This window comes from Saccopteryx bilineata, chromosome 5 (assembly GCF_036850765.1).
Source record: "Saccopteryx bilineata isolate mSacBil1 chromosome 5, mSacBil1_pri_phased_curated, whole genome shotgun sequence".
Lineage (NCBI taxonomy): Eukaryota > Metazoa > Chordata > Mammalia > Chiroptera > Emballonuridae > Saccopteryx > Saccopteryx bilineata.
Window position 1 is genome coordinate 62,867,472 of NC_089494.1, and position 144,179 is coordinate 63,011,650.

At 40.9% G+C, this 144,179-nt stretch overlaps 1 long non-coding RNA gene across 2 annotated transcripts; it reads right to left on the bottom strand.

Moving 5' to 3' along the window:
• Window positions 1–62,516: 62,516 nt before the first annotated feature.
• On the bottom strand, window positions 62,517–97,869 carry LOC136306909 (uncharacterized). 2 transcript variants are annotated; one of them, XR_010725707.1, is made up of 4 exons: window positions 97,825–97,857; window positions 95,060–95,135; window positions 63,148–63,230; window positions 62,517–62,744 (listed from the first exon to the last, which is right to left on the bottom strand). It is a non-coding gene; the product is annotated as an uncharacterized lncRNA (long non-coding RNA). The 2 variants fall into 2 exon arrangements; XR_010725708.1 differs by lacking the exon at window positions 95,060–95,135 and having other exon boundaries at window positions 97,825–97,869.
• Between the last annotated feature and the right edge of the window lie 46,310 nt (window positions 97,870–144,179).

Below are 144,179 nucleotides of genomic sequence, written 5' to 3' on the forward strand. Positions count from 1 at the left end.
ACCACAAATTGTGATACAACTGTATATTGGCAGCAGGGAGTGAGAGGGGGGCTGTGTGTTAATGACCACAGTGGAATAATAGAGCTAGATTTTCGATCACCATCACAGGTAGTCAAAACATAATCTCTTTTATTATTAATTTATTTTACAAATATTCAGGTGTCAGGCTCTATCTCAGGATTAATTCCTATGAGATTGTTATCCTTATTTTATAGAATGGGAAACTGAAACACAGAGGGGTTAAGTAGTTTGCCCATGATCACACAGATAGTTTATTCAGAGTTAGGATTCTAGTTAGGATTCTAAAACCAACAGTCTAGATCAAGAGTGCTATACTCTTACCATTAAAATGGATAAATAAGGATATTGCAGTATAAGCATATCATTTAGAAATACAGAGGTAAATTTTGAAAGCAGTAGTTAAAATTGTTGAACATATTTATTTCTGAGAAATAAGACTGGAGATGGGACAATCTGAGCAAGGGATCAGAGTTTGATTGTAAGATTCTTTTTAAAAAACTGCTTGATTCTTGAAAATTATTTGTATGTATATTTTTAAAGATGAAAAAGTTAATTTAAAAAAATAAAAAGAGAAACTAAAGAAAAATCCCAGCCTCTTCACCATCACCTCTCCGCCATCCCTTCTTGCCACAACAATATTAAGTGGTTCTGGATCCTGCTGTATGCTTGGCATTACAGACTGGTCCATAGGGTCAAGTCTGAACTCCTTATTATGGTGCTCTCCATGACCCTTTCTGCTTCTCCAACTTTGTCTTTCTCATACCCGGTCTCATACTTAAATTATGACCAAATACTTATAGTTCCCTATACACCTCCTGCTAGTCTGGGTTTCTGTGTCTCATCTCTTGCATTTCTCTTGATCTGAAATTCTTCGCTAAGTAACAGAGTTGACCCAGGGGTCCTTCGGGACTACAGATTGGCCATTACATTGGCTTTCTCACCTCTCTGAACTCTCTTACAATGAAATTGCATGTTTACATCACTCCCAATTACTGTGTGGCTCCTAACAACAGGAGTGTTTCATTTATCATTATGTCCTGGATCCTAGCACAGTGTTAGACCCATAGCAGGTCCTCGATAAATGTTTGTTTTTATCCTTTTTCCTTCCTCCGTGTGAAATCTAGGGTAACCTCATAACACACAACTCAAGCTTCTTTCTTAAGAAGCTGCACAAGGCTGCAAAAAGGCTGAGATTTACCTTTGCCAGCTCATTTGACTTCATTCTCTAATGGTCAGCATAAAAATGGAACAGTGCCTTAAGAGGTAAGTCTCCAAATCCAATCTAAGAAAAGTTCTATTTCCACTAGTAGCGCAAAAAGACATAAGTCGAAAGATACAGCGCTCTTTCACGTCTACCTCAACTGTCAGAACATAATACCATGAAATGCCAAGGTCCCAAAGATCTTAGAATTCATCTGTTCCAATTCTTGACACAATTATCCTACAGCACAGAGACTAAGGGTGTGGCTTAGGTATCCAATGTCTCACTTTCCTTCTTCAAACTCTTTCAGAAACCACAAAGTTAACACGTGCAAAATTCAACTTTTGCTCTCCCTTCCATTTTGCTCCTCTTGCACTGCGCTCTGTGTGAGTGCATGGCGCCACCATGCATCCACCGGCAGAACAAGGAACCGCACCATCCTCGCTCTCATCATCTCTTGCCGGGATCACCACAGTGACCTTTTAACTGGTATCCTACACACATTGAACCATACTCCAAAGAGAAGTTTCCTTCAAAAGGCAGAGTTGAACACATTTTACAATTAAAATCTTTCAGTGGCTTTCAATGCACCTAAATAAAGACCAGACTCTTTAACATGGCGTAGAAGGTTTTGTATGGTGTAGCCGTTCAGGTATCTCTGCTACATCTTGTACCACGGTCCCCTTCAGTCTCAGACCAGCCATGCTTTTCTCCACTCAGTGCCCCTTACTGTTCATCAGCTAGTAAATGGTGGGATTTCAATAAATAATTCTTAGATGCATGATATCACATAGCTGTGAGCTCAAATCCTAGTATGTCTCTGAACACATGAACCTCCTTAAACCTCAATTTCCTCATCTATAGAATGGATATGCTTATGGCACCTACCAATGGGTTCTCATCAGGATTCTTATCAGGATTCATCAGATAATGACAGTAAAGAACTTATCATAGTGCCTGGCACAAAATAAGAACCCATAACATATTAGCTATCTAATATTCTGCAAAATACCATCCAAATATTCCTTTTTTCATTAGTAACTGGTTGTGCAAGTCATTTATTAACTAGTCTGAACCTTTAAAAACTCCATTAACATTTTTGGTCTGTGCAAATTCTTAGGGATAATAAATTTTAAGACTTTATTACCCTCGGTGTAAAGTAGTCAAGTAATACCAAAGGCTGGAGTTGGTTTGTCCCAGTTTACAAGAACCAATTGTTACATTTCCAGGAATTTTGTGAATCAGTTGTTCAACAAAGCTTTTACTAAAAATTAGACTGTATAACTTACAATTGAAAACAATGATGATAAAGGTAATAAATACTCAAAATGTATCACTTCCTTATTATTTTGCTACATTTTACTTATCTATGCTTTTTGAAGTTATTTAGGGCTATTATATCTATATAGTAAAAGTATTATATAATGTGCACTATTGCACATCTCTTCCCAACTCTACATTCAGTGACATCACATTGGTAGCTTCAAATTGGCCATGCTGGAAGTTTAAACCACAGAAATAAGCTGCCACTATTAAAGAAGACTTCTCCCTCTTGCCCCCACCAAAGCTGGTTTGTAAACATTTACTATCGTAGTGTGCTACACCTGATTATGTAGACATCAGCCACAGATGAAGAGCTTAACATGAATGACAGTAATCTCTTAGCAAAGACGATAGCTCTCATAAAGTCTTTTAATTGAAAATTATTTCCTTTATTCTGTTCTTGGATCCTTTCTTAGAGAATACTGACTTTAAGTTTATATACAGTTCTTGGTAAAATTGGCTATTAGGTTTGTTAGTCTATACAAACAAATGAGGAAAGCACAGTGCTATGAGGGAAACATGATGGCTAAGATCTTGACAATAAACAGCTCGATGACAAAGAAGGACACGTAAAAGCAATGAAAACGTAGAGAGGAACAAATAAAGCCCAGGGATAGGAGGTCACTAGTGTGAAGGCCTCTAAAGGAGTTGCTCTAACAGCATAGAACAAGAATTAAGAATCTTAGAGGTGACAACTTTCAAAAAAGGTTTTCTGTCTTCCATATACTGCCTAAGAAAGCAAAACAGTGTGTGATAATCACTTTAAGTATCTAAAAATACATATCAATAAATAAGGCTGGAGAAACTAAATATTAATATGCAGAAATGTGTAAATTTGGACACTTGTCTTATAGCATATACAAAAATTAACTCAAAATGGATCAAAGATCTAAAATTTTAAAAGAACTATAAAAATTTTAGAAGAAAACATAGTGGAAAAGGTTCATGGAATTGGACTTGGCAACAATTTCTCGGATATGATACTAAAAACACAGACAACAACAAAAAAGTAAATCAATTGTTCTTCATTAAAATTAAAAACTTTTGTGCATCAATGGAGACTACTAAGAAAGTAAAAAGGCAACCTGTGGAATGGGAGACAATATTTGCAAACCATAGTTCTAATAAGGGATTAATATTCAGAATATATAATAAACTTCTACAACTCAACAGCAAAAACAAACAGCTTACTTCATAAATGGGTAAAGAACGTGAACAAACATTCCTCCAAAGAAGATACAAAAGTGGCCAATAAGCCTGTGAAAATATGCTTAACATCACTAATCATTAGAGAAATGCAAATCAAAACCACAGGGTTTGATTTGTGGGTATACCATTTTATACCCATTAGGATAGTTATTATCAGAAATGGGAAATAAATGATGGCAAGGAGATGGGGGAATTGGAACTCCTTTACATCACTGGTGACAATGTAAAATGGTACAGCCACTATGGAAAAGAGTGTGGCACTTTCTAAAAAAATTAAATCTACAATTATTATATAATCCAGCAATTCTACTTCTAGGTATATTCCCAAAGGATTGAAAACATGGACTCAAACAGATATTTACACACCCATGTTTATAGCGGTATTATTCCCAATAGTTAAAAAAAGGATGCAACTCAAATTTCCACGGACAGATGAATGGATAAGCAAAATTTGTGTTATTTATTTGTAACAGACTACTATTTATCCTTAAATAGAAGTAAAATTCTGAAAAATGCCACAACATGGATGAACCTTGAAACATACTAAGTGGAATAAGGCAGACATAAAAGGAGAAATAGTATGATTTCACTTATCTAAGGTATTAGGAATAGTTAAATCCATAGAGACAGAAAGTAGAATACAGCTAGTGCTTGACTTACAACCATGATTGGTTCCAACAGACCAGTTGTAACACAATTTGGTTGTAAGTTGAGTAGGCTATATGTACAATACTGTGAAATGATGTTATAAAAATCTTTAAGTCATATTTTATCATAATTTTCTTTCATTGTTATATATAATAATTTTTTTGTTCATTTTATGCCATTTGTATCATCTCTATACCATTTTGTTTCTTATTTTTACATTCATCAGTTTTAAGTAAAACACTGCATTACCAGTACAACTGGTTTAATATTTGCAAAGACAATTTCCTCTTGGTAGACATCTTGGGAGGGGTTTGATGAAAAATATCCAAGACACAAAACACAAATTGCTGTATCGAGTCTGGGATAACAGTTGAAATGGTGCATGCAGAGATGGAAGTGCTGCCGGAAGCTGGTCTGCACTGTCTTACGTCCAGCTGGGCAACGCTTGTGCTGCCAGACGTGGAGCAGTCGTGGCTAGCAATTGTGGTCGTAAAGTCGAGTGGTCATCAAGTTGAATGGTTGTAAGTTGCATAAGTTGTAAGTCGATCAATATTTGTACTGGTTACCAGGAGGTGGGGAAGAAGGAATTGGGGAGTTATTAAACAATAAATGGGTACAAAATTTCAGTTTAGAATAATAAACAAGTTCTGGAGATGGAAAGAAGTTACAGTTGCACAATGTGTGTTACTTTATGCCACTGAATTATACGCTTAAAAATGGTAAATATTATGTTATGTTGAAGTGTAGAAAAGAAAGGCTTGTAACATAAATAATTTTTGGCACACTTACTTTCTCTAAAACAAAGAGACTTTTAGCAGAACTTACTTTTTCTTTCTTTTACTCCCTGTTGGCCTTGAGGCCCGTTTCCCAGACAGTTGCCTTGGACTGGCTTTGTGAAGTAGCAGGTGTTCTCAGTGTTCTCAGAACGTCTCTCCCTGAATTAACCCGATAGATAAACATTGTAAGAAAGCTTGTTTCACTGCTTTGTTTTACTGTTATACTTTCTCAGTGGGTGGCTTTTCTCAGGGAAGATAAATAAGAGAAGATAAAAGAAAGCAAGTTGTTTTTAATAATACAAAAGATGTGAACTAAGGCTATATGGGCTGGGTTCAAATACTGTCTGCTACCAGATACCATTTTGGAACTATGATTGAAGACGTTTGTCTACACCCCGCTCTGCATCTCCTTCTCCCTTTGACACGTCTCTTCATTTGAGCCTTGTCTGGGCTTATTGCCTCTGACAAGACTGAAAAGGAGGTTCTGGAAGATTCTTTGTTCTGGAAGGCTCTTTTTGGTTTTTATATTTCAATAATCTATATACTGAAGGGAACACAAAAAGATCAAGGTGTTGGTCCTGGCTGGTTGGCTCAGTGGTAGAGTGTCGGCCTGGCGTGTAGCAGTCCCAGGTTCGATTCCCGGAGAGGGCACACAGGAGAAGCGCCCATCTGCTTCTCCACCCCTCCCCCTCTCCTTCTTTTCTCTCTCTTCCCCTCCTGCAGCTGAGGCTCCATTGGAGCAAAATTTGCTCGGGTGCTGAGGATGGCTCTGTGGCCTCTGCTTCAGGCGCTAGAATGGCTCTGATTGCAGCAGAGCAACGCCCCAAGATGGGCAGAGAATTGCCCCCTGGTGGGCATGCCGGGTGGATCCCGGTTGGGTGCATGCAGGAGTCTGACTGCCTCCCCGTTTCCACCTTTGGAAAAATACAAAAAAAAAAAAAAAAAAAAAAAAGATCAAGGTGTTAATCACAGCATTGAAGCATTTAAGGAGAGCCATCCTCCCCCATCTCCTACCTCAAAAAACATGAGACCAGAAGTGATTTGCCCTGGCTGTGTTGAGGGAGCAAAGGTGGAAAGAGGAGAAGCATTGGGAACCTTGATGTTTGTTGGCCCTAGAGAGGGGGCTAACTCAAGCAAAACGCCCCTCTCTAGGACCATGAGAATTAGGTGCTGCCAGGTGAGTTAGGGGCTCTTCAATCATTTTGCAGAGAGTATTGCCACAGTAGGAGAAACCCTAGGCTGAAAATAAATTTCTAAGGTTACATTTCTGTCAGTTCAGTACTAATAATACTAATAATGTAAAACAGAAATTATGTTATAGAAAAATCAAGAAATCTACATTTTTTCCCATACATGAGTTTGTGCATTGAGACTTGAATTTAGTGCACAGTTAGAATCCAGGAAACTATGAACGTGACCCAAGAAAGCATGTAAAGTGAGAAGGATAGTAAGGCTAGTGAAACTCTAATTTAGTGAGCAGGAAGCAGAAACATCTGCAAAGGAGATATACACCCAAAAAGATTTGGCTGGTATGAGAAAAGAGAGAATAATGGCCTGGAGGGCAAAGATCTGCACCTTATAAGGATGCCTGCAATGTGGTTGTGCCGAAGTTACCAATGTGCTACCGCCTGCAAAGCGTTAGAGCAGGGGTACCCAAACTTTTTACACAGGGGGCCAGTTCACTGTCCCTCAGACCGTTGGAGGGCCGGACTATAAAAAAACTATGAACAAATCCCTATGCACACTGCACATATCTTATTTTAAAGTAAAAACACAAAACAGGAACAAATACAATATTTAAAATAAAGAACAAGTAAATTTAAATCAACAAACTGACCAGTATTTCAATGGGAACTATGGGCCTGCTTTTGGCTAATTAGATGGTCATTGTCCGGCATATTTGTCACTGCTAGCCGTAACAATGATATGACGCGCTTCCGGAGCCCTGACACATGAGTTCTGCGTCACCGGAAGTAGTACTGTACATGAGCGACACTCTCACTGACCACCAATGAAAGAAGTACCCCTTCTGGAAGTTTGGCCGGAGCCAGATAAATGGCCTCAGGGGGCCACATGCGGCCCGCGGGCCGTAGTTTGGAGACCCCTGCGTTAGAGAGTAGTCGTCTTCTGTGACTCACTCTGGTTCAGGATCAGTCTTGTGTACTCTGCCTGGGAATCCAAGTCTATTGCTTTCCATTTTGAGTTCCCTGGTTTGTCATGCACAGAGCTTTTCAGGCCACACTCAACTGATCTCGTAAGCACCTTCTCTACCTGGTCTGTGGTGGTTACTGTTGCCCGTGTGTCTGCCACTTCATCACAATCTGTCCTCTTTCATATTTCTGAGCAACCATGATGGTGTGACCTCACCTCCCCCTTTAAACCTGTCTTCAGGATTGAGATCAATACCTGCTGCTGAGCTTTTATTCAAGTGATGGATAGCTTTGGAAACTCTTATCTGGGCTGCCTTGCTGTCTCCATCTGATACTCCAAACTGACCTTCAGCCTAACAGTCTTAAAAAAAATGTCCATATTTTAAGGAAAGATGGATGATCCTCTCTGTTTAAATAAGAAAAATTCTTTTATCAGAATGGGAGCAAAGAAAAAATTTGGTTCTGTTTTGTTTCGAGGAATACTTGAAGAGCCGTTTATAGATTGTCTTTCTTTCCTTTAATTGTGTTTATGCCCCAAACTCAATAAGGACCTCGCTGGGAAGAGGGGATGAATAGTAGCATCCTTAGTCATGAACTAAGGCTATAAACAGAATCTAAATGTATTTTTGAAAATTTGTAACTAGAGCCTGACCAGGCGGTGGCGCAGTGGATAGAGTGTCAGACTGGGACATGGAGGACCCAGGTTTGAAACCACAAGGTCGCCAGCTTGAGCGTGGGCTCATCTGGTTTGCTGCCTTAAACAAAGGATCACTCGGTCTGCTATAGCCCCCTAGTCAAGGCACATATGAGAAAGCAATCAGTGAACAACTAAGGTGCCACAACGAAGAATTGATGCTTCTCATCTCTCTCCCTTTCTGTCTGTCTGTCTCTATCTGTCCCTCTCTCTGTCACAAAAAAATAAATAAAATTAAATTAAATTAAAATTTAAAAAAGAAAATTTGTCACTAGATTTTCTGTCTCTTCTTCTGAGATCGAAAAACACTGAAATATCAAGAAATAGTTAAAATTTCATCTACACAACCAAAGTAGAGCCCCATGATGAAATTCTTAAAGCTTCCCTCCTGATTGCTCATTCCTATGGAATCTCATGAGCTTTGTTCTTGAACTTCCAGCTGCAAGGGGGAGAAGAGATACCATAGATTCCACCCTGAAACGGTCCTTTCACCGCATCTTCTGCCGGCAGGTTTGGGAGTGTGTCTAGAGTTAGTTATTCCTTCATCTCACATTGTGGTTCAATCTTAAATTTGTCTTTCAAAATCCGCCCACTTGATTTTAAATTATTTTTTTATTTATTCATTTTAGAGAAGAGAGACAAACAGAAAGAGAGAGAGAGAGAGAGAGAGAGAGAGAGAGAGAGAAGGGGGAGGATCAGGGAGCATCAACTCCCATATGTGCCTTGACCGGGCAAGCCCAGGGTTTGAACCCGCAACCTCAGCGTTCCAGGTCAACACTTGATCCACTGCACCACCACAGGTCAGGCCTGCCTACTTAATTTTAATTTGAAAACACTTATCAGAGAACTAAGACATGCAAAGTGTAGAGCTAGCCATAGGAAGCTCGGGGGTCCCAAAAGGGTGGTGGTGGTGGGGAAGAACTTTGGACCTAACTTGTCAAGTATAAGACAGAGGATAAGTATGAAAATAATTATGTGATAGTGTCATCAGAGAACAAAATTAACATTTGCATAAATTTTGAAGTAGACAATAGAGAATTTTCAACTACGGGACATTTAGCAAAGAGTACATGATATAGTGGGATTTTATTTGAACTAACCTGGAAGAATGAGTGAGATCTCAAGCATAGATAGAGTTGACAGGACAGTTTGTTGGTTTAGAAAATAAAGAATAGCAGTCTAACTCAGAAGAACTAAGCATTAGTATCTATTTTAAACTGATTTATAGTAAGTTTTTTTTTTTCAGTGCTGCTATAAAAGAATAGATATGTTCCGGAAAAGTCTAATAGTAAAGCAAATTTCTGCACAGCACATTCAATGCTATTTTCTCCCCAGTGGTTTACATATTTAAACCAGAAATGCATTTTGTAGGTGGAGAAAATGCAGAAAGTGGGAGGGTAGAAAACATTAGTTTAATTAAAATTTTTAAAGGTTTAGAAAATTCAAAAACAATATTATTCGAGAACTGTGAGAGAACACAAAGCAAGACAAAATCTTTGAGATGTATGCAGACTAGCATGGGAGTCCACAGATAACCATGCCACATGGCTCCTGCCCTTGGGATGGGGCCCTGAGAGCCTGGAGTGGTGACAAAAGCTTGTGAATGACTCAAAGCCTGAAAGTTAGAAGCGTGAGGGGAGGTAACAGCACCACAAAGAGAAGAAAAGCAATCTCCTTGCGTAGAGGCAGGGTCAACATCGCACATTCTCTGAATAGCTCAGGGAGGATAAGCTCTGAAGCAGAGACCTACTGGGTTGCAGGCTTGGGAAGTCTCTGTGACCTTCCAGAATGCAAGAGAGATGGTTGTGGGCCAAACAGAAGTCAGAAAGGAGGAAATTGAGATAGCCAGTGCTAGCTGCCCTGTCAAATAGTTCGTCTGTGAAGAGAGTGGGAGCAGAGATAGCTGACAGCCAGCCAGGCCCGAAGCTGGGGGTGGGACTGAATGAGGGGAGGAGTGAAAGCCAGAAACGGACACAGAGTGAAAAGGAGCTAACGGTCTAGACAGCCAGATGGACAGGAAGGACCAAGAGAGGCAGAACTGGACAGCAAGATGTTTATGTTGTGTGACAAGTGCCCTTGCAAGACAAGATAATAATCCCTATTTTACCCCATATGTCTTTGGTTTTAGTTGAAAAATTAGGGAAGTGAACTCCTCAAAATAAATTCCCTTTAAACAATAACAGAATAAAATAATATCCAGGTTCTGCGTTAGTAGTGTTGATCAGAGAAGTGGAGCCACTGTGAGTGGTGTGAGGGATTCCTTCAGGGACTAGACCTGGCTGGGCCACTGGAGTGTGTGGTGCAGTTAGATAAGTCTGCTGTCCCTGTGTCTGAGGCTGGACTTGAAGTTAGCAGGGCCGGCAATCAGACGGGACAAAGGACATGAAGTGGGGGAGAGTTGAGGACAGCCACCTGTTTCTCGCTGGACCCACTTCTGTTGGTCAAATAAGTTTGTAAATATGATATATATGTTTGCTCGCTTATAGTTTGCATTAAGTGTGGGGGACAGGCTGTAAGTAGGCAGGGTTGTTATACCCTAAGGCTTAGTTTTAAGACTAAGTTTTAAGACTAAGCCTTTCCCACCCTAAGTGACTTTGTATCAGAGACTTCCTTGTTTGTATATTGGATTAAAGGTTTTGATTTCTACACTATAAAATGGGGCAGAACAGGAGCTTACTCTCTCTCTCAGTTCCTGAGATTAGCATTAGAGGGGAGAGCAGAGAAATACCACGTGGAGGAGAGGAGAGGCAGCCAAGATGGCCGAGTGCTGAAAGAGAAGCCAGTTTGTGCAGAGAGAAGGAGATGGGGAACAGAGGTGAATAAGGCTGGTGAGGTAGAAACCTTTGATTCTAGGAAACTCAGATAAGTCAGTGGCTTTGGGGGCCCTGAATGGAAAGGGAAGTGTTTTCCCACTGTGTGTATTTCTTGCCTGCTGGGTGCAGGCTAGGATTAAAGAGTAATGGCCCACCAGTTCTTGGCTCCGTTGTTTCATTACCGTCTGTCTGAATCCAATGCAAAGCTGCACGGGCCAGGCGGCTGTGTTGGTGGCCATGGCTACTGGCTTTACAACTTTCCTCAGTCCACACCTTCAAGCCTTTAACTATGACAATGGAGTGGTCTGCAGAGAACTAACACAAGTCACTAGGAGCCACCACACATCTGCCCAAGAGTCCCCGGGATCACTAAAGGAGAAGTTTTGAAGATAGTGCCCCTTCTTCCCCAGATTTGAGACTCACAACTGTATAGCAATTATTCCCTAAACAGTGGTGAGGGCTTGCAGATACCTTCTTTCAGACTTCTGACCTTCAGAACTATGAAACAATACGTTCCTGCTGCTTTAAGCCATCAAGTTTGTGCAATATGTTATGGCAGCCACGGGATAGCAATGTGCCCCTTCATGTCTCCTCATAATCCTGCAAATAAAAGTTAATGTCTAGTACAGTAGAGGTTTCCAGGAAAGTGTCCCAGCACCACAGACAGACAGCAATTCTGATGGGTTGGTGGATATGCCTTACTAGTTGTTAAATATTTTGAAGACTGCTGTGAATAAAAGTATAAGCATGTTATTGAACATTGTGTAGGTAAACACCAGAAGAACAAAATAAAACAAATGGTTTTAAAAATGATTAGGAGATAAGGCTGGGCAGGAAAGAAAATCTATCTTTTCAATTTGTTCTCTTCTTCAAATGTACTGTTTGACATTTTACTTTCCATAGGCATGTTATTTTTTAAAATCACTAAAAGCAATAAAACAGGTAATTCTGATACTCAGACCTATTTGAGAATGCCTACATTAGATAAAAGATTTATAAGAGAGTCAACCCAAGGAAAATTAGAAAAAAGATAAAGTGGTTCTGGGACTTTCTAATCTAGATGATTATGAGGGTCAAGGAAGAAAGGCCAAGTATCTGAATAACCAGACGTTATCTGTTGCTAAGCTCCATTGCATCTGAAGACTTTGTCACTCCTGAGTTGGTCATGGTCAGCCAGGTCTCTGGTCTGTGGTGAGAGGACCATTCATCCGTGAGTATAGACACTGCTTTGCGTACCATGCATAAGCACTGTTTACCTGACTCCTGAGATATGATGAGGTGTGATTATCATGTGTCTGAAATCACAGTAATATTTGTGTGAAAAGAAAACCACCCCGTAAAGGAGAAAAGTTCATGGTCCTTTTTTCACAGCCCCCACTACCATCAGTAAGATCTGCCAAGGGTTCGGGTTGCAAAACATTGATTTTATAATAGCAATCAAGTTTATAAATGACAAAAATACAAGCTTGTTTACTCCTGAAAGATTTTGTTATTCATGCAAACTATTAGTCAAAGGCAGAGGCCTTGATATAAGTTGTAAAGCCTCTGAACCAGAGAGACTCAAAGAATAAGGATTCAATAGAAATGATTTTTGCAAAAGCTCAGGATTTCTTAATTGTTAGATTAAAAAGCCAGGCTCCATACCTGGAGCAATGGTGAAACCCAGTCAGAATCTTTGCGATAAAGCAGAAATGGAGGGAGATGGATTTTCTTTTTAAGGACCTTCTTAGAGTTGGCCATGTTGTTTGCATCAACAGAAACTTCCACGCTGTGGGATACCTGTAGCTTAAACCCCGTCTAACAAGCTGTCCCACACCTTCTGAATCACACACTATACTGGAAGGTCCTCAAACTCTATGCCCGAACTGAAGCTGTTCAGTAAGTCCTGCCAGGCTGCATGGTCGTTGCTATTTTTTAGGGTCTTTTACGCATCTTCTCCATTGATCTGCTATCAATAGAAGGGTGATGGCTCTCCTCCACTTCTCAATCTTAGACTGTTTCCTATCTGGTTACTAGGGTTCCTCTAGTCTAACTGTGAGAAGCTGAATGTACTTAGCATGAGTAAGATGGATCTTTTCTTTTAATATATTTGCTTGGATCTTTTTCAAATACATTGTCCAGATTCTAACTATGGGTTTTCTTCCCAAATAATGTCTTGCAGGAAGTTCAAAAATAACAATGATGCAGTTAATTCTACCAGCAGGAGCCATTGCAACTTTCTATAGGCAGACACTAAAGGGTCATTATGGATCCATAAACTAGCGCTACCCTAAGACTCTATGACGATAGTAAGATTTTTTGTTGTCCCCCAACACCCCCACTCTCCAAGCATTCATTTATTCCTTTCTCCCCTTCCTCAGACTAGGACTCCCAAATTTCTAGCTTTGTAATTTGGGTGTCGCTAGCCTTAATCACCTCTGATTGATTCAGAGGGGAGCACATGACTCAAAATGGTCTAAGCAGGAGGAAGGTCTGATAAGTGAGAGAAAGCGGATATGCTTTCTTCTACAGAAAAGAATTAAGACTCATCTAACTCCAGTTGTTGCTGCCCTTCATTCTGCAGCAATGAGGAGAACCAACCTGAAAAGAAGTCAACACAGTACAAGGAGAGCAGAGAAGAAGGCATGGTTGGGTTTCTAGATTGATTCTTGCATAAAGCTCTCCCTACCTCTAGATTTTCTGCCAATAAATTCTGTTTGATTATTCAAGCCAATTTGAGTTAGGTTTCTCTCATATACAACTGAAAGCTAACTGATACAGTGGCCAACATAAAAGTTAGGTCATCCCATAGATCTTTAGCTAATTTCATGGAGATCCCTAGATTTCATCTCCAATAGTAAGATTGAAATGTTGGGGCCACCCTTAAATGGCCCTAATTACTAGGGACCTTAAAAACTTCCAGGAATCTATGCACAGAATTTTCATTGGGGTTTGAGTTCTAGATGAATCTGTAATCTCCAAGATTGCTTGGTATTTACTGAACAATGCTCCAACCATCTGGAGGGGAGGAGCCAGCCCAGGTATTCCCTGGCTTCTCTGGGAACATTGAGCCTAAGGTTGGAATCTGACCACTGCCAAAGAAAAGTCTTGGTCATACCAGGATTGGGCCAGAATTAGGACAACTTCCTATACAAACACTTGACACCTTGCATTTGCTCTTTGCTTCTTAGAGGCATTGAGTGAGTATTTACAGATCAGGTGGATAAAACAATTCATGACACAGTTTCCTAGTTTTACTACTAAGGCTTCTGTGAGAAAAGCCACAGAAGGATACAGGAAAACATTTCTGCAGGGTCTGTCTGTGAATATAAGATATTTTAAAATCTTTTAAATGAGTGATGGTTATATGGTTTAATAATAAATTTCTCTAGTTATACCTTACCTCCAAAAATGATTTGAAATGGCTTTAAAAATACATAGGACAGATAGGATTAAAGAAATGAAACCGAACAATATAAAAGTAAATATAGTAGAGCAAGATAAATACAAAGTATATAAAATGGTTTTGTAATATGTATCAGTTGCTATTGGTAGGCAACAAATTTGTCTCTGACCTCTCAAATTAGAAAAAAATGGTTGTACAGGAAACAATCGTTTTCCTGAAGAAATGTTCTCTTACAGTAATTTATGGAAAGTACACAATGCTACCAAGAGCCTTTAAGAACAAAATTTTAGAAAACATGTCAACATAGCACCGTTTAGCAAATGCTGTTCTAAGGGACAAATAAAATGCTGTCTGGTCAGGGCACATAGCTCTTTAATTATCTGTCTTGGTCCAATAAGGCAATTAACAATGTCTGTTTAAATGTCAGAACCTCAAGCTGTAAGAGCACTAGCCAGGGGCACCTTGTATCCACGTGGAGAAAACACCTATGAGAATAGCAAACTTGAGAGATGGAGAGAAACACAGGTGGATTTGATCGTCTGAGCACCCGGACTATTCGGTTCTAGCAGCTAGTAAGTTTCCTTTTTGCCTGCACAGTTGGTGTTGGGCTCTCTCCATGCTATTATATTCCCATACTCTTGAGGCATGATGCACATATTCATCAAAAACAATGGCTAACCCAAGAGGAAGGAGAGAAAGATCAGCACATACTCTTCCTAGAGGTCAGAGAGGGTCACAGTGTGCTAATTCTAATACCTCTCACTCCCTCCACCCACTATGACTGAGTAGCAAAAGGGCAACAGGATTTATGTTTGCACATCCCTTCACATCTTTGGTTGTTGTATGAAACCAATTGCTTCTATTTCTTTATCTAATGTTAATTAAGTTGTCAGTCAGTGAAATGATGTTATATGAATGGATCCTCTATATGAGCTGAATGTATATCATCTGAGTAACCCACTGTTGGAAAAGAGATGGTGTGTTGGAGTATGAGATAGTTTCCTTGCCTAAAAGCTCCACTCTTTGCAACTGCTTTGCCCCCTGCAGCAGGACTGACTTGTTCCAGGTAATCTATATTTATCAATAGAGAACTAACATTATAAAAATAAAGCAATTACACTCCAGTGACGGAGCTAAATATTATGTCACTATATGAAGCAAATGGCATTGTTAGTTATTTCTTCAGATATGATTTGCTTTATAAAAGTGGCATTTCAAGGCACTGGAACCCAGCAGGGATTCTTTGTCAACAATCTGCCATTTCTAGCTAAATTAAGTAATCATCTGGCTACTATATTTAGAAAGCATGTGCAGGCTACAAAATGTATACAGAGTTCTAAATGATGTGTTTATCTTCAGGGGACACCATTACATAGGAGTAGAGGAGCAACTGCTTTTAAGAGAAAACAGGCTTTCTGTTAGAACCACTGAACAAAAAGAACACTGTAAAGAAGTTTCTTATGCCTCCGAGAATATTCAGGTGTGATTTGCTTCCTGTGGAAACAATAAAGAGTACCTTGCAGATTCTCTTAAAGAGAGCTCTGTAACTTAAAATTTTTCTCCTCCCTACCTGTTCCCTAAGCAGAACTTTTTAAAGAGCCCCCCTCAGATTGCTTTGGAACCCCTTCTTCTGTTGAAGGCACTCTATGCTGTGACTTTTAGAAACAATAATGGTAGCCCCTTTTAATTATGCACTTACTATATCCTATACATTTTATATATGTTATTAAGTAAATGAGATGAAATTATATAGATAAATGTGTATGAGTACAGTGCCCATTGTGTGTAAGATGTGTGTACAAAGTACAGCTAGTGCTCAACTTACGACCGCGATTGGTTCCGAAACACCGATCGTAACACGATTTGGTCGTAAGTTGAGTAGGCTATATGTACAGTACTGTGAAATGATGTTATAAAAATCTTTAAGTCATATTTTATCATAATTTTCTTTCATTATTGTTATATATCATAGTTTTCTTTGTTCATTTTATGCCATTTGTATCATCTCTACACCATTTTGTTTCTTATTTTTACATTTGTCAGGTTTAAGTAAAACACTGCATTGCCAGTACAACTGGGTTTAATATTTGCAAAACATACAAAATTACAAAATACAGGTGCATACAAAAATACAGGTGTAAAAAATACCATAGGAAACATTTTCCCAATTGCAAAACATATCAAAATATATAAACATGTACGAAACATTTTATTGGCCGCTGGTGCTTGGCTGCGGATTGTTTTTTTTTTTTTGTTTTTTTTTATTTTTTATTTTTTTTATTTTATAATTTTATTTTTTTAATGGGGTGACATCAATAAATCAGGATACATATATTCAAAGATAACAAGTCCAGGTTATCTTGTCGTTCAATTATGTTGCATACCCACCACCCAAAGTCAGATTGTCCTCTGTCACCTTCTATCTTGTTTTCTTTGTGCCCCTCCCACCCCCTATCCCTCTCCCATTCCCCCCTCCCCCCCGTAACCACCACACTCTTATCAATGTCTCTTAGTTTCACTATTATGTCCCACCTACGTATGGAATAATACAGTTCCTGTTTTTTTCTGATTTACTTATTTCGCTTCGTATCATGTTATCAAGATCCCACCATTTTGCTGTAAATGTTCCGATGTCATCATTTCTTATGGCTGAGTAGTATTCCATAGTGTATATGTGCCACATCTTCTTTATCCAGTCATCTATTGATGGGCTCTTTGGTTGTTTTCATGTCCTGGCCACTGTGAACAATGCTGCAATAAACATGGGGCTGCATGTGTCTTTACGTATCAATGTTTCTGAGTTTTGGGGATATATACCCAGTAGAGGGATTGCTGGGTCATAAGGTAGTTCTATTTGCAGTTTTTTGAGGAACCACCATACTTTCTTCCATAATGGTTGTACTACTTTACATTCCCACCAACAGTGTATGAGGGTTCCTTTTTCTCCACAGCCTCTCCAACATTTGCTATTACCTGACTTGCTAATAACAGCTAATCGAACAGGTGTGAGGTGGTATCTCATTGCCGTTTTGATTTGCATTTCTCTAATAGCTAAAGAAGATGAGCATCTTTTCATATATCTGTTGGCCATTTGTATTTCTTCCTGGGAGAAGTGTCTATTCATATCCTCTTCCCATTTTTTTATTGGATTGTTTGTTTGTTTGTTGTTGAGTTTTATGAGTTCTTTGTATATTTTGGATATTAGGCCCTTATCTGAGCTGTTGTTTGAAAATATCATTTCCCATTTAGTTGGCTTTCTGTTTATTTTGTTATCAGTTTCCCTTGCTGAGCAAAAACTTCTTAGTCTGATGTAGTCCCATTCATTAATTTTTGCCTTCACTTCTCTTGCCATTGGAGTCAAATTCATAAAATGCTCTTTAAAACCCAGGTCCATGAGTTGAGTACCTATGTCTTCTTCTATGTACTTAATTGTTTCAGGTCTTATGTTTAGATCTTTGATCCATTTTGAGTTAATTTTTGTACAGGGGGAGAGACTGTAGTCCAGTTTCATTCTTTTGCATGTGGCTTTCCAGTTTTCCCAGCACCATTTATTGAAGAGGCTTTCTTTTCTCCATTGTGTGTTGTTGGCCCCTTTATCAAAAATTATTTGACTATATATATGTGGTTTTATTTCTGGACTTTCTATTCTGTTCCATTGGTCTGAGTGTCTATTTTTCTGCCAATACCATGCTGTTTTGATTGTCGTGGCCCTATAATAGAGTTTGAAGTCAGGTATTGTTATGCCCCCAGCTTCATTCTTTTTCTTTAGGATTGCTTTGGCTATTCGGGGTTTTTTATAGTTCCATATAAATCTGATGATTTTTTGCTCTATTGCTTTAAAAAATGTCATTGGAATTTTGATGGGAATTGCATTAAATTTGTATATTGCTTTGGGTAATATAGCCATCTTGATTATATTTATTCTTCCTAGCCAAGAACAAGGTATATTCTTCCATCTCATTATATCTTTTTCGATTTCCCTTAACAATGGTTTATAGTTTTCATTATATAAGTCCTTTACATTCTTTGTTATGTTTATTCCTAAGTATTTTATTTTTTTTGTTGCAATCGTGAAGGGGATTATTCTTTTGAGTTCCTTCTCAGTTGTTTCATTGTTGGCATATAGAAAGGCTATTGACTTCTGTATGTTAATTTTGTATCCTGCAACCTTACTGTATTGGCTTATTGTTTCTAGTAGTCTTTTTGTGGATTCTTTGGGGTTTTCGATGTATAGGATCATATCATCTGCAAAAAGTGATACCTTTACTTCTTCTTTTCCGATATGGATGCCTTTTATTTCTTTGTCTTGTCTGATTGCTCTGGCTAGAACCTCTAGTACCACATTAAATAAGAGTGGAGAGAGTGGACAACCCTGTCTTGTTCCTGATTTAAGGGGGAAAGCCTTCAGTTTAGTGCCATTTAATATGATGTTAGCCGATGGTTTATCATATATGGCCTTTATCATGTTGAGATATTTTCCTTCTATACCCATTTTGTTGAGAGTCTTAAACATAAAATTGTGTTGTATTTTATCGAAAGCCTTTTCTGCGTCTATTGATAAGATCATGTGGTTTTTGTTCTTTGTTTTGTTGATATGGTGTATTACATTAACCGTTTTACGTATGTTGAACCATCCTTGAGATTCTGGGATGAATCCTACTTGATCATGATGTATTATTTTTTTAATATGTTGTTGTATTCGATTTGCTAGTATTTTGTTTAGTATTTTAGCATCTGTATTCATTAGAGATATTGGTCTGTAGTTTTCTTTTTTTGTGCCATCCTTGCCTGGTTTTGGTATGAGGGTTATGTTGGCCTCATAAAATGTGTTTGGAAGTATTGCTTCTTCTTCAATTTTTTGGAAGACTTTGAGTAGAATAGGAACCAAGTCTTCTTTGAATGTTTGATAAAATTCGCTGGTATAGCCGTCAGGGCCTGGACTTTTATTTTTGGGGAGGTTTTTAATGGTTTTTTCTATTTCTTCTCTACTGATAGGTCTGTTTAGGCTTTCTGCTTCTTCTTGACTCAGTCTAGGAAGGTTGTATTTTTCTAAGAATTTATCCATTTCTTCTAGGTTGTTGAATTTAGTGGCATATAATTTTTCATAGTATTCTACAATAATTCTTTGTATATCTACGGTGTCCGTGGTGATTTCTCCTCTTTCATTTTGGATTTTGTTTATATGAGTTCTTTCTCTTTTTTCCTTGGTAAGTCTTGCCAAGGGTTTGTCAATTTTGTTGATCTTTTCAAAGAACCAGCTCCTTGTTCTATTAATTTTTTCTATAGTTTTTCTGTTCTCTAATTCATTTATTTCTGCTCTGATTTTTATTATCTCCTTTCTTCGGCTGGTTTTGGGTTGTCTTTATTCTTCTTTTTCTAGTTCCTTAAAGTGGGAAGTTAAGTGGTTCACTTGGGCTCTCTCTTGTTTGTTCATATATGCCTGAAGCGATATGAACTTCCCTCTTATCACTGCTTTTGCTGCATCCCATAGATTCTGATATGTCGTATTGTCATTTTCATTAGTCTGTATATATCTTTTGATCTCTGCACTTATTTCTTCTTTGACCCATTCATTTTTTAAAAGTATGTTGTTTAGTTTCCACATTTTTGTGGGATTTTTTTCCTCTTTTTTGCAGTTGAATTCTAGTTTCAAGGCTTTATGATCAGAAAATATGCTTGGTACAACTTCAATTTTTCTGAATTTGCTGATATTGTTTTTGTGGCCCAACATATGGTCAATTCTTGAGAATGATCCATGTACACTGGAGAAAAATGTATACTCAGTCACTTTGGGATGAAATGTCCTGTAGATGTCTATCATATCCAGGTGCTCTAGTGTTTTGTTTAAGGCCATTATTTCTTTGTTGATTCTCTGTTTGGATGACCGATCTAGAGCCGTCAGCGGTGTATTGAGGTCTCCAAGTATGATTGTATTTTTGTCAGTTTTTGTTTTAAGATCAATAAGTAGCTGTCTTATATATTTTGGTGCTCCTTGGTTTGGTGCATATATATTAAGAATTGTTATGTCTTCTTGATTCAGTGTCCCCTTAGCCATTATGAAATGGCCATTTTTGTCTCTGAGTACTTTTCCTGTCTTGTAGTCAGCATTATCTGATATGAGTATTGCTACACCTGCTTTTTTTTGGATGTTATTTGCTTGGAGTATTGTTTTCCAGCCTTTCACTTTGAATTTGTTTTTATCCTTGTTACTTAGATGAGTTTCCTGTAGGCAGCATACAGTTGGATTTTCTTTTTTAATCCATTCTGCTACTCTGTGCCTTTTTATTGGTGAGTTTAATCCATTTACATTTAGTGTAATTATTGATACTTGTGAGTTCCCTATTGCCATTTTATATCTTGCTTTCTGTTAGTTTTGTGTCTTGTTTGATCCTTCTCTTTCGTTTTTCTATCTTTTGTTTTTATTTGGTTGTATTCCATACATCTTTCCTCTGTTGCTATCTTTTTTATCTCATGTGCTTCTGTGGTGGTTTTTTCAATGGTGGTTACCTTTGAGTAATGAAAAGGGTCCCTACCCTGTTCATTGTAGCGAACTATTTTGTGAGTACTTTTGCACTCCATCGTCCTTTGCTACTGTTAATCTCCGTCTTCTCCCCCTCTTTCTTTTTGTTGTTGTCACAGTTTAAATTTGGTTTTATTGTGTTCTTCTTGGAGCTTTTACTTGTGGCTCTGTTTTTTTTTGTTCTTTGTATCTGATTGGAGAACCCCCTTTAGTGATTCCTGGAGTGGGGGTTTTCTGATGATAAATTCCCTCATCTTTTCTGTATCTGTGAATGTTTTTATTTCTCCTTCGTATTTGAAGGATAGCTTTGATGGGTATAGTATTCGTGGCTGAAAGTTCCTCTCTTTCAGGACTTTAAATATTGGGGTCCACTCTCTTCTAGCTTGTAGAGTTTCTGCTGAGAAATCTGATGATAATCTAATGGGCCTTCCTTTATATGTTGTATTCTTCTTTTCCCTGGCTGCCTTGAGAATTTTTTCTTTGCTGTTGGTTTGTGTCAATTTCATTATGATATGCCTTGGAGTAGGTTTGTTGGGGTTAAGAAAACTTGGAGTTCTGTTTGCTTCTTGAACTTGAGGCTTTAGTTCTTTCCACAGGCTTGGGAAGTTCTCATCAATTATTTGTTTAAGTATGTTCTCCATTCCATTTTCTCTCTCTTCTCCCTCTGATATACCTATTATTCTTATGTTATTATTTTTGATGGAGTCAGATAATTCTTGTAGGGCTATCTCATTTTTTTTAATTTTTGAGTCTCTTTCTTCTTCTCTCTGTTGTGCCTCAAGTTGCTTGTCTTCTATTTCACTAATCCTCTCTTCTATCTGACCTGTTCTATTAGCTAAGCTTGTTACTTCGTTTTTCAGCTCGTGAATTGAGTTTTTCATCTCTGTTTGATTTGTTTTTATAGTTTCAATTTCCTTGGACATATATTCTTTGTGTTCATGGAGTTGTTTTCTGAGCTCCCTATATTGCCTTTCTGTGTTTTCTTGTATATCTCGGAGGATTTTTAGGATTTCTATCTTGAATTCTCTGTCATTTTGCTCCAAGGTTTCCAATATATTAAATTTTTTCTCCATAGATTTTTCCTCATCTAGCTGTGTTACCTCTCTTTCTTTTGTATCCATGATATTCGATTTTCTCTTCCTTAATGGCATCTGAGGGTGGTTTTGTTGATAGTATTAATGAGATTTAATAAAGAATAAAAAGTTAAAAAAAATAAAAAAATAACAAATCAAAAACAGTTGTTTTTTTTAAAAAAATTAATAATGAAATAAAGAAAAATAAAATAAAATAAAAATTTTTTTAAAAAAGGAAATTATTCCCCCCCTCTTTTTTTCCTCTCCTCTCCTCTCCCCTCTTTCTTGAGAAAATCTTGTGGTGGACTGTGAGTTATAACAAACAATGCCTGTGATGGAGGGCCTGAATTGGGGAAAAGTAATAAAGGGGCAAAAAAGAGAGAAAGAAAAAAAAAAAAAAAAAAGGAAAAAAAGAAAAAAGAAAAAAAAAGAGCGTATGGACCCACAAAAAGCAAATAAGGAAAAAAATTGGGTCAAGAATAAAATGATTTGCTTTTAGGTGTTGGTTTTCTAAGAGTTATGATGAGAGGAATAAGAGGAAAATGGAAAAATGGGGGGACAAATTAAAAACTTACTATTGTATTTAGTGGAACAAGAACTAGATAATATGGAGAGCCAGGGATGGGAGCACTGCTAGTGCGTTAAAAAGGTGAAGTGAAAACCCCCCAAAATGCCACAAACATAGGTTTGAGTCCCAGATAAGATAATTTGTTTGTTATTGAGGTTTGAATGAGAGAAGATGTAAAGGAGAAAGGAAGAAACTAATATAGAGGGAGAAAAGAAAGAGAGAGAGAGAAAAAAAGAGGGAACCACTAAAAGAAGAAAAAAGAAAGGAGAGAGAGAGAGAGAGTTAAGGGTTTTGGAGTGCAACCCTCATAGAGAGAAAGGAAGAGAAGAGAAATGATAATGGGAGATGTAACACTTATGGGTAGTGTAGTTCAGGGAGAAGAGAGAGTAAGACCGGTAGAGAGTTAATCGGCCAAATTGGAGGAGGAAAAAAAAGTCTCAAGAATGAAGATAAGAGAAACAAACGAACAAATATAATAAAATGGGATAGGTTATAAAGTCTGCAGATTATTCTTGATTTTGAGAGGTTATCTTCTTGCTTTTTCTTTTCTCTCCCTCTTCCTGGTCGGTGACTCTGTACCCCGGGTTCTGCCCCTTTGGCACGCTCAGGTAGAGGTGTGCAGTTGATAAGTCTCTATGGCAATGTCATGTATTGTGCTTTATTCTCGTTGGGAGTCGAGGCTCATTAGCATTTATAGGCTCCGACAGTGAGAGAGTCCGTGTTCCTGGAGCCTTTCTCCTAGTCTTTCCTTCCTCAATTAGTAGCCTGATAATCCAGCTATGGGGTTGCTGCTGCCTCTGCCTGGATAGTAAGAGGCTCAAATTGCTGGCAACTCCCCACTCTATTTCCACTCAGCACAGGGCTCTGGGTAAGGCTCAGTCAGTCAGAGCTGCTAGCATAATCAGGCGGGCTTTCCGCCCACTCGAAGACCTCTGGCTCTGCCACTCTATCCGGTAACACAAGCAGGCGCCCACTTCCGGGGCGCTTGGAGGAAACTCTCACTCACTGTCTGCAACCAGGATATCCGGCCAGCAGTCTCACGCTCTGAGTGAAACCCCCAACCGCAGGGAAAAGTTGCAGCGTTGGAATTGAGTCTCGCTCCGTCCCCGTGTGCGGCTTTTGCAAGGCGCTGGGGCGGCCCGAGATTCCGCTTTGGCCCACACAAAGGCCCCTGACTCTGCCCCTCTGTGCGATAACACGGGCGCGCACTGCCGAGGCACTCGGAGGAATCGCTCACTCCTTATCTGCGCGCGCAAACCAGGATATGAGGCCGGCCGCGGTTCCCTCTGAGTGAAACAGCCTCCAGCACGGAAAATCTCCACCGTTGGGATTAGTTCTCACTCCCTCCCGTGCGTGGCTTTCCCAGGGCGCTGGGGCTGCCCAGAGACTCTGCCCTCTGCCCACAGAAAGGCCTCTCACCCTGCCTCTCCGTGGGGCAACTCGGGCACCCACTTCCGCGGCTTAGGAAGAAATCTCTCTTCCACTAACTGCGCACCGACCAGGAGACCGGGTAAAATGGCCGCTCCGCTTGTCTTTCTTTGTTTGGGTTTGGCGCGAGTGTTAGCTTGTATTGCCCGGGTTGCCACAGGATCAGATTTTCCTCGGCTTGGATCTCTGAGCCACAGCCTGGTTCGGCCGTTTTTGCTGCGGCGGCCTGGATCTATTCACCCCCTTTGCCCGCCTCAGTTTCTATATTCACAGTTACCAGAGAAAGCCGCCCTGTTTAGGTTAGTGAGGAAGGCGGAGCATTTCTTACTCCCTATTTCCTTCGGGGTTTGGTTATATATTTAGCCAATTTTTCACTCAATCATACCTTTGGGTGTATTGCGAAGAATCTGGAAGCTCCAAGTATAGGTTTTTCTGTTTCTGGTTGAAGATCTTGTTGAGTTTTGGGGGAGATTTATCGGTATCGCTTCCTACTCCGCCATTACTCTGACGTCATCTCCGGCTGCGGATTGTTGATGTCATCATATGAGGCAGCAGTTGTGGCTAGCGATTGTGGACGTAAAGTTGAATGGTCGTAAGTTGCATAGGTCGTAAGTCAATCAATACCTGTATGTGTTTTTATCCCTGGTTTATAAATAAGGAAATCAATGCTCAGAAAAATGAAAAAAATTGCCAAGATCTCATAGAAAGCAGCGGACAGAGCTGAGTCTGGCTACTTTTGAGGCCACTCTTACTGTCACAGCGTGGCCGTGTCCCTAATGATTTACCTTTCTGTTGTATTTACCTTACTACAGTAATCCATGTCCTTTTCCTCTAGGACCTCCAAACTCCTTTCACTTTCCTTCTATTCCTGTGCGTGGAAATGGGCTTTAAAGGTCACAACTGCTATCAGGAAACGTCCTGAGTTCTCTGAAAAATATAAAACAGAATTCCATGAAAACTAGTGAAAAGGACAACAAGAATGGCAAATGACTTGAGCCCTCTAGTATGGCCATGGTGTGACTTTCCAGTAAGCCTGTTCTGATTTGCTGGGTCCCAGCGTTCCTGAACATGTATTTTTGTCATGCCTGTGCTTTAGCCCACTACTGGTGGAAAAAAGACCTTGGGACCTTGATGTTTATAAGAACTCCTTGCAAGAAAGAGTGAGGAAAGTGTTAGGTAGGCAAGGGTGCAACAGAATACCACTGCACATTGAGTGTATCCATCAAACTTACAGGCTTCCTTTTCTTTTAATTTTCCTTTTTTTTTTTTTTTTTTTTTTTTTTTTGAGATTTTAGTCACTGGCCCGGCTGGAGCCCCCGGTCAAGGCACATATGAGAAAGCAAACAATGAACAACTAAAGTGCTGCAACAAAGAATTGATGGTTCTCATCTCTCTCCCCATCTGTCTGTCTGTCCTCTCTCTCACACACACACACACACAAAAAAATATTTTTTATTTATTGATTTTATGGTGGGGAGTGTGGTGGGCAGCAAGAAGTATCAACTCATAGTTGCTTCACTTTAGCTGTTCATTGGTTGCTTGTTGTATGTGCCTTGACCCGGCAAGCCCAGGGATTCAACCCAGCAACCACAGCATTTCAGGTTGATGCTCTATCCTAGGGGTCAGGAACCTTTTTGGCTGAGAGAGCCATGAATGCCACATATTTTAAAATGTAATTCCATGAGAGCCATACAATATGTTTAACCCTAAATACAAGTAAATGTGTGCATTTTATGTAAGACCAACACTTTTAAAGTACAATAGGTCTCTGAATTCTTTTAATAACATTGTTATGCTGTTGTTAACTGATGATGAATAAAGTACTTCTTACCATTAATGCGACTTCTGGTGCTGCATAGTTTTGCTGATGGCTTTGTAGTCTGGTTCATACGTGGTGAGGTTAAGCTTCATGCAGGCGTTGAAACTTCCATCCGTTAAACGTGATCATAGGTTGGTCTTAACATTCTTTAGATGTGAGAAGGACTGCTCACATGCATACGTAGAGCCAAACATTGTCAGTACAGCAATATTCACACGCTGAAGTGTATGGTATGTGATGGGAAGCACGTTCCAAGTTTTGACAATTAGCTGGTCTGCGGGTTGAAGTTTTTTTTCATTTCTCCCCACTTGTGTTTGCTTGCCAACTCTGCTTGCTGTCCTGCAAGTCTTTCCAAATATTCATTCAGTGACTTGAACTTATTCACCCACATGTCTGAGGCCTTCAGGTCAGCAGCTTATAGTTCAAAATCTCTGATGGAGACACCGGGGATGTAACTCAGGTCGGCGCTGTCCACTGCACACTCATATGGATAGGTGATGAACTTAAAAAGATGAGTGCACTCACGAAATTCTCCAAAGCGTGCTTTGAATGACTGCAGGAGATTAGATGTGAAGCCCAGTAGCTACTGGAGATCAAGATGTTAAGCAGGGTCACTTGCTGTGCATGCATCTTTAAACTCTCCCAGTTTTTCAAAGTGTAGTAAACGACCTGTTTCAATGTCAATGTTTTCAAATGCAAACACTGCTTGCTGAAGGGATAAGACTATTTCCAACGCCTTGCACTTTCACATTGAGCTGGTTCAGATGTTCAGTCATGTCCACGAGATAGTAGAACTTCAGAAGCCACTCAGTGTTTGCTAACTCGGGATGCTCGACATTTTTCATTTCAAGAAAAGTCTGGATTTTGCTCAGACAAGCCGTGAAATGGCTGAGCACCTTCCCTCTTGACAACAAAAGCACATTGCTATGCAGAAGCAGACCAGGATAATTATTCCCAACTTCAACCAGCAGTGTTTTTAACTGGCAATCATTTAAAGCTCGGGCAACAATAAAGTTGAACACCTGAATGACCAGCAACATCACCTCACCAAGCTGCTCACCACACATCTGAGCACAAAGCACCTCCTGATGTAGGATGCAGTGAAAACTTAGGATGGGTCTCTTTTCATGTTCATGAAGAAGCGCTACGAATCCTCTGTTTTTCCCCACCATGCACGGAGCACCATCAGTACACACCGAAAAAAGTTTATCCATTGGTAGATTTTTTCTTTAGCAAACTCAGTGAAAGACTTGAATAAATCTTCCTCTCTTGTTGTCTCTTTCATAGGCAAAACAGCAAGACTTTCCTCATGTGGTGTGTCACCAACAGCATACCTTGCAATCACACTGAACTGGGATAAATGGCTTACGTCTGTTGACTCATCCAAAGCAAGAGAAAAGAATGGTGCTGCATTTATGTCCTCCACTTGTGTTGCCTCAATTTGATTTGCCATCATGATGGTACGATCCTGAACAGTTCTTGCAGACAGAGGCATGTCTTTTATTCATTTGATTATCTTGTCTTTATCCGAAAAGTCATCAAAAAGTTCATTGGCAACATCAAGCATGAATGTTTTGGCATATTCCCCATCTGTGAATGGTTTTTCGTTTCTCACAATTGCTAAAGCACCAGCAAAGCTAGCCGAATTCCAGTCACTTTGTTGGGTCCAAATACGGAATTGCTACTGACCAGCTTGCACTCTGCACAGTAGCTCTTGACATGCTTTCTTCCTGCTGTCCCCCGCTGGATATTTCGATGCAAATGTGGTATGGCGTGTGTCAAAGTGCCACTTTATATTTGATTGTTTCATCGATGCAATTTTATCATTGCATATTAGACACACTGCAGAACCTGCTCTCTCCACAAAGGTGAATTCCTCTGTCCATTCCTGATGAAAAGTACGATACTCCTCACCTTTTTTTCTTTTAGCAATCTTCTTCGTCAAAAGGGTTTCTGCAATTAGCTAGCTGACTACTTGATTAAAAGGAGGGAAGTTTACTTCCTGACCTCACAACAACCCTTGCACATTATGCATTATCCAATAAAAATTTGGTGTTGTCCCAGAGGACAACTGTGATTGGCTCCAGCCACCCGCAACCATGAATTTGAGCGGTAGGAAATGAATGGATTGTAATACATGAGAATGTTTTATATTTTTAACGCTATTATTTTTTTTTATTAAAGATTTGTCTGCAAGCCAGATGCAGCCATCAAAAGAGCCACATCTGGCTGCGAGCCATAGGTTCTCAACCCTTGCTTTATCCACTCCACCACCATAGGCCTAGCCAGGCTTCCTTTTCTACTTGAGAGAGAGAGAGAGAGAAGTGTTAGTTTCTCCTGTCTGAGAAACTTACACTTCATCAAGTTTCTTTTACCTAAGAGTTTATCATTTTAATCAGATTTGGATTTTAAGCCATTATTTATTCCAATAAATTATAATTCCCTTTTTTCTCTCCTTTTCTTTTATAAATCTAATTACATGTATGGTAAACTGCTTAATATTATCCCATAAGACACTGCTGCTCTGCTGTTTTCAGTGATTTTTTTTACCTATATTTCATTTTGTATAGATTTCATTCCTGTGTCAAATTCACTGATCTCTTTCAGTGCCTAATTTTCTGTTAATTCCACTAAGTTTTCTTTTTCAGATACTGTGTTTTTAATTTCTAGAAGTTTCATTTGATTCTTTTTACCTTTCCATCTTTTCCTCATTATAGTCATGCTTAACTGCTTGAATATATATATATATATATATATATATATATATGCTGTTTTAACATCCTTTCCTGCTGATTTTATCTAGAGAACTAGTCTGTTATCAATGACTGGTTTTCTCCTGGTTATGGCTTACATTTCCTGCTTTGTGGAAAGTCTGATGATTTTAAAATTGGATTATGAACATTATAAATATTATGTAGATGATGTCTGGATTTTTGTTTGTTGTCTTTTCAAGGGTATCAGGATTTGTTTTGGCAAGCAGTTACTTGCTTTTTAGTTTGATTCTGTGTACTCCTGTTTTCTTAGCTTTTCTATCACACATCTTGTGTAGTTTTACTCCAGGGCATGTTCAGCCGTACTATTAAGGCACGACCCCCTGTGATCACCTCTGAGTGTCCTGGGTGACAAATGAGAACTCGCTGCTCAGGCCACTCAGAGTTTAAACATCTCCCTGCCCTGGCACATTTACATGCTCCTGATTGTACCTTTCCCTTGCCTCATGGAATTCTACCCCATGCACGGACCACCTAATAATCCGCAAGCATTCTGGGGACCCTCCAGGAAGATTACTTATGTAGCTCTATTTCTACATAGCACCCTTTTTTCAAGAAGAATTACCTGCCCCTCCTAAGCTCCTCAGCATCCCTGACCTCCTTCTCCTCAACTCAGCAAGCCCATGAGCTCTGCCTGCAGTTCCCTTCTCTGCACTGTGACTGGAGCGTGCCTCCAAGTAGAAAGCAGAGTGATGGGGGGTTTATCTTGTTTGACTCTCATTCTTCAGCAATCCTAGCCCTGAGCTGCTCTGTATAATGTCTAAAAACAGTTGTTCCATAGAATTTGTCTAGTTTTCTACTTGTTTATAAAAGTAGAAAAGTAAATCTGGTCCTGATATCTTCATTTCAAAAATAAACAGAAGTTCAAGGAATTTTTTTTAATTCGAAAATTTCACAAGATTTCCCAAATTTATCTGACCATGTAACTCTTCTTATAGAATACCTATTAATATCTTTAGAACTTAGTCTTCCTTGGAATACATTTTGGAAGACTTGCCTTAAAGAACTTGATCCTTAGAGTAGGCGCAGGTTTATGTGGAGGGTCAGAAAGGATGACTATATGAGCTTAGCACATTCCTAATAGAGTTACTTTTCTCCAAATGGCTCATCTTTCATTAAGTTTGATTTGGTCTATTTTTTAGTTATATAATAATTTAAGTTTTTAATTATGCTTTGTTGCTACTCATTGTTAAGTATCCCATATTAAATAATTAATTCAATTATTAAATAATTCAATTGCCAGGGGAAATGACACTGCAAAGTTTCTTCCAAAATTTAAGTCCAGTATTAATATAATTAATCTATTTCTCTCTAAACCTCCAGTCTTGACTAACAAAAAGGTTGTCATTTTTAGGGGTTCTTCTCCATAAATATGTTAAAGAATACCCAGGTATACCTGCATAGGTGATCTACATGTCTCGAGACTCACCAGTTGGTGGGTCACATCATTTCCCTGGCAGTGGAATGTGGAAAGTTGTGTCATATGTGACCACAGTAATTACCTTCAGCTCTAGAGACCTGAGCTTCCATGACCCCCAAAGTACCTTACTGGGCTGCAAGCTGATTTCAGATCACAGATCATATCCCACTGCCCTCCTTTGGTCACTATTTTCAACACTGCATTAACATCAAATTTTAAGCAAGAAAATATAATTCAGAAACAATAAAAGAATTCTTTGAGTTTCAGGCAGAATCTCCAAATATAGGTAAGGAGAGGCTGTGACATGATTTGGTTCAATTTAATAAATATTTATTAAGCATGTGATACATGCAGAATAAAATATATTTAAGAAGTTTTCTTGCCTGACCAGGCAGTAGTGCAGTGGATAAAGCATCAAACTGGGATGCAGAGGACCCAGATTCGAAACCCCGAGGTCACCAGCTTGAAGGTGGGTTCATCTGGTTTGAGCCCAAGGTTACTGGCTTGAGCAAGGGGTTACTCAGTCTGCTGTAACCCCCCACCCCTCAGTCAAGGCACATATGAGAAAGTAACCAGTGGACAACTAAGGTGCTGCAATGAAGAATTGATGCTTCTCATCTCTCTCCCTTCCTGTCTGTCTGTCCCTATCTGTCCCTCTCTCTGTCTCTGTCACAAAAATTTTTTTTTTAATAAAATAAAATAAAATAAAATAAAAAAGTCTTCTCCACAGCTAGTCTTTTTCAGTTGCTTGAGAACCGAGAGGGTGCAATTAAGCCAACATCTCATGGGATACTTTGCCATCCCCAGCCAGAAACTTTTTTTTTGAGGAAAATCTTCATTTAGGAGATTTATTAAGTGATACATGTGTCTTGTACAAGGTTTGAGGGTAGGATCTGTTCAAAATGAAAAAATAATAATACATGAATGAACTTCTCAAGCCAGCTGCAATGTGACTCGTCAGAGAGATGGGAAAGGAAGCAGAGAAAAGAGGAAAACAACTTAGTAAGCTAACAAGTTCAAGTCAATGAAATGAATAAAAAGGCAGGAGGGACATAAAACAATGAAATGGAAATTCAATGTTCATTTAAACATATTTGAGTATGTGTGTGTACACGTGTTTGTGAAAATACAAAGCTGAAGTTGTCTGAGTATTCCTATAAGGAAAAGAAAAACACACAAAGTAAAAAACACTTCTCCATTTCACTGATAACCTGTGTCTTCCAATTTTTTTTTCAAGTGGAAAAATATTATCTGTGGTTTTAGGTAGAATGAGTTACTTGCACACAGAAATAGTTCAGAAAATATCTATAAACTCTTCATGAATCCATAATCTCTCCATGTATATTTTCTGACAACAATAGTATAGTGTACTATGTAGCTAAAAAATCAAATCCATTTAATTTCACTTTCTCAATTACATAGATCTCATATTTTTGAGGATTAAAATATTCATATTATGCAATTCTACCACTTTCTAAAGAGGATTGTCAAGAATAGGTTACTTATGTTTCATATATATTAAAAGTATGATAGATGTTACGGGGGGTTAATGAGTGTGCATAGCATGTTGTTTCTTATATTTAACCCTGACTGCTGACAACATTGTTTTCTGCTCACACAGGTACATGTGATTTGAGACCACATGTCAAAGACATATGGACTTATGTAAAACCACTCTTTGGTTTGAAGCTGAAGCAGCTTTTTTTTTTTTTCTTTCTTTTTTTACAGAGACAGAGAGAGAGTCAGAGAGAGGAACAGATAGGGACAGACAGACAGGAATGGAGAGAGATGAGAAGCATCAATCATCAGTTTTTCGTTGTGACACCTTAGTTGTTCATTGATTGCTTTCCCATATGTGCCCTGACCATGGACCTTCAGCAGACCGAGTAACCCCTTGCTCAAGTCAGGACCTTGGGTCCAAGCTGGTGAGCTTTGCTCAAGCCAGATGAGCCTGTGCTCAAATTGGTAACCTCAGGGTCTCAAACCTGGGTCTTCTGCATCCCAGTCTGACACTCTATCCACTGCTCCACCACCTGGTCAGGCTGAAGCAGCTTTTAACAGAATGTGTTCTTTACGGTTTTGCCTCCCTGCACTGGGAACTATGTATTACCTTTGTTCAGTGTTACTTGCCTCATCTGTAGTTACCACTCATTTGACTGCCTTCTTTTTACTTTTTCTTATACCACTTTCCAAAATTCAGTATTTAATAACTAAACTACCTAGCACAAATACGTGCCTCAGTGGGTGCCTCAGTGGGTATAGCAAGCCTGCCCACCTACTACCCACAGCCTGGCAAAGGTGACCATGTATGCCTCTGCTTCACACCTGCCTCACGCGTGTCCTCCGCTAAAGGTGCGATGCCACATCACTTATTTCTGTCATCACAGACCTAAGGATGTGCACTTTCTGTGTGGTGATGAAACTGCTCTGGAAGCCGATTCCAGAAGCCAATACTCACTATGGAGGGCAGTATTCTATCTGTACTGGATGAGAAGATTCAGTATTTCTGATAAAATATTGGTTATTTATAGGGTCTTTCAGGATAACTGATGCCAATGATCCTCACACTACTGAAGAATCACCTTGGGTGCTTGTTAGTAAGGCAAATTCTGGGATCCCATTCTCAGAGATTCTAACTAATAGGCCTTGTATGTGGCCCAGGAATTTACATTTTAGTGAACACTTCTAGGATACAGGTAGTACCTGGATTGCACTTTGAGACACACTCATCTCTACAATCTTGGGTGTTAACACATAAGTGCATGATTGGATGAGGTCTGTAAATTTTATTTTTGGAAAGTGTAGTCTGCATTTTACAAATAGGTAAATAAGATACTGCACTCTGACTTGTATCAATAGATATCAATAATTGGAATAAGCATCACTTCAATTTTACTAGCTGACCTTCCCTCCAACTCAACTTTGAAATACTATTATTCTAAAGAGGATCACCAGCATTTTTTTGTTTTAATGAAAGGGATTGAGAAAGAGAGGGGGGGGGGGGACAGACAGACAGGAAGGGAGAGAGATGAGAAGCATCAGTTCTTCATTGTGGCACCTTAGTCCATTGATTGCTTTTTCATATGTGCCTTGACTGGGGAACTCCTGCTGAGCCAGTGACCCCTTGCTCAAGCCAGTGACCTTGGGCTTCAAGCCAGTGACCTTTGGGCTCAATCCAGCAACCATGGGGTCATGTCTATGATCCCATGCTCAAGCTGGCAACCCTACATTCAAGCCAGCATCCCCACACTCAAGCTGGTGAGCCTGTGCTCAAGCCACAGGAACCCGTGCTCAAGTTGATAACCACAGGGTTTTAAACCTGGGTCCTCAGTATCCCAGGTCAACATTCTATCCACTGCACGACTGCCTGGTAAGGCAGATCACCAGCACTGTTACGTGATGGTTTGACCTTGATACAATACTACATAGCACAGAGAGCATGACCTAAAAGAAGATGACTTGCTCTAGTTAAGTCAAGAGACACTTGAGCAGAGAAAGAAATGGATTTGGTTTCCAATCTAAACCAAATCTGGAACTTTGTTCCTTTCTTTTGTAACTAAAACATAATCATCAAGTCTTCATCAAATTTGTCAAATATTAACCAAAGATACACTTGACCTGGAGTGAAGTATCAGGAATTTTTAAACATTTAACTCCTAGCATGTATTAGTATGAAACCAAGTTGAGCAGAACCCATTAATGTCACAGTGATCGGTTACCAATGGAAATAAATAATTCATGATGAAGGGAATTAGTCTAATTAGCAGGCAGTTTGAGTCCTTTGATAAAACCCAGCTCTAATTCCGTGAAGGGCAGGAAGTGCTGTAATCAGTCAGCCCTGAAAAGATTAGCATCTATTATGAATGAGGTTCAACACCCTAGTGAAGTCATGTGTGTCCTGGAGACAAACTTAATATGTTCCAGAATGGGACACAGTTTGTCTCACCAACACATCACGATTCCTACCAGGCTATTGTATGTAATAACAAGCAAAGATCAGCACTCCATCCTGTCACTCGCTCCACTGTCCGTCATCCTGACAACTGTGCAAATACATTCTCCATGCAAAGTACGGAGTGTGCCCTGAATACTTGTAAAATTGCACTAGATGTCAAAGAAAATATGTGTTACTTTCTCATTCGCCAAAACAAACACACAAAAGCAAATGTCAGCCCTGAAACTGACGGTTTCAAAGATAGTGGGCAGTATGGGATGTCAGGTTTGGTATATACACATTTCATTTTAAAACCTGTTGTCAGCTCTCCCGGGAAATTTGCTTCCCTAATTATCTCTCTGTAGATATTGAAGTTACAATATCAATCATAGGCTTCCAGCTTCTGCAACTGCAGATAAATGGAGATGAGGGTCCTAAGCAAAGTAGCTGCTGGAGTTCCAAACTAATACACGAAGGAAAATAAGCGAGGAAAATAGTTGTTGTTGTTGTTGTTTTTAACAGTGCTTGGGTTATTGGACTGGCTCAGTTCTAGGAAGATTTGTAGTTTCGGAATCATATGTGGCCTGATGTATCTAAAGGATGTTGACTGATCCACATTGTGTGAGTCTTGCATTAGTCTGCAGCCCACAAGCTGACGCGGCATCAGCTGTGTTTCCATTTTTACTTATGAGCCTTTTTGAAATTACATGTTTCCATTTTGCAATTTGATGTAATAATGAAGAAACTCCAAATTTGTAAGTTATTGTATTGCCTGTTTTTATTGTGTAAAATTAATTGCTTCATTTATTTATGTCATTAAGAAGGGGGTACCATTTTGCACATTTTATCATTTGCTGTAATAATTAACATGCCAATAACACCACACACGTCTTGAAAACAGGACGGAGCAAGCCCAAAATTCTGACTAGCATATAACATGGCAGCCCCTTGTCAGAGGGGCTGCTGCCCAATATTGTGATGAGGAATGTAACATGAGTATTAATAATCCTGATGAGCATATACTGACTTACGGAAATAAGTACATTTAGTCAATGCAAGAAGTGGTTTTTATAGAAGCAAAGTAGCATAATTCTCAAAAATTGTAATCCAGTTGTCCAAACACCATTGAAATAAGCATTGATACTGTAGATTTACATGGACTACACAAACATGGTGTTGACAACTTACTTATATTTGAAAACATAGCTAGGTAAATATTTATTATAGATTCTTTAAATTTGTTACTGACAGGGATTGAATATTGGCTAGATCGTTTTTCCCAACATATCTATAAATTATTTAAAATATGATATCTAAAAGATAAATCTAAATCTCACAGCTTTATATTTTATGCAGTCAGCATCAGAACGTTTTCGCAGGGGAGTATGGGAAAAGCCTTGCATTCCTCGTTACTATGCATGGATATGAGAGTTGGACAGTGAAGGAGGCTAATAGAAAAATATATATGTCATTTGAAATATGGTTTCGAAGGAGAGCCTCATGGATACCCTGGATCTACAGAAAGAGGAACAGGTGGGTCCTAGAGCCAGGTAAGCCTGAAGTACTGCTGAAGGCAGAAATGACAACACTAAAGCTGTCTTGCTTTGGGCACATCATGAAAAGACAGGGTTCTCTGGAACAACACAATAATGCTGCGAAGTATCTAAGGCAGCAGGAAAAGATGAAGATTAAATATAAATGGATTGACTCCATAAAAGAAGCCATAAGCATGAGCCTACAGGAGCTGAGCAGAGCTGCTGAGAACAGGACACTGTGGACATGACTCATTCACAAGGTCACCAGGGGTGGGAGCTGACTCAGTGGCACGTAACACACAGAAACACTTTACAGATCTGCAAAATCTTCAGCATGACCACTCTTTTGCCCTTTTCCCAGAATATAAAGGAGTCTAGGACTCACCCGACAGCCGTGGGGATAGCAGCCGCACACTAAAGATGACTTAGTGGAAATGGTTAGTGAGGCAATTATGATACCAGCCCCGAAGTGGTTTATCTCTAGATTTTATGTTACATGAGAAAAATAAAGCTCCACTTTTGATTAAGCTACTGTTTGATAGGGTCTTCTTTTATTTGCAGCTGAACCTACATCCAAACCAGCATGTCCACATCCCTCAACCAGTCACAATGAAGCTGGGTCCCATTGCCTTCCAGAGCATTGCTTCCCAAGCTTTAATGTGCACGTAAATCATCAGGGAGTGTTCAAATGCAGACTCTAGCTCAGAGGACTTGAGATTGGGCCCAAGAGCCCGCCTTTCTAAGCTCCCAAGTGAGGCTGATTCTGTTGGTCTATACATCACCGTTTGAGTCCTAACGTTCTAGAGGATATATAAATTGAATGCAAATTTCATCCATATGTAATTTTTTTTTCCTGGGAAGAGAGCTTATTGTTATCATAAGATTCTCAAAGGAGTCTGTCAAATAAAAAGATTTAAAACAGATTATTGTATGGGATTAATTGACAACAAAAGAAAGGGACCAAGATGACCATCAGAGTTAATTCTCATCCCTGAGGGTCCTTGGGGAAAGCAGCAGATAAACAATGAACTGATGATTCTCTCTTTGCCCTCAGTTCTTACCCAGCTCCACTTTTTACCTTTCTTTGCACTTCTCTGTGCTCTGGGAGGTGGAGCCTACAAATGCCGTCACCTCACTTTTTTTATTAGTTGGTGCTGGTTGTGTTGGGTCCATGGAAGCACCAGTAGAGATCAACATTCATGAGAAGAGAGAGGTGGGGTTTGATTCTGGAAGTCATATCTCTGGGCCATGTCCCTCTGCAAGGACAGCCTCTGCCCTCACTGGGCTCTGGCCTTGGAGCCTCCTTTCTAGCCTCCGCAGCCCAAGGAGCAGCTCCTGCTGTGGCTTGTCTCTGAGTTCCTCACTGTCCCCTGCCTGCTCAGACCTCCGAGGCAGTCCTTTTGGGTAAGTTTCTTCATTTACACCTTCTGCAATAGATTCAATTTCCTGGCGACCCTGAATGATGTACACAGCAACTGCCCTCTGGGTCACCAGGCAAAGTGACCACCTGCCAGGGCCCAGTTTGGACTTCTCTCTCTAGTACCTCAAACTCTTTGCAACTATCACACCTCTCTGCCCTTAATGCACCTACTATAGTTTGCAAAGATCCCCAGTGGCATGAGGTGGGAAGTGAGCAACAGCCCCTCCTGCCACACTGCTCAGGGACACTGTGAGTTCCACTCACTCCCTTCGCCACAATCCTATCACCTGTAAGATTAAACAAACAAAACATCACACTCTTTAGCAGAGAGTCAAGGACCGTTTCCAGTCTCATATTCAACTTCTCCTTCATGATGTTCTGCCTGGATTCACACCGAACCATCTGATGCTGCCTAAATGTATCTTGCTATTTCAAGCCTTTAAACCTCTTCACTTACTATTTCTTCTTCCCAGAAGGGCCTATCATTCCTTAGTTACCCAGAAAATTTCTACTTGTACTTTAAAATTCTGCCCACTGTCACTCCCAGGGGCAGCTAGTCCAGCCATTCTGTCCATCCTCTGTGCTCTCAGAGCACTCGGTGAGGGCTTCCTTCGCTCAGGTTATTGTGATTTGTTTATAGGTCTGTCTTCTCGATTTGAATGAACACATTAAGGACATGAATGACAGCTTATTCAGCTCCATCTCCCTACACATATCCATGCCCTTTAACTGTGGGAGGAGGGAATGGGGTAAGGAAAGATGGAGAATCTTTAGGAATGTTTCCATCTATTTTATCAGGCCATCTTCTCCTATGGAAACGAGTTGTAGTACCCACTTCCCTCTTCCAAGGGTCTTTATGTTCACGTTACATGCTGTGTGTGCCCTGGACTTTGGAGACATAGGAAGGGCTGAGACCAAATCCCAAAACAGTCATATAAGCAAGACTGACCCTTCCGGCAAGATGCTGCTCAGTGATGAGAGATACAACATGAGGTTTGATTGAATGCTCAGCAACAGCCCGTTTACATTTCCTTAGAAATTCATCAGGTGACCTATGGAAATTCATCAGATGGCCTATAGGTGTTTTGGTTGTTTCCACAATAATTGTTGTTCTACCTTGATGTAATATTTATTCTTCTGGAGTCTCCTGACTTATAAAATAATAGCTGACGCCCTGGAGGGGCAAAGCATTGCCCCCTGGTGGGCAGAGCTTTGCCCCTGGTGGGCGTGCCAGGTGGATCCCGGTCGGGCACATGCGGGAGTCTGTCTGACTGTCTCTCCCCATTTCCAGCTTCAGAAAAATACACACAAAAATAAATAAATAAAAATAAATAAAAAATAAAATAAAATAATAGCTGATAAAAAGAGGGGAAAAATATGTGTGTCTTATGGAAAATTCACTTCAGATTCATAATGGTGCCCCAAAAGATAGCCAGAGAGGATGAAATAGCTTAATAATTGCCATCCCCTTTCTCTCTCCCTGCCAGTACCCAGCATCTTTGTCCTCACTTTGTATACTTCCCTGTTTGACCCACATGTGCTGTGTCTTCATAAGTGACCAGGCAGTGGCGCAGGGGATAGAGCGTCGAACTGGGATGTGGAGGACCCAGGTTTAAGACCCCGAGGTCACCAATTTGAGCACAGGCTCATCTGGCCTGAGCAAAAAAAAAAACTCGCCAGCTTAGACCCAAGGTCGCTGGCTCGAGCATGGGGTTACTCAGTCCACTGAAGGCCCACAGTCAAGGCACATATGAGAAAGCAATCAATGAACACCTAAAGCAGGGGTCCCCAAACTACGGCCCGCGGGCCACATGCGGCCTCCTGAGGCCATTTATCCGGCCCCCACCGCACTTCCGGAAGGGGCACCTCTTTCATTGGTGGTCAGTGAGAGGAGCATAGTTCCCATTGAAATACTGGTCAGTTTGTTGATTTAAATTTACTTGTTCTTTATTTTAAATATTGTATTTGTTCCTGTTTTGTTTTTTTTACTTTAAAATAAGATATGTGCAGTGTGCATAGGGATTTGTTCATAGTTGTTTTTTTTTTTATAGTCTGGCCCTCCAACGGTCTGAGGGACAGTGAACTGGCCCCCTGTGTAAAAAGTTTGGGGACCCCTGACCTAAAGTGTCTCAACAAAAAACTGATGATTGATGCTTCTCATCTCTCTCCATTCCTGTCTGTCCCTATCTATCCCTCTCTCTGACTCTCTCTCTGTCCCTGTAAAAAAAAAAAAAAAAAAAAAGTGAAAAAACTCTAATATTTCTCTGCCTCGTTCTGGATCTCTTTTGTTTCTTCCCCTGCTTCATTTCCCCTGCAAAATCTCCAAAAACAATTACACAAAGTGTTGCTGCCCCTAAGGACACAGCTAAATCCACCTTACTTACAGGGAAATGTTTGTTCGTCCTCATGAAGTATGTGTAAGCGCCCCTAGAGGTGCAGACCCACTGGTTATTATAAACGTTTTTTGTCATTTTTCCTGTTGTACACAGCGATGTAAGTGACATCTGTCTCAAAGCTAACTGTCAGTGTCTTCTTTAGAACCTGGGTGTTAACCCTGCTACCTTCACTCACTCCGTGCTCAAGTGCCAGATTCCCTGAATTGCCACTCTCTACCCTAGAAAGGCTCTTGCCAGGGCTGTTAGCTTTTCTATGGACTTCAAATCACATTCAAACTTTGGAGGCTTATAACTCAGGAGTGGTGTCTATTTGTCTTGCAACACACTTACTGCTTAATGTAATCTTGAAAGAACATTCCTTTCCATGTTTCTTCTCCTGAGAGCAATTAGGAAAGGAAGGGATAGCAGTTGTTTTCCAATTCTCAACCAACCTCACTGACTATCATTTCATTTCTAAGAGCATCTTGTCCTGTCCCCTGGGAAGTTTTCACTCTCAGCATTTAGAAATCATCTTACTTTGATGTCAACATCGTGTTAGAAGAGCAGGGGTTTTCTATCATTCTAAATACAGAAAGGAATGAATCCTGCCAAAGAATTTATTTGGATTCAAAATAAAAGAGAGGCCTGTCACCCAGATTTGGTGACAATGGCTCCCAGTTAGGAGCTATTGAAAGAGAGGAATGCGGAGGAGGGTGTGCTTTTCTTCTCTCTGCGGTTGTTTCTCATATGGTCTCATTACTCTGCAGTGTACTGGGTGGGACGGCAGCTGCTCTCTATCCCCCAGTACCACTCTTCCCTTTCTCTCTCATCATAACAGAACCCCTCAGTTCTGAAGGGCTTATAGCCACCTAGAGAAAAAGAACGACCTTTCTTATCCTCTCTTGCAGGTAAAGATGGACATGTGACTTAGTTCTAGCCAATGAGATGTGAGTGCAATAGGTGAAGGCAATTTATAGACTGTCCCCTCAAAAAAGCAGCAGCCTGGCCTTCCTTTTTCCTTTCCATTGGCTCAATGTGAAAGGAGGCCATCTTGGACATGTTGGTGAAGGTAATATATCGCGAAAAGTGAAACAGTTTGATAGAAGGAGCTTGGGCCCTTGACTTCTAATGCTCTTCAGATGCCACAATGCTTGGGTTCCCTCTGTTAGAGAGAAAACTTACTACTTCCTCAGCTTACCAACAATAACCGTTTTCCTTCCTGCCCTTCCTGCTAACTCCTTTACTACTACTAAAAATAAAAAGACCTTATATCGTAATTTTTCAGTTTCTTCCTAACATTTTACCTCTTGAGAACCTAATATTAATTAGGCTGAACTTCGTTATCCCCACTTTATAGATGATGAAATGAAGACAAAGTGACTCACACTCAGCATTGCTGTTACCATTCATTGGAGGATTCAGAAAGGATGCAAGAATCAAGAGGCTCAAGATTCAGCAATCCCCAAAAGTGAGGGCCCCCACAAATGCATTGCCTCTTCACAGTGGCATGTGTCCTACCGGGCCTTCAGTTGGCAGGAGATTCCTGGTACCTATGACGGCCACTTTCTCCCTGACCACTGCTGAGTTTCCTAGAAACAGTCCCTGGGGCCCTGCAGTGCTTTGATCTGTCGAGTGTTCCACGCTGTCAGCCTGGCCTCCCTGCGTCAGCACCCCTCTGCCTCCCAGAGGCCCACACAGTCACCCTGACAGGCGGCTGGCAGCACCAGGATTATTCTGCCCAGGTGTGGAATGTTGACTGTCCTTTGCAGAGCTTAACTGCAGTCACTCTACCTGTTCCCATGCTGGACACGCTGGGACACCCTCCCTGAGTCAGTGAGTCCTGGACGCTAGGTTGGCTTCCTTCCAAATGTCTTGATGGTCAAATGAGCAGAACTCTCAACACTCTCACAAGCCGAGATTAGTTCATGCCGGCAGATTTCACCAATGATAAGCATCAAACGTTTCTATGTCCTTGAGGGAAACCGCGCAGTTTGACTCTGGAACCTCCCGTGTCCTCTCCCCGCAGGCTGGCCTCTGGGATGTAGAGGAGCGCTAATGCAGGGAGGCCATCAGGCAGTCAAGTGGCTTTTGATGTTTCTGACCTGAAGAAAAGTCTGACAGAACACAAGGCTTTTGATGAAGTTGTTGCACAAGAAGCTTATGTTACTTGTAATAACACAAATTAATTCCATTTAAAGTGTTGGTAAATGCATATGTTAGCCCCTGAAAGCATTTGTGATATTTTTAAAGTATCCAAACCCAAGAGTAATAACCATAATAATAAAAATTCAGGGCATGTGGTAACTCAGCGGGGAAGCATGTTGACTCAGCTGCAGAGAGGAAGATTGGAAGAAGCGTGTGCTACTCAACCGCTCACACGCAGATTCTGACTCGATGGGTCCCAGGCAGGGCCTGGGTTCTGGTTTCTGGCAGACCCCCAGGTGATGCTAGTGCTGCAGGTCCAGGGGTCCCGCTCGGAGTGGCCAGGACCAGAGCACTTTCATGGTGTCACACCGGCAGTAACCGGTTTGTTTGTTGGTCCACTTCTGCTCATAACAACAGCAGAAACACGGTTATAATTCTGACCAACCTCTAAGCTCAGAGAAGTTGTCCCATTTTATACCTCCTTACAAGGCTAAAGTCAATAAAATTTGTTATGGTGGGGGTTTGGGGAGAGTTTTCTTAGCAGATTAGACCCTTCAGTGGGTACACAATGCAGCTCCCTATTTGAGATGCTCCAAATTACTGAGTGTCCAGCAGGGAAAACAGCAGCCTCTCTGGGTAGTGCCACAGTCAGAGTCTGAAGGGACTGTGAAGGTCAGAAACCTGTGTTGCCAACTTGGCGTAAAGCAGACTCTGAGATGGAGATCCGCAAGCAGGATGCTCTAGCGATCAACACCTGGGGACGGAGAGGAGCCAGCCTGGGCAGCAGGCTGAGCTGTGTGGTGCTGGCATAAGGAAGTCCCTAGTCCCCGGGAGCCCTGAAGCTGGGCTGCCACTTAAGAGTTGTCCCAAGCAGAACCAGGGAGTGAGGCCTTTCTGCCCTTGTGTTGATCAGTCACTGGGTACAGGCCAGAAAGAGCATGACCTGGAGCAGGCAGGGTTTTCTTCTGCAGAGAGCTCACAGCTAGGGCTGTCCAGAAATGGGTGGAGAAAAAAAAATTTTATTTCCGAAGGGGGATCTGAGTGGCACATCCCTCTGTCCACCACAAGCTGCCTTCTGGAGGTTCCCAAGGAGCTCAAGGAAGGCTTCTTCTGGTCATCAGGGCCAGAAGCCTATAGGTGATACCATAAACTGCCACCCAACAGTAGGTGCCAACCCCTCTTCTTCCTTGTTCCCAAAACCTCAGATTCACTTACCCTTCACCACACAGGATGTCTTCAGGGGAGGCAGGTTCTAGCCTGCCTTTCGTGGTGGTCTCATTCTCCTTACCAGTGATAGTTTGGACATGGTAAAAACACATAGTTCTAGTCGGTGAGACCTGAAGAGAAGTCTGATGTGGGCTTCTGGACAAGCTTTCCTCACTCTTAAATATGTGAGAGAATGTCCCTCTGTCCCTTCGTCAGATCAATGTTATTATATCTGCGTGTGACAGCTGGAACTGTAGCCTCCGTCTTGCAGCCATGAAGGTAATGGCCTAAAGACAAAATCCAGATGGCAGAATACACAGATGGGAAGAACCTGGGTCTTTGATGGAGTTACTGAGCCGCTGTGTTATTTCACCCTGGAAACTGCCTTGTCTGGACATCTCGTGTGAGCTAATATATGTTCTTACCTTTCAACCACTGAGGTATTTTTAAAAATTACATGCAACTGACACATCTTAAGTTCAATGCTCAATCAATACTTATTAAATGAATAATTGAATGAATGAATGAATGAATGGCCATGAGCTCAACTTTACCACACATGAGGCAGAGTGGCACAGACTTCATTATTTTGCAGTTTCATTCTGTTCTTCATTTCAGAGCACAGGAGTGCAAGGATAAAGAAAGAGATGGGAAGAGTACTTGGACTTAGGACAGAGGGAGTCTGGTTATTTATAGTAGAGCCAGATTTTAAAAGTGTCTATAAAGGCACATGGAATAAGTTTGTCCCAACTGTGGTCCAGCTGTTCTGGTGGGGGTGGTGTGCTGATGGAGGATGTGAATCACGCCCCAAGAAAGCAGAGCAGTGATCAGATCTCATCCGGTAATGCTGCTCACTTAATGTGGATTGTATCTTAGAAAAATCCCTACATTTGACAGTCCCTAAGCCTCATGTCAGCTATTTTGTCTTTTATTCTATAATTAAGCAAATTCCTTTTCTTGGGTTTGGAGCTTGCAGGAACCTCGTCTTTTGACTAATTCACCTTCAAATCAGTGCTTTGTGTTGATGTATTACAGTGATAGGCTGTACCATGCGTGTAATCCATCATAGCAGTCAGCTGTTGCTGGGCACCCAGCATAGAGAAACTGAGCCAGCTGTTGTTCTGACACATCAGAGCAATGCCTCAGTCAAGCCCAGGACACCAATGATCTATTACTCCAAAATGGCTCTGTCCAGGATAGAGAGAGTCCTGGAGCGCATGCCAGCTTGACAGAGACCTACTCAGGGCCGGGGAAGAACTCTCTAACACTGAGTGGTTTGAAATAGATTGGTTTCCCAGACCCAGTTCAGTGGTTTTAATAAGTGGGTGCAAAAGCCTTCACATATATTGCTGTTATTGATCAAACTTGGGACATCAATTTCTTTGTAATGTATTTCTGAAAATCAAAGCCATCCCTGACAGCATTTTTGGTATCTTAATCTGTATGGCTGATGGTCTAAATTGTATTTACATAAACCTTTCAAGTCAGCAAATGATATAGGCTACTGGTCCAACATCGGGGGCCCCAGTTGGGTATATGTAAAGAGGAATTGTTTAAATATTGACTTCTGAAAATTTGTTGAAAATGTCTGCTTCTAGTTTGCTTTATGTTTGTCAAGTAAACACTCTCATCAGTGTCTGCCTTGCCTCGGTGTACAAAAACACAAGTAAAGTTACCTGAATCGCTGCCATGAAACACTGAGGAAAGCATAGCTACCCTCGTCTGCACTCCCCCATTCATCTGGCCTTGCCAGTACTAGCCCGTCTGAAGAGAGCATTGACCCAGGAAATGGAAAGATTTGAAAATGAGTTATAAAAACTCTAAACTCTTGACTCTCAAATAGTTTTTATCTCATTTATAGAGGCCAAATGTTTATAAGCAATTTCTCAGTTCCTCCAGCAACTTGAAGAAGCCACCTGTGTAGTGAAACCATTTTCCTAGCTGTGACTCCAGTGACACAAAAAAGACCCTCTGTGCCTGACCTGTGGTGGTGCAGTGGATAAAGCGTCGACCTGGAAATGCTGAGGTCGCCGGTTCAAAACCCTGGGCTTGCCTGGTCAAGGCACATATGGGAGTTGATGCTTCCAGCTCCTCTCCCCCCCCTCCCTCTGTCTCTCTCTCTCCTCTCTAAAATGAATAAATAAAAAAAAATAATTAAAAAAAAAAAAAAAAAAAAGACCCTCTGTACCTAAATCTCTCCAATATGAGGAGCCATAGTGAATGAAAAGAAGTGACTTCCTAGAATAAGAGGAAGCAGTACAGGCAATAGAATCTTTTTTGATAATATAACAATCATATCTACTTGTTCTTCTTTTTATTGTGGCAAAATACACAAAACAAAATATAGCATCTTGCCCTGGCTGGTTAGCTCAGTGGTAGAGTGTCGGCCTGGCGTTCAGGAGTCCCGGGTTTGATTCCCAGCCAGGGCACACAGGAGAAGCACCCATTTGCTTCTCCACCCCTCCCCTTCTCCTTCCTCTCTGTTTCTCTCTTCCCCTCTTGCAGCCAAGGCTCCACTGGAGCAAAGTTTGCCTGGGCGCTGAGGATGGCTCCATGGCCTCTGCCTCAGGCGCTAGAATGGCTCTGGTTGCAACAGAACAATTCCCCAGATGGGCAGAGCATCGCCCCCTGGTGGGCATGCCGGGTGGATCCCAGTCAGGCGCATGCGGGAGTCTGACTGCCTCCCCATTTCCAACTTCAGAAAAATACAAAAATAAAAATTTTTTAAAAATAGCATCTTAACCATTTTTTAAATTTTATTTATTGATTTTAGAGAGAGAGGAAGGGAAAGAGAGAGAGATAGAAACTTCAATCTGTTCCTGTAAGTGCCATGACAGGTGATTGAACCTATAATCTTTGTGAATCGGGACAACGCTCTAACCAACGAAGCTATCCCGCCAGGGCCCATCTTAACCATTTTTAAGTGTACAGTTCAATGGTATTAAATACATTTATAATGTTGTGCAACCATCATAATCATCCATCTCTATAACTCCTTTCATCTTATAAAACTAAAATCCTATATCCATTAGATAATAACTTTCCATTTTCCCTTTCCTAGCCCCTGGAAATTACCATTCTACTTTCAGTCTTTGTGATTTTGGCTACTCCAAATACCTCATATAAGTAGAATTAGAAAGTATCTGTCTTTTTTGTGGCTGTCTTGTCTCACTTAGTATAATGTCTTCAAGGTTCATCCATGCTGTAGTATGTCAGAATGTCTTTCTTATCTAAGGCTGAATAATATTTTATTGCATATGTCTACCACATTTTGGTTATCCATTTTTCTGTCAGTAGACACTTGAGTTGCTTCCACACTTTAGCTAATGTGAATAATGGTGCTATGAACGTGGGTGTGCAAAGATATCTTCGAGACCCCGTCTTTAGTTCTTTTCAGTATATGCTCAGAGGTGGAATTGCTGGATCATATGGTAATTCCATTTTTAATTCTTTGAGGAGTTGCCTTTCTGTGTTCTATAGTGGCTGTAGCATTTTACATTCCCACCAAGTGCACAAGGGTTCCAATTTCTCCCCATCCCGACTAAACCTTGTCATTTTTTTTTTTTGTAGCTATCCTAATGGATGTAGTTTCGATTTGCATTTCTCTAAGAATTAGAATCTTATTCATTTAACAACAAAATGTTAATTTTATACAAAGACAAAAGCTAGCCAAATAGTATAGAAAAGGTCATTTCAGAAATCCTTCATTCTTTGCTAACTCTCTATATGACCAAAAAATAGTGGTGATGATGACGATATCCACAAGTAAAATGCCTCAAGATAAAATCTCACACACCTCAATGGAATTAAAATGTTCACTCAGCAATTTTGTTTGAGGTCCATTCTCCCCGTCCCTGACAGCTGGAATTAGATCTCCTTTGTTTGTACCTGCACAATAATCACTTTCCACCTCCCTGACAAGAACAGAAGCACAGAGTTTAGGATTATTTATCTTTAGGAAAGCAATGAAGGCTGTATCTTTGATATAGATAAATAGGTTGGGTGACCAATTCACCCCAGCTTGCCTGAGACTTTCTCAGTTTTAGCCCTGCAACCTCTTGTCCTAGAAGACCCCTCACAACTGGGAAACTGAGATGGTTGTTCACCCTAACAGTAGGTCCTCAGGAATTCACACTTGGGGGCAGTATAATTAAGCCAAAACCAGGCTTTTCTGTCTAACTTCTTTTTTCTCCTGTACAAATAGGAAATAAGTGTTCTGTGGTGGAAAACCCAACTGGAACTAGGTTAAGGGGTTTGAAATAGGCACAGCTCTTCATAAAAGACCTTTACACGGACTCTAGGAGAGAAGAGAAAGGGATGCAACAATTATTCAGTGGCTATTCAGACACTTTACCTAACCCGTTCATGCAATTCTCACTACCCTGAAGTAAATGTTGTTGATCATATTTTTTTTACGGAGCTCATTGCTGAGATTCAGAAAGATTGAGTAACTTTCCTAAGGTCACATAGATAATAAGTGTCAAACTTGGGCTTTGAGTAAAGGCCTTCCTACTGCCTAGCACAACCTTAGAAATAGATGGATGAATATACTCATAGGAGGAACCCCTGCCCAAAATAGACTACTCTACTGCTTGTAATTCTCTCATTATAAAATATATTTTCTTGCATCCAGAAAGTGTTAATAGCCTCCCACTAAAAGGCAAATGCTCCTATAAGGAGGTATTATATGCTAACATTTTTTATTAGCTAATACCCAACTTCTGTGTCTTTACCAAACTCTAGGTTAACAGGTTCTAGAAAACTCCCTACAGCCTAGGACCTATAAGGTATCACCATGTTTGTGCTAGTTTCTTTCTATATTTTCTTCTTCAAATAACTTTTTTAATTGTTTGATAAAATTTCACACACAGTCACCTTATTCCATGTTTAAAAAATGGCCCAAGATCCATGTTAGGTGAACCTGTCCCTTCCCTTCGTCCATGGCTAAAACACACCTCTCTCCAAACATGTCAATTCTAAAGGATACTGAAGTCATGGAGCCCTGAACCACTGATAATCATTCCTACAAGGAATCTTTTATCGTTCCTACATGCTATGCAGTCTGCTCCTCAACCCAGACCTGATCCAGAACTAAGTGGCGTTCTTGTCTACAATGCAGGCTGTGTTCCATCCACACCTCTCAGACCATTCTGACCTTTTCTTGCCCCAACCACTTCCTGTTCATGGTCTGAGCACAATTTAAGAGAACAGTAGCAAATGTTTTCTGCATTAAAATACTATAGATTTGACCTCAAGTAAAAATTGCCTTTAATGTAGAGCTAACCATTCACTTAGGCGAGGTCCTACAGTAGGCAGATTCATAGAAACAGAAAATAGAATGGCGGCTGTCAGGGGCTGGAAGAGGGAGAGTGGTGAGTTAGTTAATGGATATAGAATTTTAGTATGGGGTGATGAAAAAGTTCTAGAAAAGGTTGGTGGTAATATTGATAGTTGCACCATGTGAATGTACTTAACGACACTGACAAGCATACTTAAATATCAAAATGGTAAATTATGCTATGTATATACTACCACAATGCAAAAGAATAAAAATTTTAAAAAACCACTCAGCTGTCATAGAAGAAAGACTTCAGATATTTCCTGACTTTCCATAAACTAAATGTTTGCGTCCTCCCACAATTCATGTTGAAATTTAATCCACCTGACCTGTGGTGGTGCAGTGGATAAAGCATCGACCTGGAGCACTGAGGTCACCGGTTCAAAACACTGGGCTTACCCAGTCAGGGCACATATGAAAATTGATGCTTCCTGCTCCTTCCCCCTTCTCTCTCTCTCTCTCTCTCTCTCCCTCTAAAATGAATAAATACAGCCTTAAGTGTGTGTGTGTGTGTGTGTGTGTGTGTGTGTGTGTGTGTGTGTGTGTGTGTATATATATATATATATATATATATATATATATAATCCCTACTGTGATATTAGCAAGTGAGACCTTTGAAAAGTAATTAGGTCATGAGGTTGGAGTTCTCATGAATAGAGAGTTAATGTCCTTATAAAAGAGACTCCAGAAAAACCCCCTACCCCTCCAACCTTGTGAGGACACACCAAGAAGGCCATTTATGAACCAGGAGGACAGCTCTCACCAGACATAGAATCTGCTGGTACCTGATCTTGAACTTTCCAGCCTCCAGAACTGGAGAAACAAATGTTTGTTCTTTAAGACACCCAATCAATAGTATATTTATTCTAGCAGCCCAACTGGACTAAGACAGATTCACTCTCTGATTTCATTTTAATGAGCAGTCACTCTAACTGTGAATCCAAAGTACAGAGAAAAGCAGAGAACGAAACAGTGAGCGCAGTTCCTGTTCTAGAGGAGCTGAAAATCTGGTGCAGAGAGAAAAGAGAAAAGAAAATGCATTCAGGGGAAGTGAGCACATGCCTGAGCTGTGTGTTGTTTCCAACACTGCCCGTTGACCCAGCACGAAAGAGGCAAAGACAGTCTTGTGTGTGTTTCACAGGAAAGTGGTTTCTCTGTGAGGACATAAAAAGGTCCGAATGCTTCCTTATACGTTTTGTCCAGAAGACAATACAGTGTGATGGTTAAAGCCTTAGTATCAAATGACCTTGGTGATAATGCCAGCTGTGTATTCTTGACCCATTAACTTAATCTCTCTGTGCCTCAGTTTTGCCATTTTTGAATGGAGAAATGAAGTGAAAAATACTTCAAATGACTGTTGCATGTAACATGTGAAGTGACTAGATCTCACTTGGCAAAAAATAAATATTCAATAAATGTTATTGGGTATTATTCCTACCTATGCCTCCCTATCCCTTTCCAAGTGAAGGTCAAATTAAACTTGAGGTTTACGGTTATATGTTTGCTTTCTGAACTTGTTCTTTTCTTTTTTTTCTTGTAATATCTTACAGATCAAAAGGCTTTATACTCTTCATGGATACCTTGAAAATTTCCTAGAAAATCTTTTATTTCCAGCCAAAGAAATTTTGACATACAAAGAGTAACATTAATATGCAAATCAGCATACTATAAAATTCATTTTGTTGCCTCAGAGGCAGTATTTTTATAAATACAGAAACATAATTATGCATCCTCTAGAGGGCTAAAAAATAATTATACAAATTTACAACAAAGCCCAAGGCTGTGTTTCCTTTTAACTGACTGTTTTTAATATCATTTAAATCTTGTTAGAACTTAATTACCAAATCTCTCTTGTAATAATTCAGGTGAAAGATTTAAAGTCTAAACTTGCCATTTAGAAAACAGAACCTCATTAAAAAAACAAAGGCATGGAGGCACTGACTGCCCAAATAGGACAACAGAAGAAACTCTTCAGGATGGAGCTATGGTGGCCCTGATACTCAAACAGGAAGGCCCACAAAGAAACTCAAACAGGAGGCCCACTCAGAGAAAACATTAATATTAATATATGAGCCAAGTTCATTTTAATTTTTTAGCCTACAATTTCTTGGAAAGACAAGATTACATATTATGATCATTATGGATTATAAATCCAATTAACCATTTCTTCTTCATCTTTAGTTTCCCTCTATACGTTTCTTGTCTTTTTCAAATTAAAGCAAATATGATTTGGAGGCCACATTATTTTATAATGACTTAATTATCTTATCCAAAGTCTATCTAGAATGTGTGTGTGTGTGTGCATGTGTGTGTGCGCGCACTTATGGGTATGTGTGTGCTGTCTGAAGACTGGTTCGTATGATGGCAGAAAAGACCAATGAGGAAAGTCATGAGGAAGGGTCCAATTTATACTGTGTCTTACAGGCAATTATTTATTAGACCTCAGAGAAAATGAGCCCCTTAGGCCCCTTATTATGAAGTAAAAGGCATAAGAAACTCAAACAGTTGGAATTCAAACACATTTTTATTTACCACTAGTTAATAATACTCTCTAAGACTTCAAGTTCCCTGAAAAATTAGTCAGCTTATGCTATAAAGGATAATAATTTGTTTATTTGAGGTATCTCTAGTATTGGTTGCTATCTATTATCGCAGAAGCTGACCAATTAATTTTCCCAAGAATTGCAGTAATTTAATATATGGAATGTCTGCTCCGTGTCGCAATTCACTCTAGGCACTAAAAAATATCAGTCAGTTCAGTGAAAAAAATATTAATCAAAATGGTGGTTTGACAGCATTTTGACAAATCAGTCAGTTGGTTGAATCTCTCATTTTTCAAGCATTTCTTTTGGCTTTGTGCAGGCATATAAATGTGCATGCGTGGGCTTTCAGTATATATGGACTTTTTTCTGTGTCAATGGCTTCAACCCCATAGAAAGGCATTTAATACTAAAACTTTTTTATATATAGTATACTTGATGGTGTGGGATGGGCTAGGGTGGGGTAAAAGCCTTTCTTTGTTCTTGCTTCTTGAGTTCATGGACTCTTTCATCACCCCCTTTGAATGGATCCAGAGGAAGAAGCGCTTTAACAGAGGGAGCTGGAATGAACGTTCCAACTGAGTGGGCAGGTTTTTTCTATTCTAACCCCTCTTCTTTCGCTGACATGTGATCTTTTGAAAAGTTGTCCCCATTGTTCCATTTCTTCTCTTAACATAAAATTATGTCATTATCTGAATTCAAGCCATATTTAAAGCTATTTATTATTTTCACAATTCCAGTCTTGAAGTGTTTAAATTTCCTATCCATGCTCTTGGCTGTCATTTGTAACTGGTCCAAGTGGGACCTAAAACAAAGAAATAGGCCTGTATAGATGACGTATTTGAAACAGGCCTATCCTGCAATAAAGTAAAGCAAAAAGATTGGATCAGTCCCGCAGCATGTCTAAAAGGTTGTATACAACTATTCAGTTCAGGATAATAAGAAGTCCAAGGACATAGGTTTTCTCTCATCTCTTTTCATTAATGAGGGCAGAGTATTGTTCAAAACCTTGTAAGTGGATATATTGGCTTGGCTGCTGAAAATGGAAAAACCCAAATCTCTTTCTGGAGATGTTACATGCAGGCCTCGTAGCCTGTGATCATCTTTCCTTCTGGCCAGTAAGAGAAACCGTGCATGATAGCTGCCCATTGTCTGTGGCTATTGCATTTGCCAGCTAATGTTTAGTAACAAGGGCTGTTTGTTCTTCTTAATCATTTGAACTTTCTCCATTTGTGTGTACCTTCACATCCAGACCAGAACAACTCTGTTCCGAGTTAATTCCCCAATTTCATTATGGCCACTTTGGGGAAGAAAAAGAGGATCTGCATCCAAAACACCAGACAGAGAACAATGGGAACAGGCATTTGTCCAAGAGCTCTGGCATGAGCTGCAGGAAGAAGCCAGCTCTGGTTAATGCTATCAAAAGGCTTGTCTTTCTTTTGACTGATATTCCAAATCCTTGTTACAATTATTGATACAACTATTGTCAGGCTCTTTACAGTTTGCTTTTGGGGAGGGAGGTGGCAGGGACTTCATCGGAAGATTTGCACACCTGCTTCAATTTAACCTAATACCCATTGTTTTGCAAACAAAATATATAAACCCAACCTAGAAATCATTGTTTCCTATATTCTTCTATCAAAAACTCTCTAGTTCATGGTAGGAGGCAAACCTGCTTTGGCCCACTATAGGAACAGCATCTAAATGGCAGTGTTGAGGGGGAGGATGTACCTTTGGACGGTTTTTTGGGATGTGAAATCTGACATATTAAAGATGTTATTTGCAAGGGCATTGTTTGTCCTCTGATGGTGACATTACAGCAGGCTAAAAACAGGCCGGGGTAAGGCTTGCTGGGTGACTGCTCCTCAAGAGTCAATGATAAAACAGCCACAAGTCCGTGAAAAAGAAGGCAATCTTACCTTTTGCGATGGCATGGATGGACCTGGAGACTATTATGCTGAGGGAAAGAAGCCAGGAAGAGAAAGACAAATATCATATGATCTCACTTATATGTGGAATTTAATGAACAAAGTGAACTGAGGAACGGAAGAGAGGCAGAGCAGGGTCACAGGGAACAGAGGAACAGCTGTCAGAGGGAAGGGGGGTGAGGGGACGAGATCAGAGAAGGTGAAGGGATTAGAGAATTATATATACATAACACAGAGATACAGATAACAGGACAGCAAAGCCCAGAGGGAAGGGGGGAGGGACTTAAGAAGAAGGGGACAATGGGGATATAAATAGGGACATGGGGGTGGGGTGAGGGTGTTATATTGAGTGGGAGACTTGAATCCATTTAAACACAATAAATTAAAAATAAAAACAAAACAACAACAACAAAAACAGCCAAAGTATCTGAAGACGACCTAGCCCAGAAGAGCCTGCCCAGGACGCCACAAACACAGCTATAAACACTCAGACAGAGCACACGGGGCTGTTTTTTCTAAGTTTGATAGGCAGTGTAAATAGGTTGTTACTTACTCTCAGGTTATCCCATTATTCTGGTTAAAATAATTATCAAGCCTAACCTCTGTGCACCTTTTCATTTAAACTAGAATGAATTAAAGACCTTTCCTAGTTTCCATCTTCTGATACCTATAGGATTGAAATTTTTGGTTTTTCTGTCTCCTGAGGGCAAAATTATAAATTATAAGAGCCAGAAAGCTATAAAAAGGGAAATAAAGTATGTTTTACAAATGTTCTTCCAGAGAAACTCAAGTCATCTTCCTTGGATATCTTTCTATATATGTAGTTTTAATAGGGGCATCTAAAGAAACTGTCTTGGCCTGACCAGGTGGTGACACAGTGGATAGAGCGTCGGACTGGGATGTGGAGGACCCAGGTTTGAGACCCCGAGCTTGCCAGCTTGAGCCCAAGGTTGCTGGCTCGAGCAAGGGGTCACTCAGTCTGCTGTAGCCCCCCAGTCAAGGCACATATGAGAAAGCAATCAATGAACAACTAAGGTACTGCAACAAGGAATTGATGTTTCTCATATTTCTCCCTTCCTGTCTATCTGTCCCTCTTTCTGACTCTCTGCCACAAAAAAAAAGCAAACAAGAAAACAAAAAAACTTTTAAAGAAACTGTCTTGTTAGGGCAAACATTCTTAAAAACAAACCTATACATTTCAAAAAAAGTTTTATCTAAAAGGTATTTTTGTTAAATAGTAGTTAACATATTGCATAGGAGAAAATACTCATATTTTCCTCCCTGCTAACTAGCCAGGAACTAGAAATGTGTGTTCCACATATAGTACACACTCAGCAAATACTGACTGACATACTGAATGAATGAATGAATGAATGAATGAATGAATGAATAGAACCAACAGAAATAAGCCTTTGTAAGGTAATGTTCTCTAAGGGTTGTTGACAATTTGGCTTAATCACTGGGCAGCCAAATCTTTATGAATACTGACAAGTGAGGCATACTTAGTCTAGATATCTGTCTGTACTAATATCAAGTATTGCTTTCCCTCAACTTTGTACTATGAAATCTTTAAACCTATTTTAAAAATTGAAGACGAGAGTTATAGTTCAAAAGACAGTGATATCTGCTTTCTCTATGTGTGTGTGACTTGAAAGTGATATGCCAACATCTTGACATTTCACCTCTACATATTTCAGCATCCGTCTCCTAAGCATAAGGACATTTTCCTACATGATGTGATAAAGTTCTTTAACTGATTTAATTTTTTTTTATTTTTAAATTTTATTTAGAAAATTAACAGTGACATTGATCAATAAGAGTACGTAGGCCTCAGGTAAACATCTCCACAGCACCTTAACTGCCAACTATGCTGTATACCCATCACCCAAAGTCAAATCGTTTTCCATCACCTTATATTTGTCCCTCTTTACACCCTTCCCCTGACACCATCCCCCACCCCCTCTCCCACGTCCCTTTCCTCCTGGTAACCACTTCACTTTTATCTATATCCATAAGTCTCAGTTTTATATTCCACCAATGTGTGAAATCATATAGTTCTTAGATTTTTCTGATTTTCTTATTTCACTCAGTATAATTTTATCAAGGTCCATCCATGTTGTTTTAAATGTCACTATATCATTATTTCTTATAGCTGAGTAGCATTCCATTGTATATTTGTACCATATCTTTTTCATCCAATTCTGTATTGAGGGACAATATCATTGTTTCCAAGTCTTGGCCACTGTGAATAATGCTGCAGTGAACATGGGGGTGCCTGTGTCTTTACGTACCAATGTTTTCAACTTTATGGGGTGGATACTCAGTAGAGGGATTGCTGGGTCATATGGTAATTCTATTCTTAATTTTTGAGGAACCACCATACTTTCTTCCATAATGGTTGTACTAATTTACATTCCCACCAGCAGTGAGTGAGGGTTCCTTTTTCTCCACAGCCTCTCCAACACTTGTTATTATCTGTCTTATTGATAATAGTCAGTCTAACAGGTGTGAGGTGGTATCTCATTGTAGTTTTGATTTGTATTTCTCAACTAGCTAGTGAAGATGAGCATCTTTTCATATATGTGTTGGCCATTTGTATGTCCTCTTGGGAGAAGTGTCTGCTCAGGTCCTCTCCCCATTTTTTAATTGGATTGTTTGCTTGTTTGTTGCTGAGCTTTGTGAGTTCTTTGTATATTTTGGATATAAACCCCTTATCAGAGCTGTTGTTTGCAAATATCAGCTCCCATTTAGTTGGCTGCCTATTTGTTTTGCTGTCAGTTTCTTTTGCTGTGCAGAAGCTTTTTTTTTTTTTTTTTTTTAAATAAATTTTTATTAATGGTAATGGGATGACAATAAATCAGGGTACATATATTCAAAGAAAACATGTCTAGGTTATTTTGTCATTAAATTATGTTGCGTATCCCTCGCCCAAAGTCAGATTGTCCTCCGCCACCCTCTATCTAGTTCTCTGTGCCCCTCCCCCTCCCCCTAACTCTCTCCCTCCCTCCCTCCCATGTCCTCCCACCCCCCACCCCTGGTAACCACCACACTCTTGTCCATGTCTCTTAGTCTCATTTTTATGTTCCACCAAAGTATTGGAATCATGTAGTTCTTGTTTTTTTCTGATTTACTTATTTCACTCCTTATAATGTTATCAAGATCCCACCATTTTGCTGTAAATGATCTGATGTCATCATTTCTTATGGCTGAGTAGTATTCCATAGTGTATATGTGTCACATCTTCTTTATCCAGTCTTCTATTGAAGGGCTTTTTGGTTGTTTCCATGTCTTGGCCACTGTGAACAGTGCTGCTATGAACATGGGGCTACATGTGTCTTCACGTATCAATGTTTCTGAGGTTTTGGGGTATATACCCAGTAGAGGGATTGCTGGGTCATAAGGTAGTTCTATTTGCAGTTTTTTGAGGAACCACCATACTTTCCTCCATAATGGTTGTACTACTTTACAGTCCCACCAACAGTGAATGAGGGTTCCTTTTTCTCCACAGCCTCTCCAACATTTGCTATTACCCGTCTTGTTGATAATAGCTAATCTAACAGGGGTGAGGTGGTATCTCATTGTAGTTTTGATTTGCATTTCTCTAATAACTAATGAAGCTGAGCATCTTTTCATATATCTGTTGGCCATTTGTATCTCTTCCTGGGAGAAGTGTCTGCAGAACCTTTTTAATTTAATATAACCTCATTCATTTATTTTTCCTTTACGTACTGTGCATTTGGGGTCAAATTCAAAATTGTTTTTTATGGTCAAGGTTTACAAGCTTAGTACCAATGTTTTATTCTATGTAATTTATTGTTCCAGATCTTATATTTAGGTCTTTGAGAAATTTGGAATTAATTTTTGTGCAGGGGACAAACTATAGTCAAGTTTCATTCTTTTGCATGTGGCTTTCCAATATCCCCAGCACCATTTATTAAAGAGGCTATCTTTTCTCCATTGTGTGTTTTGGGCTCCTTTTTCAAAGATGACTTGTCCATATATATGTGGTTTTATTTCTAGGCTCTTGATTCTATTCCATTGGTCTGTATGTCTATTTATCTGCCAATGCCATGCTATTTTGATTATTGTGGCTTATAGTATGACTAGAAAGCCCAGCGGTCATACGAAATGACCACTGTTTGAGATATTATAAATTGTAATTAAAATGATTTGTGCAAAGGTGTCTGCTAATTCAAACTGAATTACCCAGGGCAGGCGGCAAGGACGCCCCTTTGCTTACTGCCCCACGGGGTTTCCCCCTTCTACTTGCTTAATTCTTAAAGTAGAATGCAATCAAGGAAACCACTGGCGGTACATTTCTTAAGAGCCACTGCCAGCTCAATAAATAAAGGTGATTTAAATAATAAAATGTTGGCCCTGGCCGGTTGGCTCAGTGGTAGAGCATCGGCCTGGCGTGCGGGGGACCCAGGTTTGATTCCCGGCCAGGGCACATAGGAAAAGCGCCCATTTGCTTCTCCACCCCCCCCCTCCTTCCTCTCTGTCTCTCTCTTCCCCTCCCGCAGCCAAGGCTCCATTGGAGCAAAGATGGCCCGGGCGCTGGGGATGGCTCCTTGGCCTCTGCCCCAGGTGCTAGAGTGGCTCTGGTCGCGGCAGAGCGACGCCCCGGAGGGGCAGAGCATCGCCCCGGAGGGGCAGAGCATCGCCCCCTGGTTGGCAGAGCGTTGCCCCTGGTGGGCATGCTGGGTGGATCCCGGTCGGGCGCATGCGGGAGTCTGTCTGACTGTCTCTCCCCGTTTCCAGCTTCAGAAAATTACAATAATAATAATAATAATAATAATAAAATGTTAATTCACATGTCAAAGATCTCTTTGTACACAATATTTCTTGTGTAGATCTTTCCATCATTTTTAAGCTCGCCTTGCAGAGGACCATCAATTATTTTTAATTTTACGTCCATTCTTTCACGAACTCTTGAACAGGCAACATAAAATTGACCGTGTCCAAATGCAGGCTCAGGTAAAAAAATGCCAACACGCTTAAGCGTTTGACCCTGAGACTTATTGATGGTCATAGCAAAGGCAAGTTTTACAGGAAATTGTCTACGTCTCAATTGAAATGGCAACCCTGTTTGAGATGGAACCAAATCAATTCTTGGAATGACATGTATGTCACCTTTAGAGGAGCCAGTCAAAGACTTAGCTATTATGACATTATTTTTCAATTGGAGAACCTCTAGTCTTGTACCATTGCAAAGACCCCTTCTGGTGTTAAGATTTCTTAACAGCATAATAATTGCTCCAATCTTTAACCTCAATTTGTGAGGTGGCATACCAGAAGGCGGGACTATTTGAATGCCGTGGCAACTTCACCCCATTGGCTAGTACAGTTACACAAGCAACCAATAAGCTATCGGTGACAAACAGACACTTAAGCCGCATATAATAAAGATTTGAAGTCAGGTAGTGTGATACCTCTGGCTTCATTCTTTTTCCTCAGGATTGCTTTGGCTATTTGGAAATTTTTAAGGTTTCATACAAACCTGATAATTTTTTGTTCTATTTCTTTAAAAAATGACATTAGGCCTGACCAGGTGGGGCACAGTGGATAGAGTGTTGGACTGGGTCATGGAGGACCCAGGTTCAAAATCCTGAGGTTGCCTGCTTGAGTGCGGGCTCACCTGCGTGAGCGCAGGATTGCTGGCTTGAGTGTGGGATCATGGACATGACCCCATGCTTGCTGGCTTGAGCCCAAGGGTTGCTAGCTTCAGCAGGGGGTCACTCACTCTGCTATAGCCCCCTGGTCAAGGCACATATGAGAAAGCAATCAGTGAACAACTAAGGTGCCACAACAAAGAATTGATGCTTCTCATCTCTCTCTGTTCCTGTCTGTCTGTTCCTATCTGTCCCTCTCTCTGTCTCTGTAAAATATATATATGTGTATAATATATATATATATATATTAAAGAAAATATAATTCAAAGAGAAAAAAAAGAAGAAAAAAAGGAAAAATAAATTTAGGTTTTGAGAGGTTATTGTTTTCTTCCAGTAGTTTGTTGTATCACAAGTTTTAGCTCTGTAAAACTCCTGGGCTGCCCTCCACTGAGATGTTGCTGTTACAATGATGTAGGCCTGGCCACAGTCTCGTTGGTGGGTGGAGCATTTTGTGAGGCCTTTACGGCTTTGGCTTTATGGCTTTATGGCTCTAGTAATGGTGATCTCAGGCTTCTGGGTGTTCTTCCCCACATCTCAACAGACCAGGTAACCAGATGTCAAGCACCTCCATTCTTCAGGGGACAGAGTGGCTCTGGAGAGCTCTCTGTGGGGTCTGTCTCTGCCACTCTTCATACCCATGAGGTGAGGGAGGTGGAATCTGAGAGGTTGGCAGGGGTGCCCGTTAGTTTTCTCTACCTCTGCTGAGTGCAGGCTGCAGGCTGCCATGGGAACCCCGCGCTTGGGTCGCTTTGGTTTGGTTCTCCCCCCCCCCACCCCTCTATCTCACCATTCTTTCAGGCTGAAGGAGACCCAGTCACTCCAGGTTTTCTTCTCCATACCCCTCAGACAAAACCTAGAGAGCTTGAGTTTCCCTCCTCCCAGTGATCCAATAGAGAAAAACAAAACTCAGTCACGCGGGGTTTGTCTCCTCTTTAGAGCCCACGGCAAATGCGTTTTATCTTCTGCTCCTCTTTTCAACCTGTCCCAGCTTTAGTTTATCTGGTTCTTGGATCTTTCAGGTGCACCTGTGTGCCCTGTTGTGGTTCCTTCACTGGATTATAGTTGTTCAATCTGTTGCAATTTCAAGGGTAAAGACCAGGAGTATCTCTCACATCACCATTACTCTGATGTCATCTTTCACAGTGATTTTCATTCTCTTAAAAGTTAATTATAAATAAATGACACCAAAAAAATCATTTGTAGCCTTTAGATCAACATAAAAAGGTGAATTTGGGGCACATAAAACTTTCCTAAGCTGGGTTTATGGAAATGATTCTCTGTGCCTTGACTTTTTTACCCCACATTCCTGTAGCTTCTTCATTCCCAAATAAAAAAGTGATTTCATCATTTCCTGAAGTTTATAGAAAAGTCACCTCTTCCCTTTCCAAATTTCCTCAATATATCTTCTTTTTATCAACAAAACTTTGGTGTTTGTTTATCAACACTTATTAGAAGAGCTAGTGGGTTGGGATGAAAAGTAATTCATCACTCTTTGGCCTAGTTGAAGGTAAATTTACCTCAGTCTTTGACTTAGTTTCTGATAAATTTTCCTCAACTGTGATGACTATAGCATTGTTATAATTAGCTATCATAGAGAGATTTACTCTACTCTCCATCACCCTACCCATTCAGTTGTGACAGCCTCAGGCTGGTCTTCAATCATCTTGTCTTTCTGGCTGCCATAACATCTCCAGCCTCAGGCTGGAGATCTTGCCCTGTGCTGTTCTCACCAATCCCAAATGCTTCACATCTGCCATCCCCCCCCCCCCACCTCTCCCCAACAATATGCATCTTAACCTTGGTCACCAGCAGATCATCCCTCACCATACAGGTATTACCTAATCTAAACCCAATTCTCAATCCTCCTCTCCTCCCAGACCCTTCCATTGTGCCCTTAGGAACACAATGTCATCAGCAATTTTCCCTACTCCTAAATGTATTTCCCTTCTAAGGGAAGTCCTCCCCTAAGGACACTACTTCCAACAGCCCTCTCAAATGAAGACAGTGTCTCTCCTATTCCCCAACCACCTCAAAGCCAGCAGAAAAGTAAATGTTCACCTGTCCCTCCTTCTCGACTTCTCAGATGTCTGCCCTTCCTCATTCAAAAATCCCAGCTTTTTTGATGCAAGTCATCAACTTTTACCAGCTTAATTCTCTCATTAAGTCATCTCCTGGCCTCCTGGTCAGTGGAGTCACAGGTGATGTTAACATGTGGGTCACTAACTCTGTCTCCATCATAATTCCATTCATCAACCTTTTAGTCATCCAATATCCAGGTGCTCAGTTCCTCATCCTTCTTAGCTCCAGTGATCTTTTCCTCCACCCAACCTCAGTTATCTACTCACACTGCCATACCCTAGACCTTGTCATTGCCAATAACTACAACCCTTGGCTCCCAGGTACCACATTCTCCTTATTTTCCTCATACCTTGCTGGACACTTCTCAGTAACCTTTGCTGGTTCCTTCTCATCTCCCTGTGCTCTAAACACTGGAATACCTCTTGAATTATTTAGCTTTCTCTCCTTTATCCACACACAATCTCTTAAGATTTCATACAGTCTCATTGCTTGAGATGACTTCCAAATTTTTATATTCAGGGTAAACTAGAACTGAATTAAAAGTTCTGATTCTAAACTCTAGTCCTACATATATCCACATTCTTATCCACTTCTCTGCCCACAAGTCTAAGAAGAATCTCAACCCTGACATGGTCAAAACCAAAATCTGATCTTCAACCAAATCTAATTCTCCCTCAGTTTTCTTCACCCAAGTAAACATCCATTCCAATCTTCAAGTTGCTTGGACCAAAATTCTTAGTTTTTCTGGACTCCTCTCATTATCCCATATCCAGCCCATTGGCAAAGCCTTTTTGTTCTACTTTTATAATGTATCTAGATGCAGACCATCTTTCACCTGGTTTATTGCACTGTTTCTCTGCTTTTCTTCTTTCTTCTGTCCTTGTCCCCCACCCTCTACCCTTGTCCCCATTCAGTCCCTTCACAACATGTCAGACATAGTAATCTTTCTTATGATAAGTTTCATCTCTGCTCCAAACCCTCTGATGGCTTCTCATCTTATTCAAGATAAAAGCCAGCTCTTTGCAATGACCTATAAAACCTTCCACAGTCTGGCGCAAGATTCCATGTGGTCTGATCCTCACTTTGACCTCCTCTCCTTTGACTCTCCCCTACACAGCTTCACCCAAGCATTGACTTCCTTGATCCTCCTTTTAATCACCAGGTATATTTACACTTCGGAGTACTTGCATCTGTTATCCTGCCTGGGCTGCACTTCCCTGAGATAGTTGTAAGCAGTTGAGTTTAAGAAGTCTCAGGATTTCACCAAGAGAGTACAATGAAAGAAGATGAGGCAGGGTAGTTAAGAACTGTTTAACAGTTCCTTCCCTTCCTCCCATCCTTTATTCAAATATTACCTTTATAATAATGCCTTCCATAACCAACCTACTTTACACTACAAATACCCCCTTCAATATACCCTATTCTTCTTGCTTTATTTTTCTTCATAGCATTTATCACAATCTGACACATTACATAGTTTTCTATTTGCTTATTGTCAGTTTTCTACAATAGATGATAAGCATTGTGGGTACCTGTTTCATTCATTTTGACATCCCTGGTGCCAAAACAGTGACTGACATATAGGATATAAACACCTAAGGTACTCCCTGATCATCACATCCTGTCCTTCCAACACGCTTTGAGACTGCAATCCATTGACCCAGCCACGTGTTCCCTTTCCTCCACTTCTTCAAGTCCTCGCTGCTCTCACTATCCACTGTAGGCTCCATGATCCATCTTATTTTAACTATTCTATTCTAAACTAAGTAAGTACCTTTAACTAAAACATTCTTAACTACCTTGCCTCATCTTCTTTCATTGTACTCTCTTGATGAAATTCCAAGACTTCTTAAACTCAACTGCTTACTATATCTCTGTACCCAAGCCACAGAATATTGTTAATCACAGCCATGATGTCAGATTCACCTCAAAGTTATGACCAAAAATCTTTAGTGAGCACTCAACACTAACTGACAACTAAACTTTTCTAGTAAATTCATTAGCCTACTCCCAAGATGACTATCATTCACTTTCTCCTCAATCCTCAAACCTCTAACTCCCCTCCCACACAACTCCCAGCTGAAGACCTTGTCATATATTTCATAGAGAAATACAGATGCAAACCACTCCAACATCCCACCTTTCATTCCATTAGCTTATCCCTATCTGTAATCCTGTTCCCTGGGAAACTTGTGCCCTAGAACCCAGCTTGCTCTCCTTTTCTTGGACTTGGTTCTTTAAAAAAAAATTTTCTGCTTCATCTATTTCTAAATATATTTATAAACTAAATCTCTGGGCATTGATTGCTCCAGAAATATTTCTCTCTTAGTGATTTCAAAAAGTCCCATGTCTACAAATATCATCCATATGTTGACAATGCCCATATTATTTTTTTTCCAATCCAGACCTTGTCCTTGAGGTTTAGACTTGTGTATATATAACTATACCTCTGTTTGAATATGTAATGTGCCTCTTAAACTAATATAGATGAAACTGAATTATTGATTTCTCCTATCCATAAAGGTGTTCCTAATAAATGTTTGTATCCCACAAAACAGTGCCACCATCCACTCATTGCTCAAGCCAAAAACCAAGACATCATCTTGGATTTCTCTCTTTCTCTCAGCCTCACATTTATCCTGCAGCAAGTTCTATAAGCACGACTTCCAAAATTTAGGTTGAATCTGGTCACTTATCACCATCTCCACTGCTCCATCCCTGGTCCAAGCCATCATCTTCTCTCCCATGGACTGCTACAGAGAAAAAGACAAGAAAAATAAGTTAAATATATAATATGCTTTATCATGATAAGAGATAAAGAGAAAAATAAATCAAGGACATGGGATATGAAGTATTGAATTGAGAGGGTTGAAATTCTAGATAGCATAGCCATGGAAGGTCTCAGGCTTTGAAATGGGAAAGTGTCTGCAATGTTCAAGGAATGACCAGGAAAACAAGTGTGGCAAGAACAGAGTTAAAGGGTCATAGAGGGAGGAGACAAAGTCAGAGTGGTCGCAGGGATGAGGCCCGGAGGTGGCCCAGTGGCCAGGTCATGTAGGCTCTTGTGTATCATAGCAAGAACTTTGGCTCTCACTTTGAGTGAGATGGAGAGCCACTGAGGAGTTTTTAACAAAGGAGTGACAGGATTTGACTTACATTTAATAGGACTATTCTGCTGTGGTGTTGAGACTAGCTTGTAAACAGCAAAGATGCAAACAGGGAAAACAGTTGAAAACAACCTGTTGCAATAAGTAATCCAATAATTACTACTTTATAGTAATCCAGGTAAAACATAGTATGGCTTTGACTTACATGGGGGTAGGATATAGTGAAAAGTTGTTGAATTTTGAAAGCTGTAGTATATACACATTTCTTATAGTATCATAATATCCTGGGACAAGCCCAATCATAGATGCCAGGCAATCCTAGGCTTCAGCCAAAACTCCCATTACTAACTATGAACATTTAATTTTACTAAGCCTCAGTTTCCTCATCTGTAAAAACAGTAGAATTAATACTTATTTTATAAGGTGTTATAAAGATTAAATGTGATTGTTTATATAAAGTGACTAGCATAAAATCTGTCAAATAGTAGATGCTCAACAAAAGTTAATTATTCCCCTTGTATTTGCTCAGCTAACAGGTGGCAAAGCTAGAACCAAGGTGCAAATACCCAGATTCATGGCCTTTCCAGTACACACACTCTGGTTACTGGTCATTTTTCTTATTTGGATATTTTTGAGGCAAATGTCTTTCATCAGACTTCTTGTTAAAGGACATTAGCAACAAGTCTTTGCTGTGAATACCCAGCAGTACAGATAAAACCTCAGCAAGCCAGTAGTTATCCAATTCTGAGCACATGTGGGTAGGTGGGCTTGGGCTCCTTTCCCAAGTGGAGACTGACCTTTAAATTCTTTGTTGAGTGCTGACCTAAGTGAATATGAATATGACACCACACTCTCAAGGTCAGACCCCCAAAATTGAACCCCTATTGTACTAGGTTACTATTCATGGCCTTTGCAAGAGCTCTGAAAGTTTCATTAAAACCTCCCCTCTCCTTTTTCTAAATGGATAATGGCCCCCAGTACCTTGCTCATCTTGATAAACAATTATCTCCCACATCATTCTTACACCTGGCAAAGAAAATCATCTGAGAAATAGAGATTCACTCAGAATTTTTGTGTGGGTAAAAACCAGCCTAGGTTTGCAGCTTGGTATTTCCATGTGCACCTGGACCCAGCAGAGGCAGCCACAAACTCTGAATTGCTTGTAGCTCCAAGAAGGTGGCTGGGGACCAATCATGGCCAGTGTACCACACTGGTCTGTGCTGGGTTCCCTCCAGGGAGGACGAGGACAGACACAGCCAGTGGCCAGCTGCGGAGAGCACCAGTTCAGGAACTAACGTTGCTAGTGGTCTGTCCTAAGGAAGGGCTCCTCACACCTGGCTCAGCTGAGGTGAGGTCTGTTTTCTGTGATCAGCACTGGCACAGAGGCTCGTGTGCATTGGACAGGGTGGAGCTTCACAGTCAGCAGGCCCAGGTGCAGGATATCCTACCCTGCTGGGCTAGGTTTCACAGGGGGAAGGTAGAGAGAGCTTAGAGCACAGACATTTAAAGTGTGGGTCCCTACGAGCCTATTGTTGGGTCTGGTCAAGGGACTGAGCCACTTTCGGGGGGGGGCGCAGTCAGCCCCAAGATAGGACTCTCTCAGTCTTCCTCCATGAGACCAGGATCTCACCAGCTGGAATATTTCTGCAGAGGGGACTGTCAAACCACTCAATTTGAATCTGCTGCTCACTTTTCTGGGGAGAAATAAAATTTGAGTATCCAACAGTAGCTGAGGGATTAGGCTCTGGAGTAGGGGCCACTTTTCCCATACTGAGCTCCTGACCAGGAAACACCTGAAGAAGGGGGTGCCACTAATGTTGTATTCCCAACCCAAGCTGCCCTAACCCACCAAGCTTGCAACCTGTAGAGGGGCTGGTTGGGTGAGGCCAGTCTGAGCCCACACTACAGTCTTTCTATAGAAGACTCTGTGGGAAGTCTATGCAGCTGAAAGAGGAGGTGGAGCAGCCTGACCAGGCAGATTGCAGTAGATAGAGCATCAGACTGGGATGCAGAGGACCCACATTCAAGACCCCAAGGTCACTAGCTTGAGTGCAGTTTATCTAGTTTGAGCAAAGCTCACCAGCATGAGCTCAAGGTCACTGGCTTGAGCAAGGGGTTACTCAGTCTGCTGTAGCCCCACAGTCAAGGCACATATGAGAAAGCAATCAATGAACAACTAAAGTGCCACAATGAAAATTTGAAGCTTCTCATCTCTCTCCTTTCCTGTCTGTCTGTCCTTAACTGTCCCTCTCTCTGACTCTCTCTCTCTCTGTCTGTCTGTCTCTGTTAAAAAAAAAAAAAAAAGAGAAGGTGGAGCAGCTGAAAAGTAGAGGTAAATCTTATGGATCTTGAGGCTTTTACAAAGCTGCAGTCATCTCTAAGCAGGAGGAAGCTGATCCTGATACACAGGTTGGTCCCTCCCATACAACTCAGGCACAGAAAAGGCAAACACAAACAGCAAACACAGGAGTAGCTCCAGATAGGTAACCCAAGGAAGGTTACAAACAATGGCAGATGCCACCCCAAGAAGACCTAGAACCAACACAACTGGTAGTGGGTGGTAGACAGCAACAACCCTAGACTCAGCTAACTACACAAGCAGCATGCCCAAAGGAGGAGTCCAGCAGGCACCAGACACTGTGGAGAATAAATATGCCCAACAGGATAGACAATACACAGTGTCTAATACACATAATCAAGGTTGACCTTTACAGCCAGCCAGCCTGAAGGGATAACCACACCCATGACAGGAACAACTGCACTCAATACTCACATACAGCAGGAGAAAAAACACTACCCTCAAGAAGCATTCCTAGAGCAAGGAAATCAGGTGACCTGGAGGTCAGTAGCACCAAGCCCATCTTCCTCATAAAGACACCACAACAAATTTCAAAGTCAGACAGTGCTACTTAATACACAGACAAAATGGGCAGACAAGGAAATACAACACAAATGAATCAACAGGAGAAATCCCCAGAAAAAGATCTAAATGAAATGAAAATAATCAAATTACCAGACGCAGAGTTTAGAATAATTTTTTTAAGATGTTCAAGGATCTTAGAGTAACAATAGATGATCACAATGAGAACTTAAAGAGATAGCAAGCATCAAAAAAGACATTGAAATCATAAAAAAGAACCTGTCAGAAATGACAAATATAATATCAGAAATGAAGACTGCACTAGAAGGAATCAACAGCAGGCTGAATGAAGCAGAGATCGAGTCAGCGATTTAGAGGACAAGGTAAACAAAAGCACAGATGCAGAGCTGCAAAAAGAAAAAGGCTCAAAAAGTCTGAGGAAACACTAAGAGACCTCTGTGACAACATGAAGAGAAACAACATCCGCATCATAGGGGTTCCTGAAGGAGAAGAGAATGAGCAAAGGATAGAGAACCTGTTCGAAGAAACCATAGCAGAAAATTTTCCTAAATTAATGAAGAAAAAATCACACAAGTTCACAAAGTACAGAGAGACCCATAAAAGAAGAACCCAAGGAGGCCTACACCAAGACACTTAATAATTAGAATGCCAAAGTTAAGAGACAAAGGAACAATACTAAAAGCTGCAAGAGAAAGCAGTTAATTACCTATAGAAGAGCCCCCATAAGGATAACAATTGACTCCTCAACAGAAACATTTGAGGCCAAAAGGGATTGGCAAGAAATATTCAAAGTGATGCAAAACAAGAACCTACAACTAAGACTTCTCTATCCAGCAAGGGTATCATTTAAAATTGAAGGAGAAAGAAGAAGTTTCCCAGACAAGAAAAGGTTCAAGGAATTCATTACAACCAAACCAGTACTGCAAGAAATGTTAAGGGGCCTGCTATAAAAAGAGCAAAGGAAAAAAGAAATAGAGAAAAAGAGAATTGTAGGTTTAAAGAATAAAATGGCAATAAATAAGTATATATATAAATAATAACCTTCAATGCAAATGAATTAAATGCTCCAATCAAGACATAGGATAGCTGCATAGATAAGGAAATGACCTGTACATATGTTGTCTACAAGAGACTCATCTCAGAACAAAAAATACACATATACTGAATGTAAAGGGGTTGAAAAAAGTATTTCATGAAAATGGAAATGAAAACAAAGCTGGGGTAGTAATACGTTTATCTGACAAAATAGTCTTTAAAACAAAGGCTATAGTAAGAGATAAAGAAGGTCACTATACAATGATAAAGGGAACAATCCAACAGGAGGATATAACCGTTGTAAATATTTATGCGCCAAATACAGGAGCACCAAAATATATAAAGAAGATATTGATGGACATAAAAGGTGAGATCGACAGCAATACTATAATAGTAGGGAATTTTTTTTTTTTTGTATTTTTCTGAAGCTGGAAACAGGGAGAGACAGTCAGACAGACTCCCGCATGTGCCCGACCAGGATCCACCCGGCATGCCCACCAGGGGGCGGCGCTCTGCCCACCAGGGAGCGATGCTCTGCCCCTCCGGGGCATCACTCTGTTGCAACCAGAGCCACTCTAGTGCCTGGGGCAGAGGCCAAGGAGCCATCCCCAGTGCCCGGGCCATCTTTGCTCCAATGGAGCTTTGGCTGCAGAAGGGGAAGAGAGAGAGAGGAAGGAGGGGGGAGGGGTGGAGAAGCAGATGGGTGCTTCTCCTGTGTGCCCTGGCCAGGAATCGAACCTGGGACTTCTGCACACCAGGCCTACGCTCTACCACTGAGCCAACCGGCCAGGGCCAATAGTAGGGAATTTTAATACACCACTAACATCAATGGATAGATCCTCTAGACAGAAAATTAACAAAGAAACAGTGGCCTTAAATGACACACAGATCAACTGGATTTAATTGATATTTTCAAAACCTTTCACCAGCAGAATATACATTCTTTTCAAGTGCTCATGGTACATTCTGTAGGATAGACCACATGTTAGGATAAAAAACAAATCTCAATAAATTTAAGAAGATTGAAGTCATATCAAGCATCTTTTCTAATCACAATAGCATAAAACTAGAAATCAACTATAATAGAAAAACTAAAACATTCAAACACTTCAAGGCTAAATAGCATGTTACTAAATAATGAATGGGTTAACAATGAGATCAAGGAAGAAATCAAAAATTTCCTTGAAACAAATGAAAATGAACATACAACAACTGAAAATCTATGGAACACAGCAAAAGCAATCCTGAGAGGGAAGTTCATAGCATTACAGGCATACCTTAAGAAGCAAGAAAAAACTCACATAAACAACTTAACTCTGTACCTAAAAGAACTAGAAAAAGAACAATAAATAAAGCCTAGAGGAAGTAGAAGGAAGGAAATAATAGAACAAAGAAAATAATAAAGATCAGAGAAGAAATAAATGACATAGAGGTGGGAAAAAAAACCAATACAAAAGATCAATGAAAGCAAGAGCTGGTTCTTTGAAAAGGTAAACAAGATTGACTAATGAACCTTTAACCACACTCATCATAAAAATGAGAGAGGAAGGACCCAAATAAAATTAGAAATGAAAATGGAGAAGTAACAATGACACCACAGAAATACAAAAGATTCTAAGAAAATACTATGAAGATCTATATGCACCAAAATTGGATAACTTAGGCAAAATGGATCAATTCCTAGAAACATACAATCTTTCAAAACTCAATCTGGAAGAATCAGAAAACCTAAACAGACAGATTACAACAAATGAAATTGAAACAGTTATCAAAAAACTCTCAGCAAACAAAAGTCTTGGACTGGATGGCTTCACAGGTGAATTTTACCAAACATTCAAAAAAGAACCAACACCTATCCTTCTCAAGCTATTTCAAAAAATTCAAGAGGAAGGAAGACTTCCAAGCTCATTTTATGAAGCAAGAATTATCTTCTTTCTAAAACCAGGTAAAGACACTACAAAGAAAGAAAACTATAGGCCAATATCCCTAATGAATACAGATACTGAAATTCCCAACAAAATATTAGCAAACCAGATGCAGCAATACATCAAAAAGATCATCCATCATGATCAAGTGGGATTTATTCCGGGAAGAAAAGGCTGGTACAATATTTGCAAATCAATCAATGTGATTCATCACATAAACAAAAGGAAACAAAAATCACTTGGTTATATCAATAGATGCAGAAAAAGCATTTGATAAAATCCAGTATCCATTTATGATCAAAATTCAGCAAAGTGAGAATACAGGAAACATACCTCAACACAATAAAGGCCATATATGACAAAGCAACAGCCAACATCATACTCAATGGACAAAAAATTAAAGCAATCCCCTTAAGATCAGGAACAGGGCAGATATGCCCCCTTTTACCACTCTTATTCAACATAGTTCTGGAAGTCCTAGCCACAGCAATCAGATAGAAGAAATAAAAAGCATCCAAATTGGAAAAGAAGTAAAACTATCATTATTACTGATGACATGATACTGCACATGGAAAACTCTAAAGTCTCAGTCAAAAAACTACTAGACCTGATTAGTGAATTTGACAAGGTGGCAGGATATAAAATTATTATTCAGAAATCAGTGGCATTTTTATACACCAACAATAAACTGTCAGAAAGAGAAATTAAGGAAACAATCCCCTTCATTATTGTAACAAAAATAAATAAAGTACCTAGGAATACATTTAACCAAGGAAGGCCCTGGCTGGTTGGCTCAGTGGTAGAGCATCGGCCTGGCGTGCAGAAGTCCCGGGTTCGATTCTCGGCCAGGGCACACAGGAGAAGCGCCCATCTGCTTCTCCACCCCTCCCCTCTCCTTCCTCTCTGTCTCTCTCTTACCCTCCCGCAGCCAAGGCTCCACTGGAGCAAAGATGGCCCAGGTGCTGGGGATGGCTCCTCGGCCTCTGCCCCAGGCACTAGAGTGGCTCTGCTCACAACAGAGCGACACCCCGGAGGGGCAGAGCATTGCCCCCTGGTGGGCAGAGCATCGCCCCCTGGTGGGCGTGCCAGGTGGATCCCAGTCGGGCACATGCGGGAGTCTGTCTGACTGTCTCTCCCCGTTTCCAGCTTCAGAAAAATACAGAAAAAAAAAAAAAAAGTTTAACCAAGGAAGTAAAAGCCTTGTACTCAGAAAATTATAAGACATTGAATAAAGAAATCAAGAAAGATACAAACAAGTGGAAGGAAGCATATACTGTGTTCATGGATAGGAAGAATAAACATCATTAAACTGTCTATACTAAAATCTAAAATTAAAAAAAATAATAAAGCCTGACCTATGATGGTGGAGTGGGTAAAGTGTTGACCTGGAATGCTGAAGTTTCCAGTTCAAAAGCCTGGGCTTGCCTGGTCAAGGCACATATGGAAGTTGATGCTTTCTGCTTCTCCCTGCTTTTCTCTCTCTCTCTCTCTCTCTCTCTCTCACTCACTCTCTCCCCTCTCTCTCTCTAAAAATGAATAAATAAAAATTTTTTAAATGTCTATACTACCCAAAGCAATCTATAGATTCAATGCAATTCCTATTAAAATACCAATGGCAAAAATATAGAACAAATATTCCAAAAATTTATATGGAACTAAGAAAGAACACGAATAGCCTCGGCAACCTTAAAAATGAAGAATAAAGTGGGGGGTATCACACTTCCAGATATCAAGTTATACTACAAGGCCATTGTAATCAAAGCAGCTTGGTACTGGCATAAGAACAGGCATACAGATCAATGGAACAGAACAGAGAGCCCAAAAATAAAACCACGCCTTTATGGTCAATTGATATTTGACAAAGGAGGTAAGAGTAGACAGTGGAGTAAAGACTGTCTCTTTACTAAATGGTATTAGCAAAATTGGACAGGTACATGCAAAAAAAATGAAAATGAACCACCAACTTACACCATCCACAAAAATAAACTCAAAATGGATAAAAGACTTAAATGTAAGTCATGGAACCATAAGAATCTTGGAGGAAAACATAGGCAGTAAGTTCTCTGATACCTCTCGTAGCAATATTTTTTTTTTCATTTTTCCAAAGCTGGAAACGGGGAGGCAGTCAGACAGACTCCCACATGCGCCCGACCGGGATCCACCTGGCACGCCCACCAGGGGGCGATGCACTGCCCCTCTGGGGCGTCACTCTGTCGCATCCAGAGCCATTCTAGCACCTGAGGCAGAGGCCACAGAGCCGTCCTCAGCGCCCGGGCCAACTTTGCTCCAATGGAGCCTCGGCTGCGGGAGGGGAAGAGAGAGACAGAGAGGAAAGAGAGGGGGTGGGATGGAGAAGCAGATGGGTGCTTCTCCTGTGTGCCCTGGCTGGGAATTGAACCCGGGACTCCTGCACGCCAGGTCGATGCTCTACCGCTGAGCCAACCGGCCAGGGCCTCGTAGCAATATTTTTTTACAATATATCTCCATAGGCAAGTGAAATAAAGGACAAAATAAACAAATGGGCCTATATCAAACTAAACAGCTTTCGCACAGCAAAAGATACCATTAACAAAATAAAAAGACAACCCACACTATTGGAAAACATATTTGCCGGTATGTCTGAAAGGCGGTTGATAGCCTAAAATTATAAAGAATTTCTAAAACTCAACACCAGGAAGGTAAAAAATCCAATTAAAAAATGGGCAAAGGACCTGAATAGACACTTCTCCAAAGCGGACATATAGATGGCCAATAGACATATGAAAAAATGCTCAATGTCAATAATCATCAGAAAAATGCAAATTAAAACCATAATAAGGACGTCACGGAAATGGCGCCGTGAGCAGCGCGTCCGACAGCTCTCCCCTAAATCACAACAAATTTATCAACTAGAAACAGAAAAATTTATCCTCAGAGCATTCCAGAGTTCCACACAAACTGATAGCGAAAGGACTGTTATCACTTGAATCTGAGAAACGAGGGTGTGGAGGAATCTACCACAGGGACGTTCTTTCAAACCGCAAGGAAGTGCGCCTGTGGTGAGTCAGCCCATATACTTGGGAACCACGAGCCGCCGTGAGCGGCAGACGCAAACCGCCACCGCCAGCGGCCGCCCAAGCTGCCGCCGCGAGCAGCCGTGCGCGCGCCCGGTCTGGTTGAGCACCGCTGACGTTCCCAGCGGCCCGCACACTGCGAGTGGGGGTCCCCGGCCACCGGTGCCCGGAGCGCCCCATTCGCGCGTGTGCCTTGGGCATTCCATGCGCCCAGGGCGCCCTGCTGGCCCGCACACCCAGGGGGCTCCATTATCCTGCGCCTGGTGCGGTCCAGCCGCCAGCGGCAGGGCGAGCGGGAGAGGCTTGGGAGATTCTCTCCGTGGGCGAGGCACCTCACCCAGCCATTCAAGCTAACAATCAAGCGTTGGGGGAGGGGCGCGCGCAGGCAGCCTAAAATACCTTCGGAAACACAGCTGCGACCCAATCACTGAAATTAGCTTAACCCATGAAATCTGCGCACCCTCGGTTCTAATTGATAAGATCTCTCTCAGTTCAGCTATCCAAGACAAGAGGCGTGATATTTTTTAGTGCCTCTCGCTAAAGGGGCGGGGGCAACTTCTGATTGATAGAGCCTCCATATTCAGGGATAAACGCTAACAAGAAGGACTTGGCAGATAATAAGGTCTATACTACACTAGTCGTAAGCAGAGACTAGTGCCTCTTCTTCCCTGCAAAAACAGGCTACAAAGTGTGGAAAGCCTGGGTTGAGAGGTCCAACTAAATGATAGGCGCTGAACAGTCACCTTGACAACAATTGACTCCCACCCCCGCCTGATTACACTGGAGGCCCTGACTCTCAGAGCCTTTCCCAAAGCCTTGCACTGAGTGGGGATAGAGTGGGGATTTCCCAGCTCTTTGAGCCTCTTACTCCCCAGGCAGAAGCAGTTGCAGCCTTATAGCTGGATCACCAGGCTGCTAATTCAGAAAGGGGGGACTAGGAGAGAGAATCCAGGAAAGCAAACTCTCTCATCGTTGGACCCTGCAAACGCCAACAAGCCTTTACTTCCAGCAAGACTAAAGCCAATTATATGACATTGCCATAGAATCCCATCAACTGCAAATCCCTACCTAAGAGTGACACAGGGGCAGAGCCTGGGGTACAGAGTCACCGACCAGGAAGAGGGAGAGAAAAGAAAAAGGAAGAAGTTAACCTCTCAAAATCAAGAAAAACCCACAGACTTTACAACTTGATCCACTAATTTTTTTGTTGTTGTTGTTGCTGTTTGTTTCTTCTATCTTTTTGCCTTTATTTCCTCCACTTCGGTCCTTCTATTCTCTGCCCATCTTATGCTTCCCCTTTCTTGAACTACACTACTCATGAGTGTTGCATTTTATTTTTCTTCTTCATCCTCACCCTCCTTTAAGGTTATACTCCAAAACACTTAACTCTCACTCTCTCCTCTTTTGTTTTTTTTTGGGTTTTTTTTGTCTTGCTTTATTTTGTTTTTTTCTCTTCCTATTTTATTTCTTCCTTCGTTTTTCTCTTTTTCTTATTTTTTCCTTTCTATTCGTTTTTTCTTTTCTCATTTTACTTTCCTCTCATATAATCCTCAATCACGAACTAATTAGTTAATTTGGGACTCAAGGCTTTTTTTTGGCTTTATTTCTCTTTTTTGCTTTTGTTTTTTTTTTTTTCTTGTTTGTTTATTTTTGTGGCATTTTGGGTCCTCCCAACCCAAGGTCTCCATTGTATTTAGTCTTCGCTCCACTTAATACAACAGATTTTTACTTATTATTTTTATTTTTTCTTCTTTATTATTCTTTTTTGGTCCTTTTTTCTGGTTCCCTCTTACCCCTCTCATTATACCTCTTAGTTGACCATCACTTACAAGCAAATCATCTTATGCTTGTCTAAGATTTTCTTCCTTTTTTTTTTTTTTTTTTTTTTTGCATTTAGTAGGTCTCTACTCCCTAATTTTTGCCCCTTGAACTCTTCACCCCAAATCAGGCCCTCCATTATAGGCACGATATCTCCCTGAGGAGGGGAGAGGAGGGAAAGAGAAGAGAGAGAAAAAAAAGGGGGAAATAATAAATTATTACTGTTTTTTTTTGTGGGGTGTTTTACCCTTTTTTTTTTTTTTTTTTTTTTTACTTTTTACTCTTTATTAATTCTAATTAGTGCTATCAATAAGACCACCCTCAGATGCCGATAAGAAAGAGGAAATCGAATATTATGGATACAAAAGAAAGAGAGGTAACACAAATAGATGTGGAAAAATCTATGGAGAAAAGACTTAACATATTGGAAGCCTTGGAGCTAAAAGACAGAGAATTTAAAATAGAAATCTTAAAAATACTCAGAGATATACAAGAAAACACAGAAAGGCAATATAGGGAGATCAGAAAACAACTCAATGAACACAAAGAATATATTACCAAGGAAATTGAAACTATAAAAACAAATCAAACAGAAATGAAAAACTCAATTCACGAGCTGAAAAACGAGGTAACAAGCTTAGCTAACAGAACAGCCCAGATTGAAGATAGGATTAGTGAAATAGAAGACAAACAACTTGAGGCACAACAGAGAGAAGAAGAAAGAGACTCAAAAATAATAAAAAACGAGAAAGCCCTACAGGAATTGTCTGACTCCATCAGAAAGAATAACATAAGAATAATAGGTATATCAGAGGGAGAAGAGAAAGAAAATGGAATGGAGAATATACTCAAACAAATAATAGACGAGAACTTCCCAAGCCTGTGGAAGGAACTAAAGCCTCAAATTCAAGAAGCAAACAGAACACCAAGTTTTCTTAACCCCAACAAACCCACTCCAAGGCACATCATAATAAAGATGACACAAACCAATGACAAAGAAAAAATTCTCAAGGCAGCCAGGGAAAAGAAGAGTACAACATATAAAGGAAGGCCTATTAGATTATCATCAGATTTCTCAGCAGAAACTCTACAAGCTAGAAGAGAGTGGACCCCAATATTTAAAGCCCTGAAAGAGAGGAACTTTCAGCCAAGAATACTATACCCATCAAAGCTATCCTTCAAGTATGAAGGAGATATAAAAACATTCACAAATACAGAAAAGATGAGAGAATTTATCAACAGAAAGCCCCCACTCCAGGAAATACTAAGGGGGGGTTTCCAACCAGATTCAAAGAACAAAAGAAAACAACACCACAAGTAACAGCTCCACCAAGAACACAATAAAACCAAACTTAAACTGTGACAACAAAGGAAAAAAAGGGGGGAGAGGATGGAGATTAACAGTAGCAAAGGATGATGAAGTGCAGAAATACTTATAAGATAGGGTACTACAATGAATATGGTAGGTACCCTTTTCATTACTTAATGGTAACCACCCTTAAAAAAACCACCACAAAAACACTGGACTTAAAAAAGGTAGCAACAGAGGAAAGAAGTATGGAACACAAACAAACAAAAACAAATGATAGAAAAACAAAAGAGAAGAATCAAACTAGATACAAAACTAACAGAAAGCAATTTATAAAATGGCAGTAGGGAACCCACAAGTGTCAATAATTACACTAAATGTAAATGGATTAAACTCACCAATAAAAAGACACAGAGTAGCAGAATGGATTAAAAAAGAAAATCCAACTATATGCTGCCTACAAGAAACACATCTAAGCAACAAGGATAAAAACAAATTCAAAGTGAAAGGCTGGAAAACAATACTCCAAGCAAACAACACCCAAAAAAAAGCAGGCGTAGCAATACTCATATCTAATAATGCTGACTACAAGACAGAAAAAGTACTCAGAGACAAAAATGGTCATTTCATAATGATTCAGGGGAAGTTGAATCAAGAAGACATAACAATCCTTAATATATATGCACCAAACCAAGGAGCACCAAAATATATAAGACAGCTACTTATTGACCTTAAAACAAAAACTAACAAAAATACAATCATACTTGGAGACCTCAATACACCGCTGACGGCTCTAGATCGGTCATCCAAACAGAGAATCAATAAAGATATACTGGCCTTAAACGAAATACTAGAACACCTGGATATGATAGACATCTACAGGACACTTCATCCCAAAGCGACAGAGTATACATTTTTCTCTAGTGTACATGGAACATTCTCAAGAATTGACCATATGTTGGGCCACAAAGACAATATCAGCAAATTTAGAAAAATTGAAATTGTACCAAGCATATTTTCTGATCATAAAGCCTTGATACTAGAATTCAACTGCAAAAAAGAGGGGGAAAAACCCACAAAAATGTGGAAACTAAACAACATACTTCTAAAAAATGAATGGGTCAAAGAAGAAATAAGCACAGAAATCAAAAGATATATACAGACAAATGAAAATGAAAATACGACATATCAGAATCTCTGGGATGCAGCAAAAGCAGGAATAAGAGGAAAGTTCATATCACTTCAGGCCTATATGAACAAACAAGAGAGAGCCGAAGTAAACCACTTAACTTCACACCTTAAGGAACTAGAAAAAGAAGAACAAAGACAACCCAAAACCAGCCGAAGAAAGGAGATAATAAAAATCAGAGCAGAAATAAATGAAATAGAGAACAGAAAAACTATAGAAAAAATCAATAAAACAAGGAGCTGGTTCTTTGAAAAGATCAACAAAATTGACAAACTCTTGGCAAGACTCACCAAGGAAAAAAGACACAGGACTCAAATAAATAAAATCCAAAATGAAAGAGGAGAGATCACCACAGACATCATAGATATACAAAGAATTATTGTAGAATACTATGAAAAATTATATGCTACCAAATACAACAATCTAGAAGAAATGGATAAATTCCTAGAACAATACAACCTTCCTAGACTGAGTCATGAAGAAGCAGAAAGCCTAAACAGACCAATCAGCAGGGAGGAAATAGAAAAAACTATTAAAAATCTCCCCAAAAATAAAAGTCCAGGCCCAGACGGTTATACTAGTGAATTCTATCAAACATTCAAAGAAGACTTGGTTCCTATTCTACTCAAAGTCTTCCAAAAAATTGAAGAAGAAGCAATACTTCCAAACACATTTTATGAGGCCAACATAACCCTCATACCAAAACCTGGCAAGGATGGCACAAAGAAAGAAAACTACAGACCAATATCTCTAATGAATACAGATGCTAAAATACTAAACAAAATACTGGCAAACCGAATACAACAACATATTAAAAAAATAATACATCATGATCAAGTGGGATTCATCCCAGAATCTCAAGGATGGTTCAACATACGCAAAACAGTCAACGTAATACACCATATCAACAAAACAAAGAACAAAAACCACATGATCTTATCAATAGATGCAGAAAAGGCTTTTGATAAAATACAACACAATTTTATGTTTAAGACTCTCAACAAAATGGGTATAGAAGGAAAATATCTCAACATGATAAAGGCCATATATGATAAACCATCAGCCAACATCCTATTAAACGGCATAAAACTGAGGACTTTCTACCTTAAATCAGGAACAAGACAGGGTTGTCCACTCTCTCCACTTTTATTCAACGTGGTGCTAGAAGTTCTGGCCAGAGCAATCAGACAAGACAAAGAAATAAAAGGCATCCATATCGGAAAAGAAGAAGTAAAGCTATCACTTTTTGCTGATGATATGATCCTATACATCGAAAACCCGAAGGACTCCACAAAAAGATTATTAGAAACAATAAACCAATATAGTAAGGTCGCAGGATACAAAATTAACATACAAAAGTCCATAGCCTTTCTATATGCCAACAATGAAATATTAGAAAACGAACTCAAAAAAATAATCCCCTTCACGATTGCAACAAAAAAAATAAAATACCTAGGAATAAACATAACAAAGAACGTAAAGGACCTATATAATGAAAATCACAAAGCATTGTTAAAGGAAATCGAAAAAGATACAATGAGATGGAAAAATATTCCTTGTTCTTGGATAGGAAGAATAAATATAATCAAAATGGCCATATTACCCAAAGCAATATACAAATTTAATGCAATTCCCATCAAAATCCCTATGAGATTTTTTAAAGAAATGGAACAAAAAATCATCAGATTTATATGGAACTATAAAAAACCCCAAATAGCCAAAACAATCCTAAGGAAAAAGAATGAAGCTGGGGGCATTACAATACCTGACTTTAAACTATATTATAGGGCCACGATAATCAAAACAGCATGGTATTGGCAGAAAAATAGACACTCAGACCAATGGAACAGAATAGAAAGCCCAGAAATAAAACCACATATATATGGTCAAATAATCTTTGATAAAGGGGCCAACAACACACAATGGAGAAAAGAAAGCTTCTTCAACAAATGGTGTTGGGAAAACTGGAAAGCCACATGCAAAAGAATGAAACTCGACTACAGCCTGTCCCCGTGTACTAAAATTAATTCAAAATGGATCAAAGACCTAAATATAAGACCTGAAACAATAAAGTACATAGAAGAAGACATAGGTACTAAAATCATGGACCTGGGTTTTAAAGAACATTTTATGAACTTGACTCCAATGGCAAGAGAAGTGAAGGCAAAGATAAATGAATGGGACTACATCAGAATTAAAAGTTTTTGCTCAGCAAGAGAAACTGATATCAAAATAAGCAGACAGCCAACTATATGGGAACTGATATTTTCAAACGACAGCTCAGATAAGGGCCTAATATCCAAAATTTACAAAGAACTCATAAAACTCAACAACAAACAAACAAACAATCCAATAAAAAAATGGGAAGAGGACATGAACAGACACTTCTCCCAGGAAGAGATACAAATGGCCAACAGATATATGAAAAGATGCTCAGCTTCATTAGTTATTAGAGAAATGCAAATCAAAACTACAATGAGATACCACCTCACTCCTGTTAGATTAGCTATTATCAACAAGACGGGTAATAGCAAATGTTGGAGAGGCTGTGGAGAAAAAGGAACCCTCATTCACTGTTGGTGGGACTGTAAAGTAGTACAACCATTATGGAGGAAAGTATGGTGGTTCCTCAAAAAACTGCAAATAGAACTACCTTATGACCCAGCAATCCCTCTACTGGGTATATACCCCAAAACCTCAGAAACATTGATACGTGAAGACACATGTAGCCCCATGTTCATTGCAGCACTGTTCACAGTGGCCAAGACATGGAAACAACCAAAAAGCCCTTCAATAGAAGACTGGATAAAGAAGATGTGGCACATATACACTATGGAATACTACTCAGCCATAAGAAATGATGACATCAGATCATTTACAGCAAAATGGTGGGATCTTGATAACATTATAAGGAGTGAAATAAGTAAATCAGAAAAAAACAAGAACTACATGATTCCATACATTGGTGGAACATAAAAATGAGACTAAGAGACATGGACAAGAGTGTGGTGGTTACCAAGGGTGGGGGGGGAGGGAGGACATGGGAGGGAGGGAGGGAGAGAGTTAGGGGGAGGGGGAGGGGCACAGAGAACTAGATAGAGGGTGACGGAGGACAATCTGACTTTGGGCGAGGGGTTTGCAACATAATTTGATGACAAAATAACCTAGACATGTTTTCTTTGAATATATGTACCCTGATTTATTAATGTCATCCCATTACCATTAATAAAAATTTATTAAAAAAAAAAAAAAACCATAATAAGCTACCAACTCACACCTGTCAGAATGGCACTCATTAACAAATCAACACACAGCAAGTGCTGGCAAGGATGTGGAGAAAAGGGAACTCTCCTGCACTGCTGGACTGAATGCAGACTTTTGCAGCCACTGTGGAAAACAGTATGGCGTTTCCTCAAAAAATTAATAATGGAACTGCCTTTTGACCCAGCTATCCCACTTTTAGGATTCGATCCTAAGAATCTCAAAACACCAATTCAAAAGAAGATATGCACCCCCATGTTTACTGCAGCATTGTTTACAATAGCCAAGATCTGGAAACAGCCCAAGTATCCATCAGTGGACGAGTGGATTAAAAAAGCTGTGGTATGTATACACAATGGAATACTATGTGGCCATGAAAAAAGAAAATCTTACCTTTTGCAATGGCATGGATAGACCTGGAGATTATTATGCTAAGTGTAATAAGCCAGGAAGATAAATTTTAAAAAATCATATGATCTCACTTATATGTGGAATCTAATGAACAAAGTGAACTGAGGAACAGAATAGAGGCAGAGGTGGGGTCACAGGGAGCAGAGGGACAGCAGTCAGAGGGAAGGGAGATGAGGGGACGAGATCAGAGAAGGTGAAGGGATTAGTGAAATTATATATACATAACATACAGATACAGATAACAGGACAGCAAATCCCAGAAGTAAGGGGGGAAGGAGTTAGGGGGAGGGGGACAAATGGGGTGTAATGGGGGACATGGGGGTGGGGGTGAGGGTGTTATATTGATTGGGACACTTGAATCTATGTTAACACAATAAATTTAAATTAATAAAAAACCATTTGATGAGTGGATGAATAAATGATATATAATAGCTAAATTTATTAGCTGCTTTACAGCATTATAAATGCTTTTTCATTTAATACTCAAAATAACCTAACAAGTAGATATTATTATTATTTAATTTTACAGATGAAGAAAAAGAACCTCATAAAGTTAGGTAACTTGTCCAAAATCAAAGAGTGTGAACCTAGACACCACACTCAATCTACCAGGTAGTCCCTTAGTAAATATTAACCCTCTTCCCAACCCAGGTCTGAACAATTTAAAAAATAAAACCAAAAGAACCAAAATAGAGATCAAAATATTATCTTTATTATTTGAGGGAGGCTAGTGGAGGCCTATTGGAGGGGATGGCATTAAGCCTTTTAGGACAATGAATTCTCAAAATTGAACCCAGATTTTGCAGTCCTGCATTCCTAGCCCCGGCAGCAATGGAAGGTGTCCTGCTGATGTGAACTTACACTGAGCAGAACTCATCTCGGAGGACAAGGTCACTCACAAATGTATTAAGAAAGGCTTGTCAAAGCAGGCAAGCCCACTTTTTCTTCCCCAATTTACTCATACAATAAGTCATCCTGCCTGTCCAGGGGCAGAATAGGTAGAGGGGCACAGAAACACCAGGAAATTTATCCACTGAGTTCCCTTCACAGGAAGAGAACATCAGAACTGGGAAAAGGCATGCCATTCTAACAAAGTCTCATGAATACCGGGGCACATATGCATACAACACGTGTGCAAGTACATGACCAGCACACACACACACTCTAAGGAATGCCCAGTACACAGTTTATGCAGCTCTCGGCTCGAACCAGAATCCAGACAACCGTTTCACTTTAGTTGATACAACAGAGCCAACTCTAGCACTAGTGACTTGTTGCCTCTGATGCTCTGACAAATGCTTCAATCCTCTGAAGCAGGATTTGAATAAATGCAATTCCTGTAGTCTTTGGAGCACTGATCTTAATTAAGTAAGGCTGTATAGAACATTTTTTAAAAATAGGTAAGATAGCCTGACCAGGCGGTGGCAAAGTGGATAGAGCATTGGACTGGGAAGTGGAGGACCCAGGTTCGAGACCCCAAGGTCACCAGCTTGAGCACAGGCTCATCTGGTTTGAGCAAAGCTCACCAGCTTGGACCCAAGGTCATTGGCTATGAGCAAAGGGTTACTCGGTCTGCTGAAGGACCCACGGTCAAGGCATATATGAGAAAGCAACCAATGAACAACTAAGGTGTCGCAACGAAAAACTGATGATTGATGCTTCTCATCTCTCTCCGTTCCTGTCTGTCTGTCCTACCTATCCCTCTCTCTGACTCTGTCTCTGTAAAATAAAATAAAATAAAAAAATAAAAAGTAAGATAAACTAAAATAAAAATCGAAAAAACATAAGCGTGAGACCATCTGGGATCTCAGCCTCCACAGCTGGCAGAATATGGAGCAGAGCTGAGCCATCCCTGCTGAGCCCTGTCCAAATTCCTGACCCACAGAAACATGAGCAGTGAAATGGGGGCTGCTTTGAGCCCTATCTATTGTTCCACAGCAATAGATAGCTGATAAAGTACCAAATGAATACCGCATTTCATACATTTAATTTTATTATGACACTTTTCTCCATAAAACTATTCTATTATGATAGACTCTGGGAAATACTGGCCTAAGTAGTTAACATGGTGAATATGTTTTAATCATAGCAAGGCAACTTTTGTAAAAGTGATTACTATGGTCTCAGAAATCTCATCTTTAAAAAGCCTAAGTTAGTCTTTCATTATCTGTTGTTAGTTTTAAACACTTAATTTTTTAAAAAGTTATTCATTCATGCAACAGATACTTGTTGAGTGCTATGGTAGATTGTGTCGTCCAAAAGTAGCCACAGCAGTATCTCCCATTCCACTGTGACACTCATCAAGTAGAGGGTCTAGTTTCCTTCTCAGCGAACCTCAGTGAGTCTTTGTGATTTCTGGACAACAGAAACTGTGAAACTGATGTTCTGTTACTTCTGAAGCTGAGTGTTAAAATGCTGAGCACTTCTGCCTTGTTATCTTGGGGAATTTCCTCTAGGGTCCCACCTGCCATGTTTTTAGGAAACCCAAAGTAGCTCACCTGGAGAGACCAGGTAGAAAAACCATGGGTAGATATCCTGGCTGATAGCCCAACTGAGCCTCTGGCCAACAGCCTGTACCACTCAACAAATATGTGGATGGACATCTACTGGTGGTTCTAGCAACTAGTCAAATGTAGATATCTGGCTGCCAGTCTAGCTAAAGCCCCATTCAACAGCCTTCAGAACCTACCAGCCATGTGTCTGAAGACTCCTTCAGATAATTGCAAACCATAAGCATTGAGTCACCCCCAACCTTCTTCTCAGATATCAAACAGGCCCCAGATATTATGGAATAGAAACAAGCCATTCCCTCTGTCATATTTTTGATCCACAGAATCCATGAGAATAATAAAATGACTGGTTTATATCACTAAATTTTAGACGGGTTTTTAATGATACAATCATAACTGCAACTAGTAGGCACTTGCCCACTGTGACTGGCTGGGTTCAGTAGGGTGGAGGGTAGAGAGATGATTAAGACTTCATGGAACTTATTGTTTTAACTCTATCTTTTCACCTATCTAACTTCTATTCAGTTTTCTTATGTCAACTTAAGTAGTCCTTCCTCCAAAAAGTTTACCCCATCAGCCCTCCACTTTCAGACTTTGTTGAGTAATGCTACTGTGACTAACAGCACCTGGGCTGACCCCAGCACTGTGCAGCTTTCACCAGTCTTTCCTTTGACTGACTCTACTTGTTGGCCTCCTTGCATCCACAAGCAGGCTGCACGCTCCTGGGGGACACACACCTTGTTTACTATTAAGTTCCTAACAATTACCTAAAATCTGAACCATTTGTTGAAAATATTTCATCGTTGTTGAAAAAATGAAGGCACTGTGCAATAACCAAGTACATTAAACTGCTTTGTTTCTCCTCAAATGTCTTTCTTCAGATATGGAGATAAATATTATTTTCCCTCTCAAAAAAAAATGGGTTTTAATAGGTAGAGTCTAAACTTTGCAGCCAGTCTTACCTCTCACTCCCACCTCATGAGCCTATACTCCGGGCATATCAAACTCTGCGTCCTTTCTCTAAATAACCCACACCGTGGTCTGTGCCTTCTCTTCCACTGCTAGGAATTTTTCTCATCTTCCCCTCTATCTGAAAAATTCATTCTTTTCCCAACAGGCAACTCCCATTACCTCTTTGAGGAAATGTCTATAAACATTAAAGGACAGGAATTTTTTTTTGTTCTCTTTTCTTTCACCATAGCATTTTATATTTTCCTATTACTGCAACATGTTCATCCTAATTGGTTGTGTAAACTCAATTATCATATTCTATTTACCACTCTGTCTATTCCACAGTCCAGCAAGGTCGGCCTGTAACCCCTGGGGGATGAAGCTCTCTTTCACTGGCTACGCTGTTATTCTCCTATGGGTCAGGATATTTTAGAGAACTACAGTACTTTTAATATTGGTCTGTTTTTCAGACCTTTTATCTGTAAAAGTTAGCATGAAGATAAACTTGATGACAAATCCAAATTATCCCGCTTTTCTTCCACACTGTATTTTTTAAACTAACGTATAATTGATATACAATATCCTATTAGTCTCAGGTGGGCATCATAGTGATTCAATATTTATATACATCTATCTGTCACCATACAGTCATTACACTATTTTTGACGATATTCCCTATGCTATAATCCTGATGACATTTATTTTAGTATATGTGCTGCCAAAGCAAGCACATGACTTATTGATTTTATAACTAGAACATTGCCAGGAGGTTCTTCTAGCCCCATATTAGTAATTATTTTACCCTGCAAGCAATTCCCACCCACAAGGCCCCTAGTGGTAACTCATTTCTAGGATCTACACAGCTTAAGTCAGTAGCTCAGGTCTTTTTAGTATGCTTGCTGCTACTTTTGTCTCCCCACTAGTCCCTGAGGGCCAGAATCTTGTCTTTGGTGTCCACAGATCTGTTTGAACATTGCCATGCCACATGGCACCTATTAGGAGCTCAGAGACTAAATAAATAATTGATGATTTACAATATCTTTCCAAAGGATTCTAGCTATTATACAACCAACACATTTTAACTCCCAACTTTTAAGTAAGTTTAAGGACTAGAGTGGTTTGATCTTGGGATTGCTAGAAAATATTGCATAGCATATATATTTTTTTCTCTAACAAGAATGGATTTAGATTATAAATATATGCTTGTTATCCCCATTGTTATGATATAGGCATAACAGCTCTCTGCCAAGAATACTTAATCACAGTGGGTGAGGCTTTAAATAATATTACTTAATATATTAGGGACTCGACATCCATCAAAATAACGTGGCACTGTCCTATTTATAAGGTCCTACTCTATTGCTATAGAAATAATATCAGGTATCAACAAAAAGGATATACCTGGCTTTTTGTAGAACTCTCTTCAGAACAGAAGCCTGACCCTACCTTATATTTGGTATTAAATTAATAACATTTCACCAGCACATGACCTAGGGATCAAAATTTTAAAATTAGATACACTATAGCTTGAATAATATATACAGTGTTTGAATTCTCTTTATCTGACCACAGTTAGATTGAAGTATCTTTTTATTCATCTTAGTTAAGTTCACTGTAATGTAATAAGTCAATTCTTTTTTCTAGACTATTATGTAACACAGACAGTATCTTAAATATACGATTTAAAATAAGGCTCTAATATTTTCTACATTTACTTGGATGTTAGGCAATAAAGAAAAATTTGCTCTTGGGTGTGGTATAGTTTATATGATTAAATGCTTTATTCATATTCATATGTCAATCTATTAGTGTGCTGTTAATTCAAATGTTACTATGATGTATTTTATCCCCATTAGCACATTCATCACAGGTGGATGTGAAACTTAGACAAAGGTGTATGTTCTCATTAATGATGAGTGGCCTATTCATCTTACTAGAATGTAATTAATGTTAGTTACAATCCTTAATTTTTCACTGTTTGTCACGATGCATATTTAGCATTTCTCTTGTCCTTTATCAACTGACTTCCTCTTATCACACAGCCAATTCAAAAAGACATATTTAACCAAATCTGGTATTTTATTTTTCAAATATTTTATACATGTACATTTTTTGATGTTTGTGGCAGTTCCCATACTGTGAGACTTCACACTGGATGTAGCAAATGCAAAAGCAATATTAAAGGGATTGTTTGGTCCATCTTATTTCTTAATATATAAGATTAATATAATTCACTTGCTAAGTTAAATTTTAAAAATATAAAAGGAGATATTCTTATATTCTGCACCTCAGCATCTACTGAATAGAATTGTTTGTTATATTTCGGGGGGGGGGAATGAGCATTTAAAAAACACAATGCTATATATCATACAAATGCATGAACACAAACTTATACCTAGTATTCTCTCAACAAGACCCTACAAACTGTGCTGTGTATATGATAACGCATTTAATCCTCATAGCAATCCCTACTGACATGTTATTGAGGTAGACCCTATTTTTATTCCTATTTTACAGCTGAGGAAATGGAAAGACAGAGAGGTTAAGTAAATTGCTCAAAACTGCACGGCTAGTGAGTGATGGCATGGGGCCCAAGCTGCCTGATTCTAGAGCTTGTGCCCTTGATCCTGCTCTGCTGCCTCTCATCCTCATAATTTCTAATAAACCTCACCAGTTAATGATAGTACATTGAATAAGCACAAAGTCTAAACAAAGGTTATGGATTTCATTATACTTAACCATCATTTTTCATCATTTTGCTTCACTAATACTCTAATTACATAAATGTCTTGAGTAAAATAGCTATATACTATTTGTAAAACAATGAACTTGAAGTTCTTCGAGGTCAGGAAAGTCATTTTAAATGAGTTTATCCTCCCTGTATCTAGACAAATACCTCTACACAATAAGTGATCAATAACTATTTCAACAAAAAAAAAGAATTTTTTACATTAGGATTCAGAGGACAATGAGCAGTAAATTCAAGACTTACACAAATTACAGTTTTAGGGATAATTAATCAGAGTCAAGCATTTAGCTGTGTCTCCTCTGCTCCAGACATAGAAGTTTAAAATTCACTTGACCACTTGTATGTTTCTGAGAATATAGTTATTTGGTATTGAAACAGGCATGCTCTTAATCCACAACTCAGTTTTCAAAAATGGTAATTCTCTTTACTTTCCCATAATGGAACTAAGTTTCTCTCTCAATAGAAACTTAAGCCTTCATTTTGCCCTTTAATGGAAAACATTGTCCCATTCATAGTGACGTGAGGGTTTGCCTACTTGATTCAGGGTAAATTTGGTCAATTTAGGCTCTCCCTTTGTCCCAAGGGAGGCATGTCAGTTATGTTTTCAGGAGTACATAGCATCATGGCATCTAAGGGAGGCATCTGATCTCCAGCCTTCATCTGACCACCTGGGCATCTTCACAAATATGCGTACCCTGCCTGGTTTTCAGTTATCCTCATGTGTCCATGCTGGCATTTACCAGCGTGGTAACATCACCACCTGGCCTCCGAAGATCTAGCCCTTTCCTTCTCTGTGGCCGCCTCCCCTCACACCAACCACGGGGCACCCCGAGGTCAGCCTGCTCTTGTCATCATGCCCCTCTGAGGTGGGCCCTTCAGGAAAGCATTTCACTGCTCCTGCATCCTCTCAGGTCCTACAAATGCTTTGGAAGTGGACATTAGGCCCAGCTGCCCGTAGGTTCCACAGCAGTAGAAGTGTAACCAGTCCACTGTGGTTCCACAGGCAGCTCTGTGCTGCCTCCTGGGGGCAGAGAGCAGGAAGCCGCGGATCCACAAGTCAGCAGGTCTGTTGCGCATGTGCATGCACACTGCACACACAATAGGCAGAAGGCTCAGGAGAGAAAGCCCTTTGGGAGGAACAGTTGCTGACTTCTATTTTGATCTTCTCTCAAACTTTGTTTCTCTGCCATCACACAGATCAGGAAATCTTCCTCTTGGGGACAGGGAGGCTGGGGCTGGGGCTGCTTCCCCTAAACTATGGTTTCTTCTAAATAGTTCCTGTTTCATACCCGCACTGTAGCTTAGGTATTCATAGCTAAGATTTTTGATCCACCCCATCCATCACCTTGGGTGTGGGGAGACCTGGATGGAAAGGGGGAAAAAAATGCTACTCCATATTCTCCCTGTCACAGTACTATATGGAAAAAGCAGATACATATCTTCATCATTAATTGAATGTCATCCATCTCTTTTAAACACCTATCGAATAGCCCTAGCTACCGTGTTGGTATTCGTACATTTCTTTAAGATAGCACTCTACCTTTTCCTCTTTTCTCTATTTCCCAGTGTTCCAATGCTGAGTTTATTTGAACATACAGAAGCAGTACAAACCGGATTAAAGTACTGGTTCTTCTTTATACTGGGCATGCCTGGCCAAGTTGGCTAAAAAGCCTTTTTTAAAAACTACCAAAGGAAACTTAAGCAAACTTCTGTATTTTTCATGTTTTAATTCAGATTTGGGTGTAGCCACTGGCATACTATAAACATTTAAAATGAAAGGAGATACTTTAGTAAATATGTTTATGATAGAAAATATTTCAAACCAAACTCATGTTGAGCTTCTTCTCTACATACCTGCTACCTCTAAAAACAGCGAATCAAGAGCACGAAGAGCCTGACCAGGTGGTGGTGCAGTGGATAGAGCGTCGGACTGGAATGCGGAGGACCCAGGTTCGAGATCCCGAGGTCACCAGCTTGAGTGTGGGCTCATCTGGTTTGAGCGAAGCTCACCAGCTTAGACCCAGGTCGCTGGCTTGAGCAAGGGGTTACTCGATCTGCTGTAGCCCCACAGTCAAGGCACATATGAGAAAGCAATCAATGAACAACTAAGGTGTTGCAACAAAAAACTGATGATTGATGCTTCTCATCTCTCTCCGTTCCTGTCTGTCCCTATCTATCGCTCTCTCTGACTCTCTCTCCCTGTCTCTGTAAAATAAATAAATAAATAAAATAAAAAGAGCACTATGAATACTTTCACACAGGAACAAAGATGGAACGTGTCAACCGTGTGACACCCACACATCAGTATCATTGCAGGTTACCAGGAGCTCATGAGATCAGAAACCACAGAGAAAGCTGCAAGCTGTTGGTTTTACAATGTCTGTTTTGTCTTATGTAGACTTTGCTTTTCCTTCTCTGATTACCTTCAAAGGAAACTCCGTGCTTGCTGGAAAATCATTCACAGCAAACCAATAAAAGCAATAGAAGTCTTGGTGTTTTTATTTTGGAGACATCATCCTGTTTACACTCCAAGACACTGGAAAGTAGAAAATATTTTCATCTCTGTTTTAAGGAGAGGAGGCACCTATTAGTTGAATCACCTTTCCAACCTCAGGTCAGGAGACTGTCAAGGTGAAAAACATACATCTCTCCATGACCAGAGCATGCCTTTGAAGTGGTCACTCTCTGACACACGTGCCAGGTGATGAGCCAGCCTTCTCTGGGGATCTGCAAACCAGCCCCGAGGTGCAATGCCACCTATTCTTGTTTAATCCGCCTCGCCTGGAGGTTAACTAGACCGGTGGCGGCCGCATGAGATCTTGCAATGCGGCCCACCACAACCTCTGGGCAGAGGCTCCCTGAAAGAAAGTGGTGTTCCTTCCTCTGTTTTCCCGCCTTTCCCAGTGTGAGCCTTCTGCAGCGGTGGTGGTCTTCCCAGGCAGATTTAGGCGAATCAATCTCTCTGCATGGAGCTTCAAACTGCTGTGTGCTGCTGCACACCAAACCTCTTCCGTCCCTGTCCAAGAAGAGGCTTCCCTGTCGGAATGAGGCTCTGAGCTTTGTACAATCAAAAGCCTTTGATTAAATCAGACCCTGTCCTTCTACTTGCCACGGTATTGTATGACCTGGAAAGGCAGCAGGGCTACAAAACAGCCCAATTTGTCGCTAGGTGGGCTGACAAAGCAGCGCTAAGCACACAGTCGATTTCAAGCTATGTTACATCTCCAAGTTGCAAAGCTAGCGATAAAGCAAGACAGAAAAGCATCCCTGTAGGTGAATATTTCTCACAGACAGAGGCCACTCTGCCTCTGAGAGGGCTGTTGTCCTTCCCACTGGGAGTTTTTAAGCCACTTAGGGATAGCGATCATTTGAACAGAAAATTGTTCCTGTTTCTAAATGATTTTTTAAAAGGAAAGAAAGAAAAGAAAAGGGTCCCGGAAGAGACGCTGCTTTTCTGACACCTAACCCATAAAACACACACATGGTCACACAAATAGAGACCCGTTTACTAGAATGAACTCAAATAGATATTTCCTTACTCTGCTCTCCACCTGCTGACCGCTCTGTCCCCACGCTTTGTTTTTACCTAACAGTCGTCTGCATTCTCTCCCAGCCTCTTAGACCTCCAGACAGAACTCAAGAGGGCTCCAGCTTACAGCTTTCTTTACTAGAAGCCCCTACCCCCGCCCGCCCCATGGCCTCCTCAGAGCCAGAATGAGCCTGGAGGTGCCCTGGGTGATCATTTAAAACCATTTTCACTTAATATCCTTTAAAGAATCTTCAGCATTCATTTAGTGAACAAAAGATGAGCACTGAGCAGGTGATGAATGTTACGGATACAAGTGACAGCACCCCCTGAATAAAACCAAAGCCCAAATTTAGTTGATTGCCCCCTCCTCAGGTGGCACTTTGGTTTCCACCTATTGTTACCAAGCACGCTCCTTGCACAGGGATGTCTTCAAACATTTTCCCCACCCTAAGGGATATAGCAATAGATTGCTTCCAACTCCATATGTGTATGATGCTCCCTGAGATATATTCAAAATACAATCTTCTCCATCCCCTTACATTTCCATTATGTTTTGTTTTTGTTTTGTTTGTTTTTTTACAGAGACAGAGAGAGAGTCAGAGAGAGGGATAGATAGGGACAGACAGACAGGAATGGAGAGAGATGAGAAGCATCAATCATTAGTTTTTCGTTGTGACACCTTAATGGTTCATTGACTGCTCTCTCATATGTGCCTTGACCGCGGGCCTTCAGCAGACCGAGTAACCCCTTGCTCAAGCCAGTGACCTTGGGTCCAAGCTGGTGAGCTTTGCTCAAACCAGATGAGCCTGCGCTCAAGCTGGCAACCTCGGGGTCTCGAACCTGGGTCCTCTGCATCCCAGTCCAATGCTCTATCCACTGCGCCACCACGTGGTCAGGCTCCATTATGTTTTAAAAGCCCTTATAAGCTGATGCCTCCAGCACCCACTACTTGTCTCAGCCTGACTCCAACCCTACTGCTCTATCTGGCCTTACACCTGAGTAGACCTGAGATATGCCCTACAGTAACATTTGATGGTGAAGAGATCTGAGCAGCAGCTATTGAGGAGCAGGTGAGAACAATGAAGTGGGATCCAAAGCAAGGGAATTAACAGGATGAGAATTCACCGTCCACGCCTGCCCCTCTCTGAAGGCTGGGATCAGCATTGCAATTACTTGAGGATTCTAAGGTGACTTTGCACTCCGAGGGTCCATGAACCACTTTCAACACACAGAAGGCTCGACTCCACTCCCTCAGGATCTGTACCTGTCTACCCACATCGCTACGCAAGTCTGCTCTTTGTGCAGTGAAAGAGCCTATACTCACTTGAATTCAAGTTTCATCATTTCTTTAACCAACTAGCATTAGAGTTCCATTTTTTTAAAGGTGACATTGGATATTGGTATGTATTATCAAGAGCTGTAAAATCAAGAAGGGTAACAGGGTATTGTTATTGACTTGGAGTGTGTCTGAGGGCATATCTTTGGTGACAGTGAGTTTGTGACACCTTCCCACACAGGCAGTTGCTCAGTGTCACCAACCACTGGTTAACTCATTAATATTAGTCAGTGGAAAGCATGTCTTTCATTTCATTTGTTAATAAATTTATTTTCATTCTCATGGAAATTAATCCCTTTGAAGTTTGTTTAGGAGGAATATTTCCTATCTTTCTAATAAGGGAAGTATTTTCATTTAAATACTTGCAACAACTAAATTAAGAACTTACACCTTTCATCTTTAAAGATACCTTTTTTGTAGTTCTTGAGTGCTTTGTGGTTATAAAAGATTGTGAAACTAGGAAACATGACACAGAGAACTAAATGAAGTGGAAATTGATTGCAATAACATTGGCTCCATTGGTATTATTTATTGTAAATCAATGAAATAGTAGGAATTTATATATAAGTTTAAACATTTACAAGATATCATCTGCCTTATTAGGAGAGAAATAAATGTGTAAAATAAAATCAGGAAGGGAAAGTTTATTGCTAAACTTTTAATCCTATGCAACTATTGTTGAGTTTTTCTTGGTAAAAATAAATAAACACAGGCCCAAAAATAGATTCTATAGTGTGAAATTCATCTAAGGGTAGTATTTGATGGAGTGTTTGTGTGGCATACTACTGCTTCCATAATGCTGTGTCTGGGAACCATGGGTACTACAGAATTGGGTCATTGCCTTTTTCATTCATTTTAAAACCCAACAGAAGAGGCAACATTTGTGTATGCCTGAGACCTGAAGTGGTTAGATGTTTTTTCAGTTCTTAAGTATTTCCTTCTCTTCCCCCAAGCTATTTCTAATGTACTTATGATGTATAGTCCTAAATCATTTGATTATGACATTTATCCTCATTTTGTAGCTACTCAAAATGGATCAGGAAAAGGAAAGACATAGTGCCCTGCAACCAGCAGGAGGCTTTGCCCTCTGGCCGCCTGCAGCGGTTGAGGTAAGGGGCACAGGAAACTGAACGTCAGGTGAGAACCCAGCCTTGGAGGAACCTGAACAGGGATCCCTTGCAGAATGTCCTGGCATTAGTCAACCTGGCTTAATCTAGAAATACTTGTACATCATAATGAGAAAACTTTAGTAATGATTATTCTCAGTAGCATAGTACAGCCAAGCCCTCAAAAAAGGGAAGTTTTCATTGGTAAGGCATTTCTTTTAAACATTGAAATCTGGTGTAATGTGAAGTATGAAATAAGTTTTGAAAGGAAGCTGATGATTAAGAAGAAATGCAGTGGGCATTTAATAAGTGGAGGAACCACAAGATAATTAACTGGCATGCATAAAGATTCATGCTTTATACCAAAATTTTAATTTTGCACATAAATGTGCCTGATGTAGGCAGCATTTAATCACCTAGCTGACAGGAGTAACTACTTTCATTTAACCTTGACTGAAGATCATGAATTCTAACAGGTTTAATTGGATACATCATTTAACAGAATGAACAGAGCAAATTTTTCTCAATTCATAGGTTCTGATTGACATGCACCAGCAATAAGGCGTTGCACAATTACAGCTGCTCTGCATTCCTGCCCTGGGCAGCCATTGCCATAGTGATGTGACACCGCTGGATCACCGGGGCTCGGGAACTGTGCTGAATCTCCCCTTGTTTTGAAAAGGGCAATGTTTAAAAAAGAAGAGGAAGGAAGAAAGGAGGGAAGGAGGGAAGAAAGGAAGGGAGGGAGGGAGGGAAGGAGGAAGGGAGGGAGGAAGGAAGAAAGGAAGGAAGGACGGAAGGAAAAAAGGAAAAAAATAGGGAAGCTGGTAAAGAAAGGTTTGGACAGGAATTATTTTTTGTATTAATCACATTGATATGCATATACTGTAAGAAAAAGGGTATGTCTTGTTATCAGCCACATGGAAAAAATGGGGTAATAATGACATTATCTCTTCTCTGTTTAGCCCTTCTTTTCAGAGGTTCAGAAAAGACTATACTCAAATATAACAGACTCAGAAAAGAGGGCCCAAGAGAAAACCATGCCAGCCTGAAGCCTCCAAACCTTCTAAAGCAGGGGTCGGGAACCTTTTTGGCTGAGAGAGCCATGAACACCACATATTTTAAAATGTAATTCCGTGAGAGCCATACAACGACCCGTATACATTACGCATTATCCAATAAAAATTTGGTGTTGTCCCGGAGGACAACTGTGTTTGGCTCCAGCCACCCGCAACCATGAACATGAGCGGTAGGAAATGAATAGATTGTAATACATGAGAATGTTTTATATTTTTAATGTTATTATTTTTTTTATTAAAGATTTATCTGCGAGCCAGATGCAGCCATCAAAAGAGCCACATCTGGCTCGCGAGCCATAGGTTCCCGACCCCTGTTCTAAAGGAAATGCAGTGAGACATGAGTCCTTGGTCCTGCTGCCTACACGGGGAGGTGGGCATCCCGCTCCACATCACCAGAGGCCAGCGTGCACTGGGCGGTGTAGACCCTGGGTTTGAATGAGAATAGAAAAGATAGGATTTGAAGTGGTTTTCCTTCTTTTTTGCTTCACTAATGAAAACCTAAACGACAGAGCATCAACCTGGAACACTGAGGTCACCGGTTGGAAACCCTGGACTTGCTCAGTCAAGGCACATATGACAAGCAATCAATGAACAACTAAAGTGAAGCAACTATGAGTTGATACTTCTTCTCCCCCATCCTCTGTAAAATCAATAATAATAATTTTTTAAAAGGTACAAAAACTTAGATGAATTCAGGAAAATAAAAGGAAAGTTCCAAAATAAAATTGTAAACCTTTTTCTCCTCATAAAATGCACATTCAACCTCCAGAAGCTGCCCAGGTGGTTGAATCCTATGTTCCTTGGCCAATCTGAAATACTTCAATTATCTTTGTGAATATTCTAGAGAGCTTCAGAGGATCTATACTTTGAGAAATACTCTGTAAGTACTCTTAGTTTTCAGATATGGAAATAAAATTTAAAAGCAATTTTAAAGACTTCCCTCTACAAATCAAATATCAAGGCCCTGGCTGGTTGGCTCAGCAGTAGAGCGTCTGCCCGGCGTGTCGAAGTCCTGGGTTCGATTCCTGGACAAGGCACACAGGAGAAGCACTCATCTGAGTGGTTCTTCACCCTTCCCCCTCTCCTTCCTCTCTGTCTCTCTCTTCCCCTCTCAGAGTCAAGGCTCCATTGGAGTAAAGTTGGCCCAGGTACTGAGGATGGCTCCATGGCCTCTGCCTCAGGTGCTAGAATGGCTCCGATTGCAGCAGAACAACACCCCAGAGGGGCCGAGCATCGCCCCCTGGTGGCCATGCTGGGTAGATCCCGGTTGGGCACATACGGGAGTCTATCTGCCTGCCTCCTTACCCCACCTCTCACTTTGGAAAAATACCAAAAAAAAAAAAAAAAAAAAAAAAAATCAAACATCAATAGTTTCCTTACTATTGTTTCTTTGCTTTCATTCTTGTTCAGCAAATCTATTCAGGTGTCAGAATGCCTCCTCCACTCCTGCAGCTTGGTGAGTTGCGCCCTCTGCCCCCCCCCCCATGTTAGTATGTGATTTGTTCACTGTTACATTGATTTGTTCATTGGTTGTCCTTTCACCTGTCGCCTTCTCTTTATACAACCTCCCACCCAACCCCACCTAAATTGGTGGCTTCTGGAGAACAGACACTATACCCTCATGTCCACCCCCAGTTCCTGGAACAGTGTCTAGTGGCTAGCCCTACCAGGGGTGTGGGGAGGGATATTTGACTTGTGCTTTTGCTTTTCTCCTCCTGTCTTTTGTCTTTTCCTTTCCCTCAACCAGTCTTTCTCTCTCCCTCTCCTAAGCTTTGCAAATATGGATTTATTTAGCAGAGTTTCACTGTATATCACCTACTTGTCAGGCCACGTGCTGGGTGCTGGGACCTCCAAGATGAATAAGACAAGGCGTCTCTTCTGCAGTAGTTCACCATCTTGGGGTGGGGGATGGATGGGAAATATATAATTACAATACATTGTTATTTGTATTGAACTATGATGAGCAACAAGGCTGTGCAAATTAAGTGGAGAGTGGAGGTGTGACTACATTTGCCTGGGGTTCAGAGAAAGCTTTTGGGTGACATGGGAAGGTGACATATTGCAATGAGGAGGGAGTTTGGAAGCCTGGAAGATTCGGCAGAGAAAACAGCCTTTACAAGGTTTAAGGGCATGAATTAGCATGACTTTCTGTAGGAATGGAAAGTGATTCTGTGAGCAGGGGTATGTGGGGATAGGGCAGGGTTCCAGCCAAGTTTGCGAGGTAGGCAAGAGCCAGGCCCGGAGGCTCCTGGGTAACATACCACGGAGCCTGGACTTCTTCCCAGAGATAAGGGGGTTTTGTTAGGGGAGCACCAGTCTGGGTTTTAGAAGTAGAGCTCTGACATATGATGTGAGGGATAGATTCAAGTATGAGAAGAATAAAAAAGCCCTTCGTCCGGTTTCCGTGCTCCTGTAAAAGACCCTCCTCTCCTCTCCCCTCTCTTCCACAGGACTTCCAAAATTCCTGCCTTCTTTCTTTTCTTTCTTTCCATCTATCCAGTCCCCATCTGTTTTCTTTCCCATCAAAATGAACTCAAGTGATCTTCCAAAGTATTTCTGAACCATAAATCTTTGTAATTTGGTAATAGTCCAAAAGGGGTACAAGTCTCAGGATGGTTCTGCAGGGCTCACAGGATTGTCCCTGCTCTTCTGCATTCTGACTGCAGTCAGGAGCAGGAAGTGGCTTCTATCAGGAAGAATTAGGTTACAGAATAGGAAGACACTCTAAGAGACATCCTGGGCCTGCTTGTCCCCAGGGACTGTGGAACTGGGGCGACTGCTGAGGGGACCCCCGACCTAGCGCTAGGTCCCCATGTGTCCCTAAGGCACCTAGGCTGAGGGGGAACCCCATCCCTGTAGGTGTCTGCCCTGGGGGCTCTCTCTCCTGACCCTGAGCATCAAGTGCTCTGCCCTCTGACCCACCTTAGTCACAAAACCATAGGACACCCCACCACCCGACAGGGAAGCTGCAAGACTCAGTGGCCCTCTGAGCCTTGTCTTCTGGCAGGGCCCCAGGGCAATGACTCCCGGAGGAATGGGAGTGTACTCCCTCAGGACAACTAATAAAGGGAAAGTTTAAGTAAAAGCCCGGGTCACTGCACTCCTCCCACTCCTCCTCAGAGACAAGGGGCTTCTCTGTCCCTCAGGCTCAGTACTGTCACAGTTGGCTATAAATTCCCTTCTTTTATTTGCTTTCATTTGCATATCAACCCTCCTGCTTTTCTAAATTGGGAATAGGTGAGGTCAGGGGCCATACTTAATTTATCTTTGTACCATCCTCCCCTTCAAGTTCATAGCACAGTATCAGGCTCCTGGTAGCAGTTACGGGTTGACTGTGTGCCCCCAGCGTTCGTATGGTGAAGTGCTAATCCCTAGTACCTCAGAACGGGACTTTTTGGAGAGAGGGTCTTCACAGACTTAATCAAGTTAAAATGACATGATCAGAGGGGGCCTCCCTTAGAGATGACTGGAGTTTTTCTAAAAAATGGGAGATTTGAAGACATTCACACAGGGAGAATGTCACATGAGGATGAAGGCAGAGATCTGGGTGATACATCTATAAGCCAAAGAACACCAAGGATTGCCAGCAAAGCGCTCCCAGCCCTCACTCAGAAGGAACCAGTCTTCCTGACACCTTAATCTTGGACTTCCACCTCTGGACTGGGAGACCATGAGCCACCCAGTTTGTGGAACTTTGTTACAACAGTCCTAGCAAACTAGTACAGCGGCCATTTGTCTAGAAATTATTAACCAGAGGGCTGTAGACGTAAGGCATAATGTTTTTCTTGAAGAAAGATCAGCTACTTCACCATCTGCGTTATCATCAGCGCAATCTGACGACATCAGAGTTTAAATAAACTTTGCAGCATCCAGTCTTCCCTCCCAGTTCAGTTTAAGGTCACACACCGTGAGCAAGCTTTCTGAAAAGAGCAGAGCAGCGGGCCACAGGACACCCAGAAGGTTGGAGGGGGGAGGGGGTTACTTAACTGGCTTAAGGAATTTTAAGTGGTGACTTTAACTCAAGGCTGGTCTAAGAAATAATTTGACAGGCCCAAGAAAAACTGACTGAGACTCTTGTCTAAGGTTCTAAACAATTCTTTCCCATTTTCTGTCAGGCTTGGCCTCAGTTTCCCTGAGTGTAGAACAGACTGATACCAACTCAAGCAGTTCTTGGGTAGCAGCTAGTTTGAGATTCTCAAATAAGTCACATACCTGAAGGAAGTTTTCCTAATTATTTCCAGTGTTGATGGGTTTTTTAATAAAAATATCGTGAGCAAAATTCCACACAATGCCATATTTACAAATGCCTTGCCAGCACACTGAGAGAGCCCAGACGGTTTCCCTGCCTTCCTGGAGGTGCTTTCCAAACATTCAAGTGAGCAAATGATTTGTTGAGAGCCAGCGAGTCAGAAATGCACACACACAAGTAGTTCTTTTGCTACTTGAACAATGACTCTTCTTGAGCATTGCCTTTCTTTTCCAAATCTCCCTCTTCTCACCTTCCTCCTCCCCCCAAAAACAGCGAAGTCTCCTGAACACACGTACATTCACAACCTTCTTTTCCTACCCACTCCTTCCACTTACCCGGGTGAGCTCGCTGTCATTGCAGCCCGTTCAGCGGGACTCCCCACCGCCTAGGCTCCCCGCCCACTTTACAGCCCCAGCTGGAAGTCCTGCGCTGGCTGGCTCCGCCCCAGCTCCCGGGGCCCCTGCTCCCTCCCTCTGAGCCGTTGATTCTTCAGTGCTCTTCGAATCTCACCTTAAAAGCCCCCCCCCCGCCCCCCCGCCCCCCCCCCCCCCCCCCCCGCCGCCTTTAGCCTTTATCTTGAGGTCCGCTCTCAATGCAAACTGTTTCAGGACACTTTGTATTAAGGGTGTTATTGGCACTAATGGTACACACAAATCAATTGTATTACATCTTCATGACTTTGGGTAATTTGTCTGGGAAAATGACATTCTCCATTTCCCCCTAGGATTTTGAATCTGTGTGCATATTCACTTTTTCCTTGGAGCTGTTTTGAACAAACAACAAAAATTACATAAACTGCTGAATATCCTTTTCTTCCATTTTACCCTACTGCACCTTCTCATTGTGTGAATTGGCACAGTCCCCTGAACGCAGTTGTGTTTACTTCTGGGGCACACTGTATAATTTAACTCTCTGCAATATAAAATAAATCAGCGGCGATATTTTTACTTGTTCTGACAATGTCCAAAGTTGTCTCTCACTGTTTTTATTTAAAGGAACTAGACACAAACCTGGCTGCCTTCACGATGGCCTCTGCGAGGGCTACAGCTGAGAAAATCCGCTGTCAGGAAGAAGTGAATAGAACTAACAAGACTATTGAGCTGGCCAACAGATTAGTGAAAGGTCTGGAGGTGAGGTCCTACAGGGCAGACTAATGAAGCAGGCTGCAGAAAGCACTTCTTTGTTATACACTACTGATCTGGCAATAACAGCAGCACTCAGCAAAGAGCCTGATGAGCTGAAAAAATTATGTCATTATCATTCATTTTTTTCATAATAGAAACATGTTTTTGACCTTTACATTTTCTTACATTTTACCATGTTGCAGCCTGTATTAACTGTAAGATTACCTAGTGCCTAGCATATTCACGAAGCCCTAATGGGAAAAGAGAATATTCGTTCTTTCTTGAGTATTGACAAATAGAGTTGATGCCCTAAAAAAGGCAAAGACTTTATTTGGAACAATTAAACAATGCTAATGATAGCACGCTAGGTTGGTTTACCACGAAGCGCGGTGCAATTTGTCCAACTTAGTTAAGGAATATGATAATGCCCTAATTATCTGTCTAAGATGTGCTCTGGATATTACAGAGGAGACAAAGAATAAAGAGTGGCAAACCATGAATTATCCAAAATAATCCATATTGTTAAAGGTTGGCTCCTGAGAAAAATCTGGTCACTGGCAGCTTTCTCATTTGCCATTCATCTATTGTTAATTTAATCTTTTGTATATATTTAAAAATTTTTTTCCCTGGGTTAACATTTGTTGGAAGACTGTCTCTTCTTGTTCCCCGCCATGGTGGGAGAAATGTTTTTCCAAACAGCAGCTCTCCATGCTTTTCTTTTATTCTGGTAACTGGACTTGCAGTGGGCCAAGAAAGCATCAACCCATGCTAATTAAACAGATTTATCCAACTGGAGATTGTTAGGAGAATTTTAAAATATAAATTGATGAGTGCTTGTTTAGTGCCATTTGAAGTAAGAATTGAAAGGATTTATCATCCGAGAAGGAAAAGTCTCAGTGTCTTAGATGAAAGCCGCAAAATCTAATGAATTTAAATGTATCCCACCAGGGTAGCCATATTTCTTCTCACCGCGAGACATGGAGGTCTCCCAAATTAATGGAAGTAAATTACTATCTTAATCTGACAAATCTATCACTGTTTTATCAAATCAATTTGCCAGCTCACAAATAGATCAGGGGAAATAGTTGAGGAGTAGCAATGGATTTCTTTTTTTCCAAAGGGAAATGTGAACCCTATCCTCTAAAAGAGCGCCTGTGCCTGAGCCTTACTGACTTGGTTTCACTCCATTTGATGGAGCTCTTTGTGCAAAAAATACCTGTCAAACAAGCTCAAGGCAGTAACCCCGCTCTAAACTCAGAGAGCGTTGGATCTTTTCCAACATTTTCCATGTCCTTTGCGCTACTCTTTCTGACATAATGAATCTGTGGCCTCCAGAGAACATTTTACCAGGGCTCTGAACATAGAACACCTGCAGGAAGACCTGTCTCCCCTCAGTTGCTTTGACTTGATATGTTGGCTCCGTGGCAAGCCAGACTCGCATCTGACCTGTCGAGAAACCAAGTCTCCATAACTAACCTGTCAGCAAGTAAATTCTACCACCCCGTGGTGAAAATGCTCAGTGTATCTGCTCCAAATCATCTTTGTTGAAATACTTGTGCCACTTATTTTGAGGCATTTTGTAGCAAATGAAAGCACTGGAGACTGTGTAGTGGAGCAGAATTGCATGCGCTTCTGTGCGTAGTTCCATATGACACAGCCCCGCCACATCTGTGTCACAGAACGCTGCCATCTCTGCTTCTCTGGTGAATCGGGCAATTAAGGCTTCTTTCCTGCATGCATGTCTTTCTTAAGCTGTGCAGTCCTAGTACTTCAAAGTGTTTTGATATTTAGCCCATTAAATATTACCGTTCCCAGAGATGAAGTTTGCTTAAAAATGTTTTTTTCCCTCTTTTTTTTTTGCCTATGTTCTGCTTTTGTACACTTTCATAGTTCCTTTCCTTTTACTTCTTTTTCTCTTCACTACTCTCTCCTTCTGCTTCTTTATTTTTATTTCAGCTTTATTGAGATATAATTGACAAATAGAGTTGTAAGATATTTAACCCTTTGAGCAGTATGAACATTCGTGTATGTCCTCATGCCTCCTGATCATCCAGAGTACAATCGACTTATTTTTAAAATGTGTAAGGCAACATTTTTAAAAAAGGGCAAATGTATGTTCTTCTTATTTCTATAAATTGGTTATCAAACAAACATGATTTTAAGTTAATAAAACTGTAACTGGAAATAATTTCATTTTTGAAAGAAAACTCACTACTCAAAGGGTTAAGTGTACACCATGGTGATTTGAAATACATATACTTTCTGAAAGGATTCTCCCAATGAGTTACTAACACATCCATCACCTCATAGATTTACCTTTTTCTTTTTGTTCTTGGTGAGAACATTTAACTTCTACTTTCTCAGAAAATTTTAGTTATACATTACAGTGTTATCAACTGTACTCACCATGTTATACATTATATCCTCAGACCTTACTCATCTTTTAGAGAGTTAAACTAACCTCTCCCTCTTCCCCCAACCTCCATCCTGTGGGGAACACTTTTCTATTCTGTTTCTATGTTCAACCTTTTCTTAAGCATCCATGTACAGGTGATACTATGAAGTATTTCTACTTTCTCTATCTGACTTATTTCACTTAGTATAATGTCTTCAAGTTTGACCCATGTTGTCAAAAATGGCAGGTTTTCTTACTTTCTCATGTCTAAGCAATTTCCCATTATATATAATCTTATATAAATACTTTCTTTATCCAGTCATCTATCAATGAACACCTAGGTAGTTTCTATGTCTTGGCTATTGTGAATAATGCTGCAATGAACATGGAAGTTCAGATATTTCTGATATTCTGTTTTCATTTTTTTTGGATATATACCCGAAATGGGATTGCTGAATAATATGGTAACTCTGTTGATAATTTTTGCAGAACCTTCATACTGTTTTTCATAGTGGCTACACCAGCCTCTCTCTCTCTCTCTCTCTCTCTCTCTCTCTTTCTCTTTATAAATCTTCCTGACTTCTGTTCTCTTTCTTTCCTTGTTTTTCGCTTCCTTCCTTCTTTTCTTCCTTTTATTTCCTTCTTTCCCTTTTTCTTTTCTTCCTTCCTTCTTTCTTTTTTTGTTTTCCCTTCAACCTCCTTTCTTCATTTCATGTATGTTTTCCTTCTGGGAATTTTTTTTCACTGTATTTTTCTGAGTGAAAAGTAGATATCTAATTATCACTAATTTTTTTAAAGGCAACTCTATTGGAACAGATTATTAAATTTTTGTCTCTTTTTTTGTAAAATACAAAAATGATGTATTACGATAAGTTTTGTGTTTACAGTTTGAAATTTATGTTTGGAGTAACCAGGGCTTCATTTTTAAGTTCTGAGCATCTCTCTCTCTTTGGTACTGTACTAATAGCCACTTCATTATCCTTTAAAATAATTCTTTGGTATTACTCATTAAATGTTGTTATGAGAATTGTTTTCTCTAAGACTATTTTATTACCATTATGACATTCATTTAATTAGCACACTTTAAAAATTAGAACAAATTTAAAATGAAATACAGAAATTTTTACTAGGGCTTGTTGCTTTAAAACATACTGCTATCCAAACCGGATCCAACAATATATGGAAAAATCATACACCATGATCAAGTGGGATTTATTCTGGGGAGGCAAGGATGGTACAATATTCATAAATCAATCAATGTGATTCATCACATAAACAAAAAGAAGGAGAAAAACCACATGATAATTTCAATAGATGCAGAAAAAACATTTGATTTAATCCAGCACCCATTCATGATCAAAACTCTCAGCAAAGTGGGAATACAGGGAACATACCTCAACATGATAAAAGCCATCTATGAGAAACTCACAGCCAACATCATACTCAATGGGCAAAAATTAAAAGCAATACCCTTAAGATCAGGAACAAGACAGAGGTGCCCCCTTTCACCACTCTTATTTAACATAGTCCTGGAAGTCCTAGCCACAGCAATCAGACAAGAAGAAGAAATAAAAGGCATTCAAGTTGGAAAAGAAGAAGTAAAACTATCATTATTTGCAGATGATATGATATTGTATATAGAAAACCCTAAAGTCTCAGTCAAAAAGCTACTGGACCTGATAAATGAATTCAGCAAAGTGGCAGGATATAAAATCAATACTCAGAAATCAGAGGCATTTTTATACACCAACAATGAATAGTCAGAGAAATTAAGGAAACAATCCCCTTCACAATTACAACCAAAAAAATAAAGTATCTAGGAGTAAACTTAACCAAGGATACTAAAGACTTGTACTCGGAAAATTACAAAGCATTGATGAAAGAAATCAAGGAAGATACAAACAAGTGGAAGCATATACCGTGCTCATGGTTAGGAAGAATAAACCTCATTAAAATGTCTATTTTTATCCAAAGCAATCTATAAATTCAATGCAATACCAATTAAAATACCAATGACATACTTCAAAGATATAGACCACATATTTCAAAAATTTATATGGAACCAAAAGAGAACACGAATAGACTCAACAATCTTAAAAAAGAAGAATAAAGTGGGAGGTATCACACTTCCTGATATCAAGTTATACTACAAGGCCATTGTACTCAAAACAGCCTGGTACTGGCATAAGAACAGGCATACAGATCAATGGAACAGAACAGAGAACCCAGAAATAAACCCACAGTTCTATGGACAACTGATATTTGACAAAGGAGGCAAGGAAATACAATGGAGTAAAGACAGCCTCTTTAACAAATGGTGTTGTGAAAACTAGACAGCTACCTGCAAAAAAATGAAACTAGATCACCAGCTTACACCACTCACAAAAATAAACTCAAAATGGATAAAAGACTTAAATGTAGGCCATGAAACCATAAGAATCTTAGAAGAAAACATAGGCAGTAAGCTCTCAGACATCTCTCGGAGCAATAATACATTTCCTGATTTATCTCCACAGGGAAGTGAAATAAAAGACAGGATAAACAAATGGGACTATATCAAACTAAAAAGCTTTTGCACAGCTAAAGACAACAAGAACAGAATAAAAAGACAAACTACACAATGGGAGAACATATTTGACAATACATCTGATAAGGGGTTAATAACCAAAATTTATAAAGAACTTGTAAATCTCAACACCAGGAAGACAAACAATTCAATCCAAAAATGGGCAAAAGAAATGAATAGACACTTCTCCAAAGAGGACATACAGATGGCCAATAGGCATATGAAAAAATGCTCAACATCACTAATCATTAGAGAAATGCAAATTAAAGCCACAATGAGACATCACCTCACACCAGCCAGAATGGCGCTCATCAACAAAACAACACAGAATAAGTGCTGGCGAGGATGTGGAGAAAAGGGAACCCTCCTGCACTGCTGGTGGGAATGCAGACTGGTGCAGCCACTGTGGAAAACAGTATGGAGATTCCTCAAAAAACTGAAAATCGAACTGCCTTTTGACCCAGCTATCCCACTTTTAGGAATATACCCCAAGGACACCATAGAACGGCTCCAAAAGGAGAAATGCACCCCCATGTTTGTGGCAGCATTGTTCACAATAGCAAAGATCTGGAAACAGCCCAAGTGTCCATCAGAGGATGAGTGGATTAAAAAGCTTTGGTACATATATACTATGGAATACTACTCAGCCATAAGAAATGATGACATCGGATCATTTACAATAACATGGATGGACCTTGACAAGATTATATGGAGTAAAATAAGTAAATCAGAAAAAAACTAAGAACTATATGAATCCATACATAGAAGGGACATAAAAATGAGACTCAGAATCATTACCAGCTAGAAGCAGCTGTCATTGGGACTTGGACATGAGCTGCAAAGTATAAAATGGTGACAACAATTCCAGTGCCATGCGGACTTTTCCTGTGTGGACTTTTCCTGGACTCCTGCTCCCTGTGACAGCTCCTAACAGACTGAACTGTGGTTGGGTTGCTTTTCTCAGGGATTTGGCATGGTGATGGGGCCAACTTGGACTTGGTGAACATGTTAAGGACACTACTCTTTTATGGATTCTTGCTGTATTGGCCAAGAGTTTGCTTAAAGGCTTTTAATCACTGTAAAAAAAAATAGAAGACTGGATAAAGAAGATGGGGCACATATACACCATGGTATACTATTCAGCTAGAAGAAATGATGACATCGGATCACTTACAGCAGAATGGTGGAATCTTGATAACATTATGCGGAGTGAAATAAGCGAATCAGAAAAAAACAAGAACTGCAGGATTCCATACATTGGTGGGACATAAAAGCGAGACTAAGAGACATGGACAGGAGTGTGGTGGTTACGGGGGGTGGGGGGAGGGAAGGAGGAAGAGGGGGAAGGGGAGGGGGAGGGGTACAAAAAAAAACTGGATAGAGGGTGACGGAGGACGATCTCTCTTTTGGTGATGGGTATGCAGCAGAACTGAATGACAAGATAACCTGGAAATGTTTTCTTTGAATATATGTACCCTGATTTATTGATGTCACCCCATTAAAATAAAAATTTATTTATAAAAAAAATGAGACTCAGAGACATGAACAAGAATGTGATGGCAACAGGGGTGGGGGGTGGGGGAGGGGGGATTGGCGAAGAAGGAGGGAGGGGTTGGGGGAGGGGAGGGGCACAAGAAAACCAGATAGAAGGTGACAGAAGACAATTTAACTTTGGGGGAGGGGTACACAGCACAATCAATTGTCAAAATAATCTAGAGATGTTTTCTTTCAACATATGTACCCTGATTTATCAATGTCACTGCATTAAATTTAATAATAAAAAAAAACATACTGCTATCTTTTTGAAAGAAAATTTCAGGTCATGTATCAAAAATATAAAGAGTATACATACTTTGACCCAGAAATTTTATGTAGCACTGTTCATAATAACTATAGATTAGAAATTACCTCAATGTCTCCAAACTAGGTAGTGGCTAAATAAGTTTTGGGTCACCCATAATATGGAATATTGTATACCCAGTAAATATTGTTGCAGAACAATATTTTATCATATGGGAAAATGTTCTTGGTGTGTTTTGAAGTAAACAAAACAAGTTACAAAACAAAATACATATTGTGATCTCAGTTTGGCAATATCATACCTCTCAGCTCCAGATATTTTCCTCTTCTGCCTTAATGAGTTGGGCCATTTATCCCTTTTTCCTCTGCAATAAGCACAATGTTAAGTTTGTCAGTAGAGGGCTCAGGAGAGACAATGGCAGGAAGAAGCCCCCCCCCCCTCTCGCTCCAGGGCTTCTCTTCTTGCGCCTACACACTGCCAGAGGCTGCTGCCTCAGCCAACACCCGGAGCGTTCAGTCCCTCAGCAAGCACTCAGTCCCACCCCAGCCAGTGACCACCTTGCAACAGCCCTCCCAAAAGGGACACCATCACCCCAAGCCTCTGCTTGTCCTGCCAGCAGGACGATTCTTGGTGTTCTCACTGCCTCTGAGCACCTGCATTGTAGAAGCATGTTCCCTGCTTGCCCAGCATCTGTGGACCCATTCTGGCTCAGGCAACTCAGAGACTGTCGCATCCAGTCGGGCTGCAGACACATCCTCTCCAGCAAGGTTTGCATCCACCAAGGAAGTTGTTCCTGCCTTATATGCTCTTTCTTTCTCAGCCCTTCAGTATTCTTTAGTACTCTTTTCACCTTTTTAATTACTTCTGTGTTATAGTTAATAATTCTTTATAACAAATGTTCCCTCTTCAAATTACTATGTGGTTTCTATCTCCTGATTGGACTCTGACTAGTATATCTGTTAAAGTATAAGAATAAAGAAATAAAGACTGAGACAAAAAGCCAAAAACTTAACAGTAGTTGACTCTGGGTGATGTGATTATAAGTCTTTTTTATTTCAGTCTTTGTGATTCACAATATTTTCCAAAATATTTTGTAAGGAGCTTTTATTTATTTATTTTAGTTTCTAAGATTCGTTATTATGCTAGCAAATATTATGCTAGCAAAGTTAAACCTCAACACAAGTTTATGTTCTTGCTACAAAATTCAGATCTAAAACCATAATGATCATATCAAGTGCCTATTTAACCAATAGGTTGGATAGAGCTGGCCTGACAGTGGGACCACACCAAATTCTACAATTGCTTCTAAGAATTGGCTTCCTTTCAGTAACCACCATCAGCTCTCTCAACCCTGGATGTTCACTACAACTCTGATTTCAAAGTTGCCCTGTTGAGGCAACGGTGTTAAGAACTATTTTTGTGAATAGTAAGGTGATTTTAAAAAATATTGTAGCAATCTTAAAAAATGTCATGCAATTTAGTGCTATTTAGAGATATGTGTGTATCACATAGCAAACTGGCTTGTTATTGGTCAGTAGAAGGACCAGTAATGCAAGGGCTCCATGGACGAATTCAGAGATGGCCCCAAGATTCCCAGCCACAAATGTTCACTCTCCTCCAGGTTACTCAAACACCACAGTGAGAGGATTTTGCAGATATAATTAAGATCTCAAACTAGTTGATTTTATGACGGGGAGATTATCCCTGTGGGCCTGACCTAATTACATGAGCCCTTTTAAAAGTAGATTTTCTCTGGCTGGTTGCTAAAAGGAAAAAGTTGGAGATTGGAAGCACAAGGGGATTCAATGTGGAAAAGTTCTCCATTGCTGACTTCGCAGATGAAGAAGGCCAAGTGGCAAGGAATGTGGGTGGACTCCAGGGGCTGAAAGCAGTTCCTGGCTCACAGCCAGGAAGGAAACAGGGACCTTGTTCCACAGCCACGGGGAACTGAATTTGGTCAACAATCTGAATGAGGCGAGGCTGGAAGCATGTTCTTCCCCAGAGCCGCTGAATGAGAATAGAGAAACTAGAAAGCAACCAGACTGGATGTCGCTGGCCACCCTTACTCTGAAGGATTAAAGATTCAGATCTGAAAGCTCTTGTAGGGACAACAGATTCCTCGGAATTCTGAGCGGGCACCCTCGCGCACCGATGTGGTTGTCGTGTGGAGCGGCGTTTCCACGCTCCCACGGTCCCAACAGGCGCAGGGAGTCTGGACTGTGGAGTCACGTTCCAGATCGGAGTCTGTGCATTCGTTATTGGCTGACTGGGACTGCCCTTCTTTATTTATATTCCTTGAGGATTTTATTACAAAGATTGACTTCGTGTGGGTAAAGACTTGGGAAATGACTACTGCTTTTTATGTTTTGATTATGTAACTACATAGAAACTTCATTTCTTTAATAGGAACTTCTCTCCCTTCTTTCCTTTAGATTCATACTGGCCTTATCCAGCACCCTGACTCACTTGCTTCCTTCTCTCTTTCATGTCCACTCCCTTAGCTATTAAGCCCTCAAGACAATGAGGTTCAGATCAGAATCAAATAATCTTAGGAAGCAAAGCCCTGGGTCTACTGACTCTGTCAGAGACGGAGTTTCAGTCAAACCAAAGATAACATCTAGATCTCGGTTGTGTTTCAGCTCAGGGCCCAGAAAAGTGACAAAACCAGACACCATGGCTGACATCAGGACCAGATGCACTGATCAACTACCCCCTATGCTGGCACCCACCTATCAGTAGAGAACATGGCCCTGACCATGACCCTAACTCCCTGAGTCCCCATGACTAGTGATTTTTCCTTTATTTAACCCATTCCCTGGAAGTCATCAGGGAGCCAGGTCTTCAAGCATTAATTAGCTCACCTGTGATTCTAGGTGTGGGTCACTTCCTGAGCTCATAAACCCTTACTTTCTTTGCTGCCAACTCCTGTTCATGTCTTACTGAGCCGTGATTCATGCAGTCAGATGGACGTCTTTAGTCTGGTAACAGTTTCTGTTTTGAAATTGAATAATCCTCTGTTCATTAATAGGTTTTTTTCCCCCTAACACTTAATTCCTACTGTCAATACACCCTACTACTCTACTTATAGTTTCTTTGCCCTAATTATTCTAATATAATCTCTCTAATTTGTTTTTTGGGGTTTTGGTTTTGGGGGAGGGGGTTTGCTTTATTTCTGGCTTTCTTCATAGCCATTTTTTTTTCACTTTCTTTCTTAGTTCTGGTTAGTTGCACAAGGGTAGGAAATAAGACGTATAAATTTTACCATAAACTTTAAGTGATTTTTGCCTGTCAGCTTTCGAATCCTCAATGAAAATTTGAAATCTACTTTCAGATTTGTCATCATCAAGTGATTTATGCCAGTTATCAGAGAAAGCAAAGCTAAACTCTTACTAGAGAATAAAATCAGAAAGTCCCAAAGAGAAGGGGTTAGTCTGTGTCAAGCTGAACTTAGATGATGTCACCAGAGTGAAGAAATTGCCACCCTGGAATGGGAGCAGCCACGGGAACCTTCACCCACCAATAAGACTTTTTCTGCCCTCTGAGTGAGTTCTGTTTCTCCCAGTTTCCTGATAGGAATTAATCTTGGTTCCCTCATTCTAAATGGTTATTTCTCTAGTCTCCTACAGTCGCAGCAACAGGAAGGAAAAATAATACTTTATTTCGATAGTCAGTTGGGAAGTGCACTACGGAAGCCATGTTGTCACAGTGAAAGCCCATGAGATGAGCAAGTTGGAAAGGCAGTGAGACAGGTCTCCTCATTGACAAGACTGACATCATAGGTTCGAAAAGCCTTTATTGGTTTTTTTCAGTCTGCACTCACCATGAAGGAAGATGATTTCAAACTCAAGTTGAAATTCAGCCAGCCGGTGAGTTCCTCGCCAGCCTCCCTCTGCACAGGGTCATTTCCTCAAGGACACTTTCCCGTTGGAGATGACACTACCCAGAATGGAGGTTAAATACACAGGAAATCTACTTGATGAGTATTATGTGTTGAACTATGTGCCCCCAAAATCCATACGCTGAGATCCTAAATCCTAATACCTCATAAGATGACCTTGTTTGGAAATAGGGTAGTTGCAGATGTAATTAGATAAATTAAATGAGCTCATACTCAAATAAGGTGGCTCCTAATTCAACATGACCAGTATCCTTATAAAAAGGGAAATGTTGGACATAGGAACCCTCACATAAAAAGAAGGCCATGTGAAGATTGAGGTTATGTCTCCGCAACCAAGGTCTCCACTACCAGAAACTATGAAAGAGGCCTGGACCAGACCTTTCTTGATCATCTTCAGTAAGTGCATAGCCCCACCTTGATTTGCAACTTCTGGCCTCCAGAACTGTGGCACAATAAATTTCTGTCATTGTAAGCCACCCAGTATGTGATACTTTGTTACAACAGTCCTAGGAATCTAATACAATAAAGACAGTGAGTCTTCCTTCCTTGCTTTTAATTAAGTGCCCTTGGGGAAAAAAAACAAAAAAGTCATCACTGTCCTTAAATCCACTATTAAAATGACCTGAAGTTTGAAACAAAAGAAGGGTAGAGCTGCATGAGGCTTTTGACCTTGGAGCAAACCAGAGATCTTTGGGAACTGTTGCTTAAACTGACCCCTGCAAAGATCAGAAATGAGTCCTTATGAAGTTCTTTGCCACCAGCGGTTCATTGCAGTGAATGAGCCAAAGAGCTGTTGCCTCATACTCATGATCTAACGTCTTCTTCCACTGAAAGCGGACAGGAACAGTGTGTGTCTGGAGCAGATAAAATAGTCCATGCAAGCCCTGGCCAGTTGGCTCAGTAGTAAAGCGTCGGCTCGGCCTGTGGAAGTCTTAGGTTCAATTCCCGGCCAAGGCACACAGGAGAAGCGACCATCTGCTTCTCTACCCTTTCCTCTCTCCTTTCTCTCCATCTCTCTCTTTCCTTCCTGCAGCCAAGGCTCCATTGGAACAAAGTTGGCCCAGGCACTGAAGACGGTTCTATGGCCTCTGCCTCAGGTGCTGAAATGGCTCCAGTTGCAATGGAGTAATGGCCCAGATGGGCAGAGCATCGCCCCCTGGTGGGCATGCCGGGTGGATCCTGGTCAGGCACATGCAGGAGTCTGTCTGCCTCCACGCTTCTCACTTTGGAAAAATACAAAAAAAAAAAAATAGTCCATGCAAGTGTGTGTGTGTGTGTGTGTGTGTGTGAGAGAGAGAGAGAGAGAGAGAGAGAAAGAGAGAGAGAGAGAGAGAGAGAGACAGAGGGACAGATAGGAACAGACAGACAGGAAAGGAAAGAGATGAGAAGCATCAATTCTTCATTGAAACACCTTAGTTATATGAGATTGCTTTCTCATATGTGCCCTGACCAGGAGGCTACAGCAGAGTGAGGGACCCCTTGCTCAAGCCAGTGGCCTTGGGCTGAAGCCAGCAACCTTGGGCTTCAAGCCAGTGACCTTTGGGCTCAAGACAGCAACCATGGGGTCATGTCTATGATCCCACGCTCAAGCCAGCAACCCCACACTTGAGCTGGTGAGCCAGGGCTTAAGCTGGCAACCTCAGGGTTTCGAACCTGGGTCCTCTGCATGCCAGTCCGATGCTCATCCACTGCGCCACTGCCTGGTCAGGCCAGGATCATTCTTTAGATGACAGCACACTATATTTTCCAAAGCATCTTTGGCTAGAATACCTAAGTTTGTGAAAATATATATATTTCTTTTTTCATCTGTGAAAAATGGAAGTAATCTGGCAAAATATGAGGAATGAGGCACCTAACTTCAAATACAAGATTCTCCTCTTGACTCAAACCTTACCTGGAAATATTTGATCAGGAAGAAATTGTGTTTCCAGCTGGATGGGGTTGCTTGAGGGATTGTCTGGAACGGATTGGCTACTCTCACCTATGTGTGATGTTACCTTGTCATTTAGGAATTTCTGAATAGACACAGGCCCCTAGACACTCAAGCAGTGAGTATTAAAGTGTATGAAAAAAAATCCAGAAAAATACAGTGCTATTTATTTCCTTGCTTTGTGATTCATCAGGGCAGATTAGAATGGTTAATGTCCCCCCCCCCCCAAAAAAAAAAAATAATTTACTCTGGTTTCACAAGGAAGATCCAGACCAATACACTAACAAAGCATAATATTTAGGGCACACATATAACTCCCCTAGAGGATAATGTCCTACACGTAATTCACAGAGCTAGTTCCAGTCAATCCTCCTCCTCTGAACACACAGCACTAATAGGTCTAGGGTGGCTTTTAAATTTCCACCCATATTTTGATGTATATGTTCGCTAGAAAGCTCAAATTATTCATCACTGTAGTCTCTTTCATGCTTCTATTATTGGTACCCAGAGCCAACTGAAATACAAAACAAGAGGAATAAATTCAAAAGTCAATTCATAACCAATTTGCCACATAAAATTGAGAGTTAAGATGGAAAGTTTTTTTTAAAAAGACAGCATAAAACTTATTTCTGTCTGCTTTTCTGTTCTGTTCTCAGGTTTATGGCTGCCTGTTGCTAGCATGTCATGTGAAATTAGCTATCAGGCATTTGAAGGAGAAGAGCTAATTTTATCACTCATTTAAGTTTTGAGGGATTGTACTTAATTAAGGTAGTTATTTACATAGAGTTTAAGAATATTTATAATGCTTCCCAGGCTATCAATAAGTAAAGTTAACCAAATAAGTGGAAAAAAATATTTGCCTCCAGATAATAATAGACCAGCCAAAAACGTACATACTGTTTTCATACACACACACATACAAAAAATGCTTCTGCTTAAAAAAGATGACAGGATGAAAAGAAAACTGCATAATAAGGAAGATTAAGATTTTTTAAATACAGCAAGCAGGGGTAGTCAACCTTTTTATACCTACTGCCCACTTTTGTATCTCTGTTAGTAGTAAAATTGTCTAACCGCCCACCAGTTCCACAGTAATGGTGATTTATAAAGTAGGGAAGTAACTTTACTTTATAAAATTTATAAAGCAGAGTTACAGCAAGTTAAAGCATATAATAATAATTACTTACCAAGTACTTTATGTAGGATTTTCGCTAAGTTTGGCAGAATAAATCTTTATAAAACAACTTACTATAGTTAAATCTATCTTTTTACTTATACTTTGGTTGCTCCGCTACCGCCCACCATGAAAGCTGGAATGCCCATAGTGGGCGGTAGGGACCAGGTTGACTCCCACTGACAGCAAGTGTTCGATTAAAGCTGATTTCTAATGCACCATCAAATGGATTTAATCATAGAAAATATATTTTTAAAGAATTTAAAAAATCGGCCCTGGCTGGTTGGCTCAGTGGTAGAGCGTCGGCCTGGCGTGTGGGGGACCTGGGTTCGATTCCCGGCCAGGGCACATAGGAGAAGCGCCCATTTGCTTCTCCACCCCCCACCCCACCCCCCTTCCTCTCTGTCTCTCTCTTCCCCTCCCGCAGCCAAGGCTCCATTGGAGCAAAGATGGCCCGGGCGCTGGGGATGGCTCCTTGGCCTCTGCCCCAGGCGCTAGAGTGGCTCTGGTCGCAGCAGAGCGACGCCCCGGAGGGGCAGAGCATCGCCCCCTGGTGGGCAGAGTGTCGCCCCTGGTGGGCGTGCCGGGTGGATCCCGGTCGGGCGCATGCGGGAGTCTGTCTCTCCCCGTTTCCAGCTTCAGAAATTAAAAAAAAAAAAAAAAGAATTTAAAAAATCGTAGAGAATAGGTCACCCACTATGTGTGGAGGCTGTGCCATCTAGGAGGCAGACTGTGGGAGTGCAGTTTAGATGGCTTTTTGACCTACCTGGACACCTTTCTATTACTAGGTGGCCACTGTGTCCATGCTTTGGGCCCTCCTTCACTCGTAGTGGGAAACACCCATCTGATAATCTAGAACAACGCTTCCCATATGCCTTTTTAGCTTCCACATAGAAGAATTTTGAGACTACACCATAAGTGAAAACATGAGTAAGGGAGTTGGCTGTGACTCTCTACAATATTAGAGAAGAAAACAAGTGACTATAGTTTGGGAAAGGTTTGAGAGAAGTCTCACTTAATGGCAGAGAAATAATAAAAATAGCTTGGCAGAGAGATTCACAATCTCTTATCTGAACCCCTGTCCAACACATGTGTTTCAGAATTCAGAAATATCAGGAACTTAGAATTGTAACTGAGTATAAATGTCAGCTATTATACAATGTTACCACTGGAGTCTGGGCAATACTCCATAATCAACACATTCACATTTCCACAGCTACATGTATAATGTTCACACTAAGAGGGATAAATAAAAACTATCAATAGCTTCATAGAAAGCCATGCCATGTTTTGCTGCCAAGAGTTATGAAATAACTTCCAGTTTTTAGAACATTTTTAAATTTTCAGATTTGGGGAATAATCACACACATTTCATGAGCAACTGTCAATGGTACATTGAAATTGATAAAGCAGATAACAGCATCCCAGTATGAGAATGTGGAACCAAGGATCTAAAAGGTGAAATGACTTGATCCAAGATCTTACAGCTGGATTTGGGAAACTGGGAACCAAGCATTGGTTTATTATTAATTAGAAATGGTCAAATAGTTGGAAAGCTCAATAAATAATAACCCCAGCATTGCCCTAAGGTCCCCACTGTTGGGAAAAGTGGGGACCTCATTACCTAATCTATTGCCACTTCTGTTAATACCTACCCTAATGGAGATTCAGTTACTAGCTTTAATAGTGAATTCCATGAATCTTGTTGCATGTGCAGATAATTTTTTTAAAAGTACTTCTGCAAGAAGAAACTTCTCTAAATAGAAACTAATTGTTTCTACTATCTTCTAAATGGCAAAAGTTTTCTTTACTTTTTTATAACTTCTTTTTTTTAGAGAGACAGATAGGAAGGGAGAGAGATGAGAAGCATTAACTTTTAGTTGCAGCACCTTAGTTATTCATGGATTGCTTTCTCATATGTGCCTTGACTGGGGGGGGGGGGGCTTCAACTGAGCCAATGACCCCTTGCTCAAACCAGCAACCATAGGGTCATATTGATGACCCCACGCTCAAGCAGGTGAGCCCACGCTCAAGCCTGTGACCTCAGGGTTTCAAACCTGGGTCTTCAGTGTCCCACATTGTTGCTCTATCCATTGTGCCATTGCCCGGTCAAGCACTTTTTTATAATTTTTAAGTAGAAGAGCACAGAAGGCAGACTTCTCTTGTTCCTGCATTGAATGCCTGGTTCCTACTGAAAGGAAGAGGAGATATAAAATGACAAGAGTCACTCAAACCTGGGAGAATGATTATCAAAAGAACATGCCTTTCTAAAGAGTGCAGTTTGCAAAGAAGGGGAAAGAGTGATACTGTATTATTGTGGAGAAATCTTACAATTACTTCCTCTGCCAGATGATCAAGGTCAACATCAACAATAAGAAGTCTTATTGATACTATGTGCCCTGAATTTGCTATGATAATGGCACTTTTTGTGTCTTCTCCATCCAAAGCCCACTACCCCAGTAATCATAAGAAGGACATCAAACAAAACAAAATTAAGGGGCATTCTATAAAATACCTGACCAGTAGTCCTCAAACTCAAGGCCATCAAAAATAAAGAAATTCTTGGAAACCCAAGGAGCCAAAAGAGGCATAATGGTTAAATGTGATATGTTATCCTGGCTGGGATCTTGGAAAAGAAAAGAGACATTAAGTAAAAACTAAGGAAATCTGAAGAGAATATGGACTTTAGTTAATAATAACAAATCTGTATTGACTCATTAGTTGTGACAAGTGTACCACACTGATGTAAGAAGTTAATGGGAGAAATTGGTGAGGGTATTGGGAAACTTCTGTACTAACCTTACAACTATTTAGCAAACCTAAAACTATTTTAAAATTTAAAAAATATTTTAAAAATACTCTTCATATTATGCCAAATATATAATTAAACATTAAAATGGAAAAATAAGATATGAAATAGATTAGCTTATACAAAATACTCAAATAATAAAGAATGTTCTTCATTGTCTGTGATTTATAAAACTGGATTTTTAGAAATGTTCATTCATTGTTTCCTTACTTAAAGTTCGGAAAATAGATTTGTAGAATATGGAATTGGTTAGGATTATGTTCATCTCATGGACAGGAGTGGGGTGGTTATGGGGCGTGGGGGGAGGGGAGGAGGGAGAGGCGGAGGAGGAGGGGTATGAGGGGTACAAAGAAAACTGGATAGAGGGTGACGGAGGATGATCTCTCTTTGGGTGATGGGTATGCAACAGAACTAAATGACAAGATAACCTGGAAATGTTTTCTTTGAATATATGTACCCTGATTTATTGATGTCACCTCATTAAAATAAAAATTTATTTAAAAAAAAAGATTATGTTCATCTTGTGTCACATTTGTAAATGTAACTCACGTGATAACTCAATTGTGCAGAGAGTCTAGTTTTGTCCTTTTGTTTCTTGCTAATCTTTGTATTGACATCTCACTTTCTTGTTGGGGGGGGGATAACATCTTGTTTTATGCCATTTAAAACTGAGTCTTAACTGACCAGACAGTGGGCACAGTAGATACAGTGTCAGCCTGGGATGCAAAGGACCCACATTTGATATGTTATCCTGGCTGGGATCTTGGAAAACCCCGAGGTTGCCAGCTTGAGCTTGGGATCATAGACATGACCCCATTGTAGCTTCCTTGAGCCCAAAAGTCTCTGGCTTGAAGCTCAAGGTCACTGGCTTGAGCCCAAAGTCTCTGGCTTGAGCAAGGGGGACCCTGGCTCAGCTGGAGCCCCTGTCCAGGCACATATGAGAAAGCAATCAATGAACAACTAAAGAGCCACAACAAAGAATTAATGCTTCTCATCTCTCTCCCTTCCTGTATGTCTGTCCCTATCTGTCCCTTTCTCTGTTTCTCTCACACAAAAAACAAAACAAACAAAAACACTTAGTCTTATCCTACCATTTAAAAATCCTTTTAAATATTTTTCACTCTCTTGAAGAAGCAATATCTTCAGACTCTCAGCTTACTCAATCTTCTTCTTGCCTCCCTTACCGGATAAATTTCCAGGACACTGACTAGGAGCACTGGGGATTATCACGGCCTTGTGCAGACATGTGGTGGAGGGAGGACTTGGAGCCTGTGGAGTCTCTAGTCTCTAAGGAAATCTCCTGCCTACCAGGTTGCCAGGCTTCTATAACCTTTAATGCTGAGGACAATTCCTAGTGAACTTGGCATCCCTTCTTTTAGCCCAGAGAAAGCACAGAGGGAATCGGGGCTTTGGCATCATTTTACCAGGTTACAGCATTCAATATTTATTCCAGTTCAAGACACTCCTCCAGAAACCACATTTAATCTACCTATTAAAGTAGTCATGAATATTTTTAAGCTACAGTATCTTTAGGCCAGAACAAAAGTGTCATAGTTCATCTCTTCCTATAGCCTCAGATATCTTAAAACTAGAGATCCTTCCTCTCCCTCCATAGGGGATTTTCATTAGTCAAACTGAAAATAGAGTTGTGTAGAGTTGGATTATGTCACTTGGTTTCTCTGAGGTCAGATGTCATAGCCCCGTGCTTTTTAAAGGGCTGGTTGTGTAGTTGCTCATTGACTAGTTCAGGAAAATGCTGGTCCAACCCAGTACATCTGATGCAATGTGTACTCAGACCCCTAAATACTATTGACGAAGGATTAGGCTGATAAAGAAGACCAAACAGGTCTTTTGTGGATTAGCAGTTAAGATAACTTGGAAGTCTTCCTTGTCTGGCACTGTTTGGACTTTCCTAAAGTGCAAACAGACGCTGGGCCCCCTCCTACTCTGAAGCCCCCTTGCGAATATAACAGAGGGCAGTGGAGCTTGCAGCTGGAAAGCTCTTTGTGTGAACAGACGGGGCTTCTTGCATGCCTTGTCGTGACAACCAAAGTGTCTGTGTGAACAGCTAATTTACTCTAGGGGAAATCTAGTCATTGAGTTTCCTACAACTTTTCTCTCTCTTCCCCACAAAAGCTCTTCCTCCTTAATCCCACCACCAAACAAGACTGCAGATGGGACTCGTCAACATTGCCACAGAGATCAATAACCTGCTTGATGAATAACCCATTTACCTTTCATTTTTGTCTATTGTGGTGCACTGAAACAAATACATTCTACTTAGTAGGTGTTTTGATGAATGTGAGTCCATGTTGGAACCATATTCATTACAGCAAACTTGGAAGCTACATCCCCACTTTTTTTTTTCTTTAGTACAAATTCTATCTCATTATTCCTGCATTCGTATTTCTGGAGGATAGGTCATTCAACAGGCCCACAAGAGGTTAAAGTGAAGCAGCCATGACTAGAAATAGCACTTTGAGTTCTCTATGTCTTCTTGATGTGGCATTAACTTGACCTCTATAATAAAATGTTTACCTTTCCCCCAGAAAGAAAGAGCTTACGGTCTCTCAGCAAGATTCATCATCTAAAGATGAAGGATGACAATGTTTATGTTTTAATATTTTGCATAAATTAATCATTGACTATTAATAAATTACTATGTGTGATTGTTCCAAGAAACCAGATGTTATACAACCTTTTTCTCATCAAAAAAGTTCTAATCTTCTCAAGTCTGATAAGTAGTGGCAGAGCTGTCCCTCAGAAACCTCTGGAATATACTTTTTTAAAAAACGCAGTGAACCATCAAGAAAGGCTCTGAAGTGATAGGATAGGGGGTGGGATTCTCTACTGTATGTTCCTGAACTTTTTCAAAAGGAAGGAAAAGGACAGAGCAAGAGAACAAGGTAGGAAACCAGAGAGCCTGGATGCTTGGGTCTGCCATGCCATCTGGGCTCAATGGGCAAAAGTCACCTGGAATAGAGCAGATGGGTTCAGGCTGTTAAAGCTGCCAGACCTGTTGATTTCTGGGATTTCTCTCTATTCCCTGTGGCAGGCTGGAAATTTAATTTTAAGCATATTCTAGTAATGGGATATGAACTGTGTGTCCTTCACCAGGAAGGCAAAGAGTCTCATATTTATCCATTCAATTTTGACTAGAACTCTAAAAAAAGTATCTTTTGTGTGGGGGAAAGCAATGGTCAAAAAGTTTGAGAAGCACGTTATATCATCCCTGGAAGATGCATAAGGGACAGAGCAAATTAAAAGTCTTGAGACATTCATGATTTGAACAAATCCTGTTTTAACCCATATTTCTCACACTACTTGACTCACAGAATCTTTTTTGTTTGCATCTGGGGAAACTTTGCTATGGAGTGATGGGCAAGAAAGTCTCTTTTCTAGTACTGCTTCCGCATGCTTCCAGACCCACCACTCAGCGACATGCTGACATAAGGCAAGTCCTCTTGCTGTTCTTGGGAAAGACCAGACTGCACACTATTCTGACTGGCAAGTTGTGTCTTCTTCAGTAATTCCAGTTGGATAGGGCTTTTCATCAGACCTATGCTTCTGCAGATCAGGCTTCCTTTAGGCGAAACGCATCCTTACTAAATACAGATCTAGGCAACATGGACTCCAGATGGCTACAGGAAGTGCCCTCATACTAAAAGACTAGAATTGCCAAAGTCCAACCCAACCCCTCTGCAAAAGCCCCTAACCTGAGCCACTAACCCAATCTTAGGAGAATATATGACATCAGACTGTTGAATTCTCAAATCTTTTATATGGCAAAGGGCAAAGATCACAGAGATGGGGCAGTCCCTAAAGAAATAAATGTACTCAAGTAACCATAACCTTTGGGAAGAAAACAATTCTTATGCAAGGAAGAGATGGAAAATCTAGTTAAAGGAAGGAACTTTTCCTGTATCTTGATCCAGAAAAGGTTGGGTCTGGACTCCAGTGAGTGAAATGCAAATATGCTATATAAGAGAAGGGCGACATAAACATATGACACTGAGGAAGATAAGTAGGTCCTGCAGTGTGGTTGCTGACACAGTCTAGAAAGAAAAGTGCTGGGGGGTGGGGGGTATCCATCCCCACAATGGGTGGGGTGCTGGGTGTTGGCAGCAATCCTGTCTGCAATCTTGGCCTCTGGGATTTTATTGACTTCCTATACTCCCAAAGCCTCAAAAGTTACAGTCTGGTCTCAGCTTCCTCTGGGGATTTACAGTGAGGGTCCGTGCCCATACTCAGGTGGAAGCAGGACAAAGATAAACAACAGAGCAGTAAACGGGCACAGAAAGGGGGAGAGCAGAGCAGCAGCCCCAGCCAGACAACTGGACAAGGCAACAGTGGCCAGAAGAGATACGTGGAGGACTAGTTTAAAAATGAGCTCTAGACAACTGTGAAAGGAATCTGGAACTTTGGCATATACATTTAATACAGGACATTGTTTGTATTTTTCTGACAAATAAGGAAATAGCCATGGTTCCAGTGAACATAACAGGGACGGAGAGAGATGAGAAGCACCAATCATTAGTTTTTTGTTGCAACACCTTATTTGTTCATTGATTGCTTTCTCATATGTGCCTTAACCGGGGGGGCTACAGCAGACCAAGTGACCCCTTGATCAAGCCAGCGACCTTGGGTCCACGCTAGTGAGCTTTGCTCAAACCAGATGAGCCTGCACTCAAGCTGGTGACCTCGGGGGTCTTGAACCTGGGTCCTCCGCATCCCAGTCCGATGCTCTATCCACTGCGCCACCGCCTGGTCAGGCTGAACATAACATCTTGATTGAAATGTTCATGATGATTCTTCATTACCAAGGATGATAGTATAAGTGGTAGGGGGCATTTCTGAGTGTGCTGTGGGGAATCTAAAGGGGGGATTCAGGACCAGAATAAGTATAAATGTGTAAAGGACAATCTTTTAACCCTACATATGCTTGGAGATAACTGCCTTTATTACTTCAATGTTGATGGAGTATCAGGGCCTTATTTTTCAGAATCACTTTAAAGTCAATGGTATTCTACATACTTTGTGATCCATGCTCTCAACTTTGGTGGACATTCCTCTTTGCCTTCTCGTGAATTGGGTATTATATAAGCAAGCATTTTTTTAAAAAAAACTAAAATGAAGGATATTCTCCAATAATTCCAAAGATCAATTTGCTCTTTTTTAACTAAAAAAGACATTCTAGAACATAAAGCCCAGAAGATCCTCACTTCTGGCAGAAAATCATTCTCTTGTTCAAACACAAACCTACTATGGATTCTCTCATTTTAAAATTAACATTACAATTTAACTGTCTTAGGTAAATAATTGCATTGAAATAGCTAACCAGATTGAACTGGATATTCTGACCATGAAAGAAAAAAAGCAAGTGACCCTGTAAATACAATTTCAAATTAGTTGAAGCCAAACCAAACTGCATTCACGGTGGTGTTAACATTTAGGACGCTGTGGATCTTAACTTAGAATTTGCTACTCACTAGGGAGTTCTGTGGACCAATTTGCTTAAATTTAGAGGCCAAAACACCTTTTTTAAAAATGTCAAATATGTAGGATATAAAGGAAAAGAGCAAAGGAAACGCAATTAGCAAAAAATTTAAAAATTAAGAAAAGTGAAATTTTGGGCATTTGTGTTTTAACCTCACAGAGAGATAAGTAGGGGTGAGTTCACTGAGTGTACAGACTTTGGTCTAAGGCTTGCCTTACTCAGTTGCACTCTGGAAGCTTCCACGGAAGGCACAAGTGTGACCACCTCCGATTAGATCAGCTGCCTTGAGTGTGCCAGCACGGGGCCTGCATGAGTAGTGATGGTGTCCCACATTTTATTATTTTTTATTTATTTATTTATTTTTTCTGAAGCTGGAAACAGGGAGAGACAGACAGACAGACTCCCGCATGCGCCCGACCGGGATCCACCCGGCACACCCACCAGGGGCGATGCTCTGCCTACCAGGGGGCAATGCTCTGCCCCTCCGGGGTGTTGCTCTGCCGAGACCAGAGCCACTCTAGCGCCTGGGGCAGAGGCCAAGGAGCCATCCCCAGTGCCGGGGCCATCTTTGCTCCAATGGAGCCTTGGCTGCGGGAGGGGAAGAGAGAGACAGAGAGGAAGGAGGGGGTGGAGGTGGAGAAGCAAATGGGTGCTTCTCCTATGTGCCCTGGCCGGGAATCGAACCCGGGCCCCCCGCACGCCAGGCCGACACTCTACCGCTGAGCCAACCGGCCAGAGCTGGTGTCCCACATTTTAAAAGCTTACACAAGACATTATATTTAAAGCCCATCAACCATAACAGTTTTTAGCCTAGAATGAGTTATTTATTTCCTAAGTAGCATTTCAAAATAGCATTTCAAGAGATCATGATCAACTACATTGATTCTATGGCATGCCTGGAAAGCTTCCTGTGAATTTTTCTACTTTAAAAATTTTTTGTGTGTTTTTGTACCTCAGTTATTTCAGGGTGATCCTTAAACTACAAAACACATCACACAGAGGAATCACTGTAAAGACGTAAATTTCACCCACCAAAATCTATCAGTGGCATCTATTAATGAAATAATAGCTACATGGAAAGCTGTAATATAACCCAAACTGAAGGCTATAAAGAAGGACATTTGTCAGAATGTGTCAAAGGATTTTAAAACCTACATTCCACTCTAGGAACTTATCGCATGGAAATAATGATGGATTGCACAAAGATATAACAAGGAGGTTCGTTGCAGCACTATTAATAAATATAAACGTTGAGAGCAACCCAAGGAAAATAAATTATAGTACATTCAGATGATAAAATAATTTTCCAGTCATTAAAAATAATGAACCGTGCCACCAGCGGATGCTTCCTGAACAGTATCTCTCCCCACATAGAGTGGGGGTACAGACATCAGACTGTGGTATTATGTGTAGATTCCTTTTCTTCTTACAGTTTTCATTAATGCTATTACATATAAAACTTATCTGGAAATAAAGAAATCTAGGGCTTACCATTATGAATCCTTTTAGAGAAATCTGTGTAAATAACCTGAATTGAAGAAACTAGAGGGACACAAATGTGGGAACAGAGAGTTTATTCCAAAAATACATTTAATTCCACTTCTTTCCAGCACTGTGCTGGGTGTCCTGGGAGATAAAGTGATAAATAAAATGTTACTCTTGCTCTTAGAAAACATGGTCTTGGCCCTGGCTGGTTGGCTCAGTAGTAGAGTGTTGGCCTGGCATGTGGATGTCCCAGGTTTGATTCCTGGTCAAGGCACACCGGAGAAACAACCATCTGCTTCTCCACCCCTCCTCCTCCCCTTTCTCTTTCTATTTCACTCTCTCTTCCTCTCCCACAGCCATGGCTTGATTGGTTTGAGTGCATTGGTCCTGAAGGCTGAGGATGGCTACCTAGAGCCTCTGCCTCAGGTGCTAAAAATAGCTCAGTTGAAAGCATGCCCCAGATGGGCAGAGCATCAGCCCCAGACAAGGGTTGCCAGATGATGTGCATGTGGAGTCTATCTCTCTATCTCCCCTCCTCTCACTTGGAAAACGGAAAAAAAAAAACAAGAAATAAACATAGTCTCTATGCAAAAGACTGAAAATATCAGGTAAAAAGAAAAAAATGCCATAAATAAGGGGTGTGGGGAGGTCACACACAAAGAAGACACTGACATTAAGGAAGCAATCTGGGGAAAACAAACTTGTACCAGTAAAATCGCTTGTATTTGTTTTTAAAATTGAATTATCCTGAATAAGAGTTGTTTTTCTTTTATTTTTTTTGGAGAAGTTAGTCGACCGTTTAGTTTGATATTATCTCTGTCTTGGGTGGATGTTTCACCAGCAGGTCTGTTACTCTCCATGACTCTGTAAGTCCTGTAATAGAATAAATTGCTTTTCTAGGGGGAAAAAAAGTGACTGTGCAATGCTCATAGAAATGGTGTGTGGCCAAGAAGGACTCCAGAGAATGAGATCCTCAGCCCTTTCCAGGGAGTTTGTGGAGGAAAGTGAAAACTCAACACCAAATCAGGGAGAGCCGAGTCTCTGCTGTGTCTAACTTGTCATGGAAAGGTTGGGTCAGGGTGCTTTGCACCACGTGGTACCTGCAGGGAGCTACCCACGCTGGCCACTGAAACCCCTGAGGAGGCACTACCCTTTCAAACCAAAGAACCTCATAGCCACCAAGTGTCCTCTTCACTGATCTACAGTATCTCATGCAAGTTTTGTAGCTCTCTGGAGCCTCAGTTATGTGCCCGGCCAATGGGCTGAACACAGTACCTTAACACACTGATCTGGGGAGCAGAAGCAAGAACTGCACGAGATCGGCCAGGTTTATTGATCACTTCTTCAAGTAATAGTTTAGTTGCAAAAACAGTTCCAAGTGGTGAATGTGCATGGGCCTCTCTACTCCACAGAGTACTTGGCATTCACCATCAGACCAGAAAGAGTGTCTTTGTTTTCCTTGCAAGCTTTCAAAAGGAGGAGCCAATTCAGCCACCAATAAAAGAAATTAGGCTCTGTGGCCAAGACACCTAGAGACAGCTAAATATTTGGTGACAAACCTGTCATTCTCTGGCACAAAAGAAATGCCTATTAAATCTTCCACATATTTGCATTATTATAACTGTTCTGGTCTGCACATGCCTGGAGCAGCAGCTTCCTCTGTGGCCGCAGTCAGTGTTCAGGGTGTGGATGTGAAAGAGAAGCAGCTCAGCTTTTGGTTGGCTCTCCAGTCACTCTTGCCTTAGGTGTGGTTCTATAAATCTCTTAGCCAAGGCTTTCTATAGTCTTTCTGCCTTTCTGGTTTAAACTGTCAAAATCAAAGCTATGGGAACACAAGCCTGGCCAAGTGGTAGCACAGTGGATAGAGTGTCAACCTGGGACATTGAGGACCCAGGTTTGAAACCTTGAGGTCACTAGTTGCTGGTTTAAGTGCTGGCTCATCCGGCTTGAGCTCAGGCTTACCAACTTGAGTGCAGAGTCGCTGGCTTGAGCCTAAGGTTGCTGGCTTGAGCAAGGGGATCACTGTCTCAACTAGAGCCCCCCAGTCAAGGCACATATGAGAAAGCAATCAATGAACAACCAGAGTGCCGCAACTACGAGTTAATGCTTCTCATCTCTCTCCCTTCCTGTCTCTCTCTGTCTCTGTCTGTCTCTTGCAAAAAAAAAAATATAGGAACACAAAAAGAAATAGAAAAATATGAATACATAAATCTCAAAAGTAATATCAACAATATATTAATTTGATAGTTGTTTGCAATTTATGTAGAGATCAAAGGTACAAATTATGAGCTAATTTTATTGTGGCTCTATTTTTTTTTCTTTTAATGGTAAAGGCTGTTGATATATGGTAACCAGATTTACAACATAAATAATAAAATACTTTGGGATGATTAGAGAGTTTTCTTAGAATACAAAATAGATAGATAGATAGATAGATAGATAGATGATAGGTAGATAGATGATAGATAATAAATTAAATCTCAGACCAGAATAATCTATCAAAATGAACTACCTGGAGGGAGAAAGAAAAACAAAACTAAAATTAATTGAATTTCTTTTGTTTTCTAGGTCATACACTCAGTACTTTACACAGTGTCTTATTTAGTCCTCACTACAATTGAGTTAGGTCTTATTAACCTCATAAGAAAGATGAAACCTATATTAGGGACTAAATAATTTCTTCATGATCCCTTTATTTAAAGGGGACAGAACTGGTGTTCAAATCAATGTCTTTCAGTTTAAGTTACATGGCTTCTTAGTTTTTTGAATAAATGATCCTATGGTTATTATGGTGAAAACAAAGATTACCAATTAACCTCAAACTATTTGTGACCTCAGTGACCAAATATATATCATCAACTTAAGTAACACTCTGAGATAGTGTTTCCCAGAGTGTATGCTACTATAACAGTCTTTGTTAATGTCCCGTGTTTTTTTAAAAAATGGTTCTATGGTCAACAATGTTTGGGGAAATGCTGCCATCTCCTCATGGAGAGTCACAATGCTCTCAGCATAGTAAAACCAAGAGAAATATTACCTTTTCTCCTGGTGGTGCTCATGTCACTTCAGGAGCCCCTGCTCCAAGGCAGTACCCAAACAGCAGGAGTTCACACTCTCCGCATCCCAGTCCAACGCTCTCTCCACTGCGCCACCGCCTGGTCAAAGAGTTCACACTCTCCACATCCCAGTCCAACACTCTCTCCACTGTGCCGCCGCCTGGTCAAGGAGTTCACACTCTCCACGCCCCAGTCCAACGCTGTCTCCACTGTGCCGCCGCCTGGTCAAGGAGTTCACACTCTCAACAGCAAAGCTGTCCAGTCTAGGAGAGACTTCCTGAAGAGTCCTGTTTTTCCAAACTTCTGGAAAAGTAAAAGCCCAATAGCAGAAATAAAATAAATAGCTCTGTTGGAGTATAGGGGAGGGTATGACAGCACTGTGAACTAATGAAATTCTGGGGAGCCCTGGCCGGTTGGCTCAGCGGTAGAGCGTCGGCCTGGCGTGCGGGGGACCCAGGTTCAATTCCCGGCCAGGGCACATAGAAGAAGCGCCCATTTGCTCCCCCCCCCCCTTCATCTCTGTCTCTCTCTTCCCCTCCCGCAGCCAAGGCTCCAATTGGAGCAAAGATGGCCCGGGCGCTGGGGATGGCTCCTTGGCCTCTGCCCCAGGCACTGGAGTGGCTCTGGTCGCGCGGCAGAGCGACCCCCGGAGGGGCAGAGCATCGCCCCCTGGTGGGCAGAGCGTCGCCCCTGGTGGGCGTGCCTGGTGGATCCCGGTCGGGCGCATGCGGGAGTCTGTCTGACTGTCTCTCCCCGTTTCCAGCTTCAGAAAAATACAAAAAAAAAAAAAAAAATTCTGGGTAGTTTTCTGTTGGAACTGGAACTTTATCTAGGCCTCGGGATCTAGACAGAATGACAACCTGGAGGTGAAAGGCATTCTCCAATAGCACAAGAAAAGGCCAGTTGGTGGCACAGAGGGCATCAGCTTGGCTGAATAGACAATTATTTTTGAAAAATAGTTGGAGGAAGTGAAGTAAGGTGACAAGAGTTAATGCACAGACAGATTTGCATGCAGGTCAGTCTGAGGAGACTGCACTTTACCCTATAACAGGGTTACCAACAATACCCGGTATGGGCAAACCGCCATTTCCAGCATTATCTCACACATTATCACAGCAATGAGCAAAGGAGGGAGGAGGGAATTGGAGTAGTGGGGTTTTGCACTTGTGTTTCCCTCCGTGCTAACTCCCACTCACCCACACAGCCTGTGAAGAAAGGAGTTTTGTAGAGGAGAGCTATTTACCTTTGGTCACTATGCAAACATTCTAGAACTTCCAGAATAAGGATCAGTAAAAAACACATTGTCTTCCATTAGGTCATTCAATTATTATTTTATTATCTTATTCACTACAGTACTGTGAGGTATCAGCACTTCACAGATGAGAAAACCAAGATCCAGAGAGCTAAACAAGGTGCTTGGACTCCCCAGGAGTCTGAGCGGGAATCACACTGATGAGGAAAGTGGAGGCAAGCAGAGGAGTGGCTAGTAAGTATTGGAAGTTAAGGGGAAGAAGCCAGGGGAGAAGAAAAGACTGAAAAGGCCTTGTGGAAGGGGAGTTAACTGAGACAAAGGGGGGTTCTGAGAGGTGGGCGGAGGCTATGAGGTTGAGGGCAGAGGTTGGTTAGCTTTGGTGAAGTGAATGAACAGCTTTTTGCCTGAGACTGAGCAAAAATGAGTGATAATTAGAAGGAAAGAACAAATCTAAGGGGAGGGTATATGTGGGAACTTCTGGTTGGCCTCAGTCTCATTGGCAAAAGAGGAGGTCTGCTGGGAGTGGGTGACTAGGGTTTAAGGAGAATGGAGACGTCTGGGATACCTTTGGCAAGGCATCAGCAAAATAGGAGGAGGAGATTTTTTGCCCATGAGGATAAACAGCAGCAATTCACACTCTCACCAGCAATGTTCTCTAGTCTAGGATGGATGTAAGAAACAGTAGGTTCTATTTTTCCAGACTTCAGGAAAAGTAAAGAACTTCCTTTATGGGCTTGTGAGGGACACCAAGAGGGAATTCTGGGCTACCACAGCACCCGAACCCTGCTGCTGTCACTCTGAACTGATACAGACAAAATCTTAAAGACAACTAACTGATCTCCCCCTGTGTTCAAGTGCTCTAACCCCTGATAAGGTGTCTGAAAAATATCTATACTTTCTTTTGTTGTTGTTGTTTTTGTATTGAATTTATTAGGGTGACACTGGTTAACATAATTATACAGGTTTCAAGTGCCCAATTCTACAACTCATCTCTATTGTGTGTTCACCACCAAAGTCAAGTCTTCATTCATTACCATCTGTGTTCCTGTCCCCTCCACCATCTTCCTCCCTCCAGGTGATCACACTGCTGTCCATGTCCATGAATTTGTTTTCTTTTCTTCTTTTTTTTTCTTTTGTCCTCCTTTGGTCTATCCCTCTACCTCGCTTGCCCAGCCGCTGCACCTCCCTCCTCAGCTGTCAGCCTGCTTTCTACGTATGAGTCTATCCCATTATGCTTGTTAGTTCAGAAAGACATCTATACATACTTACCCTGTATGGACAATACTCCAAGTTATTTTCCCACAACTCACCTCGCTCTATGTAACCCTACCTCAGTCACACACACTAGCACGGACTCAGAATTCAAAAAAATTAGAACAGAACCAAGAAAAGTTGTAAAAAATACAAAATTTAATAAAAATTCACAATCGTGCCCAGGACCATCTTCATATTCAGTCTATATTTGGGAACTATTATTAACCAAGAAGTGTACATTATTAACACAAGGCAATTAGGTGCTTTAACCCAAGAAAAAGTTTAAGTGTCAGAAGTAATTCAACTTCCAGTAACTTGAAATATACATGGTGCCTGACCAGGCAGTGGCACAGTGGATGGAGTGTCAGCCCGGGACGCTGAAGACCCAGGTTCAAAACCCTGATGTCATTGGCTTGAGAGTGGGCTCACCAGCTTGAGTGTGGTGTAGCTGGCTTGAAGTATAGGATCATAAGCATGACTCCATGGTCACTGGCTTGAGCCCAAAGGTCGCTGGCTCGAAGCCCAAAGTTGCTGGCTTGAGTAAGGGGTCACTGGCTCAGCTAGAGCCCCCCAGTCAAAGTACATATAAGAAAGCAATAAATGAACAACTAAAGTGCCACAATGAAGAACTGATACTTCTCATCTCACTTCCTCCTGTCTGTCCCTATCTGTCTCTCCCTCTCTGTCTCTGTCTGTCTCACTTAAAAAAAAAAATCTACTTGGTAATTTCAATTTAAAATAGACATTTTGAGATTTTCTGTTTCTCCAATTTAATTTAAATTTAAAAAACAAAAAAAATATGTTCAAGGAAAGTATGAAATGGATTCAAAAATTATATCAGAGTTAAATTTGGCTCTTTTTTATAAAAATTCAGTGTATAACTATTTACTTTGACATTTAGAGTTTAAAACCTGACATTTATTTATTGCAGTTTTATAATTTGATGCCTTGGCAATTTATGATTTGTGTACCATGCAGTATAATATCAGAATAGTACATTCAAGTTTTAAGTTAAAGTATCTAACTTGATCACTCATATTCTGTACCAGAGTGTTTAAATATTCATTGAATTCCTAAGGAAAATAAGAGATAAGTTTAATAGCAATTTGTATTCCTACATCTTAAAGATACTTTAAAATCAAAGTAAGCATTAAATTTTGAGAGATGGTCCTGGCCCGTTAGCTCAGTTCGTTAAAGCGTTGTCTCAATATGCCAAGGTTTAGTGTTCGATCCCCACTCAGGGCACGTAGAAGATTCAACCAATGAATGCATAAATAAGTGGAACAATAAATCAATGTTTCTCAATTTCTCTCCCTTCTAAATCAATCAAATTTTTTTAAAATTTGACAGATAAAAATTCTAGTTCTATGATGTACCAAGGTAATTCAATAAAATGTGGGTGAACATGTATAACTACAATGATGAGTTAGTGGCCCTCACTTTTATATTCCTACTCAAAACCGTAAGCTTTTGTTAAGTGGTAGAGTTTGAAGGTTAAATTCCAAATGTCACTAATTTGATTTTGTAACTCCACTTCTTGCAATGTAGTCTAATAATTCTAAAAACAGGAAAAGCTTCATGCTCAAAGATGTTGACCCAGCATTATCTATAACTGAAATTTTTAAATAAAATGTCCAATGATATTTGGGAATGTAAACTTGAGTATATCAGCTTAAGAAATACAGAAAACTGTATTCAACATTTTTAAGCCCTTTTTCTTGGTTCCTGGTTTGATGACTTCATTGTAACTAATCAAATTTCCCAGTCCTCTACATGAACATGGACAAGGACATGTAAGTTTCTCCACCCTGTGATAGGTGGCAAGCCCAGGACTGGAAGTCATTAGAAGAACAATCTATAATGGAGAAATTAATGTGGCCCTTTTGCAAACTGAGTCACATGAGCATCCCGAGTACCATGGCCTAGCATTAAGATTGTTATATCCGGGTCATTTCTTCAAGGATTCCTGTAAGAGTCAAAGACGATATATCGTTTTGTATGGGGGGGTTTTTGAGATAGCAAAAGGTGATATTTTGATGTTTAAATCATTTTCTTCTGTGATTTATTCTTCCATGTTTTCAAAGTATGATCAAGTAAGTCTACATATTTAACAGACTGCCTGGAAGTTTTGCCAAAATGGCAGCATATTATAGACTCTGTGGTTAGCCTGAGAAAAGGAATATGGCAAGAAATTGACAGTTGGTTCTCTGTTCTCAAATTGTTTATGCTCTCATTGGGCTAGCATGGTAGAAATAAAAAAGTTGTTGAAAACATCGGGTAAGAGTGCTTTAAAATACAGTAAAAATGAAGTGCATGAACACTGAGAAGCTTTAGCATAAAGGGCTAATCAAAGTGCGGTGGCGCCCATCAAGACCAGCAGGCACGGGAGCTGGCTGCGGAGGATCCTCACAGAGCTGGCTTCTGCAAAGTTTTAAAGGACACAGACAAAGTACACTTACTGATGTAGTCAGTGGCAATATTTGCTCACTTCATAAGCTGCTTCTTACATAAGCTGTCGCTGAATGGAAAACGAATGCAAGCGCATCAAGTCTGGGAACAGATGGTGCTTCTGTGTGATGAAGAAAAAACAAGGGCGAGAGGGACAGCAAGTTTAAAAGATTGCCCTCTCCCCTTCCCCCATTGTCTGCCTGTTTTCCAGCCCCGTCTTTCTTTTCAGCTCCTCCCACCTTTGTTAGCAAGAAAGATGTTACAGGTTGGAGAGATAGACGATGAGGCTTAATCCTAAATCTCCTTTGTGTGTTTTAGTCAAGCCCTTGTCTCTCAAAGTAAAATAAAGAGGCGCAGGCAGCTATAAAGTGGCAGCAAGCTCGTTCACAAAGAGCGCAGGGCATATGTTGACCCTCCTTTCTTCCAGCCGGGTTGAGCCTCTGTTGGGGGCTTGGGGGTCTGGGGCGAGGTTCTTAAATATCATTTGGACACTATTGTTTGTCTGAAGCCCAGAAAAATGTGATTGTCTTGCTGAGCTGGAAGGAAGAAGATTCTATAAAAGGATTTATGAAAACGCCTGGAAATTTTGCCAAAATGTCCGTGTATTAATTGTCTGCTGAATTACATCTGAGGCAGCTCCATCACTGTGTATGGGTTTGAAAGTGTATATGTCCTTTGGTTCTTCCTGCCTTGTTTGGCATCAGAATGCCATAGTGTACCAGTAAAAGTGGTGTGGTATGTGTTACACCGAGAGCACTATGCTATAGTGACAATGACGACACAAATCAGATTTTCCATGGTAGCTCCTATTTCAAACATTCGGTTTTTGTGTGTCTATTTGCTACTTTCCTACTTGTCAGACCATATGTTGCCCAGGTTTTTTATTCCAAAAATGAATCACTACGGTGCCTTGTTCGTTATGAAACAAGTACACAACAGGCGTGAATAAATATTGCAGGGCGGAAGGAGGAAGGGAGGAAGGAAAGAAAGAAAGAAAGAGGAAAGAGGAAGGAAGGAAAGAAGGAAGGGAGGGAGGGAGGGAGGGAGGGAGGGAAAGAAAAGAAAGTGCACCTGAGGAGGTATCAGGAGGCTCAGCCTTTATTTCTAACTTAACCACTAACTGGTGCTCTGGCATGTGGCCAAGAAAAGTGATCCTCTGGATCTTGGTTTCTTCATCTAGAAAATGTCTAGACAAATGTAATTTATTTCTGAGATACATTCAGACAACAAAATCTGCATTCTAATAAGAGAAAACTATTCAACATTGTGGAGCCCTTCCTCTTGGTTCCTGGTATGATGACTTAATTGCAACTAATCAAATTTACCAGTCCTCTACATAAACATGGGCAAGGACACGTAAATTCCTCTATCCTGTGGTAGGTGACAAGCCCAGGACTGGAAGTCATTAGAAGAACAATCTATAATGGGGAAAATAAAGCAGAAACAGAATCATCTAGGCCTACTGCATTTCTGTAAGAAGAAAACAAGTATCAGCTTTAGGGCAGAGGAGATCCCAAGGTGTAGAGGCAAACATGACATGAAACCAAGTTAAGAATGTGAATGAATGATTTAAGAGTAATATACTAAGTGAATTGAAAGACATAAAAGTGAAATATGAGCAATTTGGGGCTTGCATGGGGCTGTTCTTTAATGAAGACAAGACATCTGAACTTACAGCCAAAGAAAGAACGCCTTGTAGTTAACTGCGTGCATTCAAAATGTGGTCCAAGTTATAAGAGAAGACATGAGAAGTGTTTCTGAAAATAACTTTCATTCTATTATTTCATTTTGCTCAAAATAGTGTTGTAATCTAATGCAGTAGTTAAGTAAAAGCTGACAGAGATATAAGTAATGCATTCCTTCAAAGGTTACAGGATCTGAGGAGACCGCCAGGCTGGGACAGGGGAGAAGGATGGGGCCAGCAGCAACTTCTCTCTCTCTCTCTCTCTCTCTCTCTCTCTCATTCACACACACACACACACACACACACACACACACACACACACACACTCTGCGACATGCTAAAGGATTGCTCCCTGATAACTAAGAGGTGGAACAGGAAAGTGGGGAAATAAACTTTGTGTGTGTTTCCGGGTGGGCAAGTCTCCCAGGGCAGCCCTCTCACTGCCCTTCAGTGTCAGGCAGCAGAATACCAATTCTGAGAAAGCAGCACGTGTCATCTGCTATAATAGCGACATAATTAATAATACATTTTAGTAACTTAGTCTCCTCTTACATAACACTTTTGATTGATCAGTGGCAAACAGGAAGTTTATATAAGGGGAATTCTTTTTTGAGTTGATAATTTTTTAAAAGGAAGAGAATGAGAAAAAAAGAAGGAAGGAAGGAAAGAAGGGAAAGAAAGAGAAGGTGGAGGGAGGGAGGGAAGCTAACGAATGTGCGGCAACCCTTCTGCTCCCAATGTAAAACATCTTTGAATTTTCCAAGTCAAGCCTCAGAGTATGGTTTCTTGCTAAAATCCTAGGCTATGGTCCTAGCCAGGAGAATAAACTGCTGGTCACCAGGACATAATTCTGAACATGTCTTTAGTATCTGTTGAAGTTCCCAGGGTAGCATCCAGAGATAAAAAAACAAACCAACCAAGTTTTTTTGTGCCACCGAAGCAAGACAAGGAAGTAATTACTCCCCACTCCTCATTCCCTGCTCCCTACAAGCTCCCTTCTTGCTTACAAAAGTTTGATAGAAAGTAAATATTTTCTAAAACATAACCTATCCACATTAGGATGGCACAATTTTACTAACTCTGTCATTGATCTATCTATTCTATCTAGAATAATAATAATAGTGACAATAATAATAGCAGCTATCACATATCAAGCACTAAAAATGTGGTTCACGTGCCAAGAAATGTCTTAAGCACTTTACATATATTAACTTACTTAATCTTCACAGAAATTTATCAGGAAGTTACCAAATATTAGTTCCATTTTGCATATAAAGAAATGGAGGTAGAGTGACTAGTCCAGGTCACATGACCAGGATCGATCTCAGGCCTTCTGGTGGCAATGTCTACCAGTCTGACACTGTGTGATGTTGTAAGCTTTCTGCTGGAGTTAAAGCTCCTGTTTTCACTTATTTTCTTCCTTTTTAAACCACACATAGCCCTGGCCGGTGGCTCAGCGGTAGAGCATCGACCTAGCGTGCGGAGGACCTGGGTTCAATTCCCGGCCAGGGCACACAGGAGAAGCGCCCATTTGCTTCTCCACCCCTCCGCCGCGCTTTCCTCTCTGTCTCTCTCTTCCCCTCCCGCAGCCGAGGCTCCATTGGAGCAAAGATGGCCCGGGCGCTGGGGATGGCTCTGTGGCCTCTGCCCCAGGCGCTAGAGTGGCTCTGGTCGCAACATGGCGATGCCCAGGATGGGCAGAGCATCGCCCCCTGGTGGGCAGAGCGTCGCCCCTGGTGGGCGTGCCGGGTGGATCCCGGTCGGGCGCATGCGGGAGTCTGTCTGACTGTCTCTCCCTGTTTCCAGCTTCAGAAAAATGAAAAAAAATAATAATAATAAAAAATAAATAAATAAATAAACCACACATAATACTTCAGCTTTTATTTCTTCAATGAAATCTGGAATCAGAATCAGGTAAGAAATATATATATGTATATATCTATATATAGAAACAGAATAGTTCAAAGAAATTCAAGTCTGCGAAAGCTCTGGGAGCATATTTGTTCATTTTAAAAGATATTCAGAAAAAAATGCTAGTGTTTTTAATTTCTACTCCCATATGTTTAAAATAAAAGGTTTTTTTATTAGAGCAAGTGATTGAACTAAGATGCAAATGTTTAAAAAAATAAAAAGAGAGAAAGAGACTCCTGAAAATAACCCAGAGTCATTGTTGTGGAAGAAAATACACCACAGATATAAACCATTTCTAAAAGCTCAGAGTTTTGGGGTTTAGACTGGATATTTTTTACATGTACCTCTAATCAACAAGGATGGCCATTATTAACAGTTTGGAGCATTTCCTCTGAAAAGCATTAATAGTTCTAACTACAACCATTTTGCTTATGTTATTTAACTCTTAGGTTATGAATGAGTTATTGTTTTTTGGTGGGGAGGAGACTTGGGGTGTTAAAGCTTTGGTGCCTTATAAACAGACCCCATAGGTTGGGGGGGGTAATGATATGAATATGCCAAAAGAAAGTGCCCACAGCACCCAAAAAGCAAAAAGTTTCATGAAGTAAGTTCTGATTTAAGTATAAGTCCATATTTAATTTGTTTCACCACATTTCTCGTCCACAGAATAGAACTTTGCAATACCAGAACAACTTGCCAGGCAAATAGCTAGACTCTAGTTATTGGGACAAACAAAAATCCAACCAAATAAGTTTTGAGATCATGAAAAGGAACAAAAAAAATTAACCATTGGAAATATATGTTTTAAACTGTAACACAATTTTTGACACTGTGGTCAAAGATACAACTTCATTGGATCATTTCCTCTCTTAAGTCCTTGAATGGGTTCAGTACAATACAGCCAGTACCAGAATACAGCTCAATAAACTTATTGAAAACATCTTAAGATGCTTGTCAAATTGAAATTTAAAAAAAAAAAAAAAGATATCAGTATAATTCAAAATATCTCTGTGGGATTTTTAATTCATGAGGAGTTCATAGAAAGGACTGATAATTTATTGTGTTTGGGGACATCTACCTTTTCTAGTATGTCCCTTTGTGTAGATGTCATGATATTTGTTCATTGTGACCTGGCAGGTTCAGGTAAATGAATGTGAATTACAGTAGGGAGATAACTTTGTGAGTGTAACCCAAGCTTCTTAACCCTAGCTGCTTGGTAGAACCACTGGGAGAGATTCTTAAAAAATTCTGATGCTCTAGCCTTGGTGCAGACCAAGTTCTTCAGATTCTCTGGGTCTGAAACAGGGCCAGATGTGTTTTTAACTCCGAGGGCATACTACTGGTTTGAAGAGCACTGGCACAGAGAGACTGCACAGGTTTTGGAGTCAGCTGGTGCTGGGTTCAGAGACCGGCCCTGCCCCTGATTAATTGTGCAAATTTAAATCTTGTTTCCCAAAGAGACATACAGATGGCCAACGGAAATATGAAGAGATGCTCAACATCGCTAATCATCAGAGAAATGCAAATCAAAACCACAATGAGATATCACCTCACACCTGTCAGCGTGACTATTATAAAAAGGACAACAAATAACAGGTGTGGGCAAGAACGTGGAGAAAAGGAAAACCGTGTGCACTTTTGGTGTGGGATTGTAGATCGGTGCAGCCATTATGGCAAATGGTATGGAGTTTCCTCAAAAACTTAAGAGCAGAACTACCATATGACACCAGCAATTCCACTTCTGGGTACTTATTTATAGAAAACAAAAACACTAATTCAAAAAGATGCACCCCAAGTTCATAGCAGCATTATTTACAATAACCAAGGTACAGAAGCAACCGAAGTATCCATCAGTCGACATGGATAAAGAAGATGGAGTGCATACCCACAACAGACTGTTACTCAGCCATGAAAAACAATGAAATGTTGTCATTTATAACATGGATGGACCTAGAGGGTATTCTGCTAAGTGAAATAAGACAAATATTGTATGATTTCACTTATATTTGAAATCTAAAAACAAAACAAACAAATAAAACAAAACAGAAACAGACTCATGGATACAGAGAACAGACTGATGGTTGCCAGAGGGGAAGGAGGTGGGGGATGGTGGAGATGGTGAAGAGGGTTAAGTACAAATAATCATTATTATCATAATAGCTTTGTACGGTAACGGATGGTTACTAGACTTATTGTGGTGATTGCATCATAAAAAATATAACTATCAAATTACTGTGTTGTATACCTGAAACTAACACAATATTGCATGTTAACTATACTTTAACAAAATAAATAAATAATGAAATAAATCCCATTTCCTTTTCTGGAGAGGGAAATAATATCTACTTCAGAAAGCCACTGTAACTATTAGATGAAAAATATGTAGAAATCACCTGACCAGAGGTTGCACAGTGGATAGAGCATTGACCTGGGACACTGAGGTCCCAGGTTTGAAACTCCGAGTCACCGGCTTAAACACAAACTCATCTGGCTTGAGCACAGACTCAAAGTTTGAGTGTGGGGTTGCCAGATCGAGCATGGGATGATGGTCACTGGCTTGAGTGCAAAGATTGCTTGCTGGCTTGAAGCCCAAGTTGACTGGCTTGAGCAAGGGGTCTCTGGCTCGCCTGGAGCCGCCTCCCCCCTCCCCGCCTCCACGAAGGCACGTAGGAGAGGCAGTCAATGAACAACTAAGTGATACAACTGGTTTGACGTTTTCATCTCTCTCCTTCCTATCTCTGTTTCTAAAAAAAATAAATAAATAAATACTTATTAATGGAAGGCTCCTTTCTTATAGATCTTCAAAATTTTTAATACTCTGAAACAAATCTAATTTTTCTAATGTGGCATGCAATAGAAATCTGACCCAAGGAGTTTCTTTAGAATAAGGTATGTAAATATGCTCTCAGAGCACAACAGATCTCACCTTAATGACGTTGAGAAGCTCATGAGCTTTGTGAGGAAGTGACCATTTGCAAGTGGGTCTTGCTGGAGAATTCAGAGTTTGTCCTTACTTGCTGTGGGTCTTCCAACAGCAGCCCTACTTGGCAGCCTGGCTCGAGGGTATGTGAAGAGGTAGGTGGCCCTGAGCCCTTCACCTGAGCAGTGCTCTTTCTCCATCTTCAGTTCAAGTCATAAACAGTAAGATTTCCCGAATCATAGAAAGGATCAGGATTCTTGTTCACTTCTGTGTTCCCTTCAGAAAGAGAGAATTCTTTACATTTTCATCATCATATTTCAATGACCTAAGTTAAATAATATTCTCTCTTTCTTAATAGTCATTATTTTGCCATGGAATGACATACACACTTTGGGGTTCTAGTTTGGATTGTCACCAGTTTGAAGAAGCTCAGATTGTATCCTTGGGTGAAAGACAGGACACTTTAGCACAAACAGCCATGGCAATTGCATCAAAAGAAGGCCACGTTTCTCGTTACATCTGTGCGCGTTGCAAGACTGAAATCTGTAGCTTTTCAAAATAATATGTCTAGATCAAACAGTATTAAATAATCATTAAAATCTGCTTTGTCCTCCTTGAAGAGTTGCTCATAGCCTTGCATTGTGTATGGGTATTAAGGGAACATTGGATATTAGATAAAATGTGAATTGCTACTGTCTTGTGTGGTAGACAGTTTACTAAAGTATTATCCAGAACACATGCTATCTGATTTACTAACTTATTATCCATTAAAAAAAAATCTCTGGGTAAATAAATGTGTAACTAAAAGAATTGTTACTCTGTATAATCAGATGAATAGATACAAACAGGGAAGATTGCTGTCATTATGTTGGATATTGTGCTAAACAGATGCACATGATTTTTGTCAAATAGTGTGCTATACCAAACCGCTTCCTTCCATGTAGGCTTTGCTTTTATCAATAAGATGTTTTATATTTCAAATCAATCGCTGTTCTCGGAGAAAGCCGTTCCTCTCCCCCTTCTGCTCCTCCGCCCTCCTGCCTTGCCACCCTCCCCAAACCCTTCAGCTGAGGGGCTAGGCACAAAGGAGAAATGACTGGGAAACATCAGTCCTTGACCGTGTTGCTAAGCACTGGGTCTGCCCTTACCCTAAAGAGCATATCATGCCACAGGGGACATCAGACACTCAACTCTAACCACAGTGACCAGAAACTGAGTCCTTGGAAGTTTGCCACTGTACCAGATATCTGCTGTGACAATAATGGCCAGAAATGTGTCAACACTGTTTGTGTCTAGTATTCGTCAGTGGCTAAAATGGAGCTAGAGTGATCCAACCATTCCGTGTTTCTTCTCTCCATCGGCACAGATGTTTCAGGTAACTGGTAGGAATTCTCACAGCAGGCAGTAGCCATGGAGTAGTCATGGGAAGAGACCATCCCCTGCCTTCTTTGTACTTCCCTCCCCTCATCCCATCCCATCCATGCAAGAAACCTTCCCCGGTGCCTCTGGGGGAGGTGTCAGGTGTCAGGTGGCATGCTAGGAATGGAGTGGAAAGGCGCCCAGAGACTTGAGGCAGGGCACCAATTGTAATGTGGAATAATAAGTGGTGCCTGGCTCATGTCTGAGGTGCTTTTGGAGCATGGAGGAGGGGCACCTGGCCCACCCTGAGGCCAAACTACTGCACTGGTAGTTGGAATCGGGGGAGGAGGTAACCACTGAACTGAAGGATGCGGGGATGTCAGAGGTGGGGAACCCCAGAGTTTGGGTTTGGCCAAATGGATAAAAAGCAGTGGCATTTGTTAAGATAAACAATTAAGGAAGAGATGGCATCTGCCATGTCTGCACCCCTTTTACACTGCTCAGGAGCAAGAATATAAAGTAGGGCAGACCCTGGAAGTTGGCTGAGTACGGTTCCCAATGGCAGCCAGGCTAAAGGCACACTAACACCTGCTGTGACCATTCCCCAAGCTGTGCTGGGCTCCCACTTTTCCTGACCCACTATGGTTTCTCTTTTCCTGAGGCCTTTTTTTCTCCCCCCCCCAGCTTTTTTTTTGTTTTGTTTTGTTTTGTTTTTTTTACAGAGGCAGAGATAGACAGGGACAGACAGACAGGAACAGAGAGAGATGAGAAGCATCAATCATCAGTTTCTCGTTGCGCGTTGCGACTTCTTAGTTGTTCATTGATTGCTTTCTCACATGTGCCTTGACCGTGGGCCCTCAGCAGACCGAGCAACCCCTTGCTGGAGCCAGCGACCTTGGGTCCAAGCTGGCGAGCTCTTTGCTCAAGCCAGATGAGCCCGCGCGCGACCTCGGAGTCTCGAACCTGGGTACTTCCGCATCCCAGTCCGACGCTCTATCCACTGCGCCACCGCCTGGTCAGCCCCCCCCCCAGCTTTAACAGGTTCTCTCACATCTGTACCCCTACAATAAAACCATCATTACTTGAAATGGTTCAAATGAGCTTAAAACGAAAAGCAGCTAAGAAGGATGAGGAAATAATGAGTTCAGTATAGGGCGTGCTACATACGAGGAGTGGGGCTTCAAGCTGAGTTGATGTTGGAAATACAAATGGGCCAGCGGGAAGGGAGGCGGTGCTGTGGACAGGACTGGTGAGTTATCCGTGGAGACAGAACCCTTAAACACAGCCACGTGAAGGTGAACAGAGACAGAGAAGGCTGCCAAGGAGAGGAAGCAGGGGCGGCAGAGGTGGGTGGAGAGCCAGGAGACAGTGGCTGTGGACCAAAGTCACAACTCTGATCTCACTGTGTTCCAACCTAGACGCCAGCAACCTTTGCAATATGGCTCCCTGGGTCTTTATTTATTTCTTCCACCTGCCTAGGAAAGCAAACTCATTTCCTCACTCTCAGCTGTGATTTCCATTGAACTCAGTGACAGTTACTGAAGACTGGCTTTGGCTGTAGGTAATACCAACATGGGGGTGAGGGGGGTAATCATGGTTAGGTCCCTAGACTCAACGGAAAGGAGAGAAAGACCTAGCATGTACTATAAACTTCCCATGGCACCATGCAAGATATATAAGTTTCCTTACCTAAACCTCTCAACAACCAATGCAGAAACTGAGGAATCATGGGCTAAAAACAGACAAGACATTGCTTTCAACTCTAGCAACATCAGTAAGTGATTGTAGAACCTTGCTCTAAGTCCATTGCAAAGTGGGCTAATAACAGATGGTGATTGTGAGTATTAAATAAGTGCTGTAGAAAATTGATCTTAGACTTCCTGGCCTCTAGAACCATGAGAGAGACATTTCTTCTGTTTATAAGCCATCCAGTCTGGGGTGTTTTGTTGTAGGAGCCTGAAGGGACTGAGATAGCCTGACCAGGTGGTGGCACAGTGGATAGAGCATAGGATTGGGATGCGGAAGACCCAGGTTCGAGACCCCGAGGTCACCAGCTTGAGTGTGAGGTCATCTGGTTTGAGCAAAGCTCACCAGCTTGAGCCCAAGGTCACTGGCTTGAGCAAGGGGTCACTTGGTCTTCTGTAGCCCCCTGATCAAGGCACATATGAAAAATCAATCAAGGAACAACTAAGGTGCTGCAAGGAAGAATTGATGCCTCTTATCTCTCTCCCTTCCTGCTGCCTGTCTGTGTCTGTCCCTCTCTCTGACTCTCTCTGACTCTGTCACACACACACACACAAAAGACTGAGGTAATATGTGTACAATTCCTCAAACACAGAAAGTACTGAGTACATGGAAGCTGCTATTATCACAATCACTACTGCTTTAAGGGACAGGCCTAGTTTCAGCCCCAGGTTTACAAACTGAATACTTGTCCACTATACCATGTTATAGGCTATGGGGATGAGGGCTGTGTCCACCAATAACCACAACACCACAAAGCAGGAGACAGGGCAGGAGGAGTCAGAAGAGCCAGTTCCGGCTGAGCCACCACTTCCGCACACACTGTTTGTGCAAGTAGCCTGTCCCCTGCCTCCCCACCACTCCTCCACTTCACCTGGGTGCTTCATGGCTCAGCTGACACTGCATGACAGCATTTTGTATACTGTAAAAGTGCTGTGCAAAGGTTACAATTTGAGAGAACTGGAATGACCAGTCAAGTTAGGCTTTGTAAAGGACTTTTGGATATTCCAGATGAGTTTTTCATGCAAGTACACCCTTGGGAGTGGTCTCCACCTGACCCAGGCAGTAATCTCCCATCCAAGTACTAACCAGGCCCGACCCTGCTTAGCTTTCGAGATCAGACGAGATTGGGCGCATTCAGGGTGGTATGGCCGTAGACTCAGGCAGTAATCTCTAGGAGGGAACACCTACTCTGGACTGCTGGACTCCGGGATAGATGGAGGTAGAGACTCCAGAGGAGGGGCAAGCATTCCAGGAGAGGTGAGAGAGGGGCGAAGACAAACGTCCACAGCCACAGTGCTCATTTCCCTGGGGGTCTCTCTGAAGGAGCCCAGACCCCACAGCTGCACACACCCTCTTCTAGGCCACCGGGGGTGGCGGTGCCATCTGTGGCAACACCAAACTAGGCCACCGGAGCTGTTGGTGCCATCTGTGGCTACCCAGAACTGACTGAAACCCTCATAATTAGCCACAAACTAGTAAAACAGAAAGCCAGGAAAAAGACCACAGCAGTAGAAGTTGCCTTTGGAGATGAATTCAGACCACCCAGAAAGGCACTTAATTCTGCGGAGTTCAACAAATCATAGTCACAACATTATCAATAACGAATAGTGAGAAGTAAACCCAAAATCAGACTCTCTGATTCTGAAACTAACAGAAACCAATTGACACAAAGAGAGTAAATGTAAGATATAGGTGTGAGCACATACTATACAACATACACCGTTAGCTCAAAACACATCCTATAACACTGAGGGACAGAGACCTGCTGTCTGAAAGAGTCGCCAGATTCTGCTGAGACTTGTGGCTTTGGTGCATTGTATTTATAGAGGCATCACAGGCAAAGAAAGAGTGTTAGGATGTGCCCCCTACTTTAGTGAAGAGTACACCTCAGTTAGGGACTCATATGAACCCCAGCAACAAAGCAGAATATAATAAGTGCTAAATTGTGTGATGACCCCAGCTCTAAGAGTTTATTTAACGTTTGGGAGATACCAGTGAAGGCAGGAAATATCAGGGAGGGCTCTAAGAGGAGCCAGAACTTGACCCAGAGTTTGAAAGATAAGACTTCTACTTGATAGAAATAAGCATCTGGCACATAGTAGGTGCTCAGTTCATTTTTAAACAAGGATATGCAGATGGCCATGAGCAACATGGATGTCCAGTAATGTCATACTGCTAAACCCATCCCCCATTTCCTTATCTTCCTTCTGATACACTTAATCAACATCCCAAAGGAAAGGCATCCGAGTAACACCATTTCCATTCCCATCCTCAAGTGAAGGAGAGACAGGGATTTCAGAAAGAAGCCGAAAGGCTCTTAGAGCTACTTAGAAATAAACCTTGGAGCTTGACCTATGGTGGCACAGTGGATAAAGCCGTCAACCTGGAATGCTGAGGTCAAGGTTCAAAACCTGGGCTTCCCCGGTCAAGGCACATATGGGTGTTGATGCTTCCTGCTCCTTCCCCTGTTCCCTCTCTCTCTCTCTCTCTCTAAAAATGAATAAATAAATTAATTTTTTTAAAAAAAATAAACCTTCGAGTGTATGCTTTCCAACTTGCACCCTTTTATTACTGTTGTCCCCCATTACCGCCAGCAGGCACTCTGGTTCATGCTGTTATTCAGAGGAGCCGATTAAGTCCTTACAATGTGTGGAATCCTTGCTAAAATTCTGGGTAAATGTCCTCAACAATTAAAGTCCTCTTATTTCAGCAATTAAAACAAAGCCCTTGAAGTTTGGCACGTGGACAGCAAGGAGAACCATGCATGCAACTATTCCGTAGGTTAAGCAAAGGAGACCAATAAAGACAGAGAGGTAGCTACAGAACTAGCGTGGTTTATAAAGCAAATACAAAGAGAGAGGAATATTGCCTCCTCCTATCATATGATTTTTGTTCATTTTTGCCTGATTGTAGACAAACTTCTACAGCTTACTTTGAACATAAATGTGTGATCAATTTCCATCTTCGGAAGCACAGGTTTTAGGAACTCAGCGTACCCGAACATCTGGCCTTCCCCTCCCAGCCAGTAGCCATGTGGATGTGTAGAGTGAAGGAATCTTCACTTTACAGAAGAAGAAACTGAGGCTCAGAAAAACTAGCTGACTAATCAAAAGTCATAGCAACAGTTAGACTCAAAGCCAATCTGCGGACCTGTGCAAGTTTCTTCACCCCTAGGACTTTGCTCTTTTATCTATGCTCAGCATTTCTCAAAGTGTGCTCCAAAGAACACAAGTGCCCGGGGTGTAGGTGCTCTCTGGGAAGGAAAAAATATTTCATGGTCAGATAAATTATGGAAATGCAGGGTTAAAAAAATTAAGGTTTTTTTTTTTCCATTTGTTCATTTGAACTGTAGAATTCCTAGAACACATAACGAGCTTTCTTGCCACAAAAGGTAGAGAAAGGATGAATGCATGAAAATGCATACAGTCTCACAAACTACGCAACCACAGAATTTTTTGTCCCTGAAATTCCTGGAGTCCCCAGGGACAGCAATGCTGCATACAACACAGCTTGGAAAAGAATGCTGCTTCTCAGATATTTCACCAGTTTTTACAGCATATGTCTGCGTTCTGTGAGGCGTCCTTCCTCTGTCTGTAGGACCTTCTGAATCAAGTGCAGAAGACAGGAGAAATGCAGTCCCTTGGCCTCTGATGTATTATAGTTACCACTCAAGGGTATTTTTTTCCCCTGGCTGAGAACCTCAAGTGAGAGCAGCAGGGTCTCAGGGGTGACCAGGAGCTGCTTAAGGGCAACGAGATATCTGGTGCGTCCCAAGCACAGACAGCTTGTACAACCCGAATTGGCTCCTCCTGCTAAATGTACCGTCAGATTATCCTGTCAGACCTCAATCCCTGATGGAGAAACTGAGCTGTGCTTAGGCGTGGAGGAAGAAGATGCGCTTTTCCTCCCTTTGGTTTTGGAAGACTTGTCACTTGTTTCTAAAATGCCTCTTTTAAACAGCTAGGGGCCTTTGTTTCTATAAAGGTGTTAACTGTTTTCCTCGTCTAAGGACCATGCGCAGGGAGAACTCTCGTTATGGTCAGTGACATCACCTGTGGGTCTTGTTACCGACCTTGGAGACCAGATTGCTGAACTCTTCAGGAAGGTCTGGACCCGGTAAACAGCTTTCGGTGACCACTGACGGTTTCCAGAGTTAGAGCTCCCCCTACTGGCAACGAGAGTACTGTAACCCTTCCAGGAATTCTTTCATTCCGGCGAGAGCACGTGATACCCTGATAGAGTGAGCTTTTGTCAACTATAGTAGTTTTTCCTCTCATATACTGGCTTTTTCAAAGGACTTGAGCTGACACCAGCGTTCAGCCATTTGGTATTCTTCCTTCCTCTTGGCTGTTCGCCTTTTACTGAAAGGTACTCCAGTGTT